The sequence below is a fragment of the Juglans microcarpa x Juglans regia genome, chromosome 3D (assembly GCF_004785595.1).
Source record: "Juglans microcarpa x Juglans regia isolate MS1-56 chromosome 3D, Jm3101_v1.0, whole genome shotgun sequence".
Lineage (NCBI taxonomy): Eukaryota > Viridiplantae > Streptophyta > Magnoliopsida > Fagales > Juglandaceae > Juglans > Juglans microcarpa x Juglans regia.
In genome coordinates, this window is record NC_054598.1 from 29,236,745 (window position 1) to 29,380,923 (window position 144,179).

Sequence of the window (144,179 nt, forward strand, 5' to 3'; positions counted from 1 at the left end):
TCAGAAGCCTCTTAACAAAATCTTTAGCTTCTGGCGAAACCGCAGGCCAAGGTGAATCATCAAAGTTAGGATCAGCCCTTAGGACAGAACGAAAGATTCCAGATTCAGTTCGTGCCCAGAAAGGTCTGCTTCCACATAACAATATATACGTTATGACGCCAATACTCCATAAATCTGCTTCAACATTGTATGATCTATGAAGCACTTCAGGTGCAACATAGTATGCACTGCCAACAATGTCATTGAGACGTTGATCTGCACATGCACAAGAACTAGATATTCTGTGAAAACAATGTGAGCATGATACAAGGCAAACAATTATCAAATGACAGTAGAGAGAAAAGGGAAAATTTGCAAAAAAAGTATTGAAAGCTAAGAGACAACCATAAATATTCTTGACAGAAAAATCTAATGTGTATAAAAATTTATTTAGTTAAATGCAATGAAATAATTGCAAAAATAAGATTATGAGATGAATCCCCACAACATAGGCTCCATTTGAGTGACAAGAAAAGGAACTGTTTGAGAAGGCTTGAACCTCTTATTTAACCAACGAAGAGCAAGTATATAAAATGCAAAGATGTGAAAACAGAATAATTAGGACAACTGGTTTATATTTACATCATAGTAGTTCTTACTATGGTTTTATCCATCAGACCAAAAAATGAAAAATGTAGTATTAAGGATATGCGACTGTTACCTGGCCTAATAAAATCAGATAGACCAAAATCAATAACCTTCATTGGAGAATCCTCATCTCTGGTGACGAAAAGAAAATTCTGCTAGCAGTAAGCACATACAGAGTTATCACTGGAATTTGGAATAATAAATAAAAACACAAAAGGACATGCACATGCAAGGGTACAACCAATACATTTCAATTGAAAGAAAAGCAATGTATTTGTTCTAATTGATTGCCAATACCATACCTCTGGCTTTAGATCACGATGCACAACACCTTGCAGATGACAAAAGGCCATCACATTCAAGATTTGCACGATAATTTTTTTAGCATCTTCCTCCGTGTATCTTCCACCTCTACGTTAAAGAAGGCTTCATGAGGAATACCATAAACAAAAACATAGAAAACTAAAGCAGACGTATTCGCCATGATTAGGACAAACACCTTTTTGAACAAAAGAAAATGAAGTTGTCCATTTTTACCTTGACAGAATTCTGTCCAGTAGTTCTCCACCCTGGCACAATCTGGCAGGGAAAAGAAAATCTAAATGCTTAGAACAAACTTCTAAGATCGACAATACAAATAATATGCCTAGACTAAACCATCTAGATATTCTTCAAATCGACCAGAAAGCGAATTGTTGTCTCCAAGAAATAAGTCTTCTTATTTTAAGAACTTCAATGAGGGTATACATACTCCATAACCACGTAGACGTTGTTTGTGTCCTCGAAGGCATCATGAAATTTGACCAGATTGTTATGCCCAGATAATGCTTTTAAAATTTTCACCTCCCTGCGAACATCTTCAATTGCTATTGCCGTCGTCATCTGGCCCATAACAGTCTGTTAGTTACCAAAGCCCAGCGAAACCTGGAGGCTTATAAATCAATTAATTTTCATGATGCAGTAAATTGTGATACGATTTTGTCTCAACTACAAAAGCACAATTTTTTTTTTTTTTTTTTGACAAGTAACTACAAAAGCACAATTATAAGAATAACCAGAAAGTTAAAGAGAAAAGGCAAATTGTGAGTTGATTTTACACTTGACTCAAAAGTAAGAAAAAGCATCCACGACCACCCCCAGGCCCCAGCACATGAAGTTGATATCAATAAGTTCCTTCTAGCTAAAAATATTTATTTTGAGCACTGCCCCGTTACAATTAAGAACCTAGAGTCTTAACTAAACTCTACTGAAAAGTGAGTCAATGAAGCAACTCAAATCAGTCTCTTTTCCACCAAATCTTCCACAAAAGATCCAGAGACTAAATGCTATGGAATTCTATATAATTTTCATCCCACAGTCATTGCAGAGGGTATATAGTTACTGACACTAAGATCAGCACCCTTAATTTAAACTGAGCTCTTAAAATTCCCTGCTTCCAAGACTAAAAACGTCCAACTTGAGTTATACTGGTCTTGCCATCGGTCTAAAGGAGTCATGATTATCTTCCAAGTTTGTTGAGGATGCGCCTTTAGGAAGTGCAACCATGTGTGCACCGCTTTCTTATTTTGAGCCAGTCAAATGTCTGATTTGTTTTGTCACTGACCATAAAGAAGGAAATGAAGCTTCGGTCAATCAACTCATTCGTAAAATACTTGTTCAAAGGTAGAGCATTTCTGACGGTTCAATCATTCTCAGCTCATCCCCTCCACTACCTAAAATCAACTTCCTTCGCTTATCTTAGCATTTTTTACTTTACCCAATCCGGTACAAAGACCAAATCATTTAAAAAGATCTCTACACCACAAACGGCAACTTCGATCCAAAAACCGAACCATATTTATTTTTCACCCTGTGAAAGTTAACCAAAAAGTGTAACTTGTTGCCCAGATAGTTCATGTTTCCTCTCACCGAATCCACTTCCCTCTGCAATGATTCATAAGAAGGGATGGGTAAACGACGTTCAGAGCACCCAAATCTTTTCGAGATATACGATTACGAACTAGAGGCGCTTAATTAATTAACTGAATACCACCTCAACCTTCATTTCTTCTGTCTTGTCTTCAAATCTCAAATCCAGTCTCAACACAACTTTTACTGTTGTCGCTAAACCTTTACATCCCGACTTCACACTAAACTCAAAGAAATTTAATAAAAACTAACTTATATTACTAATTTACTAAAAACTGACTTCAACCAAGTTAAAAAGTCAATACGGATGGCAAAAAACACAACATATATACATACACAACAAACCAACACACACCTTAGCTTTAGATACGATTTTCACAGCAACAGCCTGTCCTTTAAGCTCTCCTTTCTTTCCTTTTGCCCAACAAGTATGTCCAAAATGCCCTCGCCCCACCTCCTTACCCAGTTCGTACTTCGCCCCAAAGTTCTTCGCGTACCCGAAGCTCTTATCGAGCCTTCTCTCTCTTTCCCCATCTCCCCCTTCCTCCGGTATTGGCGTGGGACCGTCCACAGGCTTCGACGGGCCTCGCCGCCTCAGAATCGCCGCCATGATCGGCTTAGCCGGCGAAGGAGGGGGGAGAGGCCATCTGAACTTTCTTCCCGGCGTTCTCGCAGGGGATGGGGCCACTCCCGCTGGGAGAGGACTCTGGAAGGGACTGGCAGAGAAGGAGTGCGCCGGCGTCGGCTTCCCGGAGCGAGCATCCCCGGATTCGGAGTTTCCGGATGGTGATGGCAAGCTCTCTCGAGTCCCGGCAGAACGATCGCGGGCGCTGGTGGTAACGTCGGTGTTGACGACGGAGACATTCTTGCTACAGCAATGGCCCATCGTTGATCTCAGGGTTTTAGAGTTTTTACGAGAAGTCAAAGATCCTGACGGTGAACAGAGGTAGCCGGAGTATTCAGAAGTCTTCACAGGCGAGCGAGAGAGAGAGAGAGCGAGCGAGCGAAAGGGAGGAGAAACGGTGTTGAAAAGTCGAAAATGGAGCTATAAAATTTATAAAGCATTATTTGAAAGTTGGAGAGTGAAGTTAATTCGACCGGTAGCTCTCGGCATTTATGAGTGAAAGCCATTTCAATTTGTGGTTCTTTCTTAGGTTGGTAATATAATATTAATAACAACAATAATAAGACATAGTTAATTATATTTATAAATAAATATATAGAGACACACTTCTTAATTTTTATAGTATTATTATCGTAATACTTAATTCAATTTTAAATATATATTTTTTAAATATATATTAATGTTGCTCAATAAAAAAAATTATAATTGTTATCTTGGTAATTTAATTCAAATCAATCCTAATTATGGTTTTTTTTTATATATATTTATAGCCAGGGTGGGTAACCCCGTTTGGATAGTGAGATGAAATGAGATGGTTTTAAATGAAAGTTGAAAGTTGAATAAAATATTATTCGAATATTATTTTTTAATATTATTATTATTTTAAGATTTGAAAAAGTTAAATTATTTATTATATTTTATATAAAACTTTGAAAAAATTATAATGATGAGATAAGATAAGATGAGATCATTTTTATATCCGAACGGAGCCTTTTATAACAATTTAAGGCTCATTTAGGTCTTTTATGTCAACAAACTTTTAGGTGAGTTACTAAATGCACAAAATTAAAAGTAGGCTTGACAATACAATGACAATGTGAACAGGGGCAGTACTCTTGGGGTTTTGTACGGGAAAAGAAATAAGAGAAGTATTAACTATTAGGTCTCTACATAAATTTATAAAGAAAATTTACGGGTTGATATACCTCAATGTAGTATGTTAAAGTTATTTTATAATAAAATAAGTTTCATAATCTAATTGATCACATTAAACTACGTCATTATATAAACTTATTTGTGTAAAGTTTATGTATAAACCAATGATTTCTTAAAAAAACAAACACATGAATTTCTAATGATTTCAATTAAAAATAACATTTTCTAAACATAAAACTATTACAACTCGTAATTACATTTGTTAAATAAAAAAAATTATTCTCAAGTCGATGTGTAGAATACATTAAATGGCATAATTTGTTTTGGAATATAGATTTTAAATTTTAATCTTACAAATAAAATATTTCCATTCAAGTGATGTAGATGGCGTACTCTACACACCACCTTGAAAATAAATTAACTCTAAAAATTTTTTGGTTTGGTTAACTTTCAATATAAACATATTTTAGCCCTAAAATACAATTCATCTCTTGAAAAAAAAAAAAAAAAAAAAAAAAAAAAAAAAAAAAAAAAGGCAATCTAATCATTAATGGATCGTACCAATTTCTATAAAAATAAAAATAAAAATAAAATACTCTTTTTTTTTTCTTTTTTTACAAAAATCCAGGAAACATAAATCACACCTAAAATTATTTTCTTTCAAAACTATCCAGATTTTAATAATGCAAACTGCATGATCCATGTCATTCTTGTCTATTTGTTATTATTTGACCCAATAAGTTGAAGTACATTTCCTCTAATATGTATGTGGCACGTAATCTAATATATATCAAATAATGACAATCGATTTTGTGAAAGCTGGGTCAAGATTTTATAGACGAGTAATATCTAAGATATTTTCAAAATATTTTATTATTATTATTTATTATTATTCAATATTTTATATTAACTTTTTCATTATTATTCATAGAATATCTAAAAATACCTCACTATCTAAACACAACCTAAATATAAATATAGTCGTGCAAGTCTCACAAATTTTATTTTTAAAAAAATAAATTCACCATGAAAAAAATGCTTTTTTACAGGATTTCCAAGTTTTTCCTATATTTTTCAAATAGGGATGCATAAATTTTATGATCAATACATAACAATCAAAACTCAGAAAATAATATCAAACAAATTTTCTGACAAAAAAGTGTTTAACAAGTCCACATGGCATATTAATTTAATATCGAACAGGTCATGATATCAAATAATATAATTAACTTGGTATTATTTAGCACTCAACTGAGACTTTACCAAATTAATATATATGTATGTATAGGTGTATATATATTCTTTGAATCTCCATCTATGAAAATTTCCATGGCCTTGCTGGTCAAAATCTGTTGGCCATGTTCAATATATCAACTGTTCTGTCGTCTTAATTTTAAATAAGCATTTGCTTGTCCATGTTCTGCACAGCTCTTTTGAAAACAAAAAAAAAAAAAAAAAAAAAATTAGATCCAAAAATTAAATTTTTATATAAATTTTAAGTGTATCTTAATTTGTTTTAACAGACTACACAAGATTTGTACACTTTCAAAACTAGATAAATCATTTACATCCATATATTCTTTAATTTCTTATTTGAATGATGCTAGGTTGCCGCCGAGCAATGACCGCTGGGCTGCCACTTATGCAAAATTTATCTTTTTTTATTTTTTTATTTTTTATTTTTATATTTTTTTAACATCTTCAAACATTTTAAAAAAATAAAAAATATATATCAATATATTAATATTCACTTCTTTAATCAATAAGTAAATAAATAAATAAATATATGAGCGGTCAAAATAAAAGAATATACAAGCATTATTCTTTTATTTTTACCATTATTTGTTATCTCATATATTATACAATATTATATTAGGGCTGTGATGATTAATGGTGACAGGCTGTTTAGTGTGAGGATATGACATAATTGTACCGATTGCCTGGTCAATTTGTATTGAGTAAGAAACGCGTTTTCTTTCTTTCTTGTTCATGTTGTTTTGCAGACTTGTGGGAAGTTTCATGCAGAAACCAATTCGTACTATCTCATCCTGTTTTTAGTGTAGTAGTCTCTCAAGATGGGGACAGGTTTGCCGTTGAACTTTATAAAGACTCACCTTGTAAACCTCTCCTTGAGTCCATCGCTTCTACTTTTTGTTTACATTGTTGGAACTGAGGCATGTTTAGTTTAGATCTGAATAAGTTGGAATGTTGTTAGAAGCGGCGCCCATGTTGATTTAGGCCTAGTTTCGATACTCAGGTCTTTTAAGGTGAAAAGTAATAATAAAATAATAAATAATAGTGAAGTATTGAAAACCTGATAATACTATTTAATATTATATCATTATTTTTTTATTATTATTCACATAATACCTCATTACCCAAACGAATTGTTAGAGCATTATCATAAATTTTGTCATTTTCAATGGCATGCTGATGCAAGTCATTTTAAACTATTTTATATATCAATCACTTAAAATGTGTTATATAATGATTTTAAATTACTTTAATTGTAACAATGATTAATCCTTTTAGAATATGGGACATAATTAGGGATTTTTTTAATTATTATAGTAAGTATAATTAAAGACTATAAAGTTTACGATGAAAAATAATAAATCTTCTGCAATTGACCGTCCAAGAGTTTGAGCTTTAGGGTGCGTTTAAATGTTGAAGTGAGTTGAGTTGAGTTCATAAAATATTATTAGAATATTATTATTTATTATTATTATTATTGTTTTAGGATTTGAAAAAGTTGAATTATTTATTATATTTTATATTGAAATTTGAAAAAGTTGTAATAATGAATTAAGATGAATTGTGTTTCTAAACAAAGCATTAATCTTAAGGGTAGGTAACCAACTCAATGTCCAAGTGAAAAGGAAAGGAGAAGGAAGAAAAACGAAACGAGAATAAAGGCACGCTTGGGAAGTTGTTTTGGGTTTCTTTAGTTCATTGACTGCATTATCTTAGGTCAAAAGGATGACCATTTGACTTTCAAAAAGTTTCATTGTGTTTTTTTTTTTTTGTTTTTTTTATTTTTTATAGCAAACTTAAATTTTATTAAAAAAAACAACCTTACAAATGACTATCAATGCAAAGGACCTCAGCAATGACATCAGGGAAAGATCCCCACCAAATATTAGTATCAGTTACATTCCAAGCAAATTTTGCAAACCTATGAGCAACTTCATTTGCTATTCTTCCAACATACTAAATTTTATTAGCTTCTAAATCTCTCCATCGACTCTCGAATAGTAAGGACATTGAATCTGCTGTGCATTGAAGCTCTTGCACCAATGTCAGGAATCGCTCTCTAATATGATATCCTTTATTCCCAAATAAACACTTAGTTGTAGGCCTTTGAGTATTGACAATGGTTCAATTTTGATTGGATCATTAACCTCATGTTCGTGTTAAGCAATACAACTCAGTCTATTGCTCAATCAGTGGAGCAATCACTGGAGCCATCATCGGGCAAGTCAACATGGGATGATTTTGTTAATTCCTCTCCAGATACGTAGTTCTTTCCTTTCATGAATTTTGTCCTACTGTATCACCTTATTTAGGACACATCTATACTTAGCATACTGTCAAAGCTTTCATTGTATATAAAACTTCCTTGTAAATATATTTCTATCAATGGAACATGTAGAGAAGGGTGTACGTATTGATTGTGACACTCTGTTTTTGCTTAATCTTTCATGGTATCTAGCTATAGGCTAGCGCCATTTCCTGCATACCTATATACTTTTGCAAAATGTCTTCCTCGTCCATCACTTTCAATCCTTCGAACATCGCACAATTGATTTCGGTACGTATGGATAGAATGAATTATCTCAATTGGGTTTCTCAATTACTTTCGATTTTACAGAGTAATGACTTGCTGGGTTTTGTGGATGGTATGGAGCCGTGCCCAGAAAAATTTCTTCTAGCCAACTCTAATGATAACGCTGGCGTTCAAGAAGTTAATCCGGCATTTCTTCTCTGGACAAAGAAGGACCAATTCGTCCTCAGCTGGTTGAATGCAACTCTGGCTGGGAAGGTTCTGTCAACAACCTTTGGCCTTGATACCTCTCAAACGGTCTAGCTTGCATTCGCCAGCAGGTATGCCTCCCAGTCCCACTCTCGCATCAATTACCTGAAGCGGTAATTGCAGTCTCTATCTCAATGAGGAAAAAGATGTGGAGAATACCTTCAGAATGCAAAGTTGTGGGCAGATCAACTTGCTGCAGCAGGACAGCCCATAGAGGAGGACGATTTAATACATCATGTCCTCATTGGTTTGAATTCCTCTTTTTCATCCTTTTCAATTTCTATGGGTATTATTTTACGCGATAAATCAATGAGTTTTGAATATTTTCATCTGAGCCCTTGTCGTGTGAAATTCAAATTACAAGACAGCAGCATGTGCACGTCCCACAGCTACACGATGAGGGCACCTTTGCTATGATGGCTCGTAGACTTGGTGGCCGGAAGAAGTAGAACAAACCCTTTTCACCCAAGGTCTCAAATCCTCCTGGACAAAATCAAAACCAAGGCCCTCCTCTGTTTCAAGGCAATTTTAATCATCAAAAGTACAATCAAATCCAAGGGAATTTTCAGGCATTCAGAAATAATCAACCTCCAAACGATGATACTCTTAATCTCTATGCTTGTCAAATCTGCCAGAAGGAAAACCACACTGCCTTGGATTGCTTTCACAGGTTTGATTATAAGTACCAAGGTCGTCATCCACCCACTCAACTCGCTGCCATGGTAGCTCACTCAAACTCTCTCCTAGAGGATAACACTTGGCTGGATGATAGTGGGGCCAACAGACACATCACCAATGATAATGATTATATGGCTTCTTCAAAACCTTATAATGGCTTAGACACTATGGCCATGGGCAATGGCAATGGTCTACAAATTTCAAGCACATGTTCCTTTATCTTAAACACCCCATACTTTAAACTTTCTCTCAATCGTGTCTTACATTGTCCAGATACCCTAACCAAATTATTATCTATCAACTAGTTTTGTGTTGATAATAAATGTTATTTCATCCTAACCAGTTATTTTTATTTTGTTAATGACTGCAAAACGGGACACACACTCCTGGAAGGGCCGAGTGAAGGAGGATTATATCCCATTTGTTTATCTCGTAGTTCCACAAATAAAAGTCGACCTCATGTTGCTCTTGTAGGAATCAAAACTTCCATCAATGTTTGGCATGCATGGCTTGGCCATCCATCCCTACAAGTCACCAAAAGCGTCATCAATTCCTTTAGTCTTCCCATTTCTGGAACAACTCAGTGTGATTTTGTTTATTCATCTTGTAGGCTAGAAAAAAGTACTTAGTTGCCATGTGTTTTCTCAAACAGGGTATCTGAATTTCCTCTTGATCTTGTCCATTCAGATGTGTGTGTGTCACCAATTGTATCTAATGGTGGGAGTCATTATTATGTTTCCTTCATTGACGATCATTCAAGATTCACTTGGTTGTACCCCATTGCTAATAAATTTGAAGTTTTTTCTTGTTTTGTTCGTTTTAAACTGCTTGTTAAAAACTTACTTTCTTGCAAAATCAAGCAAATCCAAACTGATAATGAAGGAGAGTACATGTCGGGGCAGTTCAAGAATTTCTTGACTTCAAATGGAATTCATCATCGACTCACATGTACTCATACATCCCAAGAGAACGGCATTGTAGAAAAAAAACATAGGCACATAATGGATATGGGACTATCTATGCTAGCTTATTGTAATCTTCCTAAAACTTTTTGGGTGGATGCCTTTTCTACGGCAGTTTTTCTTATAAATCGTCTCCCCATTGTTGTGTGCAAAATAAATCTCTCTACCATGTTCTATTTGAAAAGACACCCGATTACACTAAAATTCGTGTGTTTGGTTGCGCTTGATATCCCTTACTTCGTTCCTATGCTCAAGATAAATTAGCCTATAGAAGTAAAGTCTGCATTTTTCTAGGTTATTCATCTCAGCATAATAGGTACAAATGTTATGATCCTATATCAAAGAAAACTTACCTTTCTGGGCATGTTGTAGTTGACGAACAAGTCTATCCTGCCCGTGAGTCCTCTGTCACTCGATCTTACAGTAGAGCTACAACTGAACAAAGTCCCTTACTCATCCTACCCCAATCTGAACCAACACAACTTACCACATCATCCATCCCAACCACCACGACATCTGAACCTTCGGCCATAGAACCAGCTGAACCATCTAATGACCTGCCTCTAAAAAATGCCTCTCAGTCTCTTCCTAACCCAACAACTACACAACAGACCATACCTATTGAATCTCGCATAGTCACAAGATCCCAAACAGGTTCCTCACACCCCAAGTAATACATTGAATATCATTTCTTCTATTCCTCTAAACATCCCATAAAGTTCTTACACACTGTGCTTGAAATTTCTGAACCATCATGCAACTCACATGATGTTGTTTCTAGTGATTGGCACAGGGCAATGCAAGAGGAATATCAGGCCTTAATGGACAATGAAACCTGGGAGTTGGTTCCATGACCTCTGAATCAAAAGGCCATTCCAGTGCACTGGGTGTACAAGGTTAAACAAACTTCATTTTGGGCCATTGAACGATTAAGGTGAGGCTAGTTGCGAAGGGGTTTCACCAGGTTTCTGGGATGGATTTTTTCGAGACATTTAGGCTCGTTATAAAGCCAGCTACAGTCTGGATTGTGTTGGCACTTGCAATACACTTTGGGTGGAAAATAAGCAATTAGATGTTTTTAATACTTTTCTTAATGGAACTTTATAGGAGGAAGTTTATGTTGAACAACCATAGGGTTTTGCAAAGCTTGGATTTTCCAAACCACGTTTGTTATCTTCGGAAGGCGCTTTATGACCTTAAACAGGCTCCTATAGCATGGTACATGCGATTATCACAGAGCTTACTAGAATTGGGTTTTGTTGCCTCACAGATGGATACATCTTTACTCACTTATCACAAGCATGGCTTACGCATCTACTTCCTTATCTATGTAGATGATCTGCTAGTTACTGGAAATGATTCAACGTTCAATGAAGCTCTAGTCACCAACATTAAAGCAGAATTCAAAATGAAAGATTTGGGCTCCCTTAGTTATTTATTGGAATAGAGGCGAGTCGTGATAGCACAGGTTTGCATCTACGGCAAACCAAGTATATCTTGGATATTTTGCACAGTAGTAGGATGGTGGGAGCAAAACCTTACAGTGTCCCCTATGTATCTAGTCGCGAGCTATCAGCTCTATCAAGTGATCCTCTTTAAAACATTATTGAGTATCAACAGCTTATAGGTGCACTCCAATATTGCACACTAACCAGGCTGGACATTGCATACACTTTGAACCAATTGTGCCAACACTTTCATGTTCCAACCTCTGCACATTGGAATGTCGCAAAACGAGTCCTTCAGTATCTAAAGGGTACACTTGATCATGGTCTCTATTTTGCTCGAGGTGCACTTGATCTTTGTGCCTTTCATGATGTTGATTGAGCCGATGATCTAAATGATCGAAGATTAACTACAGGGTATGGTGTTTTCCTTGGTCTGTGTTTAATTGCATGGTGTGCTAAAAAACAATCAATGGTTTCCTGATCAAGTATAAAAGTCGAATATTGTGCTCTTGCGATGGTGGTGGCTGAATTATATTGGATTAGAATGATGCTCATCTGCAGATTGTTCTTCCTAGCATCCCTATTGTGTGGTGTGACAATGAAAGTGCACTTGCTCTTGCTCTTGCTACAAATCTGGTATTCCATGCACGTACAAAACACATTGAGGTTGATTATCATTTTATTCGAGAAAAGGTAATTAATCTGAATGTTTTTTTCAATTACACACCATCTGAAGATCAAATAGGCGATATTTTTACAAAGGATCTTCCCTCGAACCGCTTCCAATTTCTCTAGTCCAAGCTCATGGTTCAAGAACCACCTTCACTTGTGTGGGGGGAGGGGGGTGTTAAGCAATACAGCTCAATCTATTGCTCAGTCAATAGAGTAGTCACTGGAGCCATCATTGGGCAAGTTAACATGGGATGATTTTGTTAATTCCTCTCCAAATACTTAGTTCTTTTCTTTCATGAATTTTGTCCTGTTGTATCACCTTATTTAGGACACGTCTATACTTAGCATACTGCCAAAGCTTTCCTTGTATATAAAACTTCCTTGTAAATATATTTCTATAAATGGAACATGTAAAGAAGGGTGTACGTATTGATTACGACTCTATTTTTGCTCAATCTTTCAGTTTGTTCCTGCTTGCTGCCATTGTCATTGCCCCTTGATCATCTTTGAGAATAATCTCAGCAAACATAGCACCATCCACATTTACTTTCATAGTCTCTTAAGGTCGATGCTCCCATCGACAACCGCTCTTGTTCATCTTAAGCGCCCTTCCTTTAAGCTCTATATAGTTCTTCTACACAACAAGGGCATGATCAATTACTTGATCAGGTACCAACATTTTATTCTCATAAACCAACTAATTTCTTTTATTCCAGCAACTCTATGCAATTATAAAGAATAGCTCCACTTCCTTTTTGCTACATCTTTCATTGACCTGTCTAGCAATCTTTGTAAAATCTTGTTGAGAATCAATTAGTTGGAATGTAGGGAAATGTTTTTTCTAGCCGTTTTGCAATGTAAGACAAAACCGAAGGTCATGTGCAATGCCTTCCTTCGCACCTTTACAAAGCTGGCAATTATCATTAGGTAATACCTTCCTCTTCATTAGGTTGTGTTTTGTTGGAAACCTATCTTTATAAGCTATCCAAGCAAATACTTTCACCTTATTTGGGAACTGCATTTTCCAAATCTCTTACTATATGTTTAGCATTTGACCTCTCCCCATTCACCCTACTTGTCTTCTTTTCTTTGAAAATTCTATAGGCACTTCTGACACTAAACATTCTATTGTGTTCTGGTGCCCATATTTGAGTATCTTAAGACTCTCTTGGACTTAGTATAATTTTTAAAACCTCATTTGCTACGGCTGGAGTTAGCAGTAATGTTTTGAATACCGTACTGAAAGCCGTACCGATCAAGGTATTGGAATGAAATATTTCGGTACCGGTATCGTTTCGGGATAGTCGATATCTGAATAATAGTCTATATATGAATAAATTATATATAAATACATATATATAAATTATAAATAGCTTAGTTCGAATTGGGGGTCAAAAAATAAGCTTGTAGTTTGAAAAAATGAAAAAAAAAATGAAGGCTGAAATATCGGCCGGTACCGGCCGAAATATAGACAGGTACAGGTCGAAATTGAGGCCGGTACGACGGGTATTTGGGCCGGTACGAAACGCATGTGGTACCTGTACTGGCCCAGCGGCCGGTACGGTACGAGATCCAAAACAATGTTAGCAGTGTTCTCCCTTTCTCCACATCCCATCATTTAGTATAAGCACCTATAAAGCTATCCACAGTTTCAAGTGATATCCATGGTATCCGCTTCCCTCAAATTATGTTGTAAGTTTCTAATCTTAAGAATCCAGTAATTGGTCCATATTTTGATAGATTGCTCATTTCGCACTCTCCATCCACAACCAAGAGCCGATTTTTTTTTTTTTCACCTCTCAAATACCTCTCCAAATATTGAAAGGATTGTGACCCAATCTTGAGTCTAAGAAACTCTTCATAAAAAGTATTTAGCCTTGAGTTTATTGTGCAGGAGTGTGGACTTTTCTTTCATTATTCTCCATCCCTGTTTACCCAGAAAGACATCATTAAAATTTCTAAGATCTTTGAACCCCATTCCCCTATCATATTTTGGCTCACACATTTTCTTCCAATTGACTTAGTGGATTTTGTATTCCTGTTGTTTCTATCCCCATTAGAATTTAGCCATCATTTGCTCCAGTTCAATTCAAAAAATTCCTAATAACTTAAAACAACTAATAGAATAAGTGGGGGATTGAAAGAGCCATTGACTTGATTAACACCTCTCTTCCTCCTTGGGATAGCAACCTCTCTTTCCAGTTTTGAAGTTTCTGCCACACGTGCTCGATGTTTGAGAGTGCCTTAATTTTTGCTAGACCAACCAATGGGGGTAATCCTAAATACTTATCATATTGTTTGTGCTTGTTTTTAATTAAAGAGTTATAGGCCTTATAGTAAAGTTATTATTAAAATAAAACCACTAATTATTTGCAATTCATGACTTGTAACAGGCACTATTGAAAACATGCAGCAGGCCAAAAGAAAATGAGTATGATATAAGAAATTCAGACAAATTGTGCAGTGGAAATGTGAAAAATAGTGCATATTTTTGTTTCATTTGTATAATCATAAAGTAAAAAGAAATTATTTGTACAAACTATAAATAGACAAATTACGCACAAGTCTTTGTAAAAGAGTAGTTCATCTTAAAAAATTATAAAAAAATTATTCTTTATTTGTGGGATCTACTTTTTTATAAAGGACTTGCACGCAACTTGTTTATTTAATACTTGTACCTAATATTCATCTAAAGTAAATTTTTTAGTAGAAATAACATATCTAGATTTTGAAATGAGTCTTCTAACTCTTCCATCTTTATAAGCCCTCTAACTGAACACGACTTTAACTTGATTTTTGACTTATAGTAGGCTAAGGATTTTCTTGATTTATTCATAGGTGTAATGTTATATACAAGTCTAAGGCATAAAGTCGTACAATTTCTTTAGAAAAAAAGTACACCCCACTTTGAAAAGATTAGGAAAAATCATTTTTTTTTATTTTTTATTATAGAGTTCACTATTTTAAGAAAATACTACTACTTGTATGCCTTAAACCTAAGGTTGGCAATATGTGACACGATCCATTAATTCAACAGGACACGATACGATAAAAGCGGATTAGGGTTTAGTCTTAACGGGTTGGGGTCAAAACGGGTTGACCCATTAAGACACGATTGTTTAACGATTTGATAACGGGTCAACCCGTTATGACCTGTTATGTCCCGTTAAGAAAGTTAAAGTTACAATTATACCCTTGTACCTAAAAATAAAATTGTTGGGATTTTAATTTCGATATTTTTATTGTTTGGATTGTAATTTTAGACTTGCAGTTAGTTTTATATGTTTTTATAGATATTGTAATTTTAATATTCATATAAAATTATGCTAAACTTAACTAGATCAAACAGATTAATTTCGAGTATGTTCAACTCATTTACGTAAATAGTTCAAAATGGATTGACACGACACAATCTGTTATGTTAATAGGTCGTGTTAAAGTTTAAGATTTTAACACAATAAACTTAATGGGCCGGGTTAGGATTGACTCATATGGTATAATATACATGTCTTGACACAACAAAAACACGACTCGTTAATACAATTTGACACCCCTACCTAAACCTACACAATTTTCCATTCATAAAAATTTAACATTTACTGTATCATCAGGAATTACGATCTCTCATGAATATGTATCATCAAGAAATATAATGAAGGGATAAGTCTTACATATGAGGCAATAGTGGGCGTCAACTATTAAATTGGTTATTTTGCAGCATCGAGTTGCCGTTTGGATAATTTGAGATGAAATGAATTGAGATGATAGTTAAAAATTAAATAAAATATTGTTAAAATATTTACTTTTTAATATTATTATTATTTTGAAATTTAAAAGAGTTGAATTGTTTATCTAGGATTAAAAGTTTCCTTTTTCTTTTTATCCTTTTGATTCCCATCATTTCTTTTTTTTTTTCAAATGATAATTTTGAAGCAATTAAAAACACTATACTTCACATGGGTGTGGGAGCTTTTTCCGTTGCACGAGGGATGATAGGTTTTGACTCGATATTCCTTATGGTTTCTGGATTCAATGTTTCAAATCGTTTGGGCGTTGTTTCGACGTTGAAATGAGTTGGAAAATTTGTAATAATAATGGAATAATACGTGAATAGTAATGAAATAACTTAAATCAAAATATCTTGTAGATTTTTAGAAAATGAAAGAGAAAAATATGAATAAAAATTTTAAAAATTAAATATTTTTAAAATATAATTTTTGTTTTAAAATTTGAAAAAAATTTTTTTTTTTTATTTGGAAGTTAAGGAAAGTTATAATAAATAGGTAATGATTAAATAAAAAAACTGAAAATTTATTAATTTGAAATTGAAAAGTCCATGTGTTTGAGTGGTGTTTGTATATTAAGATGAGATGAGATAAAATATCTGTGAATAGTAGCGAAATGATTTGTGAATAGTAGTGAAATAATTTGAGTTAAGATATTTTATTGAATTTTGAGAAATGAGAGATAAAAAGTTGAATAAAAATATTAAGTTAAAATAATGTTAGAATAGAATTTTTATTTTGAGATTTAAAAAAGTTGAATTATTTTTTGTATTTTGTTAAGAAGTTTGGAAAAATTGTAATAATTAGGTAGTGATTAGATGAAAATTTTAAAAATTTAAAATTAAAAAGTATTTGTATTTGAATAATGTTTGGAAAAAAAAATAAAATAAGATGAGATAAGATGAGTTGAAATCACTATTCAAACAAGGCCTTAACATCCCCTTAGACTTTGGACCTTAGTCTGTGTTTGGATGCTTAGATGATCTCAGATTATTTGAGTTGATCTGTGAATAATAATATTTTATGAGTCTTATTAAGATGTATTTAAATATAAATTGGTTACGATATATGTTTAAATATAAAATAAGTTGAGATAAGTTTAATCTTTTTATGATAAGTTATAAAAATAGTTAGTTCTATCAATAAATATATTGAGATTAGACAAGCAAACATAGCCTCAATAGCCTAAATCTAAAAAGACCTTCCAAGACAAGAAAGTAATAAGTTAATTCAAAATAACAAAGAACGAAAATCAGTCAAAATAGTCAATAGTGATTGTAATAATAAGTTAAAAAAAAAATTTTGAATAACTTTATGAGGGGGCGGAAGCAATTACTATTATCAAGAATTATGATTATTATATTCATTTTATATAAATTATTGGGTATTTTAATCATTTAGGTTAAAAAGTGAAATGATTAAAATAATCTATATTCTTGCATTAAATAGGTACTATTCTTTTTTCAGGTGAATGGCAATCGCAACCACCAATAATTACAATTAGAAGTAGTGAGCTATTGACTATAGATGAAAATGGTAAATTGAAAGAATAATTATATTCAAAAGTTTTTACACTATACATTATTTACGTAATATAATTTAATTTAAAAGATAATTTTTTAAATTTAAATCTTATAAATTAGATCATGATATGTGAATAATGTATAGATAGTATATAGATAATAAAAGTCTAGGCCTCGTTTAGATGTTAAGTTGAATTGAGATGAATTGAATTCTTTATGAATAGTACTGAATTGAGATGATAAAGTAGGTTTTGTAAGGCCTATCTAACATGAATTTAGATGTGTTTAGATGTTAAAATGAATTTATATATATTTATAAGAAGTTGAAAAAATTGTAAACTTCACGTGTAAATATGTGTTGAATTAAAAAATATTGTAAGTCGTATAAAGAGATTTTAAATTAAGATGAATTTGATAATTTGATAGTTAGATATTTAAATATTAGATTGAGTTTAAAATTAGATTAAACTGAATTAATCTTAATTGAGTTTATGTTTCAAACGGGGTTAAGAATAAGGGACAAGAGCAGTACTACATCTCTCGAGAGATGTAGTAGTATGAAAGTCCACCGAATAAGTAAAAAGTATTTTTTTTATTTTTTTATTTTTTATTTCTTTTATTTTATGTATTTTTTTAATCATTATAAATATTTATAAAAAAATTTATAATATTATTAAAAAATACTTAAATAAAAAAATAAAAAATAAGATTTCGATTTAGCATTTCTGTAAGGGACAATAATCATTGCATTGATATGATCACCCAAGAAGGACAAATAATGCATGTCATGTCAGTATCTTTTATTATCCCATTTATGAAATTCATCTACACTGACGTCATTGATACAGTTTCTCATGCACCAGGTTTTTTTTATTGGAAGCAAAAGCTTGTCAATCGAGTGTGGGTGGGACGACTTCAATGTTAAAAGGAAAAATGATAGTTGAAGTCGTTACGGTGGATGCATCCTGTAATTATTTTAAATAAATAAATAAATAAATATGAAATTTATATAAAAAAGTTAATTTTTTAATAATAAATTTTACTCTTTTTTAAAATAACTATACAGTATTTACGTATTCTATAACTATATATAGCATTATTCGTGTTAAATTAGGTTAAAGAAAGAGTAAAATTAAGAAGAAGCTTTACCTTATATTTTAGGCTATCTATAGCTAATAATTTCCTTGGTTTTTATGTATTGGGTGTCCTCCAAATGTGTTTACACCTCTACCTCTGTCTGCCGCATTGAATTATTTTCTTCATTATCTTGCCTCTTGGTCCAAACTTTGGCAAAGCAGAGCAGTATTTTAATCTTTTATCTCATTAAATGTTTTGACCCTACGTTATTTTAAATTAAATTCTTCTTTTTTATATAATAAATATGTAGTGTATGAATAATAGGTAAAAGAACTTAATTTTATTTAACACGAGTAAAATAAAATAAATTTATTTTATATAAAATGTATAGTATGAGATGATAAACAACATCTCTCTACTCTCTCACCCCACCACGAGGACATCTTAGAGGCTATATGGTTTATGTCTAGGTCTCGGGCCTCAATGGGCCTTTGAAACCCATTTAGCCCCACAGACATGATAACGTGTGTCATGTTCAAATCCCAATCGAGTCCATGTAGAGACATGAGAAAGATAAAGATATTGGGCCGAAGATTTTAAGTTCTAAGAGCACTCAATAATAAATATATATGAATAATTTTAAATATAATCGTAAAGTATATAAATACTGCATAATTATTTTGAAAAAAAATAAAATTAACTATTAAAAAATTAATGTTTTATGTGAGTTTCATATTTTATTTATTTTTTTCAAAATGATTACGCAACAGTTATACAATTCACAATTATAAATATATTTTCTCATATATATAATATATATATATACAATGTTTTTAACTAAACTTATTTTCACTGATAATCTAAGCAGTCCAAATTGTTGGTCTAAACATATTTTATCCATAAAATATTCATTCTCCATTTATTCATCACGTGCCAATAAACTAGGATCGATTGGTTGTATTTTGTACACTACTCAAATACTTGAGCATGCAAGTTTTGGTACTTGTGATGTTTCCTGGACACTACTCGATCCCTCCATATAAAAGACCGAACAACTTTTATATATATATATATATACGCGCGCGCACTATAAGACTGTTAGAATATTATTGTTGTAAAAAAAAAAGACTGTTAAAAAATTATATATGTTGGAATAATATGATCATTGTAAAATTAATGTATACTTTTTTAATAATGAATAAATATTCTAATTATAATTAGAATTAAAATAAATAAAAATATTAAAATCAATATTTTAATAAAATAGTGATAGATTTTGAGAATTTATTATTTGATATTATTGAAAAGTGATTACCTAAATTTATAAAAGTTAATTTCTTAATCAAAATTTGGCCAAACTTTAACTAGGTCACTACTAATGCTCCAACAGATGGAAGGTAAGTAGTAGTGATTGCTAAACAACACAACAATAAAAGTAGTTCATCCAGTATTTTCTATTATCACTTTTGGATACTTGGATCATAGGATATAATCGTCTCATTTTCTCGAAGTAGATGAAATAATTCTCGAGTTTTATAATTTGTCACAAAGGCAGGTGATGTGTGTCTAAGGGTGTCACCCGCACCTCTCAGGCGAGCAACCCCAGTTCCTTCCCTTTTGGGAGGGTGGCCTCGTCCAGATGCTGATGGGCGAATTGGCCCCCAAGGTTGTTCGCCCAAGGAGAAAGAGAGAGAGAGAGACCTAGGGTTGGGGGTGACAACAAGAGGGAGAGAGAGACTGCGATGGCGACCAGATGAGGTTAGGGCTGATGGCAATCAGACAAGGGTTTAAAACAAAGGGAAGAGAGACTGAGGGAAGAAAAAGTGAGACGCGATGGGGGTGGGTTTTAAAACAAAACAGAACGCCAAAACGACATCGTTTTATTAAAAGAAATTTGTTTTTTAATATATATATTGGGCAGGCAGATGAGTGAAAACCCAGGCGGGCTTAGGCGTAGCTTGGGTGCCGTCCCTTGGTACCCAAATGCGTGCGATCATCCACCCACACGCCTCAAGTAGGGGCCATATGAGTAGGCTTCCCGCCCAGCCCTCGAAATAAAGATAACAAATAAAAAAAAAGACATTGTTTGGGTTGCCCAATCCAAGAACAAGCTGGGTTGCTTTAGGCACTGCTTAGGTCTACAAGCATCTCTACATCATGCAATGTATATATAACGTGTTTATTGGTAATTATCACTTTTATAATTTACACGTCCTCATTTAGAAAAAGCAGGAACATAATAGGATACCTAGAGTTTAAGAGGTAGATGTGCATGCTACTCCTAGGCAGTGCACATGACTGTATTGGCACGTGCAATTGGTGAAGAGATGTCAAAATTTATTTTTAGAAGCTCAAAGGCCAAGGAGTTGAATGGTGCGGCACACGTATAGTTTACACGCACGGATGTGTGGTGGTGCATGAGATCCACACATGGCTTCATTGATATACCATTCAAGTTGGATGTAGATCAACGGCCGATAAACATCCTAGTAGGCATGTGCACAACTTTGGTAACAAGACGATGGCATATCTAACATTTTCAACCTATAAGGAAAAGTAAAAAAAAAAGAAAATAAATGTTGTTAAAATTATATCACAAAGAGGTAAGAAGGGATAGAGGAGAGGAAAGAGCTCCTAGCCAGCCTAGGAAGGATCGGTTTTTAAGTGAGAAGTGAGAGCTTTTGTATTTCAAAGTCAAAAAGAGACTGGTTTTTGAAGTTTTAATTAATGTTATTCTTATATTTTTTAAATATAATCAATATGTTAATTTTTTTTGTAGAGCAAAAAATTAATTTTAGTGATAAAGATGTTTAAATGGAATGTGTGATTTTGATGCGTTGATTTATTTACTTTTTACTTTTTAGGTGCATTTAGATCTTTAGTTTGTTGGAGCACATATTGTGCTTCTACTCTTTATAAAAGATTTTTTAAGAGTATAGGAAAGGGACCTTAGAAGAAATACCAAATTAACCCTATATGCACACGTTAAAAAAAAAGGGCTCAAGTTAGCCTAAGATGTCAAATAAAGCTTTTGAAGTCTCTTGATGCGGCTAGGTTGGTTGATCGGCAAGCATCCATTGTCCAAGTGCACACATGATGAAAGGGGTGACAGAGACGGAGTGGACGTACTCTACTTGTCTCAGAAGCTAGACCAAGAGGAAGAAAAACTTAGTTAGATCACTGGTGAATGTTGTCAACGTGGCGAAGTGCTTCCGTGTATGGTTGGGCATGGGACACGCATAATGGTTGAGTCAGTGACTGCCTTTGACTAGTGCGTGCTTCTTGTAAAATGTCGCCATTTGGTAGAATAAAGGTACTGGACAAACACCTTGAATGCTCCCGAGCACTTGGTCAGATTCCACTAAATCTCTCGAACTTGCTCGCTTTCGCGTATTGCTCACCTTTGGACTTACTTGCTATTGTGCATTGCTTGCCCTTGAACTTGCTCGCTATCGTGCATTGCTCACCCACTATTGTTCACAGACGTTGCTTAAGTCTTTGTTCACCCATGGCTTTGCTTGTCCGATATAACATTCCTTTGCACTTGAGATTATGCTTCTTGTATAGTTAGGTTGCTATTACGTGGGGTGTTCATACCTACATTGCATGCGGATCTCACATGGATATACAAATGAGTGATGGCGGTGATGATGAGTATTGGTGGTTGTGGGTTGGCATCAAGTTGGGTAAGATTTTTTTTTTTATATTTTTGTCTCAAATTTTTTATCATAATTAAGATAGATAAATATGATATATAAATCTTATAGTATTAAATCTTGTCCACTAACCGTGTAGATCTCACCACTAAATATTATGGAGTCTATATGTGCTTATCGCTTTTGATTTGTAAGGTGTTTGAGACAAAATTGTTGAACAATTCTAATCCGATGTCAACATAACATGTATACAAAATGCTCTCATTACTAATTTTGGTGGAAGACTTTATATTTATATACATTTTAAATAAAAGAAACTTTAATACTTTTTGATAAAGTGACAAAATTACATTGTCTAAGTGTATGTTGTATGAAAGGCGTGACAAAGACAAAGTGGACGTGCTCTGCAAGTCTTAGGAAAAGCTTAGTACAGGCGTTGGTGAATGCCACCCGCATGGCGAAGAGCTTCTACACATGGTTAGGCATGGGACATGCATGGTGGTTGAGCTCTTGATTGCCTTTGACTTGCATGTGCTTCTCGTAAAACGTCACCATTTGATTAAATAAGGTGGGGTTTGAATAGTAAAATAAGATAAGATGGTTTTAGATGAAATTTGAAAGTTGAATAAAGTATTGTTAGAATTTTTTTTAATATTATTATTATTTTAAGTTTTGAAAAAGTTGAATTATTTATTATATTTTATGTGAAAATTTGTGAAAATTGTAATTATAAGATGAGATGAGATGTGTTGAGATGGTTTTGGTATCCAAATTAAGCCTAAATCGTTTGGGTAGTGAGAGTACCTTAGGTATTCTATGAATAGTAATGAAAAACTAATGATAGAATATTGAATAGTAGTGAATACTAGTAAAAAGTAAGTAAAAAATAATAATAAAATAATAAATAATAGTGAGATATTCTGAGAGTACTTGAAGTACTTTCAGTACCCAAACCTAGTATCTCGAACTTGCTCGCTATCACACAATGCTCGCCCATGGACTTGTTCGCTATCGTGCATTGCTCATTTTTGGACCTGCTCTTATCGTGTATTGCTTGCTATAATGCATTGCTCGCCCTTCCTAATCCCACCTTTGCCCTTGCTAATCTTGCCCATTATTGCGTTTTTGTTATTGCTTGTTCGGATATCAGAGGAAATAAACGTGTTGAAGAGGAAAGTGGACTTGGGCTTAAGTTTGGTTATGGGTCAGGGCAGTGGGCTCATGAAGTATGGAGAGCCTACGGAGTGTTCTGATAAGGCTGGGCTGGGCTGGAGCAGAAGGGGACCCGTGAAGGTTGGAGAGATGCCAATTAGGCCTGTCTCTGAGTGGCAGGCTAAGGAAGCATCTTGGGCCTGAGTTCCCGTATCGGGCCAGAGAATCTCAATTCCTCTGGCGGTTGCACCGGCCGCCACGTTGATGACACAGAAAGAACCGTCGGTCACCGGCGACCCTACAGGCCCAAGTAGGGTCTAGAATCAGGCCACGACATGGAACAATAGAAGCATGGAGGCGATGACGATTGCCGGTTTAGTTTAGAATGAAGCTGCCGCTTGTTCTCAGGCCACCGGGAGCTCGTCGTCAACATAGATGGAGTTGCTGACCATTGTCATCCCTACAGTACATAACTCGGAACAACTTTCAACCTTGGAGGGTATGGACAACCAAGATGAGGTGGTGGACGCGAATGGGTTGCCTCAATTCAAAGTTTTTGATGGTCCATATCCTCCACAACCTCTGTAGGCTCTTTCCAGGGATTAGTCCACTCTCCCAATAACCCAGGAAGACTATGTTAAAGGGTCAGTTATGGTGGTTGATGTTGAGTCCCCCTCTAGGGCTTTGTGCACATTGGAAGAAGAGGACGAGACTACTCTCGAAGATGAGGCACTCTTCGATGACGGGTCATCGATTGGGTCTGTTTTATAATTAGTTTGCAAGGAGTTCGGAGACATCTCTACCTTTAACGATCTGGGGGATTCGGGGGATGAACCCAATCATATTTGCTCTCTGCCTCTAACGCCTATATGGATTAGCTCACAGTTAGATTGGGTCCTGAAGAAGGTAGATGAAATTCGCCATTGCATAAGGATCTCTAGTGAGGGCTTTGAGGATCAGTTTAAAGCACTCCTTACAACCATCAAAGCAGGACAGCCTCTCATAGACATAACTGCCTTTAAAAAAGAAAGAGAACTCAAGAGGCTTTCTTATTCTATAAATCATGATGCAAGGGAAAGAAGTGCCAGTAAGGCAGGCATAATGACAGAGCAAACCTCGATGTCCCCTGAAGCCCAAAATCCTTTCACAGAATGTCCGAGGACTGAATGACTCGAGCAAACACCTTAGAGTGAAGAACTTAACAAGGGAATGGAAGGCTGATGTTATTTGTTTACAGGAGACTAAATTGAAATTTATTGTTAGAAGCGTAATAAGTAACTTGTGGAATTACTCTTATACGGGTTGGACCAGCCTTGCTTCTAAAGGTGCTTTAGGGGGCATCATAGTGATGTGGGACAAGAGAGTAGTAAATTTGGTGGAGGACAATATCAGAGAATTTTCGGTAGCTTGCTCTTTCATGAATGTGGAAGATGGTTTCGGGTGGGGGTTCGTAGGAGTATACGGGCCCAATAATGACAGCCATAGAAAGTTTCTTTGGGAAAAGATCTCTGGTTTGTGCAGTTGGTGAGATGACCCGTGGTGTATCGGAGGTGATTTCAACATCACTTGGTTTTCAAGTGAATGGTCGGGGGACTCTAGCTCGGATTCAACCATGGCTGACTTCTCAGCTTTAGTTTTCAAGCTGGATGTGGTTGATCTATCTTTAGCAAGGGGAGATTATACCTGGTCTAATGGGAGGGCTTGGTTTAGACTAGATAGATTCATTGTCTCTCCCACTTGAGAGGCCCACTTCCCCAACCTATCTAAAAAACAACTCAGGCTCTGTTCTGATAATTTTCCTCTCTTATTGGATTTTGGGGGTCTTCACGAGGGATGAAGATATTTTAAATTTGAGAACATGTGGCTGAAGGTATATGTGTTTACGGACAAGATTAGAACATGGTGGTCCTCATATCAATTCTCAAGCACTCCCAGTTTTGTTTTAGCAGGGAAAATTAAAGCTTTGAAAAATGATATGAGAAAATGGAACATTGAAGTATTTGGGAACATTAATGACCAGTGGAATAATCTTTTTCGTGAACTACAACGTCTTGGTGAAAAAGAGGTGGATGGGGTTCTCTCAGATGATAACAAGGCAAGAAAAATGGTTGTAGTAACTGAGCTCTAAAAAATAACACTTATGGAGGAGATTTTCTAGAGGCAAAAATCTCAGACCCTTTGGTTGAAGGAAGAGGACAAGAGCACTAAGTTTTTCCATAGAGTAGCTAATTCACATCGAAGAAGCAATGCCATCGAGGTCCTCCATTTGGAAGGGAGGATTCTTTCGGATAGAGTCACTATCAAGGATCACATTATCCACTATTATGATAAGCTTCTGAAGGAGCAGCATCATTGGAGACCCAAGGTAGATGGGTTGGTTTTTTTTTCTATCGATCAATCGAGTGCACATTGGTTCGAGAGACCGTTTGAAGAGGAATAGGTGCTTAGTGTGCTAAAAGGGATGGACAAAGACAAAGCCCTGGGCTCAGATGGTTTCACAATGGCTTTCTTCCAGGGACATCATGATGGTCTTTCTCGAATTTCAATCTTTATGAAATTTGAGAAAAAGCCTTAATGCTACATTTATCGCCCTTATTCCTAAAAGTGCAAGGTCAGTGGAGGTACAAGATTTTTCGTCATATAAGTTTGGTGAGTGGGGTTTACAAGATCATCTCTAAAGTTCTAGCCCAACGATTGAGAGAAGTCATGAGGAAGATCATCTTGAAGTCCCAACACACCTTTGTAAAAGGAAGGCAAATACTAGACTCGGTCCTCATTGCTAATGAATGCTTGGAGAGTAGAATCAAAGCCGACATCCCAGCTATCTTATGTAAATTGGACATGGAGAAAGCCTTTGACCATATAAGTTGGGATTTCTTGGTGCATATACTTGGCAGGTACAAATCTAGGAAAAGATGGTGTCAGTGGATGAAACATTGTATTACAAAAGTTAGATTCTTTATTTTAGTTAACAGCACTTCCGAAGGCTTCTTTAATAGCCTTGGGGCTTTAGACAAGGGGACTCTTTATCCCTTTTTTTTTTTTTTCATTTTAGTAATAGTTGTTTTGAGTAGAATGTTGAAAGGGATGGCGGATAGGGGCTTCATCTTGTGTTTCTCAGTGGGTGGTTCCTCATAGGGTAGTCTATCAATCTCTCACATACGCTGATGACATACTAATTTTCTGTGAGCTGGACCCTAACCAGATTTGTTCTTTGAGAGCTCTCCTACTTTATTTTAAAGGGGCCTCTAATAAATCTAAGGCTATGTGGGATGAGGTTGTTGAGAAGATCGAATGCAAATTGGCGGGTTGGAAGATAATTTACTTATCTAAAGGTGGCAGAATCACATTAATTAAGAGCACATTATCCAATCTTTAAACATACTTTCTAACTTTATTTCCTTTGCCCGCAAGAGTGGTGAATAGATTGGAGAAGATTTTTCTTGATTTCTTGTGGGACGATTTAGAGGACGTGAAAAAATTTCATTTGATTGAGTGGGATAAAGTCTACACACCTTTGTCCTACGGTGGTTTGGGGTTAGAAAATTGAGAACTTTCAATAAGGCCCTTTTAAAAAAATGGATATGGCGATATCATCGGGAATGAGATGCTCTTTAGAGGAACATTATCGATATTAATTATGGAGTATATGGGGAGGTTGGTGCTCTAACGAAGGAAGATGGGCTTATGGTGTGGGTGTTTGAAAATTTATTCATAATGGTTGGGATGGCTTACTTGTTAATTGCAGACTCGGGGTGGGTAAGGGCAATCAAATTAGATTTTGGCACGACACATTTGGTGTGGCTTGTTGCTTTGAAGAACGTTTTCCCCTTTCTTTATAGGATTGCATTAGATAAAGATGCTTTAGTGGATGATAACATGAACACCTCTTCTGATTCCACTCTTTGGTCAGTGAGATTTATTAGAGCTGTACAGGATTGAGAAATGGGAGACATTGCTAACTTTTACAGTGTGTTATATGCGCTGAATTTACCTACAAATGGGGAGGACAAATTGCTTTGGACACCTACGGGGAACAAGAACTTCTCAGTTAGATTCTACTACAAGGTATTGTCGACCCATTCCCTGAATGCCTTTCCTTGGAAGTGCATTTGGAGGAGTAATGCTCCCTTAAAGGCTGCTTTCTATTGTTGGCTGGCATCTCATGAAAAAATACTGACTATCGACAAGCTGAGAAAGCGTGGCCTCTACATAATAGATCAGTGCTTCATGTACAAACATGATAGTGAATCAACAAATCACCTCCTTCTTCATTGTAAAGTAGTCAAGGCTGTATGGGATGAAATATTCACAAGGCTTGGCATTGCATGGGTAATGCCTAGGAGGGTGATAGATTTATTGTCATGTTGAAAAGGCATTCGGGGCAACAAACAGATCGCAGCTATTTGAAAGATGGTGCCTCTATGTGTGGTGCACATGGAATGTGAGGAATGATCATTGTTTTGAGGATAGGGAACTCTCACTAAAGGAGTTTATGGACTTTTTCTTTCATACATTGTTACTTTGGGTATAATCTATTGTATTGAATGGAACAAATTTTAATGACTTTTATGATGCTTTTCGCAACGCTTTACTTGTAACTAGGCTTTTCTTATATCTTCTTGTGTACTTGGATCTCGTCTATTTTCAAAGATTAATAAAATATCTTTCTTACTTAAAAAAAAAAAATTGTGTTTTCTTACTTTTACTTAAGGCCTTGTTTGGATATAGAGATGATTTTATCTCATCCCATCATTACAATTTTCTTAAGTTTTCACATAAAATATAATAAATAATTTAATTTTTTCAAATTCAAATTCAAAAACAAAAATAATATTTTATTTAACTCGTTTAAAATCGTCTTATTTCATCTCACTATTCAAACGAGCCCTGGCACTTCAAACGAGCCCGCCTTTGCTCACCCGAGATTACGAGCTTCTTGTATAGTTATAGTACTGCGGCATGGGGATGTTCCTAGCTACGTTGCACACAGATCTCTCATGGATATGCGAAGGAGCACTGGCGGCGATGACGAGTACTGGTCGTTGCAGGTTGGAACTGGTCAAGATTTTTCATTTTTTGTAATTTTTGTCTCAAATTTTTTATTATAATTAAGAGAGATAAATATGATATGTAAATTTTTTTTTTTTTTTTTATAAGTAAATATGATATGTAAATCTCACATTATTAAATCTTGTCCGTAAACCATGCAGATCACACCACTAACATGTATGCAAAATGCTTATCTCTTTTGATTTTTAAGGTCATGTTTGAGACAAAATTGCTCAAAAATTCTAATCGGACGTCAACCGCAACATCAAACATGTATGCAAAATCCTTGCATTACTAATCTTGGTGCAAGACTTTATATTTATATACATTTTGAATAAAAGAAACTTTAATATATATATATTTTTTTATAAAGCGAGAATATTACATTGACAAATTGTAAAATAAACTGTAATGTTTATATTCACCAATTTAAAAATGATATGATTTTCATGCAACATTGTTTCGCTTTCTTTATGGTACTTTATATAATTATATTTTAAATGAATGATATTTTTATAAAATAATTTAAGAAAATAATATTATTATATAAAATTATTATCATTTTAAAATTTAGTTATATAAAGAATTATTAAAAAAAATTATACGTGTATCATACTCTTTATTAAATTATTAAAATATTGAAATGTATATTATTGCCAACATTCCTTCGCCAAGAGTATATGGTGTTATTTGTTTTTCATTCATCTTAATAAAATAATTGGATCGAAGCTTTATTTTTTAAGTCTAAATAATTAGAAGTTGTAATGGTCCTAGGAAGTGCAAAATATATGTTCTCAATGATTAATTAATAGAGAAAACTAATTGAATAGTTTGGGTTTTGATAAAAGATGGAGTAATTCTATATATAATTGTGAAGTGCGTAAATACTGTGTAATCGTTTTTAAAAAAAAGTAAGGTCTATTATTAATTTTTTTTTTCATATGAGTCTTATATTTTATTCACGTTTTTCAAAGCGATTACGAGGCAATTTCATGATTCACGATTGTAAATATATTTTTTTAAAGATAATGATAGGTTTACTAGTTCTTATCAGTCATTTACTACTCTTTTTGTTTAAGTAAAAATAACTATTAATGAAATTGTATATTTTTTTAATTTTTTTTAATAATTAAGGTTGTTAAAAGAATATTTAAAAGAAAATAATAAAAAAATAAAAATTTTAAATATACTTTAAAATAATAAAATGATAGTAAGACCTCTCATTATTTTTTGATAAATCATGAAGACAAAAGAGTTTGGACTAGAAAGGTAAGATGCACGCGCTACCGAGACGCGTGAGATGTGGCATAGAAGTGATGAAGTTGCCTATAAATGGCGGGACGTTGGTTTGGGTCGAAATCGCTCTCTCTCGTCAAACTCTCCACTAATTACACTACAATAAGTGCAACCCCTCCAAAACCCTCCACTAACAAAACCCTCCCAATCTCCGATACCCCCTAAACTACACCATCCTCCTCCCTTTCGCTTCGATTTCGGCTTCATTCCACTACCGTTCAGGTACCTCCATCGTAAGATTTCTCAAATTCTAGGGTTTCTTATGGTTTCTTTCAAAACCTAGGAATTTCTGTGTTGGCGTGTGAGAGAGAGATAAGAGAGTTGGGGTGGTCTCAGAGCATCTGATTTCAATGGAAGCGTCGGCCGGAGTCGCGGCCTCAGCCGCTACTCGTGGTGGCTCTTTCTCGATGCAGCCACCACCGTCGTCAACGTCTTCATCCCGGAAAGAGTGGCGAGCAGTTTCGGAGCATCGAAAAGCTGGGGACGAGGTACTGGTCTCGTTATAAACTTTTATGGCATTTGGGCTTGTTTGGCTTTCGAGAAAATGTGGGAGAAGAAAACAGAAAGTTAAGTACGAATTTATGGATTAACGGGTTTTTTTTTTCCTGGTGGTTTTCGAAGCCGCCAAACAATGGGTTAAGTTCGATGACAAGTGAGCGTGTGAAAACAAGATGTATCTGGTAAAATATGTCACATCTCTGCCGTAATGGAAAGATTGATTTGGTGGATAAAATCGGAAAAATTAATTATTTAATACGTAGTTGTGAATAAATTGTGATATAGTTGTTGTTATATCATTTTCCATAAACAAAAGGGATGAAGTTTCTGGGTTTCAGCTCGTTGCTTAGTTTTGCCGCTTCACCATGAGCGTCTCAATAATTCTGATTTTAATGATCTTATTATAATGTTTGGTTGAGCGGACTGTTTTTCCTTTTTTGAGTGCCTAAACCTTGAAAGCTTTTGAGAATTTAAAGTTTGATTTCATCTTTTTCTTTTAATAAGTAAGGTTTGATTCATCTTTTTAAAAGACGTGTTGTGTTATCTTCTAACTAACGGAGCATCATTGTTGAGGGAATTAGTTGGAAAATTGCTCATATGGAGTGGATGATTAGAACTGCGGGAAACAAGGGAAAATGATGAGTAGTCTTAGATAGGTCTTGCTGGTGAAGAAAAACTAGAATTTGTTTGCTTTGTGGTTTTGGAAAACGGCTCGCTCACTGAGCTTAAAAGACTATATGGATTTTGATTTAGCTGAATCTTTTATTTTTCATCAGAATTTTTTGGAAAGCAAATGTAGTGTATATATGTCAATATAATCTAATATAGTGGAGGAAAAGATGAAGGAGCTTGGAAGCATACTTTTTTCAGTTTTTCTGGGTCATAAACAATGAATTAGTTTGAGATCTGGAATCTTTCTTGTCCCAATTGAAACACTGTCTGGTTGTCAATTCAAACATAGGGATTGTATCTTGACATCAAGGTCTGAGGTTGGTATTTAAATTTTTGTTCATTAATTGGACATTTTTCTGATGCCTAGGAGCTGGAACAATTGAAGTTAGGGCAAACGGATGAGAGAACTATATATGAGGTTAGGATTCTGATGTGTGGAAATACCTTTACTGCCAAGATATTTTAATATGAAGGTTATTTTGTTACTTAAAATGAAGATGATTTGGTGTTCTATCAAGGTGCAGCAGGGACGAGAGCCACTTGATGTCGACTTTTGTTCAATCACAGTGGACGATAGCTTAGATGATGACCTTTTGCTGCAGAGACTTCATAATGTTGCTAGACAAAGAGAGGAATTGCAACAGACAGAGATTGACTTCAGAGCCCAAATAATTGCAAGATCTGAGATAATGGGAATGCAAAGCAACTTTGATGCACAGATCAAGGAACATGCTAATGCTGCTACAAAGCTTCAGGTTTGAATTTGTGATTCAGTTTATGTTATTATAGGTTTTGAATACAATTGTTTTTAGCGTGCAACTTCAGAAAAGGAATTTTTTTCCTTTTAAGTAGATGTAGAAAACAATGCTAAGCTATTCATGTCATCATTTTAAATGTGATATATGATAAGACTGGCATGACCTGATTTTCATGTGGAGTCATATGGACTGTTTTGAGTCTTAAAGAAATATATTTTATTGAAATTGCATGTGGACTCTGGCTTTGATCTCTAGGAGCAGACTTCTGAATAGGCATCTACTGCCCAATAATTCTCATGGTGTTCTAAGTTTGGGTCTATTTGGGCAGGAGCAATTGCATGAAAGGGAACAGGCCATACATGAGTTGGAAAGGAAGATGGAAGAGAAAGATAGGGAGCTTCATGCAATTAAATTGGACAATGAAGTGGTTTGTTGAGTGCTTGATTGTTTTTAGTATGTTCTTCTTCCTTTAAGTGAGGTGTGAGGTGTTATATAAATTCTTGAATTTCTCTGCTCAAATTGACTGGGCAGGCATGGGCTAAAGAGGATCTCCTCAGAGAAAAAGACAAGGAGCTATCATCCTTAAGGTGTGAGTTTATGTCTAGCACCTATATTTTATGCCCTAGCCCCTTTTCTTGAAGCCTTTAGTCCTTTTCTCTTCAATTATATGTTTTTATTCGAGGTTCTTCAGATTTTAGTATGGTCTAAATGGATGTCTGTATAGAATGCAACTCTTTGCATTTTATTGGAGCTTTTGAAAGTGAGGTCTAAATCTACGAACAAATTATTGTCTTTCTTCCTTTTGCAGAAGAGAGCGTGATCATTCTGAGGCTGAAAGAGCCCAACATATAAAACAGATACATGATCTTCAAGAACATATTCAAGAAAAAGAGAGGCAGCTTATTGAGTTGCAGGACCAGGTTTGTTTATGGTATACTTGAGTTGTCCTATTGAAGTGGTAGTTAAACTTTGAGCTCTCTAATGCATGTCTAATTAGTGCTCGTATGTTGATTAAAGCATTCTTTTCTTCTTTAAATTTCTCAACATATATGATGGTAAATGTTATCTTTCAGCATAGGGCTGCTCAAGAAAATATTATTTATAAAGATGAACAATTGAGGGAAGCCCAAGCGTGGATTGCTCGTGTTCAGGAGATGGATGTCTTGCAATCAACTACGAACCATTCGTTACAAGCTGAATTGCGAGAACGTACTGAACAATACAACCAGCTGTGGCTTGGTTGTCAAAGACAGGTTGGCTTGCTTTGGGATTCTATTTTGCATTTTAGGGCTTGTTAATTTCTTAAGAGTATTTGGAACAATTTAAAGTGCAACGTGCCTTTGGATTGTCCAGGAAACGTTGTCTTGTATGTAAAAATATACTTACATAAATGATCTTTGATTGCCCTTTTGATTTTTCATGACCAGTCTGTACAATTTCCAGCAATATGTATATATATGTCATTTTTCAGTGATATTCAGGTCTGGATGTTCACTAATACATGCTGCCTGCACTATAAGTAAGAAAACATGGGTTTAACTCTGCGAATTTTAATCTGTTCATGTTGATGATTTTGAGTTGGGTTTAGCATAGATGCTATTTGATGTGGGATAGATTGTTGTTTTGTTTATTGCTTTTCCCTTGGGGTTTTGGATGTTAGTTTGCAGAGATGGAAAGACACCATCTGCATACAATGCAACAGCTCCAACTTGAGCTGGCTGATGCACGAGAAAGGAGTGGGACGTACAGTGATGAGCCAGGTTTATCCCAAACAAAGTCAAAGGATGTGTCTCAGTTTGACCAGAGCAATGGAATTCAACTAGATGCAAATGGAGGTGGCACATTGAGTGGAAATTCTGCAGTCCTTCCGAATGGGAATTCAGGCAATGTTTCATCCTTTGCTTCAACTGGCAATTCATCTACTCAGGTAAATTGCATTTCTTGGATTGTCATTGTTGTTAACTTATATAAATAACTGGATAGAGATCCCATAGAATTCCTGATCAAACACTAGTGCCTTGAGTGGAAGAGATATAAACACATGAAGTGGGCCCCACAACATTTATTGAGCATTTAATGCTACCCAAAAAATTTGTTCGGGTAGCTATAAATGATATGGGATTTACTTCATGTGTTTATCTCTTTCTCAATCTAGTTAGGCCCTAGAGTTCGGGCAAGAATTCTAGAAGATGCAAATGCTTTTTCTGATTTATCATTTGTCTGAATATGGACAGCAGGAAGTTCCGAACCAAAAATGTCTGACATGCTGTGTGGATAACCTTGTTTTATGAGTCAGTTTGTTAAAAAACATCAGAATTCAAAATGGTGTAGGCTTGTTACCATACATGTGGTGTAGTCTTTTCCCATAGTGTGGGATGGTACGGAAATAGGAAGCTTCATCAGCCTAACCTTTTGGATCTCTCTAGCGGTTCCCCCTATTGGAATCTCAATTTATATAGAGCTGTCCAAGATTGGGAAATTGTTGCTAATTATACAATATCTAACATATGGTATTCCTCTAGAGCAAAAAAGTGAAAGGAGATGAGACCCTTTGGCGTCTATCAACAAGGAACAAGGCTTTACAATTCGTTTAATTGTTGCTAATTATACAATATCTAACATATGGTATTCTTCTAGAGCAAAAAAGTGAAAGGAGATGAGACCCTTTGGCGTCTATCAACAAGGCTAGTTTACAGTTCGTTCATTTTATTAGGTTCTCACCATACAAGAGAGCAACCTTTTTTCGTAAGAGGAATATTTGGAGGACTATGGCACCCTCTAAAGTAGCATTTTTCGATTCGACTACTCTTTTAGAGAAGATCCATGTCATGGACAACCTAAGAAAATGTCATATCATTGTGGTCGATTGGTGCTGTATGTGTAGAAAGAGTGGAAGATGTGGACCATCTGCAACTTCACGTGTATGTTAGATTTAAGAACCAAAATGTACCACCATCCCATGTGAATATAGCAGTTTAGGGTTGCCAAAATGCCCCTAATAGTTTAACTTAAGGATGATGTTACCCCTGAGTGGGAAGAATTGTTTCCTGAAGTTACCTAGAGGAGATTATCAAGGTTATGTTCAAAACATTTTCCTACTTTATTGGATTGTAGAAGTTTTCATGGTGGGAGAAGATGTTCCAAGTTTGAAACATGTGGCTAATAGCTGAAGGCTTCAGGAATGGGTAAATTTTTGGTGGACCTGTTATATTTTTCAAGGCTCACCATTTTTGTATTGGAATGTGAACTTAAAAGTGTTGGCCAATCTAAAAACTTGGTATGAGGTGTTTGAAAATTTGGAATGTGAACTTATATATATATATATATATATATATATAAAACTAAACTAGCAGGTATGGGCGATGCACAATGACATTAGGGATCTTGATAATTTAGATGGAGGGTGAGATTTATGTGAATAGGAAAAACAAAGAAAGGTTACTGTTATTGATTAGCCTTCTGGTTACACAAACCATCTCATCTCATTTCATCTCATCTAATCATTATAACTTTTTCAAATTCCCACACAAAAGACAATAAACAATTCAATATTTTCAAATCTCAAAACAAAAATAATATTAAAAATTTATATTTTAACAATATTTTATTCAACTTTGAACTTTCATTCCATCTCATCTGTGTAACCAAACGAGGCCTCTTGTTTTGGAGGAGGTGAGTTGGAAACCAAAATCAAGGGTGTTGTGGATGAGTCTCTTTTAATCAACCTCAGATTAGTGCTCACGTTGCTGTTTTATAAGAGTTTGTATTCTGAATAGTACAACTGAAGACATACATTGGATGACCTTTCATTTGATGCGATTGATTCAAATGCAAAGAATTGGTTGGAGAGAGAGATTGAGGAGATAGAGGTTCATGCGGTGTTGAGGTCCTTGAATGGAGATGAATATCTGGGCTTGGATGATTTTCTTTGGCATTTTTCTTAATTTGTTTGGAGGTAGTGAAGGAAGATGTTGTGAAGGTGTTTAGGATTTCCATGCCAAAGAAAGTTTTTAAGAATCATCCTTGCAATCTTTAATGCTCTAATTTCATAGAAAGTAGGGCTGTAATGTGAAGGACTTTTGGCCTAGAAGTCGTCAATGGAGTCCATAAAGTCCTCGATAAAGTTTTGGTAAACGGGTTGAAGATGCTGGGTAAGATTATCTCTAAGGGTCAAGATACTTTCTAGAAGGCAAATATTGGACTCAGTACTCATTTTTAATGAATGCCTTGAATCAAGAATACGATCTAGAAAGCTAAGAGTGTATGTAAGCTGGATATAGAACAAGCATACAATCATGTTGGTTTCGACTTTTTGAGTTACATGATGAGCATATATGGTTTTGGAGTGAGATGGTGTAGGTGGAAAGCTTTTTGCATCTTTGTATTCCTGAATGGCACTCCTGAAGGTTTTTTTAGTATTTTTCTTGGTTTGAGTTGGGGATCATTTCTTGTCACTACCTTTCATCATTGCCGAGGACATTGAGTAAAATGATGTGTTATAGTGCATGGGGGTTGATATCAAGTTTTTTAGTGGGACCGAGGAGTGTTGATGGGCTAATTATTTCACATCTTCTATTTCTAGATGAGACATTATTTTTTGTGAGGCAAATCTTAACCACCTTCGCTCATTCTGGTTTTTGTTTTTTGAAGCAGTGTTAGCTTTGAAGATCAACTTGGCTAAATCCTTGAATTGCTTCCCATTGGTTCCATATGTAATGTTGATTGGTTGATTATTATCCGTGGAAGTAGGTTTTCTTTCTTGCCTATGACATCTCAGGCTTCCTTTGAGAGCCGCTTTTAAGGCAAATGTACTTGAGATGGCATTATTGAGAAGATGGAATGTTGTTTGGCCGGAAGGAAACAAATGTGGGTTGGATGATCACATTGACTTAGAGCACTTTGTTGAATTTATCCACTTATTTCATTTTTTGGCACCGAGTGTTCGGAAGAAAATCCCGACTAATCTTGGGGGTGTACAGGCCCGCGGCAAGGAGTTTTCCGCCATTGCAGCTCGGGTAGTTCAAGTATAAATTTCCCCAATCGGATAGTCCCTAGAAATTGTTTGCACCCAAAGGTTTGAACCTTAGACATAGAGGGAGTATACCACAAAAGATTAAGGCTCTTACCACTTGAGCTAACTCCTAAGGGCTACCCACTTATTTCATGTAACTTCTTATGGAGAAGTTAGAGAAGGGCCTCTTGTTTCTTGTGGGCTGGGAGGTGTGAATTAAGAGTTCAGTTTCCATTTGGCAAGTTGGTCTGTGGTATGTTGTATATTTGAGGATGGTTTGGGTGTTAGAAATCTTGTTTAACTAAGCCTTGTTGGGGAAGTGGTTTTGACAATATGCTTCTAAGAGAGTTTTTGGAGGCTGACAGTGGATGTGAAAGTTGGGTGTGAACGGGGTGGGTGGTGTTCACCTGAAGTTAATAAGATCAGATTCCATGGAGTCAATTGTTGGAAGAATATGCAGAGGGGCTGGAGAGAATTTTCCTGCCTCTACTAGATCTAAGGTTGGAGATGGTTCTAGGTAGGGCTGCAAATGAACCGAGTTGAGCCGAGTTCGAACAAGGGTACTCAAGCTTGATTAGCATGTTTACTTGTTCGAACTCAGCTTGAACTCAAATAAACCTCAAATATTCTTGTTCGGTTCGTTAACCATTAATGTTCGGTTCGAGCGCAACTAAAAATAAACAAACAAGTTGAGCTCAAGTAGCTCAAGCTCGAATTGTTTTTTTTTTTGAAAATTCTGATTTTTATCTTATGATTGATATAAAAAATTTTAAATGTTACAAAGAACTCTTAACTATTTAACTATTCAACCAAATGGTTTTGATTAAAAAATGATTATGATATTACTTTTTATAAAATAAATTAACTTAAAGTTATAAATTAAAAAAATAATACATAAGGTAAATGTAATAAACTAAACCATTTAATATATATGGATAACATAATAAATCAAAAGTTCTAGTTTAATATATTATTATTAAATATAACTAATGAATATATTATAGAATACATTACTAAATATTATATTAATAGAGTATCACAAGCATATGATATAAGTTAGAGTATCCCAAGCATATGATATAAGTGTATGTTACAATATATAAGTTTTTTTATTAGTATTTATAATATATAAGTTGTACATAAATTACGCTATAAAAATATGATAATATGCAATTATAAATAATAAGTAATAGTTAAACTTAAAATATTTGTTATCATTTATCTAGTATAATGAAGACCATATTGTGTATAAGGTTAATGATTCGATTCTTTAACTAAAAAGAAATACCATCAACTTGTGTTATGATGTGCATTATATATGAATTATAGTTAATCAATTAAAGTTAATTTGGTAGTTGTTTCAAGTAAATGTGTATTTACTCATTCATTTATTACCATATCAATAGGCTATAATCCATGTAACAATTAGAAAATTAATATATGACATTAATGTTATATTACATCATACATAATTAACTAAATTTATAAAATAAATTGTATTACAAACATAAAATAGCTTGATATATCATATAACTTGTAATAAAATACAAAACTAAATATTCATAACTAATTACATCAGATATCTTCTATAAAAAGAATCAAATTATACTATACACACTTTGGGAACATAATAAATATATTAAATAAGATAAACTTTAAATAAATTAATAATATATAATTAAGTATATAAAATACAACTAACATGAAATAAATATACCGTATACATATATAACATATTACAAGCTGCAAAATGAGCTTAAACGAGTCAAGTCGAGCTTATACAAGATTTGTTCATGAGCCTAAACAGAGTTGAGTCGAGTTTATACGAGTTTTGCTCGTTTAATATTTGAACCAATGTTTACGAACATCTCATTTATGAAATGAAGTGAGTAGATACGAGCTGAGCTCGACCTTTTCATGAGCTGGTCTATTCATTTGCAGCCCTAGTTCTAGGATGAGGTGTGGTGCGGTGATAAGGCCCTTAAGGTAGTTTATCTGATTTTTTTTGTATTGCTTGTTGTAAGGAAGCTTCAGTGGTGGACCATTTTGAGTTTATTAGAGAGGCACATGATTGGAAGGTGGGGAGTATTCTATGAGTAAAAGGAGCAGATAAACAATTAATCTCCTTGTACTTCACTGTGAGGTCACTAGTGCCTTATGGAATGGAAATTTATGGAACTAAATAATTGTGGCTATGGTGGCAGAGAGGCAATATATCTAGTAGTTGAACAATCCTTCATTCATTGAGAAAACAAATTCTAAATGAATGACTATTTATAGGAAGTTAATCCTTTAGGTTGAGCTTATATGGAAATTATAGGGAGTAGGAGATAGGGGACAATTGGGATAAAGAGTGGACTTTAGGTTGATTTACTTTGATTAAAGGGAGATGGGCCAGGCATGACAATGTTGATGTTTATTGATAAAAGATACTCAATTTTACTTATTAAAAAAAAAAGATACTCAATTTTAGCAAGAAGGGGAAAAAATAAAAATTTTGAAGTCATATGGGTGTGGTATATGATATCTTTTGATGGATAATAAATATCTTATGTTATTTAGACAGAAGCAGGTCGATAGAGACTCCATTTAAATTAAGTTGATCTAATTCAAAAGCAGGCCTATATTAGGATTATACTTCTTTGAAACACTTTGGTAGTGCTACTTTATGTTTATTTGAACCCAATAGTGAATCAGAGCACACAGAGCCATCTACTTATTTTCATTTTTTTTATTGGCACCGGGTGTCCAAGAACAAAGTTTCAACTAATCCTGGAGGTCCATAGACTCTTGTTAAGGAGTTTTCCGCAATTGCACCTCGGGTAATTCAAGGCGAAGTTCTCTCATTCTGATAGCCCTTAGAAATTGTTTGGATTCGAACCTTAGACATGGAGGGAGCATACCCACTAAGACCAAGGCCTTTACCACTTGAGCCAACCCCTAAGGGTTGTCTCCTTATCTTCATTTCAAGAAAAACATATGGTTGACTAGCTGATTTTTATATCAGTTAATGAAAGAGCCCGATGCAAAAAAATTCATGTTGGGTCTTTGAAATAGTTCAAATCATTTTGATATTAAACAATTTGATCTGCTTTACCGAGAAGGTCTAAAGTTTAATTCTGTATTGCCCTATATAATATTAATATAACTAGAATATTAATATACTGTAACTGTAATAAAAATAAAAATTGAAGAAAGAAGAAAATGTTCTTAGCATTTTTCATACAAGCGAAGGGGAAGAAAAAAAAGCAATTATAAAGAACGATGATCTTGCATGATTGACAGTATTAAATATATATGAGAGATGCAGTCAATGCAACAACAGTCCATAATAAAATAACATGCCAGCTTTGATACTGTGTGTGCGCTTGAGAGATTTCTATTGGTTTTTCTAATATAATCAGGTAATCGATGCCCGGGAGTTTCCATTAGAAGCACCTCATGGCCTGTATACATCCACTTGTTCCATCATTCAACTCGATATCAATACCAGGAATCCTATCCCTGTCTATTAGCTTAGGATTGAATGATGAAATTTCTAGTATCAGTTTAGAAGATTTCTTAAAAACTTCAAAGAAGTCATCTTGCCTTGTTCTTGAACTTGTTTGATTTTTATGTTGCCCACAATGTTCATAAAGTTTTCTGCATACCCTTTGTTACTTGTTGGTGAAAATGTATACTGATAGTTTATGAATGATTAGCATATACGGGTGTGTGTGCATTTATTTATATATATATATATATATATTTATTTGTTCATTCTGTTTTGATGGCTGGGAAAATGTTGTGGGCCCACCATTTTCAGAATGAGATTTTGTTGTTTATAGATAAGAAGTGAATAAATCATTTCAAAATGTGTACATGGTGTTTGATATTCTTTTATGTTCATTTTTAGACCGACCATATTCCTAGTGTTCCACTAGCTCCATCTTCTCTGCTTGGAATGCCTACCTATCTTCCACCTGGACAAGTGGCTGCATTACATCCATATGCCATGCATCAACATGGGCCTCCTCAGTCTTTGACTTCACATGTTCCTCCATCTCATATTGGACACTTCCACTCAATACCAGCAATGGGTTCCCTTCAACAATGGCAGAACCCACAGGTCCTGACAAATCAAAATATCTTTTCCATCATTGTTATGTTTTGGTATTATTCCTGGTTATGTGAGCTTTGTTCATTATTTTTTTTAGGCTGTATCGGAGGGTTCACAGATATCTACACATAGCGAACTTCCACCATCCCAAACTGATCAAAATCTAATAAGGTCAGATGCGAACTACAACTATGAAATGTCTGTTAATGGACAACCTCTTCATCAAGACTATCTGGATGTTCACATCAGCCAAGTGGCACGACCTGATTCTGGAATCTCGTCGTCTTCTGGGGAAGCAAAGGTGTTATAAATGAAGTTGCTATTCTGATAATTAGGCCTCGTTTGTTTTGCAAATGAGATGAGATGAGTTGAAATAAAAGTTGAAAGTTGAATAAGTTAGAATATATGTTTTTAATATTACTTTTGTTTTAGAATTTGAAAAAGTTGAATTGTTTATTTTATTTTGTGTGGGAATTTGGGAAAGTTGTAATGATTAGATGAGATGAGATAAGAATGATTGTAAAAACCAAATGGGGCCTTAATATGCTATCGTTTGGTTTTGTATGGATATTCACTGGATCTGCCAAATTCTGTTCAGGCTCTTGAATCAATTGACGGAGGATTCCTCATTGCCACCCAACCTGAGCAGAGCCTGCAACAAATTTCTTCCCAATTCCATGATGCCTTAAAATTGGATAATTTAGACCGAAACAGTGAAAACAAGGTCCATCTTTAATTGTTCCCTTTATGTCTGTTACTATGGGGTCAGCCTGGTTGCTCTTTAGCATCAGGTAAGTAGGGCAGTGATTAAGCTTCTCTTGCACTTGAACTGCACAGGAGCGGAATGCCACGAGTTTGACTACTCATGGGCTGGAGGGCCAACTTTCAACAGCTGAAGAACCAAGTTCTGTTGCCAACCCATTGGCATCTGATGCTTCAATCCATTCTGTTAATCTCAGTGAAACTACAGTCAACAATGCTGCCAGTGCAGCTTTGCCTGAATCAATTGTCTCAATTGATCAGGCAAATACACCTACAGGGGGAAAGGCTTCAGAGCCAACTCTTCTTGATGAAAGATCACTGTTGGCTTGCGTAGTTCGCACAATTCCTGCTGGTGGTCGAATTCGGATCAGTTCAACGGTTGGTGCCTTTACGTATAAAGTCTTTGGCCATTGTTAGCGAGTGTGCTGTTTTTCTTTATTAAAATCGGTTGAGTTGAAATTTTTTGTTCATCTTGAATACAGCTACCAAATAGGCTGGGCAAGATGCTTGCACCTTTACACTGGCATGATTACAAGAAAAAATATGGAAAGCTTGATGACTTTGTGGTCAGTCACCCCGAGGTAAGTTTATTGGAATTTCTGTGCTCACACATACATATATATGTTTTCTGTTTGTTGATACAGGTTTCTAATGCAATGTGAGAACCTTAAAATGCCATATCAGCTGTTTGTGATTGAAGGCGACTACATTCAGCTTCGAGAAGGAGCACAAGGAATGATAGCAGCTGAAGCAGCTGAAGCAGCTGTTGCCAAAGTTGCTGCGGCAGCTGCAGAATCATCTCCTTACTCCTCATTTTTGCCTTCAATGGCTGTCACTCCAGTGGCACAATCTCATCGACTGAGAAAGGTTCCATCCATTGAGTCCAAAAATTTAAGAACTGACAGGACAGCTTTCAAGGACTATGCGATTGTCTCTTCAAATTCAAGTGATGAGCCATCACAGAGAGCTGTGATGCAGAATCAACAATCGAACGGTGTTGGTTTTGGTCTTTCTAGAGTTCCCTCAAATATAAAAATTTTGAGCAAACCTAAAGATCCTCAGGAAATGAATGGCCCTGAGAATAAGGCTGTGCAGTCTCCATTTGTGACGGTTGGGAATGGATCAAATCTTAATAGAACAAGTTTGAACGGTACCCAAAGCACAGGTCCAGCTAATGGGAGAGCTAACGTGAATTTTGTTGGAAAACAGCAGGGAAGGTATGGCTAAAAGTCTCTCTTTTAGCAGGCTGCAGCTTCTTTCATTTAAGGTCTTGGTTTACAGTCGTTAAGCTTATCAAGTAAATTCTGTCTTTCACAGAATGACTGGTGCTGTATTTTCATCCAGAAGATAGTACGGACACATTGTATTTTTGGTAAGTAATTTCAAATGTAATTTGCAGTATATTTCCCTTGCGTATTCATTTTTAACTTATGTTTGCTCAAGTAATTATTGTACTGTTGAAATAACCAGATCAAAGTACACGTAATTGAAAACTGCACTTCTTGAGTCATCAATGATATTGTCAGATGTCTTATTATTTTACTACCTGTACGTGTTGCGTGTAAAGGTAAAAAATCAAGTTGAATAATGAATAGTTATGGGATGAGCATCTTTGAGGTTCATGTGCCTTGTCGCTGGTATCTGAAGATATTTTCTTCTGTCAATACCTTCAATTATATGGATTCCATCAAATATTGTTTCGATAACTGGCACCTTCGGGAGTCGTGTATGCAAAAATTGGCTGGCTCATTAAGAGACCTAGAAGTGATTCAATCAGCTTAATGAATTTACTATTTTGTGGAAGGTGGATTTCTGCCTCGGTTTGTTATATAATTCCTTATAAATTGGTCATGCTGTTGTCATTTATAAAGTCTCTTTTGTTGGTGTCAGGAGACATGGGATCAAGTGTATAATCTCATGACCAGGAATATGCACAGCACTGCATTGCAGATAGGGGATGTTTGAGGATGCTTACAGGATTTGCACAAGAATGTATTTTCGCTGATTGAATTGTCAGCGTTCATTTCTTATAGAGGCTCTGATTGGAATTATTATCGTTTCTTTGGTTGGGCTTTGATTTAATTTTTTCTTTTCTTTGTTGGAATTACAATATACTTTTGAGGGTTCTTTCTCCCGCAAAATTCAACTCTGCCCTTGGCAATGATATTCATGCATGCCATTGCATCTCTTAATCTGATAGCTTGTGCTATTGTCTCAGCTTTCCTTGCGCAAAAATGCAGTTGCTGCCTGGGACTTCCATGTTCCTGAAATAAACTATGCCTTAGCTCATGATAGGCCAGACGCTTGAAAAGACACGTTAGTAGTGGGTGGATAAGGCGAATTTCAGGCTTAAAAATAAATAACGACCTTCAAGCCGAATTTTGGAAATATTGTGCATCTCTTCATCTAAATATGTAGCTTCATGAAGTGTTATTTATTTTTGCTTCTACAGATGAGTTGAGATTGAAAGTTGCATAAAATACTATTGGAATATATCTTTTTTAGAGAAATTTTATTTGCAATTTCAAGCGGGGACTGCATGGGCATCTCTTTTACTAAATAAGAAAAAGTATCATTTTAGGAATGATATTTTTGTAATTTAAAAATAAAATTCCCTAGATTTGCATTGTAATCTCCAAAATGAGATTGTCCGTAACATTATTTTTTTTTAATATTATTTTTGTATTGAGATTTGAAAATATTAAATTGTTTATTTTATATTGTGGAAAATTTTGAAAAAAATGTAATGATTAGATGAGATGAATTGAGAAGAATTGTGAAAACAAACGAGGTTTTGGACTCTTGAATCTTGACAGGTTGAGCTCTTTCATAAGATACAGTTCTTGTATTGGGTTGCCTACGCTTGTGTTACTGACCAAATTTTAACTGCCTAAGCCTCTGTCCATGGAGGTGTTTGGGTATGAGCCATTTTTTTAAGGTGGCCACCAAAAATCCTGAGTTCACTTCCAAAGCATAATCCAACCAAATGACTGTTGTATGAAAGAGAACGCTTTCCCCAATTTTTGAGACTGATTTAGAAAAAAAGAAAAAGAAAAAGAAAATACCTGCATCAGCGGTTTGCCTCTGTTGTGCAAATTAAAATACATGGAAGCAATAACTTAGGTTGTTGTCATTAATAAAAGAAAATGCTTTGCCCCAATTTCGACTTTCTCAAAAGCAATGTTTAGCACCATTCTACATCAACTTACGGTTTCAGGGAAAAAGAGACTACTTCAGAAGTCCTAAGATGACTATTGTAGAGCCCAGAAGAGGGAAATTGTGGGAGAAAGTAGAAGTGTAGGAAAACAGGAAAATTATAAATGACTTGGTGTATCTTGCTTACTACTCTGTACTTCCATTCGGTTTGGAAGCTAACCTTCCAAGAAAATCTCCAGCACTGGCCTCTGAGCTATCTTGCTTGCTTCCCTGCATACCAAACAAATTATTTCCAAAGCGACTCTGCATGGCCTGATACATGGAACTTGTTCCTCCTGGTCTCACGCCCATCTGCCCTTGGATGAGTTGCTGTTGCTGGAGGTAGTGTGCTTGTTGTTGGTGCTGATGTTGAGCCTGATCATCCAATTGAAAAGGCAACTTTGGGGCAAAAGGACCTTCTTGTTGCTGAGACATCGTTGCCTGGGGATGCTGCATGGCATGCCCTTGTTGCACTGCAGAATGAGAGGGCGTCTGCAAATATTTCAAGGAGATAAGCACAAGTTCTTATTCACTGGCAGGTTTTCTAAAGGGATTTATGAGCTAATTCACCTGAGAAGGTGTCGTTTGTACTTGTGGTTGGGCGTCAGCAATTTTAGCTAGATACGTTAAGTTCTGCTGAAGTTGGGCATGATACCTAATTCATTTAAAACATCTTATGGTCGTCAAGCATGTTCATGATGCAAAGCAATGATGATCCCAGAAAGATAAGCCAGATATGAGCATCAGTAAGGCAACATAAGCCATGTTTCTTTGTTTTTGTCTTTAGCCAACCAACCAAGCAAAAGGCTTGATCCTAAAAGAATTATAATGTCTGAAATATTACAGGTTTGACTTGAGATTTGGACAAAAGAAACAAATCATTCACCTCTAAACACAATTCCAATCCTAATAAGAATGCATATGGCTTTAAACGAGATAATACTTAAAAGTGCCATATATATATATTTTAAGTTAAAGTGCCATATAATTGCTAGATGCACATGGATACGAATGCTAAAATAATCTGTGGAGGACCTTAAGCCATCAAATCTTCTAGCTCTCTGTTCAGATGCTGAAGCACGGGCGAGAAGAGTACACAAAAGATAGTAAACTCCAGGACCTACAATACAGATATATGAACTACAACATGCAAATGCCAAAACTAGAGAGATTTGTTGTTGATAGACACAACCGTAGACAAAAATAGGTGTACAACACAACAAAACCTTATCCCATTTCTTTTTTATCAAGTTGATAACCTGTAAAAGACATGTTGCATAATTGCATTTGCATGATCTCCAGGAATCCTTGTCTTAAAAAAAATGTCAAGTCTTCTCTTGATCTCCTGCCTTTGTTTTGTGTGTGTGTGTATTTGATAAGTCTTGCCTCTGTTAAACACGACCAAACATCTCATCCAACTTTCATACCTAGAGTTCAGTTAGTGCTACATCTAAGAAACGCATTCAATCCCAGTTTCACCCTTTCTTGTCCAACCAATTATCCACTCAAGAATCAAGTTCAACATCCTTTATGGGCATGCATGATTGTAAAACAATATAAATCGTCATTGCAATATTTTTTTTCCTTTGTATATCAGCTATACAAGTATAAGAGTTAACCTTCGTGTCTTTACTCCTAGAATATTCATCACTCGCTTTGTTAAACCCAGCTTTCCTAAATTGCACACCATACTGTTGCTTATACTAAAACATTTCATTGTAGAACCTCCCGTTCTAGAACCTACAATGGGAGAAGCTCTCATTGCCCTACTCACAGCCACTAAAGCCCAAAAAATATAACCTAAGAAGGCCATTTTAAAAGGCGACTCGAAAACCATCCACCATGCCAACACATCAATTAGTTGCGACCAGAGAATATCTCGTATTATCCACAACATTTGATCAATTTAGCGGCAAACTCAAGATTGGAGCTCTTCTAGGGTTCCACTGAGTGTGCTTGACCTAGCACCAATGGCCACATCCTCTCCTCGGACAGGAACCATTCCCATTTCCTCCCCTGTACTCATTAACCCTGGCCAAAGAGAGAAAGACCCCCCATATTCCCTTGTTTGTTTTCCACAACTTTCATGTTCTTTACCTTCCTATTTTACTACCAAAAAGGAAATGTTTAAAGTTCTAAATGAGCATTTGTAAGCTGAGACAATGTCATTAATGTATCAAAGTGGACCATAAACTCTCCAACCTTCTCACCCATAAGGGCCATAAGCAACGGGGAAAGAGAAGAATCTTTTTTTTTGGAGGGTTGGCGGAAACAAGCCAACCCCTATACAAGAATAATTCTTCTTGTTTATTTTTCAGTAGTTCAAACATATATCAGTCTACTTCTGGTCTAAAACGTCTACATGATTTGGAGTCTGTTCTGATTAAGAGAGTTTATTCCTAGGTTAAATTTTCACACTCTGCAAACTGATTCTCTATGATTGTTCTCAAACATTTGGTCTTTTCTCAAATAATTTCACCCTTCATTGTGTGGTAAGACTCACATGTTAGCTACTACGATAAATGGAGCAACTTTACATATTTAATGTGTGACATTGGTATACAATTAAAAAACATATGAAGACTTTCTGACTAGAAGAGTGCCTTTTACTTCAAGGAATTCAAATTTAACTAGAAACAATCAGGCGTTTCTCCCTACACAATTTTGAAACGAATGTAAAAGGTCAAATAAGCAAAATGCTAAACAAACAACACTACTTGATTAACCACTTACGGGGCACACTCGGAAAATTTTCCCTGGTTTTGATTTTCTATTATCGCCAGAATCAATTCTTTATTCTCGTCCAGGTACTGTACCAAGCATAAGACATTAACATTGATAAATTAGTAAGTAAAAGGGGGTAATTTTTCCTGTTTAGCTTCAAGCAAATTGAAACTATCTATCAAGAGATCAGGCCATCAAATCAACATTTACAAATTGAACTTGCAACCAACATGTATAAAAGTGAACAATAGTACAAGCCAGTAAAATTCAAAACCATTCATGATACTGATGATAAGGGAAGAAACAACACCTTCCACAATATGCTAATGTAAAAAAAAAAAAAAAAAAAAAAAAAAAAAAAAAAAGATATTACACACGCCGCTGAAATAGCACATATAAATGTTTTATATGAGCCCACTTTAAAAAGAAAGAAAGAAACAAATAAATAAATCAGACATCAACACTAAGTTGAATACCAAGACACCTGCATCCTTGGTAAAAATACTGTTTATTGTATTTGTTTTATCGGTAAATAAGATTCTATTGATAGTAAGAATAGGCAAGCACTGTTTATTGTAATTAATAAGTATCGTGTTTTGTTTTTCAATGACATGAAACCTCTCCAAAGTGAGCCGTTTGGAACTACTTCTGAAAAGTAAATCCTGGATACACAATCCCACCCATCAGAACCGTGAATGGGACAATGCAGAGGAACTCCTAGTGTTGAGACAAACCAAGGATGTCTAGGCCTCGTTTGGATAGCAAAAGTATTTCATCTCATCATTACAACTTTTTCAAATTCCCACACAAAATATAATAAACAACTCAATTTTTTCAATTCTCAAAACAATAATAACATTAAAAAAAATATTCTAATAATATTTTATTCAATTTTCAACTTTTATCTCAACTCAACTCCTTTCATCTCAACTCACTATCCAAACGGCAAAGTCTATAATTCATCCCAAACCCGCCCTTTAACCACTAAGCTGCACCCTGATGGGTAATTAAGAAGCAGCATACATTGGGATAACTGTGTTTATCAATACACAAAGAACTTTTACCTATGCGGAGAAACTTGACGAAGTTTGATTGTTGTGAAAATGCATCAACTTTTGGTGCTATTGTCTATGCATCAATTTGTTTTTATAGGTATTGCTTATGCATCAACTATATAACTATAAAATCAAAACCATATGGGCTAGTTTTTTTTTTTTTTTTTTCACTACCGTTTGAGCTACATCCCCCATATGGGGCTAGTTTAATCACCACAATGTACCCTGCTTGTCATCTAACAATTCATTGAAAGCACATGGCCCAAGTTGCTGCATGTGAAACAGGGTCCAGCCCTCAAAATGGTAGATTTTACTTATACAATCAATGCATCAAACACTTCAGGATCAACTTCCTGTCACCTTTAAACCAAATAAACAAGTAGCCAATCAGTTTTCAATACAAAAAGCTAATTGGATTCTGAGTTTTCCGACGCAACTTCCATCATATTGCATGCCTTACCTAAGACCCATGTTCTAAAAGCATGCACACATCCGTACACAAACATATAGAGAGACATCACCAGTTCACAACACACGCTTCAACACATACAATAAATACATACATAGAAACAAAGAAACCAAAAATGGGTACCTTCTGAATTTGTTCAGTTGTGATATTTGTAGTGGGAAGCATTGAAGGAGCACCACTCAACATTTGTGGTGACTGCTGCATTTCTCCGTTCTCTCCGTACACTGATATAAATGAACCCTTTGCCCTAGTTTTCCTCCTAATAAACCTTCAATGGGACCCCCAGAAGGTGACACCGTATATGTATATACTATACAGTATATACGTTCTCGGTACGGTGCTGTATTGACCACTAGATAAACGATTTCTACTAATCTAAAAAAGACAAGCATCGCACAAGTTTTTATGAAAAGTGGACTTTAACTTAAAAAAAATTATAAAAAAAAAATATTTTTTATTAATGAGATCGATTTTTTTTTTACAAATAATTTATTCAAAATTTATCTATTTAAAATTTATACGTAATATTACACTAAACACTATTGCCAATGCAACACTTGCAACGTCCAAGACAATTCCTTTTATAATTTTACTTTTCACATAAAATTACCCCATATTTTTAATTGGATAACGTTAAATACAGTTATAAAATATACAAACGTCATATTCATTTTAAAAAAAAATAAAGTCTACTATTAAAAAATTAATTTTTTTCATATAAGTCTTGTATTTACTTATTTTTTTAAATAGATTGCGCGACACATACGTATTTTTCTATTGTAAATATCATTTTTCTTTTTAATTTTCATCCTAAACTACAAATAAATATTAATTTACACTTTAAACTAACTATAATTTTAAATTATATTCTTGATTAAAATACGATGGTTAATATAAACAAGAAACTAATTATGTGAAATCTGTTGATAATTTAGAAAGTGAATTGAAACATATTATAATTTTTATAGGTCGAAGAATTTTGTTAATGTGATTGAGAAATAGGCGTAGCTGAACTTAAAACATTTGATGATTAAGTTCTCGGTTACTTTCACAAAGCTTTTCAACTCATCTCATCTCATCTTATTTAATCATTACAAATTTTTCAAATTTTTACATAAAATAAAATAAATAATTCAACTTTTTTAAATTTTAAAATAAAAATAATATTAAAAAATATATTCTAACAATATTTTTTTAACTTTTAACTTTTATCCTAACTCATCTCATCTCATCTATAAAAACAAACTAATCCTAAACATATAAAATAAGTTTTTGTAATAATTTATGGGCAAAAAGCATTATGAAATGATTTCTGAAGAATCTTCTTTGCGCTCTATAACTTCTATTGAGTCACATCATCATTTCATTTTACTTTAATAACATATCACAACCCTTCATAGGCTAAAAAGGCTTTCCATTGTATTGTTTTTTGTTATCATTTATTTAATAAAGACGAAGAAAAAGACCTTGCATCTTCTAGTTTTGACTTACCATTGCTTGCCTTTTTGGTTTTGCCACCACTTAACACATTTATCATTGTACTATGAGTCGGTCTACTCTAAAAAAAATAGTCCGTTTAAGTTGATCGCTTTTCACTTTTGATTTTTTTTTTATTTTTTTAATATATATCATTTTTTAATCATTAAATAAAAAAAATTATCAAGCAATCAACTTGAGCGGTCATGAAAAGTAAAGTAGTTTTTTCCATGTATTATTATTTTTTTTAATAAAAAAGTCTGTTCATCTTATTGTAATTATTGACTGTTCATTGTCTACCCTTTTAAATTTCCTACCTATTAACCATTCTACTTTGAATTCTTTATATTTTCACCAGTTAATTTTGATATTCGTTAACCTATAAGAATTGCCCTTCCTCCATATTATAAGAATATTTTTGTATCTTATACTCATCGTGACATAAACTTTAAACAAGTAGGCCTGATTTAGATAGAAAGATGCTTCCATCTCATTCCATATCATCTCAATATCTAAACATCATAAATACAAATATTTTTTAATTTCAATCTTTAACTTTTTCATCTAACCATTATCTGATTATTATAGCTTTTTAAAATTTTAAAACAAAACACAAAAAATAATTCAATATTTTCAAATTTCAAAACAAAAGTTATATTAAAAAAAATCATATTCTGACAATATTTTAATTTTATAATATTTTTATTCAATTTTTTCTCTCTACTTTTCCAAAACTTCATAAAACATTTTAATTCAAACTATTTCTAACTCTTCTCATCTCAACTCAAATATCTTACTACTATTCACAAACCATCTCAATTAATCTCGTCTCAATTCACTATCTAAATCAGGCTGATGCATGATAATTAGATAATTATTTCGTGCATTGCATGATAGTCATATTCTTTCTTAACGTTTTGTTTTCATTCCTGAGCCTCAATATTTAAATTATGAAAGAATGCCTAAAATCATGTTATAAAGAGCAGTGATATTTATAATTTGTTTAGTACATGACTAATTATTATTTGAGTTTGTGAAATACAATGTCGTCAAAGGGTCTAAGATTCTTGTGGTGTTATTTTGGTGACAAATAGACTTATGGTAGGTTTGGAGTATGGGATGAGACTTATGCCGTCTCTCGGTATGATTTTAAATTTTAATTTTTTTAGGTCCCAATTTGTTAACTTTGCTTCCATATCTATTTTATTATGAAATTTAGTGACATGAATGTATAGTATATTTGAAGTTGTGATATGATGCTTCCCTATTTATTAACTTTACTGATCATGTCTAAGAGGAGTACTGTTTCGTTTTTCTAATGATTTTTTCGGTATTTAGGATTCGAGAAAGTAAAAATCTTGCTTACGTGACTTTGGAAGGAAAATCAACGAGGAGACCACCAAACTGACTTGAACTAGTTTGGTTGGTTTTATCTCCCTCAGTCGATCGGTTCTGCTGGTTTTATACAAATAAAAAATGGGTCGGTTCAATTTTTATTTTTGGCCAAAATCAAATCGACCGGTTCAATTTTTAGCCCTGGACTTAAGGGATGGTTGGATATAGAAAAGATATATTAATTTATCAAAATTTTTTATAATTTCATTTTCAAATATTATTTAAATATAAAATACTTTTCAATTTTAAATATTTAACTTTCTCATTTAATCATTATCTAAATATAAAAATCAATACAACTTTTACAAATTTTAAAATAAAAGAAAAAAATCAATACAACTTTTTTAAACTTCAAAAAATTATATTCAAAAATTTTTCTTAATTTTATAATATTTTTATTTAATTTTTCCTCTATTATTTTTCGAAACTTAATACAACGTCTTCACTTAAATAATGACGGGCATATAATCTTCCAAGTTTCCACTAGCAACGCTTTGCACCCCACCATATTCCCAAGTTGCCAATATACAAATCCCAAAAATTTATGTCTTAATCTAATGGACACGTGTAGCTCATGTATTGCCCCATCTCTAGTGTTATTTTTGCCACACATGCCATGCTAGCAAATTCCTTGGCCTTAGTTAACAAAAAGATAATGCAATATAAGTACGGAAGTGCTAACCAACCAAGCTGGTGATGGACTTGGGTAGAATACTCGCCTATCACCCACTTGCATATGTGCTTTTTAAGTCTTGATCTGCCCATCTAGTAATATCGAGCAGTTGTATCGGGTGAGCTTGTAGAATTTTATAGAACGAATATGAACAAAAACTGGGCATAGTTTTAGCAATATGATGACACTCCCTTAAAAGTATTTGTGACATAAGTTGGTGATAGACAAAAGAGAATTAAGTGTGTTCATTATGCACAAATGGTCTCTATTTATAAACCATGAGGCACTAGTTAACAAGGGGCACAACTATTGGTAAGTGACATAACTTTTTGACTAAATCAAATAGTTGTATCGCTTGACACTTCCTCAACCATCACTCTTACTGGAACCATCACCATGAAGAGGGTGTCATTGCAAGGGGTATAGTGTTTGGTGATCACACCTCTTAGAATTATATCTCCCACTTGATCACACAAAACGGTGATTTGAGTATTTTACCTTGGAACTAATATAAGGTTTCCACTACTCAACTCTCATCTGTAGACTCCTGTAGATCAGTGTCAGAGCATAACAAGTCTCTACGTGTGCACGCTTTTATCATTATCTTATCTGACTACACCCTTCATCATATGTGCTCCCACTGACCACGTATAAAGGGATAGTTTATTTCAATAAAATAAATTTGATGAACTATATCAATTATCCGTGATTGGATTAATAATCAATATCCCTATTACAATTGACAACTTCAGCGAAATACATAACACATGTATCGACCTGCACTGAATTTTTGTTAAGTACTCTCTCTAGATGTTATTCTTGAGGCTTTCCCTAATCACCTTATCAATGACTTTACAAATAATAAACCAATTATTTGGTTAATCAACCTACATTGAAGTTTTATCAAGTACTCACCCTAATGCTATTTTTAAAGTTTTCCTTAATTACCTTATCAACGACTTTATAAATAACCAAAATTTTTATTTGAGTATCACCATAACTCCATTTTTCTAGCCATCCCATAATTTTCTATGTTATGCGTGTCGACCATGAGGTTGCTTCACCTAGGAATCTCTTAACCCCATTCTAGTCACATGTTTTTTGAATTTCTTAGGAGACAATCCCTTGGTCATCGGATCTGCTGCCATCTCGTTCAAGAAAATAAAATTAACATTAATCTCATCTCTTTCAATTATATCTAAAATATAGTGATAATACACATCAAAGTATTTTCCTTTGGAACTCTGTATTCCATTTTTTATCAATAAGATAACAGACTGATTATGAAAAACAAATTGATTAGTTTTATGGATGTACCAAAATTTAAACTTTCAATACATCGTTTCATCCATACCTTATTACTCATTGCAGTATTATGAGCAATATATTCTACTTCTATAGTAAACTTAGCAATACAAGCTTGTTTCATACTTAACCAAGAAACTGTTGTTCCACCAAAATAGAAATATATATCTACTTATAGATTTTCTATCATCTACACCACTTCCAAAAATCAGCATCACTATAGCCAAATAATTCTAGACCATTGATCCCAAAGCACACTTTCATATTTTTGGTAGCTTATACCTTAATATATGCTTCACTGCTTGCCAATGTCCCTTACCTGAATCGGATTGATATCCGCTTACCAATCCTATTGCATGACAAATGCTTGGTCTCTTACTTGTCATTGTATACGTGATGCTTCCCACAACTTGAATATAAGGAACTTTAAGTATTTCGCTTATTTCCTCCTGAAAATTGATTTGTATCTGACTTTTTTTTTTTATTTCCAGTACTCTGTGTCTGAGTAATGTTAGGACTTTCATTGTCAGATTCTAAAGAGATTTGTTGATTTTCAAGATCATTTAATAAATCTATTTGATCAACTGGAGTAACAAGGTAAGTATTTTCTAAAAAAAACAACATCTCTACTTTCTATCAATTCTCTATCAGAATGATAAAATTTGTAGCCATTTATGTTTTCTAGAAACCAAATAAACCTGCATTTTCAGGTTTTACTTTTCAATTTGCCCCTTAGTGGCCTTGGGATTAGGAGTGTAACCGGTTCGGTCCGGTCTAGTTTTGGACAAAATCTAGAACCGAACCGGTATGTACTGGTTTTGTATTTTTTAAAACCGATTACACACCGGTTACCCTCCTAAACCGGTACTTCCGGTTTTACCGATTTTCGGTCCAGTTTTTCAGTTTTTTTAAAATGTAAGTTTCACAATTTGTCATTAAAAATTTTTTTATAAAAAAAAATGATTTAAAAAAATATGTTTTATACTTTTATTAATTTATTAGACTATATAATAGTATTAATATTAGACTATTGGTATAGTAATAAATTATATATTAGTATTAGTTATAAACTATATATTTAATATTAGTATTAGTTATAAACTTTTAGTAAAAACTTGTAGTATTAATTATAAGTATAACTATAGTCATTAGTCTATATTAGACTATTAGTATTAGTTATAAATTTTTAATGATTTATTATTAACATTTTATGTAATAATTTATAAATTATTATAAGAAATTATTTCATATATGGATATATATAATTATATATATTATATATAAAAGTTTCACATAAAAATTTATAATTATACATAATATATAAAACTTATATATATTAATATATATATATAATATTTTGTATAAAACTTATATATACAATAATACAAATATTATTTTTTATATATATTTTTTTATCAACCGGTCCGGTCCGAAAAATCCTAAAACTGGAACCGGACAGGAACCGGCCAGTTTTCACATTCTAAGAACCGGTTCCGGACTGGACCGGTTCAAAACCGGTAAAACCAGTTCGGACCCGTTTTCCGGTTTGAATTTACACCCCTACTTAGAATAAGTACTTGTGCCTTACAATCCCACATTTTGAGTTTACTTAAGTTTGATTTATGTCCGGTCCATATTTTATAAGATGTTAGATGTTTCAATATGATTTTAACTCTATTTAATATATATGCCGCAGTCGATAATGTTTCTCCCAAAAAATGCGTTGGTAAATCAACATATGTCATCATCAATCTCATCATTTCCAATATAGTTCTATTTCTTCTTTATGCAATGTCATTTTGTTGAGGTTTATATGTCATAGTATAAATATATCTTATACCATTCAATTTGCATAAATTATTCAAAACTTTAAATTCACCTCATTTATCACTATTCAAACCTTTAATGGGCCTACTCAACTGGGTTTCTACTTCTGTTTTATATTTTTAAAATTTTTCAATTGTCTTAGATTTATGTCTGAGTAAATAGATATGTCCTTATCTTGAATAGTCATCAATGAAAGTAATAAAAGTAAGAAAATACTCAATTCCTCTATAGGTTTTTGTTTTAAAAGGTCCACAAACATCAGAATGTATAACTTCAAGTAAATTTTTGGATTTTCAACTTTTGGAAAAAGATTTACTATTTATTTTTCTTTTGATACATGATTCACATATATCAAGATTATCTAAATTTATTTGTGATATTAATCCAATTTTATACATTCTGATTATCTTATTTTTATTTATATGGCCTAATCTTAAATGTCATAATTATGCACAATCAGTAGATACATTTAAATAATCAGAAATAGATACTTTATTAATATCAACATTTAGTACATACATATTTTGATTTCTCACGTCTTTCATTGACATATTACCCTTACTTATAACAACAATTCCAGACTTAAACTCAAATATGTATGTAGCTTTTATGATCTAGTATAGGCATTGATACTAAATTCCTAGGAATACTAGTGCATATAATATATCACTAAGTAAAATAATGGAACCATTAACTTTAAATATACATGTACATTGTCCCAAGATATTGTAGTATGTGTTGTTATCTATATAAACTCTATGCTCACCTGTTTGCTTCTCTTCGAGTTTGAAAAACAGGTCTTTGTTCTTGCAATATGTCTTGTTGCTGCAGACTCAACCTACTATGAATCTGACGTTGGTTCCATAAGTATTAATTTTGAAACTGTCATCACAATTTCCTTGCTTTCTTGTAATTTTTTCTTACTAGGGTATTGTGATTTATAATGCTAATTATTCCCACATTTAAAACATTTTCCAGTAAACGGTTTACTTTACCTCTTTTTCAACTATTTCTTTTTCTTAAACTATTTTAACTTCATTTTGTTTTGCATAGAACGTTTGTCCTGAGCCATCAACAAATTAGATGATTCACTATCTCTGTTCCTCCTTTTCATCATTTCTCATTTGAAGTATTAAAAATTTAAAAGTACTAGAAGCGATGCCATTGTTATTTTGATTTTTACTATGTGTTAAAGAAGTAACAATATAATTCCAAGATGAAGGAATACTATTCAATATGGTTGTAACTTGCATTTTATCAGTGGGAGGATGACTAGCATCGTATAATTTTGTTGCAATCCATTCCATTTAAAGCACATGATCACCTATGTTATCATTCTCTTTCATGCAAGCCCGCTTATACTTATCCAATAATAATTGTTTATAAGTATCCGACCTTAAACCATATTTTGCCTCAATTGCATCCATAACTTATTTGGCAATTTCATAGTCTTCAAAGAGGGGAATGATATGATCATTCATACAATATAAAATTAAAGTTTTTGCCCATACATTATGTTCTTCCCATTTATCTCTAGTTCGTACGTTGCTTCTATTTCCATTGGGCCCATTTTTGACATTTTCTAATGGCTTTGGTGTTGTTAATGTGTATAAGGCCTTTTCATGGGTTAAAAGAAAAGTTATATACCTTTTCCTGACCCGAAAATATTTTCCATTCAAATTTTCAATCCCCGAGTGATCAATACTTTTTTTTGGTGCTATAAATAATAAACCTTACAAATTAATTGTGAGAAAATAAAATTATTACAAACTTAATAATAATAATAATAATCTTTGGATTTAATCCAATGTTGCAGTCTAAAAATACTCCTATTATATTTTAAATAAGGAGAGTAATAGAAGTGACGTCCCAATTGTATATTTTCACGAACTTTCCTTGATGTTTCTCCCATTTCAAGAAATTTCTAGCAATAATTTTGACCAACATGTGCCCTATAATGATTTGGCACAAAATTTGGAGCAGAAAAGCTTTTCAATAGACCAAATCAGGCCTGAAATGATCTAGAACGACCAAAAATACCAAAATTGGCCTTAACTAGTTTAGAAAACCGAGCCAGTTGATTCAAGTCGGGTTCAGTCACAATATACTAACGGTCAACGACGCGATCAATGGCTTGGTGCACAACTCTGTCTTCGGCTCGACGCGTGACCTTGTCTTGTGGGTCGGCTTGTGAGCTGGTGACTTGGGCTTGGGCTCGAGCCTAGTTTTTTATGAGCCTAAGTAGGCAGGCATTAAGGCCTATATGCATGCTGTTTGGTGGAAGCCCTTTCCAAATGAAATTGTGTCATTCTGTTTGGCTGAAACGACGTCGCGTTTTTTTTTTTTTTTTTTTTTTTTTATGAGTAGCTTCCAGCGTTCTTGGAACGACATCGTTTAGGCCCTTGCTCGAAACAACGTCATCTGATGCACCGTTTGGTTCCCCAGATACGACCAAATAGACAATGTCGTTTTGGTCAATTTCCTTCTTACTTGAGTGAACGACACTGTCATTTAGCATAAGATTATTTGAATCCTTGTGACCATTTATCGAAAAAGTACCGTTTCGACTAAAGGTTTCATCTTCTTCCTTGCGCCTAGTACTTCTTGTTTCTGTAAAATTCTAAGTAGTGTCTTCTTCTGGCGTACTAGACGATAGTGACCTAATATTTGACGTGTTCCTAACACTCTCAAGCCCAGATAACAGTGAGCAACTTCGGTGATTGGCCGAAACAATTTTTGAAAAAATTTTATTTTTCTTTATTTCGGGCAGCACTGTTTTTCCTCTTTGAGTGAAAATATTCCAATGGTTTTCTTCAAAATAATAACTAGTAACCAAATTCTGCAAATTACAGTATATTCAAGACCCCTGACCGTAATTTGAAAAAGCTTTTGCCTTGGATCCAATAGCCTCCTCAAATGATTGTAATATGCAAGTATGGTTGCCAAATCAAACATTTATCTATTAATGGTCTTCGTGATGCTCGAAATTAACCCTTTTTTCATGACCAGACTCTTAATATCATTGTAGAATTTGAACGAATATGTACGAAAATTAGACAGAGTTTTGGCAATATGGTGACACTCCCATGAGAGTATTTATCTCATAAGTTGGTGATGGACAAATTGGAATCAAGTGTGTTCATTGTGCATAAATGGTCCTTGTGACACCCCTAAATTCCACTTGGGATTTGACGGAATTTGAAGTGTTGGGATATGCAACACAAGATTGCATGCTCCTATTCATGACTAGGGTTATAAATCCAAACCGGAAAACCGGTCCGAACCGGATTAGTTTTTAGAATGTGAAAATCGCCCGGTTCCGGTTTTAGAATTTTTCAAACCGGACCGGACCGTACCGGACCGGTTAATAAAAAAAAAATATAAAAAATAATATTTGTATTATTGTATATATAAGTTTTATACAAAATATTATATATATTAATATATATATAAGTTTTATATATTATGTATAATTATAAATTTTTATGTGAAATTTTTATATATAATATATATAATTATATATATTCATATATGAAATAATGTCTTATTATAATTTATAAATTATTACATAAAATTTTAATATTAAATCTCTAAAAGTTTATAACTAATACCAATAGTCTAATATTGACTAATGACTATAGTTATACTTATAATTAATACTACAAGTTTTTACTAAAAGTTTATAACTAATACTAATATTAAATATATAGTTTATAACTAATACTAATATATAAATTATTTATACCAATAGTCTAATATTAACACTACTATATAGTCTAATATGTTAATAAAAGTATAAAACATATTTTTTTAAATTAGTTTTTTTTAAACAAATTTTTAATGAAAAATTGTGAAACTTACATTTAAAAAAAATCGAAAAAACCGGACCGGACCAGAAACCGGAAGTACCGGTTTAGGAGGGTAACCAATGCGTAATCAGTTTTGGAAAATACAAAACTGGTATATACCGGTTCGATCCTAGATTTTGTCCAAAACCGGACCGGTTACACCCCTATTCATGACAGATAAAGATGCAATGCATTTAATATGCAACTAATAATATGCAATATTTGCAGTGGATAATTTTTTTCATTGAGCAATACTATGTACCATAAGTAATATATCCCAAAACATAAACATGTTTCATAAAAGTTACGTGATAACTAGTATTCAAAAGGTTACAGTACTTGCACAACAGGTCTGTAATGTAAAGAGTATTGGAGACGGCAGTCCATAACTACAGTTTGGAAATAAAAGCTATTGTACTAATTTGCTTAGCCATTCACGCAGCTCAACTATGATATCCAAACTGACGTCCTGAAAAATGGGGGATAGTGTTAGGGACCACAGTCTTGTCCGTAACACTAAGGTCCACGAGCTTGCTTTGGTGAAGATGACGACCGAGTGATCTTGCCAACTTGCTTGGCCTTCCACAAAATGATGGTGTTTAAGTGATGGAATGATGATGCACTTGGGTAGGCTAAGTGTTTAGGCTAAGGCAAATCAATGTGGGTGGCTAGACTTATTCTTGAGTGAAGTGCCAAGATGATGGAGGCTAGGGTTAAATGATGATATGAGGTTAGGGTTCAGGTTGGAGGCAACTAGGGTTGCCGTGGGCTATGGTGGGATTAGGGTAGGCGTGATCTTGGAAAAATGGCTTAGGATTATGGGTGTTTGATGCAATGGGAATGGCTTAAGGGTTGCCCTTGATGTTTGGGCCACTTGGATGCTGATTAGGGTAGGTATGGTGTAGTGTAGCTAGGGTTTTATGGGGTAACTAGGGTGAATTTCGAGATTTGCAAGAGTTGGCTTAGGGTTGGAGTTTAGGATGATGCTAGGGTTTGAGAATGAGATGGAAGAGTGAGGCTAAGGTGGGCGGATTGTGATTGACTTGGTCTTAGGAAGATTGGCTAGTTGGTTTAGAAGTAGATATGAGAAGTTTGTAAGATGGAAGGAATATTTGAGCGAAGAGGGAAATTTGAATTTGAATTAAGATGACAAGTCAATAGTTGACTTAGAGAGATTGTATGAAGAGTGATTTAAGGAATTGAAGAGGATTTGCAATTCTTTAAATTAAGGGATTTGAATTTGAATTTGAATATGGTAAGAGGATGGAGAGATTTTAGGGATGTGATTGGAATAAATCAACTTTCCTAAAAGTAAGGAAGTTGACTCAAGAGGGACTCTTGATGGATGGCTAGGTCAATGGATGATGGAGGTAAGACTTCTAAAAGGAATGAATCACCTTATGGAATCTTGAGGTGGATAGCTAGAGCTTATATGGATGAAGGGCTAATTATGGTAATGTGAACTATTATGGAAAGTAGGGCAACACTAGGGTTGGTCGAGTATGGTAAGTGGGGAATATGACTAGGGTTTGATGGAGATAGTGGCTAGGTATTTCGGCTAGGGCAAGTTGGACGGTGGGAAGGCTTTATGTAAAGTGTGTCAATGTATGGAAATGATGACAAACAAGATGGTAGTCGAGTATGTGATATGGAATGAATCAAATGAGCAATGGAATGAATGAACACCAAGAACAAATGAAGAACACGATGAACAAATGATAAATAATCAAGAACAAAGTGAAAAATAGATAGCCAATTCAACTATGATTCACGTATTGCACATAGATAAAATAAATCTCTTTATTGATGAACTTGAAAATAACAAAGAGAACAACAACTTGGATTCACGAATTGCACCAAATTGCAAGAACAAGATAGATTGAACCACACCTATTCACGAATTGCAAGGTATGATCCTCTCTTAAGGGATTCACGTATTGCACCCCAAAGAGCCCAAGTGCCTTAGCACCGAATGGTGATCTCAAGAACAAAATAGTCTACCTACTAGGGAATTTGCCAAAAGATGTCAATGCAAAGACTAAGGGTCCTATTTATAAGGATTACAACTTGGAAACCCTCAATACGTCCATTGAAAAATAAATAATTAAATAAAAATAAATAATAAAAAATAACATAGTTGGCATGGGTCAAGTTGACCCATGACATGCATGAGCCCATGAGTGGGCTAGGCTAGCCCATGGCATGGGCCATGGGCATGGCTAGCATGGCTGTTGGCATGTGGCTGACATGGCTAGTGGCTTGGCCATGAGCCACAACACATAGGTTCCTATCAGATAGGCTCTAGGCCATGCCATGGGCATGGCTAGCATGGCTGTTGGCATGTGGCTGTTGGCATGTGGCTGACATGGCTAGTGGCTTGGCCATGAGCCACAACACATAGGTTCCTATCAGATAGGCTCTAGGCGCCATCGACTTTATTTGTACTCCACATTCTATTCAATCTTCTCCAATCTTTCATGGGTGGGTTCTTTAGATCCCGACACATCGTCTATCATTCTTCTGAATTGACATAAAATGAAGTCAATTGATGTGATTACAAGTGAGATTTGTAATCATTTGAGACTATTAAATGAGATTTGATTGTAAATCTCAACAAGTTAACAGATAACTTAAACTGACAGTTTAAAGATGCATGCATAACAATAATTGCATGAATGCAAAATGTGAGTATGAGTAAGCTTGACATGACATGACAAACAACATGACATGTGCTAACATGACTTGAACTTACATGAAATGAAGTGAACTGATGTGAAACAAACATGGCATAAATTAAACTTGAACTGAACATGAATTGAACTGAGATTGAATATGAACTGAACTGAACTAAACGTTAAAATAACATGAACATGAACGTGAAACATATGAACTGGAAATGCTATCTCCTGTAATTGAAATTATGCATTCTGATTAAGAAAATGAGAGTGCTTAGGTAGCTCCTACAACTTCATCATGAGTATCCTTTTTGTATTAAGACAAATTATATTCCTTTACCGTAGTACTAGGAAGTATATATGCCTTGACCACAGTACCAGACATATCATATACTCCTTGATTGTGGTTTAAATTAACAGATAACAAGAACTTGATTTGAACATGAATTAATAAGGCACGAAATTGAACATGAAACTGAAACTTGAAATTGACTTGATTGACGTGAAAATATTGTTTTCGAGACACACTCTGTACTTGAGACATGACATGATATGAAGTAAAATGACAGATAACCTGACGTAACATGATATGTACGTGATATGTATGACATGACACAATATAAGAAAGACAAACATTTAGTGCCATGACATAACATATAACAGATAGACGTTTTGTGACATGGCATAATATGAAACAGACAAACATTTTGTGACATGATAGAACATATAACAGACAAACATTTCGTGACATGTCATAACATATAACAGACAAACATTTTGTGATTGACAGAACATATAACAGACAAACATTTCGTGACATGTCATAACATATAACAGACAAACATTTCGTGACGTGATATAACATGTAACAAACAAACATTTCGTGATATGACATAACATGAAATATATAAATATTACGTGGCATGGCATAACGTGTAACAGTTAAAAATTACATGACAAAATATATTGTGTAACAGATAAATATTGTATGATAGAATATATTGTGCGACAGATAATTATTTTGTGATAGAATATAATATGTAACAGATATACATGCAGTGACATGGCATATATATAACATAAGTACATAACCACTAGTTCTCTTATCAACATACATACACAATAATCTGATAATAAGTTGGAAGCTAGCTTATAGTGATCGTCGCATTACGGAGAAAAAGATGCAAAACATGAGAAACTGCAAGTGGAGATTTCTGAGTGTTAGAAAATTCATTAGTAATAATGACTTTTTTAGAGAAAAATTATCATTTTACCCCTATATGTGGGAAAATGACAATTTCATCCCTAACTTAATGATTTTACATCCTAACTTCAAAACTCATTAAAATTTACATTCATCATGTAAATTTTGAACTAAATTCAAATATATAATTAGAAAAATTTAAAACATATTACAAACATACTAAGGGTGAAACCTCCAAAGGCAAAAACTCTTGACATTTGTTGCAATTCTATCAACCTCATTTCTCATGCTTAAAACCAAAATATTGAAATATGGATGATCGCATCCTATGTTTAAAAAATCAAACAAGATCAACTAACAAAATCTAAATTTACAAAAATCACAAAAATCTTTTTGTGATTCTCAATGTTGTCTCTTTTTAAAATATCTCCAAGAACTCCAAAAGTTTAAAAACTTTCTTCTAATATGTTCATAACACACTCCTAAGAACTAAGATACTTTGAATCATCAAGTAAAAATTACAAAAGTTACAAAAATCCATCGCCCAACTTTTGGTTTCAAAACCCATACCAACAACCGATTGCCTTAAGGTTTGGTTTTGATCAAATCCTTTGTTCCGAAACATACCATGAAACTAATCACAAACCAATAACATCATATGGTTTAAAATCATGTCCTAGAGTATATCCAAGCATTAAACTTAAGATCACATGACCAAAATTAAACTAAAACATAGGTCTATCCAAAAACCTCAGATCTGTGACCTAACCAAACCTTTCCATGCATAAAAAATTATATCTTCAAAACCAACATGAAATATCCCTAAACTAACATTCTAACATGTAGTTCAAAGTCTTACGATCATTGTATAAAAATATCAAAGTCATTGGAGCATGATTTTACCACAAAAGATCTAAACTTTCACAAAATAAAAACTGTTTTACTCCTTCCAATTTCCAACTTTTTAGATCTAATAAAACTTTCATCAAAAGCATATAACATGCAAAGACTCCTCATAAAACTTTCATATAAACATATTAACTATACTCTATAAAAAATTCAGACCAAGAACTTTCTAATAGCTTGGTAAAAAAATCAAAATATCAAGAACTGTTAGTAGACAGCCACTTATGGCCATGTTCTAGCCAATACTAGGGTAGTTAGAACTGACTAATCTTAGCCATCAAGTGGTGGCCAAATATTGAGGTGCCGCCCCGACTTGTGAAGTGGTTTGGGCCGGCATCCGCCTGCCTCCAAAGGCTGGGGTGCCACCCCGGTAACCACTCTTTTGTTGAGATATGGCCACTAATTGGTGGTTAGAACTCGGCCATGATGAAAGTCAGCTAGTTTTGGCCACCCTGATGGTGGCTAGAACATGGCCACCATTGGTAGTTGCAATGGCAGCCACAATTGGTGGTTGTCCTTTCTTTCTTTCTGATTTTTTGAAATTTTTAAAATTTTTAATAATAAATTTTTTTTAATTATTGAAATTAGATTTAGTTTAAAACATTTGATTTAACTTTTTAAAAGATTATATATCATGCATGACATTTTATAATTGGGTCACGTACTTTCCGTTAATGTTGATGGGCATAAAAACTTAAGAAGGAAAGTTATGTAAAATGTGTTGTGAAATGTATTGTATATATTATTATTCTTTTAAAATAACTGTAATCATAAGATGTTAGTTCTTTTTTTTTTTTTTTTTTTACATAAAATGTTAGTTTTGAACAATAAGAGTTTTGCTACTCATCATCTCATACATCACACACCATACTTTTTTTTTAAAATAATTTTGGTTGTATTTATCTTAAACTAATTGAATTATTCTACTCATCATCTATATATTATAGATTTGGTAAGAGAAAAAAAAAATAAAAAAAATTGTGATATGTGGGATGATGAATAGAATTTTCAAAAGAAAAAGAAAAAAAAAATGCTATGTCCAAATTTCCCTAAAATAAGCATCAGAAGAATTATTCTTTAAAAAATAGACTTGCGCGACGCTTCTAATAAGGGAGATCAGACAGCGGAGGAGAGGAGAGGAGAGGAAAATGGGTTACGTACTGAGAGTGAGATTGGCCTCGTTCTTCACGGGGGCTGCAGCGTCGTCGTTTCTGGGGCTCTACATTCTTCACAGAGATTACAAGGTTGCCCAGGAGGCCATTTCCGAACAGGTACCTTACCACCACAGAATCAACATCATTTTAGATCTTTGAGCTTTTTAACTATATGAAGAATTATTCGATTCCTAGTTTGATTTTGAATGTGTTTTTCGAAAAATTTATGCTTATTTGGCAGTTTTCGTAAAGCCCATATCGTCGAGATGGAATTTGAAAAATACGATAGACTAGAAAGTAATTTATTTGATTTTTAATGAATTGGTTAGATAATTAACTAGTGTGTCGATTCATGGTATTTTTATTTATTTATTTATATCTTTAATCAAGCTAGATGGGCTAGATCGGTGGGGTCGTGGAGGAGAATGATTGTTGAGATTTTGAAATAAACATCATGAATTACTTGAAGACAGGCTTTTCTAGTTTATGCTAATTTTCCATGAAAATTGAATCATATGGGAGAAGTGTGTATGCCTCATTCGTTTAATTTGGTTGGAGTCATGACTTGGTAAATGTTTGCTTGCCCTTGTTCAAACAAAGGCCATAGTGTGGAGTCCGATGGCGTGTTAATGTTTTTCCTTTTTTAATTTGAACCTCATATTTGTGAGAAATGAACCATGTCGTGAGTTGGTTTTGTTTAGGGGAGTTGGGGTTTAAATTAATTGGCTGAAGGCATTGGGTTTTGGACACTGGTTATGTTGGGGATGTGTTGTTATCTGTCGAATGGAAGACAAACACCATAGAAGGATTTGGAGTTTTGAACAGGCTGGGTATTAGGGAAATTAAAATGAAGACATGTTAATAATGACCCAAACCACATATGATAAACTGCCTTAAGGGTCTGAACTCTGTACTACACATCATACCAGAATCATCTTTGCACCATTGCCCTCCTTGAATCTAATAAAATGGGAACTCCTCCAAACCTGTCCTAATATTTTTTTAAAGGTCCACCCCATATGTTCTGTTAACTACTTAGCACCATATTTCACATCCACCATTGACCTTCAAAAACTCTCTCTGAAGCAAGTTGTCACAATCACTAGCCCAAAAGGGCTCAATCGAACAGTATTTGGTTTCAAACCTTGAACCCACCCTCAAGAATTGCAAAACTGGTGAACATGACTCAGAACATTTTACTAGGACTGGTTGAATCGTCTCTAAGTGATTAGAAAATAGGAAGAGGAAAAAGACAAGATATATAGGCAAGTTCAACATTGTACTCTTCAATCAAGGTAATCGTTTCTCCATCAGACAAATACAATCGCTTCCATACAGGGTTCCATGTCCTTTCCTTAGTGAATTATCTTAAAAAATCTTGTTCAATCTGTTTTTGTTTGGTTTTAGTTCAGATCTGATTTCTCATAAGACTTGTTTAGGACTGCATCATCTAATAGTTGCAAGCTTCAAGTTCTTTCTTCTGTTGTCCAGCAATGTTTTCAGTTTTTGCCTTCCCATCTTTGAACATTCCTCACACACACAATGTTGCTTGTTAATGTTTTACAAAATGCGAAAGTAAATAAAATAAGTACTTTTGTTTACCTTTGGAGGTTCAACTGCTTAGTATTTATCTCATGGGTTTGTTTCTACTCTTAGATTGTGCTCCTATCTTATTCATAGGATGTTACAAATGCTCAAAGCTACTAATGGTAGATGAGTCAGTCTCGTTTGTTTTCAGAAATGAGATGAGATGAGTTGAGATTAAAACTAAAATGTTAAATAAAATATTGTTAGAATATATTTGTTAATATTATTTTTATTTTGGGATTTGAAAAAGTTGAATTGTTTATTTTATTTTGTGTGGGAATTTGGGAAAGTTGTAATAATGAGATGAGAGGTTTTTCAAGTTTTCAAAATTTTGGGTTTTAGTCTTGAAAGCAAACGAGGCATATTGCCCCTTAGTGGCTGATGGATTAGTCAGATTTTGATCTCAATTTAAACGGCATTCTTTAGGTGATGGCCTTGATCATTTCATTTTGACTAGTATGAATTGGGCTCCTGTCAAACTGGCTCGGACCTGATTAGCTGGACTCTAACTTTTTTATTTCATGTCATGTTCAAGTCATGTTAAAGATTGCCAACCCTACTTCTGAAAACACAAAATGAGAGTTTGTTTATGAAGCAGCACTTCAATATCTTAACTTGCAAAATTATGTCAGTCTTTTGGAGGATATTTTAATGGAACCTTTTTTCCCAAGTACAAAGCACATGACAATCGATGAGGCATTTTGACGATTGGCCTACATATGAAATGCCTCTTGTGTTTTGCCTCTGGAAAACATGGATATGATTTCTAATTATGACTCTCTCTCTCTCTCCAGGTTAAAGGCATTACCGAGTCACTGGACAGACGAATTTCAGCTTTGGAAAAGTTGAAAGAAAATGAAACCCCCGAACATGTGGGGCCAACAGAATAGCTGCCTTAAGACGCACTATGGCAATTTGTTGTTGTGGCTCCAAGCATGAAATTTCTTACTGCACCCTTTTTGTTTGAGGAATAATTACTACTTGCCCTTGTAGCATTACTCAATCTGTTGATGAAAATAGTCCTCTGAATTTCACTGTTCAGAGCTTTTTAATAGTGTTTGTTGAAACTTCTATAATCCGTAGGTAATCTGCACAAAGTGATGGTCTTTGTGAGTTGCTTTGTTTTGGTTGAGAAGTTTAATGATAACGAAATTGCACGAAGCAATGGTATTTGTGCTACCGTGTTACTTGTTTCTGCTTCCAAATGGTGGATCATATAAACGAATCAATTCCTCTTTGGTCCGGATTGTCAAATGGGATGGAAGGCTGACTACACATGGATGTTTGCGGAGGGAGATGAGATAAGAATGTTGTGAAGAGTAGTAAGATAGTTTGTAAATAATAGTGAGATAATTTGAGTTAATGTTTTACGGGATTTTGAGAAAGGAGAGAGAAAAAGTTGAATAAAAAATATTATAAAATTAAAATATTATTAGAATATAACATTTTTAACATTATTTTTATTTTGAAATTTGAAAAGATTGAATTGTTTTTTGTTTGAAATTTTGAGAAAGTTGGAATGATTAGTTTGAAAAAGTTGTAATAATTAGTTTAAAAGTGTTTGCATTTGAATGATGTTTAGAAATGAGATGAAAACTACTTTCAAATATCCTCTTCTTCTTATTTGGGTCATATAGGAGACGAACTTAGATTTTTTCTAGACTATATTAAAATGTCTCGATAAAATGAGCTTGGCATTAGGTCATTGAATACAATGTATGAGCTTGGCCTATAGATAATGAATTTCGCAATTTTTTTATTTTTAATTTTTTTTTATCAAGTTTTAAGATTTTCCTTTTAAATGTCGCAAGTGACTAATGCCTCATTTGTTTTTACAAATGAGATAAGATGATGAGATAAAAGTAAAAAATTGAATAAAATATTACTAGAATATATATTTTTTAATATTATTATTGTTTTAGAATTTGAAAAAGTTAAATTTTTTATTTTATTTTGTGTGGAAATTTGAAAATGATATGAGATGAGATGAGTTGAGATAAAAGTTGAAAATTAAATAAAATATTATCAGCATATATTTTTTTAATATTATTATTATTTTGGAATTAAAAAAAGTTGAAATTTTTATATTATTTTGTATGAAAATTTAAAAAAATTATAATGATTAGATGAAATAAAATGATATAAGATGTGTTGTAAAAACAAGCGAGGCTAATTGTTACATGGAACAAACAATATAAATATATTTAAGATTTTAAATATTGGGTCAGTTTCTCCTAAAAGCAAACTGGCGGACCTAATCAGTAATAAGAAATGTATGGTTTAAAAAAAAAAACTTTGCAAAACATTACTTTATATGACTTGATATGATACACCAAATAGTAAATCTATTTATATTGTAAAATAGATCTCATGACTATATCAAACAACATTAGTTTGTAAGTTTTACTTTAAAATTCTTTGTATTCTTTAATAATTTTTCCTAAAAACAATATGGGAAATGGATCGGGGCTTTGAATTGCATATACCAGGATGGTTTTAGGTAATAACCATTGGATACATACTACTACAGATTCTACAAGTAATAGATGGAACCTAAACTTTCCCTTCTTCTTCTTCTTCTTCTTCTATTTTTTTTTTTTTTCCTGTACAAATTCATTGGTTGAACGAGATATGGTTTCAGCTGTTTTAAACCAATGCACAGTTTGTTGGTTACTTTTCTTTTGTCTTTTTCATTTTTTTTTTTTTAATTTTAAAAGTAGAAGGAAAATCTGCATGAAAACAGATAAACGATTTTGTATTGAATTCTATAACCTTGAACTCCGTCTATTACTTAAACTGGTTGCATGCTTATCGTTCAACTTGATAAGGAATGCTACTACATCTCTCATGGAGGGTCTTGCATCCGCCACTTGTTCAGTGCATTCAAGCGCCAAGTCCAACAACTTCAATGCCTTTTGTTGTTCATCTCTATCCCAGTAACATATTTCCTCATCAAAGAAGCCAATGAACTCATCATTTTCCTGCAGCTTCTTCTTTGACCAGGAGACAATATCCAAGCCTTCTTCAAAGCAGGGGTCAACTGGCAATCTTCTGCAAAGGAGCTCCAGCAGAATGACTCCGTAACTATACACATCACATTTCTCTGTCAACCGGGTTGAATACGCATTCTCTGAAATGCAAATGAAAAGCACAGAATCAGAGAAGACAGCATGTATGCTTGTTATATAAATCTTTCAATGTCAGCTTCAAATATCAATGTTTCAATATCGACAAGAAAAACAAAGTAAAGTACTTATATCCGCCAATCATTTGATGCCATAATAGGAAATGATGAAAAGATGATGAATAGTTCTTATCTTATATTTGCGACTAACCTGGTGCGATGTAGCCTAATGTTCCTACAATGGCAGACCTTGTGGAGCTTGAATCAGAATCATTAACCAATTTCGCTATCCCGAAATCTCCTATCTTTGGTTCCAGTTGAGAGTCCAGTAGAATGTTGTCAGATTTGATATCTCGATGGATAACTTGCGGCACACAGTCATGGTGAAGGTAAGAAAGGCCTTGTGCAATGCCGAAAGCAATACGATATCTGGTGTCCCAGCCTAAAACCAACTGTGGTTCACTTCTATGCAGTGCATCAAAAAGGGTCCCTCCTGGCACGTACTCTGTGACAATGTAACCATATCCATCTTTCATGCAATACCCTGCCATCCTCACCACATTCCGATGCCTAATTAAGCTTAAAGTCTTTGTCTCAATTACAAAACTTGTCTTGGACAAGTCCACCTTCTTGACTGCCCAATGCTTTCTGGAGTTTGCAGATTCTGTGCGGTAGACTGTCCCATCTTTGCCTCTCCCGATCACATACTTGTCATTTGGGTCTTCTGTGGCACGCATAATATCTTCAAATTGTAAGTCCTGAGGTAAATCTTCAGTTACTGAAGGACAATCATGAAGGAGAGACTGATCAGGAGTTGATTTCTTCCCAAAGCCTCTAGCGATTAGTATGTAAATTAGAGCACAGAGTATTGACACTGAGATTACTACACCTACAATCACTCCAGACAGCACTTGGCCTCTCTTACCTACATTTCTAGTTTTTTTCACAGTACTTTTCTTCATTACCAAGCAAGCAAAGTCCTGGGTTTCCAAGGAAAGATCCTGGATATGAAGCCACCAACTTCAACCAAGCAGAAGGGAGTTTTCCAGAGAGGGTATTGAACGATATGTTCACAAAGGTAAGGGAGATCATACTGTTTAGTGCAGTTGGTATTTCACCAGAGAAACCATTACTTGATAGGTCAAGAATTTGCAACTTGTCTAGATTGCCGAGGCATTGTGGGATATTACCGGAGAGCCTATTATTGCTCAAATTGAGAATTGAACTAAAATGATGAAGTTTACCCAAACTGCAAGGAATGGGGCCTTCTAATATGTTGCTTCCAAGCTGCAGCTCAAACAGACTATGAGGGGAAGAGAAAGTGTCAGGAATAATTCCACTGAGTTTGTTCTCTTCAAGGTGAAGACTTTGCATTTTTGCAACTGAGATGATCTTTAAAGGAATGCTTCCTGAAAGATCGTTCTTGCTGAGGTCCAGTTCAATCAATTCCGTGCAATGTCCCAGCTCAGAAGGGATCATTCCAGCCAACCTATTTGAAGAAAGTCTCAAAACTTGTAGAGCCTCTAGTTTACCAAGCTCCAGAGGTATAGTTCCAGAAAATCTATTATCTGAAAAATCAAGCATGGATAAATTGCTCCAATGTCCCAACATTGGAGGTATTGTTCCTTGAAGCAAGTTGCCTCGAACTTCTAAGAAAGAAATTCCAGAGTTATTACCCAAATCAGCCGGTATAGTCCCTTGCAAGAGATTGTTACTAATGATCACCCTTCTAAGAGGAGCATTTTTCAATGCCAACTGGAAAACTTCCATTAAAATGGTTGTTCCCTAGTGCCAAAACTGAAAGATTATTGCCTGTACATATACTAGAAGAGATTGGTCCATATAGCTTATTCCCAGTTAAATCCAATTTAAGTAGACCAGGAGAATTGTCCTTGCCAAGCTCCGATGGCAACTCTCCAGAGAGATTATTATGAGCGAAGGACAGGAATGTGAGCTTTTTCAAATGGGTAATTCCTAGTGGGATTCTACCAGTCAAGTTATTGTTATACAGAGCCAACTCCATAAGACTACTCATTCTACCAATCTGTAGAGGAATATGGCCTCTGATATGATTATTGAACAGAAAAAGGACCTCAAGATTTTCTAGATTGCAAATTTCTGGAGGAATTGTCCCTCCGATGAAGTTATTCTGAAGCTTAAGTTCAACAAGTGAAGTACAGTTTCCAAGCTGAGGAGGTAGTGAGCCATCAAGCATGTTATCAAAGAGGAACAAATTTTTCAAATATTTTAAATCTCCAATTGAATGAGGAATCTGACCCACCAGCTTATTACTTGAGAGGGCAATAACCACTAGCAAACGGCATTGAGTAATTCTTTCAGGTATACTTCCATTCAGCTTGTTCCCGGAAAGAACAAGCTCTTGCAATCTTTCAAGGCCCCACAAAGTCTCTGGTATTTCCCCTTCAAGTTTGTTTTCATCAAGATAGAGAACCTCAAGTTGCAAAAGACCCTTGAAGATCTCTAATGAAATAACCCCTCCAAAGTTGTTAAAAGATGCAATAAGCGTAGTAAGGTTGTGGCAATTGCTCAAAGTATAAGGCAAAGATCCAGAAAAGGCATTTTGATGAATCCAAAGATCAGATATTGCACAGGAAGGGGAAAAATCTGGTAAAGAACCCGTGAAGTTGTTTGTGTGCAAATAAAGATACTTCAAAGCTGGTAGAGAGAATATCTCACTTGGAATCTCTCCTCTCAGATAATTATTGTACAATCCCAAGTATTCGAGATTGATGCAGAAGCTTACCTCAGGAGGAATACTGCCAGAGAGAGAATTATATCCCAAATCAAGCCGTGAAAGCCGCTTTGATCCGAAAAGCTCAGGTGGGATTGGCCCTCGGAAGTCATTGTCGTTGAGAAGAATGGTATTTAGTTGGGCACAGTTTCCAAGCAGCAGGGGGATTTCACCACTAAAACTGTTGCCACTGAGGTCAAGAGAGAGCAAACGTTTATGGTGGCAGAGATGGGAAATCGAGTTGTTCAAGACACCAGAGAGTCCAAAGCCTGAGAGGTTTAAGGTCTTGACTTGAAAGCTGTTCTTGGGATAGCAATGAACTCCTGGCCATTGGCAAGGTGAAGAAGGTGAATTGGACTCGTTCCATAGCAGGAGATGCTGAGAATGTTTGGGGAGGCTATGGCGGAATTCAATAAGGTATATGGCTGATGGGGGCAATGAAACTGAGTAAACCAACAGAAACCCAATAAAGGAAAGAACATAGTATGAAAACAGCAAGAACATGGTAATGAACTAAGGACAACTTTTCATGCATGAGTTTTGATGATACTCCTTGTAGTTGCTATTGCTGAGGATGGTGTTATCTTTTCATTCCTTTTGGGATGAATGTTTGATTATTTTTCAATGCTTTTGAGAATGTATGGAGATGCTTTATGTAAGCGGTGGGGGTGGGAAATGCCAACAGATGTTAAAGAAACAGTCTCCAACATCCTAGTTTTGGTCGTATGCAGTGGCATTGGAATAAGAATATTGATTGTGTGCAGACACTTGCATTGAAAGAAAAGCTTCAATAATGGGCCGGGTTGGTGAGGAACAAAGACTATGATGAAAAGAAGCCGATTATATTTTCCATCTTACAAAGCCAACCAGGCCCCTCTCCCTCTCTTTCTCTCAAGCACGCAAGCCCACTACATATTTATGATACAAGCATTCTGTCGCTATAAAAGATTATATAAAAGTAATCTCATAAATTGACATAATTTTATATGATATGTCAGATCTACTTTATAATAAAAGTAACTTTACAATCTGACAAATCACAACAAATCACATCAATTTGTAAAATTATTTTTATATAATCACTTTGTGACTAGAGTATTTCTCCTCTGTCAATTGGACTTATTTCAAATATTTCAAGAGTATCGGAACTTTCTTCTTTTTATAGGTATTTCAGCCCATGTTATTAGAGAAAACATAACCAAGGTATAAATCATGTTACACGTCTCTTATTGACGCAGGTTACACTGCCATTAAATATATAAAAAAGGAAGTTTAGGGTCATTTTAAATAGATTAGGCTTTAAATAGTTTGATTAGGATTAATTGTAGAGTTATCTTTTCTTTTGGGGAAAAGCTTCTTTGCCACCAGTATTGACCGCCGGTCAATTTTTTTTTATTTAGTAATTAAGAAAGTGATTTTAAGTGTATTAGTATATATTTTTTTTATTTTTTAAAAATATTTAAAAATATTAATAAAATGTAAAACCAAAAAAACAAAAAAAGCCTGGGCCGCATAGTAGCCTTGCCCTTTTTTTTGAAGTCTTCCACCGTAAGCCTATAAAAAGGCAAGTCTAGAATCATTTGAAGTAGTTGCTAATTATTGTTGTTGTTGTTGTTGTTATTGTTAGTTAAATTGTCAAATCTTTTGAGAGAATTCTTCTCTATTGATTCTACATTTCAGTCCTTTATCCCTTACTCCTTCCATTGGTTCAACTTATTGGATCGTGAGATGATATGAAATAATTTTAAATAAAAATTAAATTAAATATTATTATTATTTTAAAATTTGAAAAAGTTAAATTATTTATTATATTTTATATAGAAATTTAAAAAAATTATAATAATGAGATGAAATGAACCGTTTCTTTCTCCAAACGGACTCAATTCTTCATATTACTTTTCTCATTTTAAGACCTTTCTTCTTAATCGGGACAAAAGTTTGGAGATGCTCATACATTTGAAGCTAAAAACGCCCACGTTATTAGCCATTAGGCTACAGACATTGGCTGGTAAGACTCAAGACTCAGGATCCTGTTTTTTTCTTTTATTATTATTATTATTATTTTAGACAAGCAGTATTTATATAATTAGATGAACCAAACTACAGAGTCGTAAGAGTACCTGTGATATATTACAAAATTAACAAGGGGTCTTTACCACTATGGAAACTTAGTAAGCAGGGAGGAATAGAAATAACAATGGAATGCCTGCATTGATTATGATTTCGTTGTATCTTCCTTATGTTCTGGCTTTCAAAGGACTGCAATAAGGTTCTGATATCTTTGGCTATTGGTTCAATAGTCGAATTTGAAGTCTTTTTTTGGGTCCTCAGCTGCTTGTATAGCCATTAGTGAATCTCCTGCAACTGTAAGATTCTTGATTTGTTGCTCTTTTGCTTAAGTGATTCCTATAAACATAGCTTGTGGCTTCTCCTTGATTGAGAGTTTTGCTTTTTATGAAACTAGTTTTGACAAATATCGGAGAACCATCACATGATCTGCAAATTGTCGTTGTTGTTGTGCTGCATGTGTTTCTGACAACCACATCAAAGGTTAATATGAAATGGTCTTTTGTTGGTATTCTCCAATTCTGAGAATCATTCAATTGTTTATTACCCAAGACATAACAATGTTCTTTGTAGATTTTTAGAGTCCCAGACACAGTTTTCTATGCATTGAAAGACTCAGGATCATGTTAAATTGAAACCAATGATCTTTGTTTTTTTTTTAATGGTTTTTTGGTCATATTTCTGATTAGAGTTCTTATGTGAGGGGGTTACATACTAATTAGGTGGAGGGTCGAACATTTGTGAACTTTCTCAAGCTTCCACTTTCCTTCTATCCTCGAATTTGTCGAGGAATCTCTTTGGTTGTCTCTTCCCCTTGTAATATGGGATATGGAGAATATCTTGATCCTGTCAAATACATGCTTGGTTCTCACTTTTTGTTGAATAAAGTTGGACACAATTCCTTGGGATGAATCTCTGCGAAACATTGTTAGAAAGATACCCTATATAGAACATGGACGTATCTGCTCTTTGGAATGAAAAATTATATATACCATACTATCATTTTATTTTTATTTTACTATGTAAAATGCTACACATTTATCATTATTAAATGATATTTTATTGGATGATTTATCATTCAATAATGATAAATGTGCTAAATTTTATATAGTGATATGAAAATAAAATAAGAATGTGGTGTATAACATTACTTATTTAAGTTAGTTAGATGGTGTGATGCACATTGGATCTGATTACTTTCGAGGCTTGAGTTGTAAGGAAAATGATTTTGTTTTTAATGAACTGAATAATAAAAAAGAATTTTTAAAAAAAAAAATTATTTATCATCATCTTATTATCTCATAATATAATATTAAATGATAGATTTATAAATAAAATATAATAAATAGTTGACAATTATATAATATTATACCATGAAATAACGAGAAGACGACGATAAAAGAATGAGAGCAGCATTAATATTTTTTCAATCATTTTAATGAAGAAGAATGGTGACGGAAACTGACAGTGATAAGTTAATTTTCCTTTCAAGGTCTTATTCTGGGATCCGCTGATCATGATGTGCGTCCAATCATACATTCCCATTCATCATACTCACTCTCTCTCTCTCTCTCTCTCTTTCATGCTAATCTGACGGCTAGAGATCATTAGCATTGTAACCAGAATTGCCATCATAGCCATCCGGTCATTTTTTACAGGCTTTTCTTACATCAAGAACCTCCCAAGATAATTCCTTGAAGGGGGAGATCTTTGATCACCAAGGCTGTCTCTGCAACAAAATGACATGTTAGAGCTCCGTTCCATTCCAAGATCATGGCCGCCATCGCCAGGACCTTCACAAGGGTCGTCAGGAACTGGGAACGAAAGGCGTTTCCTCGCTGACCCCGCCTTCTCTCTTTCTGGGGTTGAGGGCCTCTGTCTTGGAGCACTTTGTGACCGAAACCGAGCCTTGGCAGATGCAGTGGCAGCCATGTAGTTTGGCATTGGTGCAGCGGCCCCATCACCGCCACTGCTCACTCCTCCCAATATTCCATGGCTGCAAGTGGAGCCTATTCCAGGCAGCTGAGACATTTGTTGATTCCTTCTCTCTCTCGAGCATCGAGGGCTAGCCGAATGCACTTGGAGATGCCTTGTTTTGTATGGAGATTGTGTGATTGATGAGTGGACGGTGATATTTTTATGGGCTCTATGGAGGGGAGAGGGCACAGAAAATGAACTGGGTCTCTGCAATTGGTAGCTTTGATGCTGGTAATTTTGTGATCTCTGTGAATTGGGTGTTGAGTAGGAGTAAGGCCAAGAGGTGTCAATCTCAACTGTTTTTATGGGGTCTCTTTGATCAAATGAGACCCTGCCTCTGCTGCTCTCCCATTGCTTCGTTGTTGTCCACTGATCAGGCCATTTAGGCATCTCTTCAAACTCTTCTTCGCTTGCATTTGGGTCCGTACCAGATCTCCACATCTTTGATGAAATCATACACAAAGGTTATAACAATGAGCTAACTAGATCAGCAACAAGATTGGAGAACAGATTCCAGTAGTCGCAGGAAAAAAAGGGCAAATTTTACCTGGTTAGAGAAGGCTTGACTCAGGGCCATCTCCCTTTTCTTGGCAGCTTCCTTTGCTTTCTGCAGCATGGCTTGAATGTCCTTCTCCATTGTTTGTGGGTGGTGGCCGTGATCCCAACATATCCAATCATCGGCAGTGAAACTTTCTTCTCGAGACTGCATAGAAAACTAAAAAAAACCAAATTAATTGGCACCCAAAGCTGTGTGTAACAAATGTTTTATACTAATTCTTAGTACCATGGATTTCATTTCAGTAAATTGCGAGCCCCATGAGCTATTATTCGGTTCAGTAATGGCGGAGCCTATGCTCCCTTCGTTTGAAAGCCTCTTTTTGCGTTGGTCACATACCCGAGCCTGGACTCGAACCAGAGCCTGCATGCATCTAAGAGTTATGTTTGCTCGCTTTCGAACATTGTGGCCTCTTACCAAGGCCTGCAGCTTTACCAGACCCTTGAGTGCCCGAAGAGCTCTCCTTGCCTTCATAACAACCACAATCTTTATTTTTTAATCAAACTGATTTTGCTAAATTATAACATGAGTTTTCATGATGAAAATAAGAAACCGAATTGCTCTCTTACTCACCAAATATCCTCTGAATGCAGTCTGAATGACAATGGCAGCATAGTGTTCTCGACCAAAAATGGAAGGCCGGGTGAGCCGAACAACCTCTACAGCTATTTGGGTCGTTGCTACAGCCGCCTGAGCAGCAGCTATGGTTGCCATGGCTACAGCAATGGCATGTCTTTGCTCAGCATCTGCAGCCTCGGAAACATGATTCGGCGGCGCCACAGTCACTGCACTAGTAGTGGTTGCTGCCATATTAGCTTTGGTGGTTATGGTCCTTGTCTCGCAGTCATGTTGCATATTCATTTCCTGATTCAAAGGCTTCGGGAAAATCCATCTTCGCTTTCCTCTCTTCTGCAAATAAACAAAAAAACCCATTTTCACTGTCGTCAAGTGACATATTTCACCATTGCGTAATTACAAGAAGTTGAAACAGTTTCTTGGTTTTTGCGGGGGTAATGATCAAAGCTTCGAAGGAAAACAAAACTCTTACCCTTTCTTCTTCCTCCTGTTCATTTTCTTCTCTCCTTCTGCTGCTTCTCTTCTCATTGTCCTTAGTAGGAGATCTGAAAGCCCTTTTAACAGCAGTCAACCACGAGCTTCCCCCAATCTTCTTCCCCATGAAAAGATATTCACGAAGCAATTTCCAGCAGCAACATCTAAGGCGCCAGAACAGCTTGTAACAGAACTGTGGTGATTTTCGCTGCTTTATTTGGCAAGCGAGAGGATGTCAAGTACTCACACCATTATTTTTTATTTCAATATTATTTTTTATCTTATTTTTTACTATTTATTATTTTTTTCTTATATTTTATTATTATTCTTTTTATTATTATTCACAAATATTTTTTATACTTTTTAAATATTCTCACCATTCAAACCAATATGAGTGGTTGGTATCTTTATTAAATGCGAATGGCAGAGAGATATGAATGAGGGGAAAAGAACAAATTACGTGGTCTTCGAGTTGGTATTGGCAGTCCATGCATGGTGGAACAAACCCTGCATTATATAAAATCTAACGACAATTTTTGCAGTATATAGTGATAAAAGAAATGTGTTCTTTTTCTTTTCTTGTTTTCTAATGTTTCAGTGGCATATATATGGTACGCTTTCTGGAGTTTTATGTCAGAGAGCTGTAGACAACATGAAAGAGTGAGTTCTCTCGAGACTGATGAAAGCTGGAGCAGAAGAGCTGGGCAGGTATGTGGAGGGTTCGGAAGCTTTTGCTTTTCATGTTTCTGTAAAAACCATTATGGAATTCTCGTGGTTCTACCAGCAGTTTTTATTTTTTTTTAAAAAAAAAAAAACTAGTTTCATTAATAAATCGAAATTATAAATATGACTTACATATGAAAAAATCAGATTATAAATTAAATTACACATCAATTTTAGAACTTTCTCACATACAAATTTTTTTATAGTAGACATTATCTTAACTTCTAAAAACTCTCTCATAATAAAGAAAGCGTTCTATAAAAACAGAACTTTACGACCCTCTCTGTCCTCTCAGGGAGGAAGAGTACGTGATACTGTTATGAACATTAAATCTAATAGCCTATTTCTAATTATATTACTAACTAAAATAACAAAAAAACTACAGATAAAAACACATAACCAACTACAAAGCCACAAGCACTGGCGTGAACTCGGACGTCACGCCTACCGCAAGCATCGGCAAATCGAGCCCCGACGACACGAGCACCTAGCTCACGCACAGACACACAACCTCCACTGCACAGACAGCACCTACGCACAAGCACTGGTCGTACGACCACCGGCCATAACTTCTTCCGCCTCTCTCGAACAGCTCTTGCCTCAGATTGCGTCCGATCCAAACGCTCAACACCCCACTCGGGTCAAAATGAACAAACTAAACAACAAAACAAAAAACAAAAACTGAACAACAAAACGAATGAACAATGCACATAGATTCGGCAGTGGCGCGTGCAGTTCACTGGTCACTGTGGAAGGAAAATTGACAGTCAATCTTGGAAGTCTCAGAGTCGAGGAATCCGGAGAAGCCGAGCGTGGCGTCGGCAGAAGGCTCCTCGGTGGCGCGTGATGGACACGCACAGACGAGATCCGAAAACTTCCTCCCGCACGTGTGGACTACGCTCCACTCCGATGGACGTCAGATTCGGTGGTCTTGAAGATCGGCGGCGGGACATCGTCTCTGTGGGGCGCGTATTGAAAAGCGACGATCGGAGAGACCCGAACGACAATCCTCCCTTTATTAGGCCTGAAAAATACAAAAATTAAACTAAAAAAACTACACAAACAATAAGAGAATGGAGCAGAAGGAAAATAGATGAGGGGGGAGGAGTCGAAACTCCCACCCCTTTTCACTAACTCTGAGTTTGGGAGGGTTTTGAGAGAAGGATTTTGAGAGTTTGAGAGAAGGATTTTCCCCGGACTAGATCTCTACACGCAGTGTTAACAGTACACAATGGTGTTCTATTGGGATATGAATTTGAGAGATGAATTCACAGTTTAGGTTTAGGTCGTGCAAGCGGTTAAAACAAAGACTACTACTATCTCGACAAAAGTAGTACACAAGAACAATTTTACAAATTGATGTAAATTATTTTATAATAAAAGTAACTTTATAATATGACGAATCATATTAAAATATGTCAGTTTGTAAGATTATTTTTGTATAATTCTTTTATCGCTAGAGTATTTTCCTTAAAAAAACAATATGATTTACTTAAAAAAATTATTTTTTATGGTGGATTTTTAATGAAAAATGGTACACAAAAATGTAAAATATTTTTTTAAAAAAAAAATAAATTTATCAAATAACATGACTTGATGTATAATATTAAATTATAAAGTAAATATAAAATATTAAATAAAATCATGTTAATTTGCGAATTCGTCACTTTTCAAAATTACATGCATGCACACTCTAAGTATGATGTATGTAGCGTTAAAATGTTGGTATTTGAAGATTCTCCTGCAATTGGAATGGAACATGTAAAGTGGGAGGTGCCAAGGTCGGGGATAGGACTGTTAAAAAGGAATCTGAGCTTGAAGAGAAAGATTTGCATCAACTTAGCATTCCTTTGGAAAAGAAAGAAAGGGTTGTCCACATGGAAACCAGTCAAAGCAGCATCATTGCATTGGATTCTCTTGCTTTTCTTAATTTACTGTTTTTCTCCTTTATTAGGGCTACAAAATAGGGTTACTTCTTGGCTATTTTTGAGAAGTTTAAGAGAAATCAATGAGTTGCTTAAAATTCCTCTGCATTTTGCATTTAATGGCAGTGGGAACTATAAAGGGATGGTGTCTAGACAGTAGACGGCTCTTGCTAACTGTTAGCTATAACTCATTATTCATACCTACTCTACAAAGGTATCTAATTGAGTAAACTATATATATATATATATATATAAAATATTAGTACGACTTCTCAATGTATCTATTTATATTTTTTTTTAATAATTAAGAAAGTGATTATTAATAAATTTATATTTTTTTATTTTTTTAATGATTAAAATTATTTAAAAAATACTTAAAAAAATTAAAATTAAAATTATTAACACTATTATACATATTTAAGCTGTACATACCCTAACATTCTCATACATTTAAAAAAAAAATGTGTCATGATTATAAATATTACGTAATCTTTAAAAAAAAAAAGTTATTATTGCAAAAAATAATTTTTTATTTTTATTTTTTTTAATAAAAATGTAAAGTTTGAAACTTACATACGTCATGCGTAATGATGACAATTGATACCGACCCACTGGATCAGAGGTGTTGAATCTTGGTGAAGTCGTGTTTTTCAATCGAGTCATGAATAGATTATATGGTTTAAATCAAATTCGATTAGGTAAATTAAATATGTTAAATTTTTAAATCTTAATCTAATTTATTTAGATAATAGATTGTGTTATTTTTTTTTATTTTGATCTGTTTAATAATTAATTAAAAATATATTAACATGATACCATTTATTTAAATCTATTTATTTTATGTAAATAGATAGAATTAAAATGCATAACTTATTTGACCTGATTAACATAATTTTATATAAAAGTTAAAATTTATATTTAATAATAACCACAATATATTAAAAATTATATATCAATATTTTTCAAATTTTAACATATAATAAAATCAATATTACAAACTATATAATAACAAATATAAGCATAGGTCTAAAATTAAAATTTAAACAATAAAAATATAAGTATACTGAGAAATATCAATATTACAACTTGACAATGATAAAATTTTAATTTTAAAATAAATTCTAAATAGATCAAAATAAGTTGATTTCATATTAAGCAGATTAACCTATTATTAATCTGTTTATAAATTGTGTGTTAATAAGTAAATCTATTTTGATCCGAATTTGTTGACATCAAATTTAAATCTATTAATTTTATATTATTTTCACGTTAAATTTACAAATCGCATAACATATTGATTCCATTTTAAGGTTTCTTTTTTGAAAAAAACTTCTGAAACATTTAATAAAGCATTTAATGCTCCAACCTTGGGTTCTCTTTCACTCACTGCACGAGTAGCTACAGCTACCAGTGAGAATTGCTTGAAAGATTCCCCAAGTACTTTTGAGCTCGGAGGATGAACATTTTAGATGGAAAAAATTATGGGAAATCCAGATCGCGTAATTTATTTATGTATTAATCACTATAAAAAAAAAATTGTTTATTTTTTATTAAAACAATCTATTATCGTCATAAATAATTATTTTTATTACAAATAACTCATCACAAATATTTTTTTTTTAATTAATATTGACACATTTTAAAACAAAGATTACGGAGGTATTAACTCGATTAATGCTCGGTGTTTTGCCGGAGTAACTCCGGAATAACTTCCGGAAAAATGTGGACATTTATAAGTAACATGTTTGCCAAAACAAAAATGTACATCAAGCCACCCATATGGTTAATTTGAGGAGAACTTTAATCCATGGCAGCAAATATTGAAATATTGATGAATGAGCATGCATGAATTAAGATTGTCTCCAAATGATTTGTGCAAAGTAGCATTAAAGAAATAGCATTGATGAATTGAGTCACATAAGAGCAATGGGCTTGGGACTCTTTTAACTCCATAGTGATGAATTTAGCTAGCAAAACATGAGTTTGAAACACCTTGTATAAACTTGTACAAATCCTCTTTTAATTATCATTAAATTTGTAACCACCTCCTAAGTTATTAATTTCAGCAATCATCCTCTAAATTATCACTAGGTTGCAGTGTACATCATTTTTTCTTTAAAAAGCTAAAATTATCTTAAAATCCTAAAAAATACGAATTATCATATTAGTTTCTATTTATCAAGGATATCTCTGTTAAAGTTTTGATAGAGCGGGTAGATTAAGATTGCGTTTAGATGTTAAATTGAGTTAAGCTGAGTTGAATTTTTTATAAATAGTAGTAAGTTGAGATGGTAGAGTGGGTTTTGTGAAGCTCACCTAAGATGACTTTAAATATATTTGAATGTTAAAATAAGTTTTAAACTTTAGATGTATTTATAGAAAGTTGAAAATATTATGTATTCCACATGTAAAGAGTTGTTAAGTTGAAAAAGATTATAAATCTCATATATAAAAATATTTTGAGTTAAGATAAGTTTAATAATTTAAGAATTAAATGTTTAGATATAAAAAAAATTTAAATATAAATTGAACTTAGTTGAATTAAGTACAGTTAAAAAATCAAACGAAGCCTAAAATATGTGATAACTTAAAAGAAGATGATTGCAAGTTTGATAATAATACGAAGGAGGATTTTTGTTTTTCCCCCTAACCTTTTCTTGTTGTCCTTTCATATAATTAAGGTCTAGTCTCTAGATTGTGCCACGTATGTAATCACACTTGCGTGTACTCTGCTCCATTGCGTCTCGCGTGACTTTCTTTTATTGAATTGCTTAATTCAGAAACAGATGGTATAAAAATAAATTTATAAATAATACATCAAATAATTTTTTTATTATTATAAAATAGATCTACCTATCACATCATTTTAGTCAAATTACGAGTTTACTTTTATAAAATATTTGTATGAATACAACTCTTATTTTCTATTTAACCTAATAATATTTTTATAATTTCTAACTATTATTATACTCTCTAGTGGACAAGGACAATAAGAACAAAATTTAATAATAGGCAAAAAGCCAGGCGTTTTCCGAAGATAAAAGAAAACACAAGGGTCAAATTGCAAACTTTTTTTTTTTTTTAAATGGGCCCCCTTGGGGACTAAAGCCTAAACGCACTTTCCAGTTTCTTCACGGATAAGATTCATGCATTCATAGATTTTTAGATCTTTCTCAAAGGAACGAGAGAGCTACATATAAATAGGAAAACGTCATGTCTGTATTTTGGGTCCAGAACTTTCACACACACTCTCAAACTTTCAAGACCCTTCTCCAGAATTCCCTTAATTATATATGTTTGCCTATATATTCAGCCATCATCTTCTCTGTCTCAAACCATCCAATTCGAGTCGCAGCAAAAACAACTTCACTGATCTTACCGATCCATCCCGGCCACTTCATCGATCTCTCTCTCTCTCTCTCGCTCTTGTTTTTTGGGTTTCTTTCCATTCGTGCATTGCTATAATATACAAATCAATCAGTACCATGGCTGCAACATTATCTTGGTCGTCTTCACCTTTGCTGTCATCCCAGAACGCCAAGAGTTCAAACAAAGCCGCAGGCCGTACCAATTATATTGTGCCATGCGCTGCTGCCGTCCCATGTTCAATGAAAAGTGGCAGCAGGAGACCGTTTAGGTTGTCGTACTCTGCAGTGAAAGCTGAGGCTGGCGGCGGCGATAACAAGGACGCGTCTGTGGATGTGCAGCATGTGAATCAGGGCAACCAAGCTGGGACCTCGGTGGAGAAGATCAGGCCTAGACGCTTGGCTTTTGATGTCTTACGGCCTTTTGGTAAGTCTCATGTATATAATAATGGGCTATCTTGTAAAAGAGAACGTTACCATTAGAAAGATATTTTACAAAACTAAATTTCTAAATTGACATAATAAAATAAAAACTGTTATAATCTGATGTATTATTAATCGTGAATTTATTTTGATGAAATTATTTTAGAGTGTCAATTATGTGACACGATCTGTAAATTTAATACGAATATGATATTAGAGTATTTGGATTTAAAATTAACGAATTTAGGTGATTGATTGGTTAAAATATGATTTATTAACATGTTAATAACAGATGAATCTACTTGATACAAAACTAATTCGTTTTGACATATTTAGATTTTATTTTAAAACTAAAATTTTATTATTAAAATTAAATTGTAATATTGATATTTTTTAATATGTTTATGTTTTTATTGTTAAGATTGGAATTTTAGATTTATATTATTTTTGTTATTGTATGATTTGTAATATTTAATTTTATTATATTTTAAAATTTAAAAAATATTGATATATATCTTTTGAGATATTGTGGTTATTAATAAATATAGATTTTAATTTTTATATAAAATTATGTTAAATAGGTTAAATGAGTTATCAATGTTAGTTTATAAATTTATTTAGATGAAATGGATTTAAATGTATCGTATTGTGTTTATTTATTTATAATTAATTATTAAACGAATCAAAACGGTGATCGTTATCTAAGGTTTCGTTTGAAACTTAAAATTATCTCAACTTATCTTAATTTATTATTATAATTTTTTTAAATTTTAATATAAAATATAATAAATAATTTAATTTTTTTAAATTTTAAAATAATAATAATATTTTAATAATATTTTATCATTTCAATTTAATTCAATTTAATTTAATATCTAAATGTAACTTAAATGGGTTTGATTAGAATTTAAAATTTTGATATGTTTAACCGAATTGATTTATATAATCAAATGTTTATGATTAACATAACACAAAAACGATTTGCGACTCCTAGATATTGACATGTTATTATGCACAGGTCTATTGGACCCATTGAGCCCAATGAGGACCATGCAGCAAATGCTAGACACAATGGACCGTGTGTTCGAGGATGCGATGACATTCCCCGGCAGGAATCGAACAGCAGCAGAAGTGCGAGCGCCATGGGACATCCAAGACGATGAACACGAGATCAAGATGCGGTTCGACATGCCTGGGCTTGCCAAGGAGGATGTCAAGGTGTCGGTTGAGGACGATGTTCTTGTTATCAAAGGAGAGCGCAAGCAGGAGGATGGTAGTACGGGAGATCATGACGACTCTTGGTCTCGTCGGAGTTTCAGCTCCTACGAGACACGTCTCCAGCTTCCTGATAATTGCGAGAAGGATAAGATCAAGGCAGAACTCAAGAATGGTGTTCTTTATATTGCCATTCCCAAGACCAAAGTGGAACGCAAGGTCGTTGACGTGGAAATTCAGTGAAACCCATGCATGGGTGTCATGTGTCTCTGAGTTTGTTATGACATTAGCTTGTACTTGGGTTTTCATGAGTTTTGTGCTTCCGTTCGAAATTTTGCCTTTTTTTTTTTTTTTTTTTTTTTTTTTTTTTTTTTTTTTTTTGTTTTTTTCTCCGCCTTTGATCTTTGCTAAGGTGTGATGGTCATACTCTTGTATCTGTACATGAATAACTATCGTATATAATATATTTCTCTTCAAATTAATTGGTATTAATGTTTTAAAATATGTTCAGTTAAAATCACTGAAATTCTTCAATAAGGATCAAGATTCTTTTAAATAATTATATTTTTATTTTTTCATTTTAAGTTTGAAATAATTAATGATTTTACATCGTATAGAGGTTATGAATTCGAATTGATCTCATTGTACACTCCATTTTAATTAAAATATCTCATGTATTAATTGGATTTATTTATTAAGGTGAAATTGGTTTACACGTGACATAATAATTTAATACTTATTTTCATAAGTTTAGCTTTTGGAATCGATGATTTTTTATAACAGGTAGTGAATATATAATATAATAAATTAAAGTAAGTAGTTTCTATAGTATTTAGATACTCATTTTTATATGTTCATTTAAAATTCGAACTGACTTAAAAAGGTTATATTCTTTCATGACTTTACCCTACTCATGACTACAAGAGGATGACATTTTTTGGGTTGAAAATTTCGGTCTCAAAAATTTTTCATAGATGAAAATCTTTTGTAATTATTTCTCAAAATGACCGTCTTAAAAAACTGTGTTTAGAGAGAATTTTTTTTTTTTTTATCCCTAAAAACTACTTTTAGGGCCGAAGTATGATTGACCCGTCCGAATGATTTTTTTTTGGAGACAAAATAATGTAATTTTTTAACTCAATAAATTAGGGGTGCTAACCGCCCTGCACCATGAGGGGGAGGGTTTTCAACCCCGTCCCCAACCCCGATAGTGGGGGGTGGGATTAAAATCGCATCCCACCCCGCCTTCCGTTCAATCTAGTGATTCACTAGGTTTATAATTTTTTTTGGATCTAATTTTTTTTAACCAAAATTATAATATAATATAATTATAAATTTTATTCAAAAAAATATAAACTCATTAGAATTGTATTTTGGATTGTCTTCACCTCCTAAACTAACCTTTATATAGGAGGCTAAGACAATCAATTAATTTGAATTCAAGTTTTTAACAAATTGTATATATTTATATACAATATATATTTATATAAATATAAAAAATAATATTTTTTATTATAAATTTGAAAGGGTGGGGAGAGAGGTGCAGGGCAGGGCTCGCTGGGGTTAGCCCACCCCCCCACCCCCCACCCCCCGTCCTCGCTAGTGGTCCTTCATGTGGGGCGGGAGCCCCCGTATGTGCGATGCGGGATAGCCAGCCTGCCTATGGGGGGCGGGGTAGACGGGGGCAGGGTAGGGTGGGGCGTGCCCCCGCTGCCCACCTCTACAATAAATTAGGTTCAAACTAACGGAGAACTATTGTTCGAACGGATTGGTAATTTGGTAATTTAATTCGAACGAAACAAATTTGTTTGCTCCTACCCGAATAAATAAAGTGTTTGAACGCTATCTTAGCATTTGAACACATTGGTTTGCGTTTGAACACATTGGTTTGCGTTTGAATGTCCCTGAAAAATGTTCGAATGAAAATTTGTGTTTGAACGTTTAGTTCGACGAAGTTTGTTCGAATAGTTTATTGTCCATTCGAATGATGATGGATTTGTTCGAACATAATGGTATGCGTTCGAATGATCACACATGTAGAGTGTTCAAAGTTATTAGTAATACATTCGAACTCGAGTGACGATTTCATTTTCATTTGAATGGTTTTGGATTGCTCGTTCGAATGATGGCGAACAATGTGTTCGAATGGTAATAATTAATGATTACCATTTGAATTGAAGATTTTCTGTTCGAACCGTAATCAATGATACAGTAAATGAGAAATTCAAAACAAGAAAATTACATTTAAAAAATTATAATTAAGACATCACCATTGTTCAAATGTTGCAATAAGTCAAAAGACATAGAAGATAAGTTCTAAGTTGGTGGTGGCATAAAGTTTTGGAATATCATTAACTACATCTGTTTGAATATTTTTTGGGATTGAACTTCCATCTCCCTTTGCAAGTCTTGTTGTTGTTCTCTTAATCGCACCTCTATATCCTCTATTTGATGCAATTGATCCACCAACTCTCGTTGCTTGGACTTCAACTGTTCGATCTCGAGTTTTGATTTCTTTAAGTCCCGAGAGTTTTTATTTGATTTGCTTTGAGAAGAGAATGAGGTTGAGAAGGAAGGTTTCATGCAACATCCTAAACCCCTCAAATATCCAGAAGGGGGTCCAAGAAGCTGAGAAACAATCTCAATATCGTTAATAGAGGATTCATCAGAAGCAACATTTTGCCGAAGTGAAACCATCTTCTTTTACAAAAAAAAAAAAAATCATTAGAGATATTATAAATAACATATATATTATTAGGCAATACAAATAAAATAAAATAAAACTTACATATTTAAAATGCTTATGCTTTGGGGCTGGTCCAAACACTATCGTGATTTTTATGCGATTTAGCATACAATTGGGTCAGATTATAGTCAATAGGACTATCTTGTTCCTACAAAGAAAAATATATGTTACAACTTCAATTTGAAATGTTGATATATTAATATTTAATGTGGACTAATATAACCTTACCAATTTCTTTGATAGTCAATGAAAAGATATAAAATCTGCATTATGGTATATCTTTAAATTTGCTTTGTTGAAAATACTCTGATCAAGAAAAGAACTAACATTAGGGAAATGCTAGGGAGCCCGTTTTGGACTCCCGGTTAATTTTCTTGATTGCTTTTTTTTTTTTTTTTTTAGTTTTTTTTACTTACTATTTTTTTTACATCATTTTTTTAAACTTTTAAATATTTTTTTAAAAAAAATGACAATATTATTAAATAATATTTTCTTAATCACTAAGTCAATGGAAATTAAAAAAAGGCAATCGGGCAAATAAACGGGAGCCCAAAACGGGCTCCGAAGAATTTTTCTTAACATTATTACTATATTTGTTTCATGCATACAAATTATGATAGTGTTTGATTTATGCGATTAATAGTGATTTATGCGATTATTATTTTTTTTTTGGGTTTAGAAGTAATTTTTTTTAATTTTTTAATAAATTATTAATTTAATAACTCCTTTACATTTGATATTCAGGGAGTCAATATTACTATTTTAGTAGACAGTATCACTAAGTTTCTTAGCATCCCAAGTGAGTAGTGCATACCATGCATTGCCATTGACTGCAGGGACAGACAGTAGCGATGATATCAAGGATGAGGCTCCAACAAACAATGAGGTTTGTCGGTTAATGATAGATGATTCGACTTTTTCATATGATTCGAGCCTTTTTTCGAATGCTAAATTTGATTGTCTCACGTAATATCGATCCATGAAAGCACAACACATATTTCGACATCGAACGAGCATGACTAATGTAACATCCCGTATTTTAGTGTATTTTCACTGAAGGATTATTTTTATTAATTCAAAAATTTATTCTCTTGTTTTAAATATATTTGTTATTTTTAGATGTTTTATTTTATGATCTTTAAATTGTGAAAAAATTAATTTGTGATGTTTCCTTAATATTCATTATTGTTATGCATTTAAATTGTTTTTCTTTTAAATTAGTTTAGTATTGGATTTAATTATTTTATTTGTATTATATCATTACGTTTAAATTATTTTAATTGACTTGCGGTTTTAAAATCTTTTCCGTTAGATCATTTTTGTGACCCAAGATGTGGGGATTGGACCTCATTTCTTTCCCTTCATTTTTTTTCCCTTTTTCTTCTCTTTCCTTTCTTTTTTCTTTTTTCTTTTCCTTCCCCCAGCTTTCCCCCCCCCCCCCCCCCCCCCCCCCCCGCGACACCTTCTCCCCTCCTCTCCCGTGCGCTTCTCTCTTTCCACCCAACCCATCGCCGTCGCGCCGCCGTGCGCGACACCTTCTCCTCTGCCGTTCGCTTCCCCTCCGGCCGGCGACCACCTCCCTCCATTCTCAGCTCCTATCGCGCCGCCGTTTGCCCCATGAGCCCCTCCAAGCAGCGGCGCATCTTGAGCTCCAGCGCCGCCGTCGCGCCACCACCGGCCACCATCTCTTCACCACTTCATCCTCGACCTCCTAGCAACCCAATGGACCCAACCCCAGCTCTGATCCGTCACCGGTGAAGCACATCCAACCTCATTTTCGATTTTGATATTTTTGGCCTAAAACCACCCTTTGCGCCGCCACCCACGGCAAACCACCACCACCATTGGCTTCACCGACCTCTCTAGGCCTACCCTATCAATTTTGGGTCTTGGTTTGTTTCCGTTGAAAAGTAAATTTTTGAGACCCACGGCCACAGTGTATTTTACACTGTTACGTTGCTGAGCCGCCACTTCTTGCAGTTTCGTGATCCTTCAGAAATTATAATATAGCGCTGTAAGTATTTTTCCAAAGAACTTTCGTGATTTAAATGTATTTTTGCACTAACACATATTATTGTGATTTGGTTGGATATGCCGGACTGAGTCCGAGGAGTTCGGGGGTCGGATGGATTATGGACGGAGTTGTGTGTTTGGTTGGTATTGTGAATTGTTAGTTGTGGTGTTGTTTCATGTATATGACATATTCGCACGCATGTTCATGTTTGAAAATGAAAACTGGGTTTTCACATGATTGCATACATGTTCATGTGTTTATCTAAAAATTGAATGTTCATGTGAAATGATTTGAGTGTGTTTGAAACGAGTAGATTGACTGGTTTGAGAAAAAGAAAGAGACTGTGGGGATGGTGGTAAGCAGGGACGGTGGTAGAGTCCCACCTGTGATTCCCGCCTACGGCGCACGCGATAGGGATGGTGGTAAGCAGGGATGGTGGTTGTGTCCCGCCTGTGATTCCCGCCTATGGTGCACGTGGTAGAGATGGTGGTAAGCAGGGATGGTGGTATAGTCCAGCCTGTGATTCCCGCCTACAGTGCTCTGATAAGTATTCCTTGTGTGTGATAAGTATTCATTGTGTGGAAAGGAACTGTAGGGATGGAGGTAAGCAGGGATGGTGGTAGAGTCTCGCCTGTGATTCCCGCCTACGGTGCACGCGATAGGGATGGTGGTAAGCAGGGATGGTGGTTGTGTCCCGCCTACGGTGCACGTTGTAGGGATGGTGGTAAGCAGGGACGGTGGTAGAGTCCCGCCTGCGATTCCCGCCTACAGTGTCCGATAATTGGTTTGTTTTGTGTGAATCATTTTCTGGGAAAATGACAGACTATGTTTTTGGGCCAAAATGAGATTTTTGGCGTGTGTTGGAAATAATCATTTTTCTGGGAAAAATGGTATTTTATGGCTAAGTGTATTTTGTCATATGAATTCGTGTTGGTTGCATTAATATGTTTTTATCCCGAGAGTTGTTTGGTTTATACTTACCTGCGGTACCATTTTTTTGGTAACGCAGATTTCGATGCAGATGAGGCTGAGGGTGAGCATGTGGATTTGGCTCCGCCCGAGGAGTGATCTGGGATCACTCGTCTTGGTTTGAGATTTGTAAAATATTTATTTTTGGATGACTGTATAATTTTTAAACATTTTTACTGATTCTTTAAATTGTATTAACAATTCTGGTACTTAGTTGTATTAATTATCCGCTGCGTTCTTTTTGTACACTGTTGCATGTACACACACTTGGCACTATCGTTGGGATGTGTGACCCTGTTGTCATCATCCCGGCGTCTCGATTCCCGTGTCTCCTTACATGGGGGTTGTGGGCGCCACAGGTGGTATTAGAGCAGTTCGGCTCTGGGTAAAACCACATGTCTCATTGGTGGAGTACCATAAAGTTTTAAAGTTGTGACTTGAAACTATTTGGTTTGAAGTATGTTATTTTAATGGTTTTAATTTATTTATGTTTTTATATTTTGTTGGTTTTATTTATTTTATCGTATACTACTTGTATGTTATTTTATTTTATTTGTTTTATTTTATGGTAAGTTATTTTATTTATTTATTTTTTAATTATTTTATTGTGCACTACTTTATTTGTTTTATTCATTTTGTCTTATTATATTTTATTGTTGGTTTTATTTATTTTGTCGTATATTATTTATTTATGAAATTTTATTTATTTTGTTTTATTCGGAGTTGAAAAACGGGTGAAGAGTTGTGCTATGGCAGGAAGATGGTACGACTGTGATTGCTATTGTTAGGCTTGAATATTTAGTGTAGTCAGCTTGAACTTTTATAGGCTTGGGTTGTTTTTATTATATCGAGGCTTGAAGGGAACGGCATGGTCTGGGTGATCTCTGGAGAATAAGATAATTGAGGTTTTAGATTTTGTGGAGTTATGATAGGGGGTTTTAGAATAGAAGGTTGTAAGTTCAACAAGCTTCAAGGTTATATTTATGAGAAGTTTATCTAAAGTTTGTGGCTCTATAGTTTTTAGAAAATAAGTTTATTGTATTTAAAGTGGTAGGTTCAACAAGCAATTAAGGGATTACTTAGATTAGAAGTTTTTGATCTTGCCGACCTTGATAAGCAGCTTGTTAACATTTGAGACTTTAGAATTTACAAGCTTTATATGGTGAATGTTTTAGATTTAAGATCGTCAATCTTGAGGATTTCGGAGAATGATTCTTATCTGGATTAAGGTTTTAGACTTGCAAAGTTGAAGGGTTGAATTATAATAGGATTTGAGTTCTTAGTTTTGTAGACTTGGTACGCTAGCTTGGTCTATTCTATCAATTGATTAGTTGGTAATCATTAAATTGGGATTGATCAGAGTTGAGTTACTGATATAAGAATTTTTAGGAGAGAACTTCTTTGGAGATGGAAGGTAATGATCTAGTTTGTGTATTTTTCGAGGATTGAAGATGTTGATCTAGTTCATAAAATGATTGTTTTTAACTCGAGGTTAGTGACAGGTTGAGGATTTAATCCATATCAATTTTAAGGATAATAGATGGTGCGGATGTAGGAAATTATACTTGTTGATTTCAAGGATATAGGCTCAGATGATGGAAATGGTAGTGTCTGATCACTTGCACGTTTGGAGGATTATTGGTTCTGGCTAAGTGTGCATGAGATCGATGCGTAATAGTGGTGAGTGTGTATGCATTTCGGAGAGTACAGGGGTTCTTGTCTCTTTTTGGCTTGGAAGAAGTATCTTGGGTAGGTGTTGAAAATGAATAAATACAATAATATTAAATTCAAGAGATTTTGGTTTGGAGTTTTTGGTGAGTCAATCGGAGTGTGTAGCCGAAGCGGATTACTCAATGGAATGAAGGTTGACAATAATTATTGTGATTATCTTCATGAATTAATTGTGACTTGAGGTTACCTAGGAATTTAAATTTCGAGGTTATACTTTCTTTGAAGATCGAGCAGCCAGTTGGTTAGATTAAGGATATTGCTATTAACTTGAAGAGAGATTGATGGGTCGTCATGTTTGGTGTAAGATAAGATCTTGGAAGTTGAAGCTTAGGCATTAGCGATGAATAATATGATCAAGTATGTGAGTTAATCAAGCATTAGGATCCTTGGGTGATTTGCATTTGGCTTTTGGTGGATTGATGATTTGAGTAAAATGGCTTGCCTTGAGGTTTAATAGTGATGTGCTATTGAGGAATTTGAGTTAACTCGTGGTTTTGGGAAAGAGAGCATTTTTCTACTAAATTGTGATAAGAGTTTTTGGTTAGTAGGTATGGAACCACCTTGTACCCGATGGTGCTAGTTTTTATGAGGACATAAATTTTATGCTTGTGGTGAATATCAGAGTGCGCAGCAGAAGTGTGATATTTTTGTTGTAGTTAGGAGTTCGGATGTTGTGCTGATCTTGAGGAATTAGTGGTAATTTGAATTTTTGAGACGATACTTGTAGTTGAAGATTAATCATTTGGTTGTGCCAATTATGTTATGGATGGTTAACTTTGGATGTGGCCATTAGGTTACCAAAGATAGAATTTAATGTAGGTTTATAAGTTGTAGCATAGGAATTGATTGAGGTTAGCATGGATTATTGTATGAAGCTATTAATCATTGGAATTTATTGGATATTGTATTAAGGTTCTTGGGGAAATGAGATTTTGGATAACATAGCCACTATAGGAATATTAGGCGTGCTGTGCCACTGGGGGACTAATGCGAGTATGATGGATTTGCCTATGGGAGTAGACTTGAGAGAGCATTACTTACGCTTTTGGGCGTTGGTGATGGTATGTTATCTCAAGCGTGTTCTGGTTGTATCATGTATCCTGTTTTAGCATAATGTATGGCCTTACAAATTTCGAGGACGAAATTTTTTTTAAGGGGAGAGAATGTAACACCTCGTATTTTAGTGTATTTTCACTGAAGGATTATTTTTATTAATTCAAAAATTTATTCTCTTGTTTTAAATATATCGGTTATTTTTAGATGTTTTATTTTATGATCTTTAAATTGTGAAAAAATTAATTTGCGATGTTTCCTTAATATTCATTATTGTTATGCATTTAAATTGTTCTTCTTTTAAATTAATTTAGTGTTGGATTTAATTATTTTATTTGCATTGTATCATTATGTTTAAATTATTTTAATTGACTTGCGGTTTTAAAATCTTTTCCGTTGGATCATTTTTGTGATCCCAGATGTGGGGATTGGACCTCATTTCTTTCCCTTCATTTTTTTTTTCTTTTCCTTCCCCCAGCTTCTCCCCCCCGCGCGACACCTTCTCCCCTCCTCTCCCGTGCGCTTCTCTCTTTCCACCCAACCCACCGCCGTCGCGCCGCCGTGCGCGACACCGCCCTTGCCGTTCGCTTCCCCTCTGGCCGGCGACTACCTCCCTCCATTCTCAGCTCCTATCGCGCCGCCGTTTGCCCCCATGAGCCCCTCCAAGCCGAGGCGCATCTTGAGCTCCAGCGCCGCCGTCGCGCCACCACCGGCCACCATCTCTTCACCACTCCATCCTCGACCTCCTAGCAACCTAATGGAACCAACTCTAACTCCGATCCGTCACCGGTTAAGCACATCCAACCTCATTTCCAATTTGGGTATTTTTGGCCTAAAACCACCGTTTGCGCCGCCACCCACGGCAAACCACCACCACCATTGGCTTCACCGACCTCTCTAGGCCCTACCCTATCAATTTTGGGTCTTGGTTTGTCTCCGTTGAAAAGTGGGTTTTTGAGACCCACGGCCACAGTGTATTTTACACTGTTACGTTGCTGAGCTGCCACTTCTTGCAGCTTCGTGATCCTTCGAAATTATAATATAGCGCTGTAAGTATTTTTCTAAAGAACTTTCGTGATTTAAATGTATTTTTGCACTAACACATATTATTGTGATCTGGTTGGACATGCCGGACTGAGTCCGAGGAGTTCGGGGGTCGGATGGATTATGGACGGAGTTGTGTGTTTGGTTGGTATTGTGAATTGTTGGTTGTGGTGTTGTTTCATGTATATGACATATTCGCACGCATGTTCATGTTTGAAAATGAAAACTGAGTTTTCACATGATTGCATACATGTTCATGTGTTTATCTGAAAATTGAATTTTCATGTGAAATGATTTGAGTATGTTTGAAACGAGTAGATTGACTGGTTTGAGAAAAAGAAAGAGACTGTGGGGATGGTGGTAAGCAAGGACGGTGGTAGAGTCCCGCCTGTGATTCCCGCCTACGGTGCACGCGATAGGGATGGTGGTAAGCAGGGATGGTGGTTGTGTCCCGCCTGTAATTCCCGCCTATGGTGCACACGGTAGAGATGGTGGTAAGCAGGGATGGTGGTATAATCCCGCCTGTGATTCCCGCCTACAGTGCTCTGATAAGTATTCCTTGTGTGTGATAAGTATTCATTGTGTGGAAAGGAACTGTAGGGATGGTGTGGTAGAGTCCCGCCTGTGATTCCCACCTACGGTGCATGCGATAGGGATGGTGGTAAGCAGGGATGGTGGTTGTGTCCCGCCTGTGATTCCCGCCTACAGTGCACGCGGTAGGGATGGTGGTAAGCAGGGACGGTGGTAGAGTCCCATCTGCGATTCCCGCCTACAGTGTCCGATAATTGGTTTGTTTTGTGTGAATCATTTTCTAGGAAAATGACAGACTATGTTTTTGGGCCAAAATGAGATTTTTGGCGTGTGTTGGAAATAATCATTTTTCTGGGAAAATGGTATTTTATGGCTAAGTGTATTTTGTCATATGAATGCATGTTGGTTGCATTAATATGTTTTTATCCCGAGAGTTGTTTGGTTTATACTTACTTGCGGTACAATTTTTTTGGTAACGCAGATTTTGATGCAGATGAGGCTGAGGGTGAGCCTGTGGATTTGGCTCCGCCCGAGGAGTGATCTGGGATCACTCGTCTTGGTTTGAGACTTGTAAGATATTTATGGATAGCACGAGGAGAGTCAATTGATCTACCTCTATACTTTCTCATCCACATCCGATCTAAGTCATAGTATTTGATTGAAAGTAGTTTACTGTATGCATTGATGATTTCCAACCTTCTAGTTAAATTGGCGGTGAATGTGTTTTTGACAGACCGGAGGCAACCTCAAATTGGGTCCCTTAACAAGATCACTTTCAGCAAGAGCTAGAGCTCCTACGGATGTCGATGCTGCTACAGAGATTGCAGGGACTACTACTAGGGAGATGTGACCCCTATTCGAGGAGCATCGTGTACTTTAATTTTGATAGTTTTTATTTTTTATATATAGCTAGCTTATTTGTTAACAAAAAAAGGAGATTTGTCTTTTAATTTTCTTACCATATGGAGATATAAAAAATGAGTTTCTCTGGAATGGAAAACTTTTTTTATTTGAAAATTTTTATTTACCATAAAAAAAATATTAACTAATTTTTCAATTAATTATATTAATTTCTTAGAACGATATATATGATATATTTTAATTTACTATAAATAATAAATCCGTATAGGTAGTGTTTTCATCTTTTAAAATTGAAAACTAATAGACTCAAATAATGATTATTATTAAAATATTTGAATGCTTTCAATAAATTTCTATAAATAAAATTATTTCAATTTTGTACGTCATTGTTTTAATCAATCTTTGAACTTTTGAACTGTTTTATAAATCCATTCAAACGTAAAATTACTATTCGAACAAGATATCAAACGCCCCCACCAGATTTATATATACCTCCTGCCAAAAAAATCGTTCAAATACTTACCTCAACATTCGAATAGAAAATGCTATACCTTTGAACGGTCTCAAAAGTAGTTTGAAGATGTCTAACCCTTCCCCTCCACAATTGTATAAAATTTCCTGCCAAAAAGATTGTTTGAGCATTTATGTCAACATTCAAATGTAAAATACTATACCGTTCAAACATATTACATTACGCTCGAATAGTTTTCTCCTTTGAGACACTGTATTTTGTCTCAAAAATTCTAGTTCGAACATATATTTATTTTTTTAAATGCGTAAAAAATTACTTTCATATTTTGAGACAAAATTTGAATTTTGTCTCAAATAACTACTTTCAGTGATAAAATTTAATTCGTCTCTAAAAGTTTTCATCCCTAAAATTTAAATTTCTTATAGTGAGTCTATGCATGACTTAGGCTTAAAAGTTAAAGCAAAACTTAATTTTACCCTCACCATTTGGGGAGCAGGTTTAGAGTATATATATTAGGCGCCATACGATGTGTAACAATAATTAATTTTATTATTGAGAAATATTTTATAAAACTAAATTTTAAAAAAATAGAATAAAACTTTTGCACAAAGTAATCATAATCATCCAAAATTATAGTGGATATATCTCTTTGACTCTTTTTTTTTTTTTTTTTTTTTAATTGCCAAGTGCTCTCCTGCTGAGCACTAAACATGAATCAAATTACCTAATTCCAAGATCAAAACAAAAGCACTCCCTATTTCCTGTACAAGATTGCGCGCACCTTCTTAGAAAATTATTTTTTATTGGGTAGTCATGGCATCTCTCAACCCTAAAAGCTAGTTCAAGTGGTGAGACTTTTCCTCTAATTTATAAACTGACCACCAATCATTTCCACAACCGATATGAGACAATTTTCACAATCTCCCCCTCAAAAATTGGGCTTTGGGTTAGAGCAGTGACAATCCGTTTTCCCGCAGGCTATTAGTCCAAAACTGTTGGTAAACTTGAATTTTAATATCAGTGTTAGGTGATCACGAGCCTCTCTCAACCCCCAAAACTAGCTAAAAAAATGAGACTTTTCCTCTCACTTACAAATTAACCACAAACCCCTTCCACAACTTATGTGGTACAACCCCAACACTTCCTACACTTATATCAATAACTCTTGCAGCTGTTGCTGAATAATTTGTTACAACAATCCTAATTCTCATTGCACCATTGGTCTTGTCCTTTGTCAGCTATGGAGGACTAATAAATATCTGCAACACTACTGGCTTTAGCAACACAAGTAAGTACTCAAGGAAGGCAGCAAGTAGTAAATTTTGCATGCCCATATTCAAATCATAATTTGGTGGGAGATGCTCTGATATAGCTTCCTTGGATAACCAATAACAAGATATCCCTGACAAGGATTGGGGTGTTGAACTCCAAAATCTTTCCATGCATCCATTATCCCTTCTTGCAAAACCTTCCCATGCTTTGCTGCATTAACTCACATGTTTGACACAAAATCCTATACTGGGTTTACAAAGAGCAGATTAAGCAGTTTCCCATTTTGCTCCAGAGAGAATAAAAGAATGAGCAATAGAATTGCAAGAGTTTAGGAGGTGTTAAACCGTTAAAGAGAGACTCGAATGAAGTGTTATATAAAACCACGTACAGCTAGGCATTGTATATGAGGGAGATGCAGAGATTTGTAGTTGAACCTTACGACGGAATTTCGGTAAATTTTGTAAAGGAAAGAACAAAAAATTAAAAAGAAGAAGAGAGGTAATCGTCAGCAGGCCTGCAACAGATCAGGTCATGAGATGGTATGGAAAGTGCTCGCCCATCTACATTTGCTTTCAGCTCTATTTATGCTAACTGGAAGCATATATATATATATATGTATGTATTATGTTGTCAGTGTCCACTTGCATAGACCCCATTAGCGATACGTACACATAAGAAGTTTGTGGCCGTACAAGTGGCATATAGCTTTACAGGTTAGGCACTTGTTTAGACTCAACTTTATGGGGACAATTTAATATATAATATCTGCGGCAGCAGATTTAAAGGGTAAAGTGAGGGGACCGGGAAGTAGGCTTGTTTGAGGAATGCTCTCAGTTTTCATGGCTACTTTCTATATATGTTGTTGGTAGAGAAGAATAAGATGATATATCCTTTATAATATTGTTGGCCGAGGTTCGAATCTCGACTCATGAATTATTAATGTTGGGTGAGGGATAAGTCAAGTACTGTCTATAATTTAAATAGATCTTGGGCTGTGTCCCTTAGGAGCATATGATATTGATTCTCATTTTTCTCTAGGAAGGATTCCTGTTCTCTTCCAAAAAAAAAACTATTTACAACCTCGCTTACTAACACACTGAATAGCTAGACTAACTTGGGAGGGATCGATGGCTCCCATTCATGATGCCACATATATGATAAATAGAAGTGTAACCAAAGACCAATTGTATTTCTTAATAAAAAAGAAAGATAATGTTACTAATAAATCCAATTAGAGAATGTTTCATCAACAAAATAATCTCACGAGCATATATGGTTTGATATGGTATGTAAAATTGCTAAAAACTGTAAACTGAAAAATAGAGGACTTGAATGTAAAAGAGATCTAAACTTCTTCTCATTAATAACGTGAATGTAAAGGCTATACAATGGTTATATTTATTCACTTGAGATTCACTAATGTGATTGTAAAATGCTTGATCTGGCCAACTAATTTATCTACATGTAACTAACTTAACTGTCAACTAACACTCGATGAAACCTTCTGTTTGGCTTCTTGGGATTTTAATTCCAATTCCTTTATATGATTTTGTATATTCCAACCCCCCCTGCCCCCCCAAAGATGAGAATGGATATTAATCATTCCCATCTTGCAAATAAGATGATGAAAATTAAGTGATCCAAGAGGCTTAGTTAATATATCTACTAGTTGATATTTGGAAGGAATGTGAATGATTTTGATGAGTCATTCTTGCAATTTCTCCTAACAAGATGGCAATCTAGTTGGATGTATTTTGTCCTTTCATGATGAACATGGTTTGAGGCAATGTCAGATGCAAGCTTGCTATTCGTATAAAGCAATGTAGCTTGAGAGTGAGTAATGTTTAAGTCAGCCAGAAGATAAACTAGCCATTGAAGTTCACAAGTTGTAGAGGCTAGTGCTCTATATTCAGATTCTGCAGATGATCTACTAATAGTAAGTTACTTATTTGATTTCTAGGAGATGAGAGAATCTCCTATAAAAACTGTGAAGCCAGTAACACTTCTTCTAGTATCAAGACAACCCCCCTCCAAATCACTATCTAAGTAGGCTTTTAGATGTAAGGGTAATGATGCAACTAGAAATATTCCTTGACCTGGTGTAGCCTTTATGTATCGAAGGACTCTTTCAGTAGCTTGGAGATGTAATGTGCTAGGACTAGCCATGAATTGAATCAGTGCTATGTAATCGACCAACCAGTCTTATGTAAGAGGTAGGATCAGATAAAGGAGGGGAGTAATCATGTGCACTGAGCTTTATAGTTGATTCCATAAGAAAAGCTACTGGTTTGCATCCAAAAAAGCCATTAACTTTCTTTGACATAAAGTAATACCCTTGGTTGATCTAGCAAATTCAATGCCTAAAAAATATTTCAATTCACCCAAGTCTTTTATTGTAAAAGAATCATGCAAAAACTTCTTTACATCGGCAATATGCTCAATGCTATCAGAAGCAATAATAACATCATCAACATATATCAATAGAGCCATAAAATTGCTGGAAGTTTGTTTGATGAAAAGTGATGAATCTAACTTGCCTTGAGTAAATCCAAACTGAAGTAAAGAAGAAGACAGTTTTGAAAACCACTGTCTTGAAGCCTGTTTCAGGCCATATAAACTCTTTTTGAGTTTGCATACTCGAGGATCATTAGGAGAGAAAAATCCTTGTGGCAATTATATATACACTTCTTCATTTAAATCTCCATGCAAGAAAGCATTGTTTACATCAAGTTGATGTAAATGCCAATGCTTTATTGCAGCCACAGTAAGCAAGACCTGCACAGTTGTCATTTTTGCAACAGGAGAGTAGGTGTCAAAGAAATCAAGGCCTTCTTGTTGGGTATAACTCTTTGCTACTAATCTAGCTTTATATCTCTCAACTGTACCATCAGCTTTGAATTTTACACGATAAACTCATTTGCAACCTATTGCAATTTTATTTGGAGGCAAAATAGCAAGATCCCAAGTTTTATTAAGCCCAAGAGCTTTTATTTAATCTATCATAGCCTTTTGCCATTGAGGGTGTGAAAGGACGATGTTACATTCACCGCTCCCAGCTCCTAGCTCCCGCTGGGAGCTACCTTTAGGTATAATTGATTTTTTTTGTTTTGTTTTTTTTTTTTTTTACATGTATTTTTTAACATTTTAAATATCTTCTAAAAAAATAAAAAAAATACAATATTATGAAAAAAAATACTTCCTTAATCACTAAGTAAAAAAGAAAAAGAAAAAAATTTCAACGATAACACCGAGCGGTAAAAACCAGTGGTGAGAGTATCATTTTCCTTAAAAGATTATAGAAAAACAAGTCACTACAGCCACTGCTGGGAGCTACCACTAATTGTTTTTATATGTGTTTTTTTAATACTTTTTAATATTTCTTTTTTAAAAAAATTCACAATATTATTAAAAAAAAATTCTTAATCACAAAGTAAAAAAATAAAAACAACAAAAAAAGAAAAAAAGAAAAGGGAGTTGTGGGAGTATCATTATTTGGGTGTGAAATGACTTGTTTGAAAGTTTTAAGTTCAGAAATAGAGGAAATAGCAGAAACAAAAGTTTTATGTTTAGGATACAATTTGGAATTAGAAAGAAAAGGAAGGATAGAATAAGGCTTACCAGAAGAAGGACATCTAGGAGATGCTTGAGATGCGGAAGCTATATTAGTCATATTACCACAATAATAGTTCTACAAATATGTAGGAGAATGCCTAATTCTTTCAGATCTTCTAAGATTTGTAATATCATGATTTGAAGAAATGGAATTTGTAGGAGATAATGAAGAAGAATTTGAAGGATTTGGGACTGCTGAGTCATAGACTTGAGGAAAATTGGGAAAAACAAAGGGTATATGATCAGTATTAGGTATGGATGGGAAAATTGATTCATGAAAGACCATATTTTTGGATACAAAAGTTTTGGGAGTGAGTAGATCAAGGACTTTGTATCCTTTTATATTGGGTGGATAACCAAGGAATAGACATTTTGAAGCTCTTGGGTGGAATTTGCCTCGATTACTTGTAATGGTACTTGCAAAACACAAGTAGCCAAATACTTTTAAATAGTTATAAGCTGGTGGTTTTTGAAATAGAAGACAATATGGTGTTTGATTATTGAGAATGGATGAAGGGGTATGATTAATGATATGTGTAGCAGTTAATACACAATCAGTCCAATAAGATAGGGGTAATTTTGACTGAAACAGAAGAGCTCTAGTTACATTCAATAGGTGTTTATGTTTTCTTTCAACCTTACCATTTTGCTGAGGGGTTTCAACACATGATAGTTGATAGATTATGCTAGGGGTGGGCAGCGGGGGCGGGCTCCGTTAGGCGGGGTGGATCACCCCGCCCGTCAGATGCGGGCGGCGGGGCCACCCGCTCGCATCTGGGGCAACATCCGGGGGTGGGGGCGGGCTGGGGTGACCCCGCCCTGTATATACCCCGCCCCGCCCGCCCCGGATATATATATATAATTATAATTATATATAATTATATTATATACGTTATTTACATATATATTAAAAAAAAAAAAAACCCAGGCATGAAACGACGTCGTTTCATGCCTGGGTTTAAAATTCCCAGACTTAAAACTGAAACCCAGCCCCCCCTTTCTCGGCTCTGCCCCCGATTTCTTCTTCTCACTCTCAGTCGCTCTCGCCTCTCTCTCTCTCTGAGTTACTTCTCGCAGCCGTGAGCCGCAGCCCGGTCCGTCTATCTGCATCGCCATCCCCGTCGCACGACTCAGACTCGCACCCGGTTCCTCTCTCTTCATCTCCAAAGGTAAGAAACCCAAATTCGACACTTTAATTTTTTTGTGATTTACATATTTAATGGAGATTGGAGGAAGGATCGGTTTATCGGAGATGGAGGATGAGATTTTGTGAATTGTGTGCTGTGGAGTTTAGATTGTGCATGTGGTTTGAACTTTGAAATTTTGAATGACTCCCGTGACCCGTGAATTGTGTGCTGTGAATTGTTTTTTTTTTTTTTGTTTGCATTATATAATGTGTGTAAATCACTGAATTTCAATATTATTGTGTCTAATTAATTCGGATTGGAGCCCTAAATTAATTTAGGGCTCCAATCCGAAATCCTAAATTAATTTAGGGGTTTTAATCTTTGAAACCCCTAAATTAATTTAGGGTATTGAAAACCCTAAATTAATTTAGGGGTTTAATCTTTAAAATTGCTATGCACTAGGGGTTTAAAAAATTAATTTAGGGGTTTAAAAACAGAATTTCATGTTCCCTACCAAATTGAACAAAAAAAAAAAAAAGAATGCACTAGGGTATTTCGAAATTCAATATAATGAATTAAGATGAAATATATATATTTATATATATATATATATGAAATTATGAATGTCAAGTGGTACTTTTTTTTTTTTTTTTTTTTTTTTTATGTTCATTATAATTTATATAGTTGCTATGCTTATGCCTTATAGTCTTTCAAGTTATAAATATATATATATATATATATATATATATATATTGTGAATGTCAAATTCATTTGAACACAAAAGAGAATTTGCATAAACATGTCGTTTTAGTAAAAAGAAAGCATTTAGGGTGACAAGACAAAGCCCTCAACAAATTTGGAACATTCATACTAACACAATAATTATGGTGCATGCCCATTATCGATATGGACATCCATCCTTTTATAAAGCGACCATAATCATTATTATCCATTCATATCAACATCTCATCCCTTGTTTTGAGTTGATTTCTAGACGTTTCATTTTTATTGTATTGTATTTAATTTCTTTATTTAATTTAATATGCTCGGATGTGATCATTTTTCTTAATATGTAGGTTCAAATTTGTCTGTTTTGAGTTCGGGGAAATAATTAAAATAGTACAATAAAAAATAACTAAAACCACTACAAGTCTTTTTATAACTTGAATAATTAATGTGTCTTTTTAATGCCTAAAATTTATGACTTTAAATTTTTTACAATTGTTTGATGAATTATATGGTCTAATTTTTTATTCTACTTTTTTTTTTTTTTATGTTCATTATATATTTGCTATGTTTTCTATAATTTCAGATTTGTTGTTTGCTTGAGTTTATGGATATGCCAGCAGATTCTAGTGCGAGCTCTCCTTTCCAGGCCGAGGGCACCCCTACCCCTACCCCTACACCTACACTTACACCTACCCCTCCTACTCAAACCCCTACCCCTAGCCCTACGGCACCTTGCCCCGCCCCCAAGCCCAGCAAGAAACCTGCTTCAATAGTTTGGAGTCATTTCACCAAACTAGAGGGTGGTGACTCAAGTAACCCCCAAGCCAAGTGTAACTATTGTGGGAAAATTTATGGATGTCACTATAGGAAATATGGCACCTCACAATTAAAGGTGCACTTAGAAGAACAATGCAAAAAAAGTCCAATATTAAGATCATTACAAGACAAAAGCCAATCTAGGCTAGAAATTGGACTTAAAAAAATGGCGGATGGGACTAGTGGGGGTGCAACTTTGAGGAGGTATACTAAGTATGATCCCGATGAGTGTAGAAGACACCTAGCTCGTATGGTCATAATGGACGAGCTACCTTTTCAAATTGTTGATGGGAAAGGGTTCCAAGCGTATTCTCGCTACTTGGAACCAAGGTTTAATATTCCTTCTCGCCACACGGTGGCAAAGAATGTAAAAAAACATTATCACATTGAAAATGAGAAGTTGAAGGGTCAATTGGCGGATCAATTTGTCTGTCTCACCACTGACACTTGGACATCGATCCAAAATTTTAATTATATGTCTTTGACTGTGCATTTTATTGATTGTCATTGGACATTGCAAAAGAAAATTATAAAATTTTGTAAAATCACCGATCATAAGGGTGAGACAATTGGAAAGGCCTTGGAGGCCGCAATAAAGGAGTGGGGGTTGACCCGAGTGGTTACAGTCACAATCGATAATGTCTCGTCTAACGATGTTGCATTGGGACATCTAAAGACCTATTTTAGAGAAGCAAATAAGACACTCATGGGTGGTGAGTGTCTGCATGTAAGATGTGCGGCACATATTCTGAATCTGATTGTCACTGATGGTTTGAGAGATCTTCATGACTCAATTGCTCGGGTTAGGACTGCTGTGAGATGGGTGAGATCTTCTCCTTCGAGGTTGGACAAATTCAAGGTTGTTGCGAGATCTGCGGGCCTAACATCTAAGAGGGGCCTTTGTACTGATATGCCTACACGATGGAACTCAACATTTCTGATGTTGGAGGCGGCCCAAGAATATAAGCTGGCATTTACATTATTGGGTGACGAAGACATCCAATATGTTAAATATTTTGATGATCACGGGGGATTGGGGAAACCCGTAGAGGATGATTGGGAAATTGTAACTAATTTTGTAGAGTTTTTGAGACTTTTTTACGATGTCACCATGAGGCTATCTGGAATTTTGTACCCTACATCCAATGTTGTATGTCAGCAAATATGTAAGGTAAAAGAAGAATTAGATGACATGGTCGCGGGTGGTCACATTAGGATGCGGGAGATGTCATTGATTATGAGGACAAAGTACGACAAGTATTGGAGAGATTTAACGAAGGCTAATATTTTGTTATATGTAGCTGTCGTCTTTGACCCGAGGTATAAGTTGGATGGCATGATACTTGGATTGGGCCTTGCGTACGGGCAAGTATGGGCAGAGCTTATTGCAGCAAGGGTTCGGGAAACCCTTACTAGATTATTTGATGAGTTTTCCACCCTGCGGGGTGGTAATATTGCGGCACCTACACCTACCCGCTCAGCCTCAGGCTCACAGTTTCCTGAAGTCGAGGTTGGGAAAAGACGTAGATTGGAGTGGGGTGAGAGGTATGAGCAGACCCCCTTCCTTCGGAGTTCTGTAGAGGCTCAGCTAGAGATAGACAGATACTTAGCAGCAGAGATTCTACCATTTTCACGAGATTTCGATATATTAAGTTGGTGGAAGGTGAATGCCGTGAAGTATCCCATCCTTGGAGAGATAGCCCGCACACTTTTGGCCATCTCTGTTAGCACAGTAGCCTCAGAGTTGGCCTTTAGCACGGGAGGACGTGTATTAGATTCATTTCGGAGTTCATTAGCTCCTGCCACTGTAGAGGCTTTGATTTGCACGCAGAATTGGATCAAGGGAACTCCAATTCATGTTCCGGATGTTCTTGAGTATGAGAAGGCCGACGTCGAGGAGGATAGTGATGATCAGTCTGGATCTGGTATTTATTTTAATTTCATTTTCTAATTTCTTATTTTAATTTATTTATTTTCATTTAATTGGTATTCATTAATTTGATTTCAAATTTAATACTTATAGTGATACATGAGACGACGTCTACGGCTACCTCCGATGCAGTATGACTTTGTATTGGACCCACCATTGTCATGGTTTGCACAATTTCTTCCATAATTGTTTTTTGCATTTAAAATTTTGTTTCATCTTTATAACTTTTTAATTCTAATTTGTTTTATTTTTAACTTATTAATATTTCAAGTTTTATAACTTATTGACTTTTATGATCTTGATTTTCAGTCTCATAGCAATCGACATAATTCACCACTCAGTGAACTCACCGCTACGGCTCCACCCCAAAATCAAATTGATCAAATTGAAAAATTATGATTTTGTTAATTTATAATTAATTGTAATGTTGCTACAATAGTTAATTGTACAATTTGTAATATTTATTTCTTTTAGAGGAGTTTGTAATAGTGTAATAGTTTATTAGTTCTCTTAATTTGTATAATTGTAAACAAAATATTTTAGCATAGTGCCTTACTGCCTTAGTGATGATTACTACTTAATTAGTTAATAACGTAATAGTTCAATCTATGATTCTATATATATATATATATATATATATATTTTTTTTTTCCTGTTTTTAAATCTATATACTTTTTAGTCTAAATAATGGCTCAAATGGCCCAAAAACGAATTCTGGGCCCAAAGTGGCCCAAAAATCGATTCTGGGCCATTTAGGGCCCAGAAAAATGTACTTGGCCAAAGGCCCAGTATGGGGTGCAGGGGGTGCGGACGGGTGGGGGTCCACCCCCGCACCCCGGCCCAACGGACGGGGGACCCCGCCCCCGCCATGCGGGGGCGGGGTCCGGGGAGAAATTCCCCTCCCCCGCATATGCGGGGGCGGGGGGCGGGGGAGGGGTGGCCCCGCCCCGTAGGGGGCGGGTATCACCCCTAGATTATGCCATACTCTTGATAAAAAAAAAAAAGGCATATTAAACTCTTGACCATTATCTGTTCGAAGTGTTCGAATATTTGTGTTGAATTGAGTATGAACATAGGTAATGAAACTAGTAAGTAGAAATCGAGTGTCTGTTTTTGTTTTCAGGAGATAAAGCCAAGTAAAACATGTATAATCATTTACAATTGTGAGAAAGTATGTATAACTAGAATAAGAAATTGTAGAAAAGGGCCCCCAAATGTCACAATGTACTAACTGAAAGGCTTTATTTGAGGGACTAGTTGATACATAAAAGGGTAGCTTCTTTTGTCTAGCTAGAGGACAAATTTCACATACATGATTGTGAGAAGCTTTTATAGAAGAATCTAAAGCACTAATGATTTGTATTCTTGCAGTGGAAGGTGTCCTAATCTAAGATGCCATATATCATAATTGATATTACAAGTTTGAGCTAAAGAAGTAGAAGATTAGTCAAGCATTTCGGTTTTGTTATAGCAAAAAAGTTTTGTAAGTGGTATAAACCAAATTTCACTTCAGCAAGCCCAATTATCTTTCATTTGTTGAGGTCCTGCAAAATACATTTGGATTAGAAGAAGAACAATCCAATTGAATTATCTTTAGTCAATCTTGAAGCAGAAATAAGATTGATATTAAAAGCAGGAATATAAAAAGCATTATGTAAGATTATGTCAGGTGAAATAATAACATGTCCAGTAAAGATAACAAGAAAAAATTGGCTATTTGGTAGATAAACTTTAGAGGGTTTACTGGGTACATTTATGGAGGTGAAGAGATGAGGAGAACAGGTCATATGATCTGTTGCTCTAGTCAAGTATCCAAGTAGAAGAATTCTTTGAGGATGAAACAATGTTGCAAGAAGAAAAGGTACCTAAAGTAGAAGCAACATTAGATATTGAATTATAATTAAGGTTTGAACTCGATAGACTATTGGCAAGTGTGAGCAGATTTTGAAGTTGCTCTTGAGAGAAAATCATATTTGGAATGCTTGAATTCTACTCCAAAGAAGAAACATTATAGGCAATCTTGGAGTAGTTGCACCTCCAGATTATGTAGGTAAAGATCTTTTGCCTCGTGGCCCTTTCCATCCAGGTGGATAGCCAATAAGTTGAAAACACTTGTCCGCAAGATGACCAGAATAACCATAGTGAAATCATATCACATCTGTTTTGGCTTTTAGTTTTGGAAATCGAACACCATTTGTCTGTCTCATTGGTTGTGCAGCAGCTATATCATGTGAATCAAGAGAAATACCAACAATATTGGTTAAGGATCTTTGACTTTCTTCTTGCAGCAGCAAAGAAAAAACCTTGCTCATTGAGGGTAATGGAGATTGAAGCAACAACTGACTTCGCATGACTGAGTAAGAATAATGCAAGCCAATCAAGAATTTCATGACATAGTCAGATTGTTGACGCTCAGTGAGATTCTTTAAGATATCACATGAACATATATCAAGATTTCCACATCGATAGTTTGGAATTGGGCGATAACTGATGTACTCATCCCAAAGAGTTTTGAATTCATTGAAATATTCAGTGACAGATTTTGATCCTTGAGAAATAGAGCTAAGGGATTTCTTTAACGTGAAAACTCGTGGACCATCACTTTGAAGATATTGAGTTTTAAGCTCCTCCCATATATCAAAAGCACTTGTGAAATAGAGAAGACTGCCACTAATTTATTTGGTAATAGAATTCATCAACCAACAACACCAGATTATTGGCTCTTAGCCAAGCAACTCGAAACCTAGGATCATCAAGACTAGGTTGAGTTAAACTTCCATCAATAAAGGCAGTCTTGTTCTTCAAAGTGAGGGCAATGGAAAAAGATCGACTCCATGCAACATAATTCTCGCCAGTGAAAATTTCAGAAACTAGAAGAGCTCCAGGATTATTAGATGGATGCAGATAGTAGTGACTCGAGGAATCATCAAAAGGATTCACCATAGAATCAAAAGAATTGGCCATAGAAGCAAGAAAGAAATCAAGAAAACAGCGAAAAAATCTTTATACACGATGATACCATGTAAAATTGCTAAAAACTGTAAATTGAAAAACAGAGGACTTGAATGTAAAAGAGATCTGAACTTCTTCTCATTAACAACACGAATGTAAAGGCTATACAATGGTTCTATTTATACACTTGAGATTCACTAATGTGATTGTACAAAGCTTGATATCTGGCCAACTAATTTATCTGCATGTAACTAACTTAACTGTCAACTAACAGTAGATGAAGCCCTTTGTTTGGCTTCTCGGGATTTTAATTCCAATTCCTTTATATGATTTTGTATATTCCAACATGGTACGTCACATTGTAAAACTTCTTTTATTTTATACATTTGCCATATCATATCAAGTAACGTCAGTTTATAAAATTTTATTTTTGTTATTATTTAAAAAAAAAAAAAAAAACTGGTTTGTATATCTTGCACTTCTCAACCAACTATAAGTGAAACTTTTGAGTTCTTAATTTTTAAGGAAGATAGGCTTGTCTCTAAAAGCACAACCACATGATCTAACACATTCCTAGTATATGCAGATGTTCAAAACCCATAAAACATCAACCCCAAAATAAACATATACTCATGCGCATAATACTATATATAATATATATAGGTGCCAATAATTAAGGTGCTGCTGTGCTATGGGAAACAGTTTTATAATATGGAAAGGAATATATGAATAAATAAACTTGCTAGTGGAACAGATGAAGGGAGAAGGGCATAGAGAAAGTTGGGTACAGCGAGGCATGTACGTATCTTTGGATCCATTAAAAAGATTGGCAAGCAATGATACGGCAGAAGATAATTATGGGAACCTTAGAAATTCTATTGGAAATTTCTTGAACAGTTGAACCTTCTGTCCTTTACCCACTTTCCACCTTTCTAGTTGTTGTTGTTTTCGAATTTCCTTTTGTTTTTTTTTTTTTTTTTAATCTTCTTATTTGATATTGCAGTCACTTCACACAAGTTCTTTCTTTACAAGTAAGCTTTTCATGTATTTATTTTCCTTCTCTCTTATGGTTTGATCTTCTTCTCTCCTGTGTTTTTTAGTGTTCTAAATTGTATTGATTAGTGTTTACCGTTAACATATCTTTCTTGCGGGATTAGAGGGGACGTGACTGCAAATCTAGTAAGTTTTTATCAAGAAAGAGAAGAAGAAGCACCAGAAGAGTACTTATTTTTGGTGGGAAAATCTCTCTTGGGTTTGATCTGATTGATTGGATAGTCATATTTTTAGATTCTGGTTCTGAATTTGGCTTCTGGGGTTTGGTTTCAATCCAAATTCTTGATTGTTTAGTGCAAAAGAGATACTTTTCCGGGATATTCATTCATGTCTCAACAAAGGCAAAATAAGATGGTGGTTACAAACAATGGCGACACCACCTATACCAAGATCTTTGTTGGAGGGTTGGCTTGGGAGACTCAAAGGGATACTCTGAAACGTCATTTTGAGCAGTTTGGAGAGATTCTAGAGGCTGTTGTGATCATTGAAAAAAATACAGGAAGATCAAGAGGCTATGGCTTTGTAAGCCACCCTACCTTTTAATTGAATATCCTTCATATATATATATATATATATATATATATATATATAATGATTTTACAAGTATTTCATGTTTTCTTTTTTTTTTTTTGTCCTTCTGATTTCTGATTTCATTATGTTTGTAATTAGGTAACGTTTAAGGATCCCGATTCAGCCAAGAGAGCTTGTCAAAACCACTATCCTGTGATTGATGGAAGAAGAGCCAATTGTAACCTTGCAGCCTTTGGCGCACGAAACAATTATCCAAGCACTCCTCAACGAGGTTGGAAAATTTTCTGGTTTTTTGCAGACAATTTGTTATAGCTTCTGATGTTGGACTCAGACTAAATATTATGTTTGGTAATGTTAGCACGAGGCAGGGAGATTTTTATGTGTACTCTAAAAAGTTTTACCTTTTTCATTAATATTATGTTATGTTATGTACAGATATATATATTTAAGAGTATTGATTATTTCCCACAAAAAAGTTGCAGGAATGGAGAAATCCGGATCATCTTTTAGAACTGTGGCACCAGTTCCTTTTCATGGCACCTCTACATATTTCCATCACCACATTCCCCAGTATGCGTTTCCATATTCAACATATGGGTAAACAAAGATTCAAGAGAAAAATTTCTCATTTTGTTTTTCACTATTAACTGTTTATATACACGTTTTAGCCATTCATTGTCTTCTAAATGTTTCCCCTTCAACATTCAGGTGCCCTGATTATCCACAAGATATGTTTACAATGGTCAGTTTTGTTTTTTCCTGAAACCTTTGATGATTTTGAAAATACATAGTCGTCGGATTCAAAAAGGATAATCGATGTAAATCATGATTAGGATGTTTATAGCATGGACCCAGTTTGCATTTCAATTCTAACACAAACAAAGACTTAAAACCATGCAACTTTTGACTTATAATCATTAGTGCAGAAACATAATCATTTTAGTGTGTGGTAACAGCTTCTAATTTGAATTTGCTGGTGTTAATTAATGGCAGAACTATTACAATGTCTATGGTGGCCAACATTTACCATCTTCTTATTGCTTTATGCCAACCGGACCTCCTGAAGTCTATGATTACTCCAGAATTACACAACCACCTTATTTTTTGTCTCAGCAATACCGTGCACTTGGGGGCCTTCAAGTTCCCACTTCAGATTCTGCAACAAACAGTACTGCCACTGGTTGAGTCTCATATGCAAAAATGCTTTTATTGTATGATTTGAATCTCTTTTTTCTTGGAAATACCACATCTTAAGTAACCACTACTCTTTATGTTTATGAATGCAGCAAAACCAGCCACAGGCTCAATTGCTGCAGCAGTAGTGCCAGGAACAGCCTCTGATCAACAGAATTCATCAGCATAATTTTCATGTCAGATAGCCTATATTTTTACAACAGTAGAAGGGTCAACAGATACAGCAAAAAAGATCATATATAGAGTTGCAGATACCACATATATAAAAGAAAGTAACAGGTTTTCATTTTTCGTTGCCAACATGCCTGATTAGTTGTAGGAGACAGTACTAGGTAGTTCATTCAGGGGACAAGTGATTTGGATTTAGAATCAGTTTCACTTATCATATACTAGGCATCCAATTCATTATCCTCTCATTTCTCAGATTCCCATTCCACAGACATTTTGCAAACAGAAGAAGTTTTAATTAGCTCTTTTTCCCTTTTTTACTTGCAAGGGATTACTCTATTTCTCTATGAATTATCTTGATAGAAACTTGTAGATCCATTTTATACTGTTTCAGTATGCTTCTGGACCACATTACCAACATTAATTTGTTGTTATTTAATAGTTCTACATAGTTGGACATTAACCCCGGTTTGGATTGAAAACTCACCTCATCTCATCATTACAACTTTTCTAAATTTCTACACAAAATATAATAAACAATTCAACTTTTTCAAATTCCAAAACAATAATAATATTAAAAAATAATATTCTAACAATATTTTATTATATTATTCACAAACCATCTCAACTCATCTCTAAATCCAAACGGTTCAGAAATGAGTTGAGATAAGTGTCTATGTCCCTTTGTTCAATAGAATTCTCCATACGTAAAAGATTCTTTCTCACTTTCCTCTGATCCCTATTCTTCATAATCCATCCAACTTTTCGAAATTTCCTTTTGGGATGCGTACGTTTGTCTCAATCCAACGGGTTCCATATATGGTCAGGATCGTGGCTGTGTAGCCTTCTGTGATCAAACGCGTGAATACATGTTTGAATGACAACATGCTGATAATCTTTGGCGTATATGGACAGTTAATTCCCAGCTACTCCAGAAGATTCACTCTCTTTCAAAAACAGAACCCAAACTTACTGAGTAACTTGTAGCCAATGATGTCACAAAAAGAAAGCTCTTTTTAAAACTCCAATTTTCTATGGCTTTGAAAATCCTGATTAGCCTGTTTAGGACAAATATTTTCTGTAGACATTGTTCACATTGAACTATTTTGTGGTTAAATATAATGTTCAAGAGAAAATCTAAAATTCTAAAATTGTCAAAAGCATGTGGCCTGATTGACATAAACCATCAGTCTTCAAAATTTTATCTTTGAGTGTGGGGAGTTTCAAACCCAAGACTTCCATTTTAGAGGCTGGAAATTTATACCAATCAGGCTACATACCTTTAACAATTTTAGATTTTTAGATTTTTTCTTATGCATTATATTTAACCACAAAATAGTTCAATATGAATGTGAACAACGTCTACAGAAAAAAGAGTTCAAGGGTCTTGGGTTCGAAAACCTCCCTCCCTATATGTATATAAAAAAAAGAGAATCTAAAATTAGATCCTTGTTTAAACTAGGTCCTTTACACCTTCCAATGGGGAGCTGATGTGTATACTCTCAATTGGAGCTTTCAATAAGCCCACTTACATGGGATTAAGTTTTTTTTTTTTTTTTTTTTTTTTCTTTTTTTGTTGGTGATTATCCCGACTGTTTCTCGGGGTGCTGTCACCACAAGTGACAATGGGATGGCGTTCAATGACTGTTTTAAAACTAATTAGCATTAGGGTTTTTGAAAGTTTAATGCTTATATTTTAGGTTTTTAGATTTTCTCTAAAAAAAACCCAGTGTAGTTTAGCTTATAATTGCAAGATTTGTAAGCTTTGAGGTGGCGCGTTAGGATTGTTCGAAATGAAACAAAAAACAAGTAGTGATTTTACATGGCATCACATACTTAGAATTTTAATTCAAATATATGTTTGTGTTGGAACATATGCCAAGTTCGTATGTTGGAAGTAGCAGTTTCTGGTCGTTGCAGCCAATAATATTCAAGAATCAAAAGGGTATCATGAACAGATTGACCTCAACTTGCCAACTTGTTTGGGAAAATTAATAAAAGCATACTTTTCCTCCTCACCATGTATTCAGTCAGCATAGAAATTATTGCTGATTTGTCAAGGAACTTCTCCAGCTGACTTGTAATGAAAATTTCAAACCTAGCTCCCTCATAACTTTCAAATCATTGTTTCTATCTCTACAAAACTTTTCAAAGTTTGATAGGCTATATTTTAGAAACGTATGTATCTCCATGTTGTTTCATAGGGTTGCTACCCGCGCTATATGGTCAAACCGCAGCCCTTTTCGCAGTCGGATTGCTGCACTTAAGGGAGAAAGGGCTTAGGTGAGACTAGGAATTGACCTCATTCCAACATGGCATTTTTCTCACCATGTCAAACCAAAGGGCAAAATTTGACTTCACCAAGATCATTCCTGTTCCAAATTTAATTCTTTGAATTGGAAGGAAATGTCAAACATGTCCCACTTCAATCTGAAGGGCCACCCAATCAACTCCAAGATCCATCGCTCATGGGTTCAACACCTCTTTGAATTGAGATGCATATTTAATGTAAGGAAAGATAAAGTGGTGGTGGTAGCGGGTGGCGGTGGAACGGAGGATAGATGTTGAAAGTGTCGAAGTTGGAAGCAGCACTGGTAGTGATAGTGGTTGAGGCAGTAGTGATTGTTATGCTTGTTGAAAGGCCTATATTCACTGATCTTTCTACTGGCAAAATATCTGTTTATAGCACAGTGTTTATTACTGTTCATGTGAGGGTCTGCATGCAGCAAGCATTTTTGTACTCTTTCTATATGGGTGCCGCTAGGGCGGTCATTATTTTTCAGGCTAACCATGTTGGCCACAGTCTTAGCCTCCATTGCTCAAGCTCCATCCTCCGCACCTGTGCCCTCCACCAACCATTCTCCATTGATGCCTGATGGTGGTGAGAGTATAAACTTGGGAGGAGAGACTGCTAGTATCTAAACAGTACAAAGTGGAGATTTTCAACCACTATAAACCCAACAGAGTTGAACATCTTGCTGCCCTGATCATCTCACTCTTTTTCTCTTGTTTGGTTACACATCATTTCATCTTATCTCATCTCATCTAATCATTACAATTTTCTCAAACTCTTATACAAAATACAATAAACAATTCAACTTCTTCAAATTCTAAAATAAAAATAATATTCTAACAATATTTTATTCAATTTTTATCTCATCATATATGTGTAACCAAGCGAGGTAATGTTTCCAGTTGAGCTAGTTTTCTAAACTTTCTTTGAATCCATAAATTGGATTAGATATCTCACCGTTTCCTACTCCTATCATCTCCCCGTACTACTAAGAAAAAATTGCACGTACACCTGTTGTTGAAGACACGCTCTCCAAATTAAGTTATGAGAATCAAAGAACGTGCATCCACGTATTTAGAGGTGTACGATTCGGTCAGGCTTTTGACATTTTGAAACCAAACTGATCTAATTCAGTATTGGAATTTTAAGAATCAATACAAACCGATTATCCAAAAACCGTAACTTATGTTTTTTCAATTCGGTTTACAGGTGTAATTCGTTTTTTATTTTTTATTTTTGTTGAGCTAGTTAGTTTTTCTAACCCAAATGAATTTTTTTTTTCACCCCAAATATGATAAACACCAAGCATATAACTAACTAACCAAATAAACTAAATCTAAAAAAAAAAAAAAAAAAAACACAAACAATTGTAGATGCAACCACCAAAGTATATAATAAAAGTTACAGAATAACTAATTACCAAATATTTAGCTTATAAAAAATTACAATTACATATTATATACATACATATATATATATATAATGTAGTTTTATACTAGCTAGAGGTGAGTTGATTTTAATCCAGGATTTCTTTTCCTCTCCTGTTTTCCATGTAGGACTCTCCATTTCAAAGACGACCATTCACACATGCATTGCATATACCTATTATTATCCAACCTAAAAACATTTTCCAACATACAAGCCAACATTTTAAATACCATTGGCAATGGCACTTCAGTCATCCGTACAGTAAATGAAGGTGTCGTTTATACTGAGAAACATTCTCAACTCATCTCATCTCATCATTACAACTTTTCCAAAATCTCACACAAAATATAAGAAAACAATTCAACTTTTTCAAATCCCAATACAATAATAATATTAAAAAAATAATATTTTAACAATACTTTATTCAACTCATCTAAAATCATCTCATCTCATCTCATCTCACTATCCAAACAACTCCAAATTGTTCGTGGCGTAATTACACTTCAACATCTCTGAACTACAACTATTGGAAGAAAAGCTGTTATTGCTCCCCTCTTGTTATTCATCTAAAATTATGGTGCTTATAAGCACCATCCTCGGTGCCCCTCACTCAACCACCACCTCTCCACAGCTGTGGTTGAGGTCATTCCTTTGGAAAGAAAGACCGAATCTAACAGTCTTTAAAATTACTAATACAACACTATAATTACAGGAAACATTTGCCCCTATAAACTAAAACAAAATAAAATACAGAAAAACATTCCTTTCTACACAGGTGATGCAGAAAGTAGAAAGTCTGGCTGTAGTCTCTGTAGCAGAATCCCACAAAAGGGACACAAAGGTTTTGAAGGTACTTCTACAACAGATGACTTGGTAGAAGATTTAAAATCAACATGGTTTCCAGGCATCGAAAAAAGAGTCTCAGGTGCCAGTCTGAAAGCCCGTCTATTACAACATATGCAAAACCATAAGGGAGTAGTAGGACAAATCTGCATAGAAACTGCACACCTTGGTAGTGTGTGGCTCTGACCAATACCACTTTCACCCTCTAGACCTCGGCAAAAGCCAACTTCTGGTGAATCAAATGGAACTAGCGCTGAACAATAGCTACATTGCTCCACTGCTGCACATTCACTGCATTGAAGTCCATTTTTTGAGGAAAGGCAACCGATAAGATGACCAACATAATTCATTAGTATGACTCACACAGCATTTAAATGTCTTTCGTATATCAGATAAACTGAACTAGCAAAAATAACCGAATATATTAAAATTGCATGAAGAAGTTCACACACTGTATAGAACAGAAGAAAGGCGTACCTCGTCTCATGCCTTCCAACTTCTGATGCAAGGGCTTTCAGTTGATCCCTTACATGTTCATGATTAAGTGCAACCCACCGCTCCATTTGTGCTAATCCAATAGGATACCAATACCCAGGTCGAGAAGCAGTGGTGGCTCTACGGGACATACGGCTTATAGAAGCAGAAAAGCTAAAACCCAAAAGCCTCTCGCGGAGTTCTCTTTCACTGCTGAAAAGTAACTCCATCCACATGGTCAGTTGCCTCCCTTCAGCACTACTTAATCCTCTCAAGTTCTCCAATTTTCTGTTTATTTGATCGGCCTTCAGCTCTGATAGCATGACACGTCTACAGATTATATTTAGAAGGTGCAGCTGACGAGAATTAATCTTTGACAAACTTGCAGAGATGCATGGCAAAAGCTTTTTAGCTGGAAGGCCAACCTCAGACCCCGTAGATGAAAATGAGAGCCATTTAAGCAGTATATGTTCTACAAACTTCGAAGCTGTCTGCTTGAAAGCTAATAATGATGCTATGATATCCCAAACAACCAGAGGCTCATCCAAATGTTCATATTTTTTCAATGACCAAAGAATATTGGACTCCCAACATGCCAATTCCTTCTCTGGAAAACAAGGGAATCCCTTCGGTGCCTTCATATCAAGTGGATCAGTGTTTGACAAATGATCCAGTTGTTGCCCTCCAATCCAGTAAAACTCAACCACTGCCTTTTGAGCCCTGAAAGTGTTTGTAGCACATCAATTTCCTACGGCATAAATTTGGCTTTTCATTTTTTGAAGAAACTTCAGTGACTTCTTTCTTGTCACTATATCACTTCTTCAAACTGAAAAAAAGGCTTAATTATGTTGAGTTGAGCTCCATTCTATGCTGCTTTTCCGTTATGTTTTGTTCTCATTTCTAAATCTTTCATAACCGTATTTTGAAAATTTAACCAATCCCATATCTAAATACAGACACATGCATTCATATGAACGCATCCACGAACACTAAAAAAAAGTTGTAGCAGAGACACAGCATTTAACATGAGAAGTATTACCTTGCTTGGTACATTGGATCCAACAGTTCAAGATCCAAATTGCGTGCCTGAAAACATTAATCACAAATCATTGCTCTTTCAGATGTAGTATACAGAAATATAAGTTTGTCTCATAATATCTTCACCCTGCCTTTCCTCATCCTCCCATGCTCACAATGGTATAATAAAGATAGTTAATGTCAGCTCTCTAAACCCATGCAACTGATTCAGTTAATAAATAGATCCCTCCTAGAAAAGTAAATTACAAGGAGCCCCACCAATATGATCTTGTAATAGCAGGACCTTTATGCCTTCACATAAGCTTGGATAGGTCAATAGAATGTCAATGCAACATAACGATTATGAGAAAAAGGGGCATTGAGAATATGCATTCAAGAATACAATGGCTAGGAAACCTGACAGGCTGCAGTTTATACCATAACAATCCAACTGCACTGGCATAACTTAAACCATTTTTCCTTTCAACTTGTCATGATTATAATAGTCTGAGGAGATACCCATAAACAAGAGAAGGAATTTTTTTTTTTAATAGGTAAGAAGAGATGGAAAAATTTTGACAAACAAGATCACCAACTTTTATCAAGATTCCTTTCTTAATGGTAATTCAGAAGTTTGTTGTCTCTCTTCATGATAAGGAAATATTATGTTTGTAAGATTCATAGTTGATCTAAATCAAGGTTAAAACTTGTAATGGTGTAGTTTGAAGTTACCATGCAAACTTACTGGTTCAAATGCTAACCGCATGTCAAGGACAACGTGTTAGTCATAAATTTAAAAATTATAGAAATAATTAAAATTGTAGACAACAACTAGGTTCAGCCTCTAATTGGCTGTTGGAACTTATCAGGAAAAGCATGGTGGTTGAAACTTTTTTCCTATAAGTATGCTGTCGAAACTTGAAAGATTAAAATAAAACAAAGGGAAGAAAAGAGCCAAAAATGAACAATAAGGCGACAGAGGATATACAGAGCTTGGAAACTAGTCACATAAAAAGCAAATAATGAGAGACAGTATGGGGGTGGGGGGACATCATACCATTGCAACCACAAGATTTCCAGGGGACATCGCCACACCAATGCATGATATAAATACATCTGCAAGCTGTAAAGAGTTCCACATTTTGTAAGAACTGAGAAAAAAATTAGAGAGAGTGTGTGTCCAAAAAGCATAACATACATCAGCTGAGCTCCTAAGATGGGGTGTATTCGAAGGAATGGGTACTTCACAGAGAGAACTCCCACGTACAATCCAGCTGCGCACAAAATTATCCTGCCATTATTCAAGAAAATCGTCATCATATTATTGAGACTATGAACCATCTGTGGCAGTAAAAAGTGCATTTAAATGAAAACGGAAAGAAATAATAGCAACACACTGTTACTCATGGTCCATACGTACTTCGAAATTATATCAAGCTTACATATCAATAAAGGTACTTTCATATTTATTTATTTATTTATTTTTTGCCAATGCTAAAGATCACTGCCTGAACATCCAGAGGATGATATGAGGTATTTAGAATCAGCTCAAGCAGCAAAGAGCAAGAAATCCTCCTCATTCACCAGTTTACAAGAACTCTTTCTTTTAAGCTTATTAGAAAATATTTCTTCTAATGAGAACTATATTTTGGCATTTTAATAGGATTTAATTGATTATACCCTGTGGGAAAATTAGAAGACAATCAAGTAAACAACTTTTCAGTTCTACAGGGTGCCAGTATCAAATTACTGGTACTTAATCTGATTTTCCATACACTTGTTGCATAACATAACAATCCGCTACAGGTATATTAATTAGGTTACCAATCTACATAGATAGGGCACAACATAAGAAGTAATCACATTAGGCAGACGCTTACAGATAAAAATTACGAGTAGAATGTGATAATAACTTCCATTAAAAACTGATTCAGTGCTACAAAATTAGAGAAATTTCACACAAATGGAATATCAAATAAAATCGTTAGTTCACTAATTAAAATACAATAATACACAACTGTGCTTTATGTATTGAAATACCTGGCTGCAGCTGTACAAGCAAGATCCATCAAACGCCCAAGCTAAGCCTGTAACCTGAGGGATTTCATTATTCAATAAATTAACAATGGAAGGTACATAAAGTTTAACCAGGAAGAAGAGACCTACAACATTGTCATGAGCATCATATGAGCCAAATTTCTCAAAATTGTTGCTATATATATCACAATTCCAAACTTCAAAAGATCCAGATCCTTTGCCAACTGCTAAGAGCATTTTATGCGTGGACTTAGCAGGCATAATAAGTGAAAGCACCGAAACTGGGGCAGCATCAGCAATTATAACCTATATAGAAGTTCAAAATCAGGATAGATTTAATACACTAGTTATAAAAAAAATATGCAGAAAGAGGTATCTAAAAGTAAGAGCTACCTTCTTCAATAGGAAAAGGGGAGTGGAATTGACTTCTGATGAGTTCAGCAATTCTTTATCATTCCCTAGCCAGATCCTCACACTAGAAGTGCAGAGAAGGAGAAAGGAGCAACAGTATAAAAGGAACAGAAAAATTATAACCCATTTCCATTTATTTAATATCTAGGAAAAGTTTAAAGTAGTTGCATATTTAAAAAGCTGAAATACTGCCTAGACAGGCACAAACTAATACAAACTATTGAAATTGAAAATAACAATGCATCTTTCAATATCCAGAAATCAGGTCACAGCTGAACATTGATGACTTGAGTTTTCAAATTTTAATTTGAACAGAACCTTTTTTGTATGTCATCAGCGGGGGAAAGCTTTCAAGTGGTAAATAATTGGGACATTCCTGCTTGGTCTGGATTGGATTGCTTTCTAATCTCCTGTGAGTGGGAAGTATACTTTTCTAGCACATCTCAGAAGAGGCCAGTTAGACTTTGCTCCTATCATATTCCTATTCTTCTGGATTGTGGGGATATAAGGGGGTACAAGACAATCCAGGTTTGAAAAATATAGCTGAAATAATCGGGCTTTGTGGAAAAAGTCAAGCTTTGGTGGAAATCTAACCAGTTTCAAGGATCTTCAAGTATTTTTTTTTTTTGGCACAAAAATTTACAGCATAGAAGGTGATTTACAAGTGTGGAATGAAGAGGTGTTTGGGGATGTTGAGCAAAAAGAAGAAACTTGTTTCTGAAGAGTTACAAGGCCTTGAGTGATGGAGGAAGATAGATCATTGCAGGAGGAAAAAGGTTTAAGGAAGACAGTGCTCATCAGTATCCAGAAAATGATAACTCTTATGAAGGTGTGGGAGACAAGGTGTATACATAAGAGAAGTAAGCAGCTATAACTAATATTTATTTTATGATTAACAAAAAAAAAATTGATTGACATGAGAAGAAGTTCAAGTACACAATAAATTCAAGTACACAAGGTGTATACAAAAGAATCCTCAAAAACTCCAGTATGAGACTCAAGTTGTGAAAAAAACTAACATAAGGAACAAAAACCCCTCCAATGCTGCAGATAATTCAAGCAAAGAAACATATTTAAGTTCAATGAAAATTTTCAATGCCCTCAAAAGAACGACTTCTATTTTCTCTTCCAATTGTCCGAAGAGGGGAAAGCAGCCTTATGATAATTAAATAGCCATTGCCAGCAAAAGCTCACATCTATCACCTTCTTTGTTACCCATTGAACTCCAAAAGCAATAAAAACAAAATACCATAAGTATCTTTCTCATGAGCAATGAAGCAACAAGTAATCCACAGATTCGCCACAACTGTTACACATACAACACTAATTGCACCAAGACAAAATTGTAGATAATCATTTAAAGTAACCAGACAATTGGAGAGAACTTTTGTCTCACAAGTCTGTGGAATTTATATCAAGCAGATGATACCATCAAGCAAAAAGGATCAGATTGAAGTCATTGTAAGGGGTGGGTAAAGAAGCATCCTTGTCTATCATTGACAAAAAATTAATTGCTAACTAGTGAAGACATCCATATCACAAGGGAACTACCGATACAAATAACAATATACTCTCATACATAACTCACCTCCCATCAGAACTCCCAGTAGCCAATAAAATCTGAGGATTTGAAGAATCAGAAGCAAGTAGTGCCCAACTGATTGATGTTATCCACGAAAGGTGTGCCTGAAGGAGCCCAACAAGGGTTACAGTAGTCGGTCCCCTACTGCACTCAACAGAGTAGCATTCTGGTATGTAAACTCTCCATATAGAAATGTTACCAGACTTGCAACCAAGTGCAAGTAGAGAAACAGATGAACCAGTCTGAGGAACTGGACAAAGTTCACATGATAACGGCAGCAATGGAGACCAGGCAACAGTGAGTGATGACAGCATTGCACTGCGAGAAGCATATTGACTTGCAGTAATCTGTGGGAGCGTGCACTTTTCTGGTATCTGCTCGAGTGATTTTGCTTTAGAATTAGACATGGGAACAATTTGAAGTGAATTTTCATCTCCCAGTTGGCCACAACTTATCTCAGGCACCTAGATATCAAGTGTTAGTAAAAAAAGATATTGCTTCAATATAACTCAATACTTGTGAAAATTAGGAGACATCAGTGTTCCAAGCACGAAAATTGCTAAATTGAAAAGTTCAAGTGAGGATTTTCATTTTTGGTTTTTTTTTTTGGGGGGGTGGGGGGAAGGGGAGGGAGGTATAAGAAAAGCCTTACTGTTTCCATCTCAGTATGCGGGTCAGAGCTGACATTGGAATCCTTATTTTTCCGACGACATGGTTCCCAAATAGTTCCAGAGCCCTTATTGGTGCTGCATGTTCACCACAATAAAGATAAATTTACTTAAAAAGGATTACAAGGACATGAAGAACAAACACATAAAAATGTAGGCTTTGACTATTATGGAACACATAAATGTGGTTATGCCACCTACCTGAAGAGACCATGCAAAGAAAACAAAAGTTCTGCCTAATACCAAATTGACTATTTAAGTAAAAGTAATACATAAAAATAATGAGAATGGCCTACTTAAATCGTACTGAATACATACGTTTTTCTTCTCTTATACACTTTTTTGGAAATAAAGTTTGATGAATCTTCTGCACATCTATGTCCTGTTGCCTGCTTTTAGTCAAAGATAACACAAATAATCAATCAGAAGGCAGATTGAGCTATAATCATCCCTAGGGAAACACAACAGCTAACATCATGCTGCATGAGTTAGCAAGAAAATGCCATCCACATAAATCAAGACACAAAAGTGCTTACATCAGAATTTTCTGTACAAGAAACATCAAACTTCCCAAAGTTGATCCTTGCAAGATAATCGTAAAGCCTCTCTGATATATCCATCACCTGAAGGTTAGGAGAGACCAAACAAAAACATTGTGAAACCAAATTGTTTCTCTTTAAGTTTTATGATTTTGTTTCCTCAATGCATCATGTAAATAGGGAGAATTTACCTAGAATCTTTTTAAAAGTATAAATTTATTGTATTCAGGGGTTTAGGCCAATGCACTGTGTATATTTCGTAGAGAATAATTTTTATATCTGAAAACGAATTATTTTGATTCACTACAGCTCCAGAGACAAATATTTTTTAGTCCCAGGTAATAACAACATTTATCTTCCAATATGATCAAGGAGAGTAAAGCACACCTCTATCCATTCAGCACCAAAATCGCAAAAAGGTGGACGATAAAGTTTCACACATCCTTCTGTGGTGCAAACAGCCAGCAAGGATCTGTACCAAGTTAACTAGCAAATGCAATTAAGTTTCATAAGATGTTGAATAATAAGTTAGCAGCATACGAGACGAGTGAACGCAACGGTAATGTCATCATACATTTAGTAGAAACTGACATTCCATACCCTGAGTTAGCAGCCATTCCAAGTGGGGACCATGCTATCGATCGAACACAAGGTCGACGATCCCGGGATAAACAGGTGGGTAACAAGCAGCCAGAGAGTAATTCTGCATATATAAATGAAATCTTACAATGAAATTGGTGAAGGATGCAATAAAACAGTGCACATTGGGAAATACCCCGATCTCCCTTTGGGGGCCACTTATAAGTCGAAGGTGATTTGGGATGGTATCATAGAAAAGATAGAAAGGAGGTTGGCAGGCTAAAACAGGATTTGGGGGAAGAATCACCTAAATCAAGAGCGCTCTTTCCAACCATCCTATGTATTTTCTATCATTATTTCCCTTGCCTGCAGGTGTGGCTAATCAAATTGAGAAGATCTTTCGTTCATTTTTGTGGGAGCTTTTTTTTTTCTTTTTCTTTTTTTGGGGTGGGGTGGGGCGGGGCGGGGGAACAAGTTCCACCAGGATAATTGAGAAAATGTTTGCACCCCGAATTTCATGCGGATGGTCAATGGTGAACCCCTAGGGTTAGGCTCAAGTGGTAAGAAGAGCCTTGATGTTGATGGTATGTTGGGTGCAAACAATTTCTAAGAGCCATCGGATTGGGGCAATTTTTCCTAGAATTACATGAGGTGCACTTGGAGGAAACTCCTTGCCGAGGGCTTGTGCACCCCTAGGATTAGTTGGGACTTTGACTCCGAACATCCAGTGCCAATAGAAAAATAAGACCCTTGTCTGGAAATGGTAATGGAGGTATCATCAGGAAGGGGAATCATTATGGAGGATCATCATCAATGCCAAATAAAGTGATTGGGGGGGGGGGGGGGGGGGGGGGGGGGTGTTGGCGCTCAAATTTATCGAGAGCTACGCATGGTGTGGGGTTGTGGAAATATATTCAAAATGGATTTGTGGTTGGCGAGGGATTTCGGGTCAGATTTTGGCATGGCATTTGGTGAGGTGATACGGCCCTCAAGAGAGAATTTCCTACCCTCTTCAGGATTGCTTATGATCAGGATGCTTCTGTGGCAGATTATTTAGACAGCTCTAGTGGATCTTTAAAGTGGAATGTGCGTTTTCAGTTTGTTGTATGCTTCAAACATTGGTAGTGGTGAGATGGATAGGTTGCTTTGGATTAACCCTGGGAACAAGAAATTCAAGGTCCAATCCTTGTACATGATCATGCCAAGTCAATCCCATAACTCTTTTCCTTGGAAGTGCATTTGGAGGAGTAAGGTGCCTCTCAAGGTTGCATTCTTTGGTTGGATGGCATCCCATGCGAAAATTCTAACTATGGACAATCTGGGAAAGTATAGACTTGTTGTTTTGAATTGGCGCTCTATGTATAAAAAGTATGGTGAATCCATGAATCATTTATTACTTCACTATTAGGTGGCAAGGGTTTTATGAGATAGATTTTTAATAGGATTGGTATTGCATTGGTGAGGCCTTGGAGGGTGGCGGATCTCTTGGCTTGTAGTTTTATTCATAAAAGTAGGCAGAGCCCAAGTACATAGGGAGGATACATGAGAAGTACCTAACAAGGGTTTACAACCGAAAGTAGAAAATCTTTTGGCTTGTTGAAGAGGTTTCCAGGGTACCCCCGGATTGTGACCATATGGAAAATGATTCTTCTATGTCTCATATGTTGAATTTGGTTTGAAAGGAAGGGCTGAAGTTTTGAAGATAGTAATGCTCATTGGAAGAGCATAAATGTTCTTAATTGGGCTAGTTTTCATGATTTTCTTGTTTCCTTTTCTAGTTCCTAACTTTTCATTAGGTGCTCCCTCTTCTATACTCCTTGTGTACTAGGGCTATGACTTATTACTTGTTTTAATAAAAATTTATTTTACTTCTCAACAAAGAAGTTTTGCTATTTAAACTTGAGCAACAAATACATACCTTTCCTATCCACGACACCAAGTGGAAAAGGTTCGCCAACAGGGACTGTGATAAGGCCACGAGGTCCAGAAGGCAATGCCGGATTCTGAGAATGAACAAACATTGCTCATCAAATAGAGTGAAGACTGTGTTTACTTTCAAATCAAAGTAGTTCCTCAAACAAGTCTCCAGGGATATTTTGGTTTTTTGACAGACCCCTCGACATCAAACCTATACTGCTGTGAGTTTTGAGGAAAATTCACCCTTCTATCTGGAATTTATGCCCAATGTGATTATATATATCTCCAAGAAGGAGACATTTTTCAGAAAGCACATCACTGTAAATTCTATGATTCTACAAGTAAGCCTTGCTCTTTCTTATCAACAATAAATAACAAGTGAAAAAAAAAACGTCACTTTTCAAATTTATGAAGCAAAAACAGCAGAAGATGTAGGCAACACTTACTTACTTGTAGAAGTAATTCTTTACCTTGAAGAAAAAGATTTTGCAACTGTTTGTGTAAAAACTTACCATAAACAATCCAACATAACGATAGAGATAAATTAAATTTAGTCTCGAAAACTTTTGGAACCTTTTGGACACAACGAGAACCAAGTTACGAATGCGGTTGGTTGAATTACCAGTATAGTGACAAGGTGCCCTGAAGCGACAGCGATTAAATTCTCGTCGGACCAGGCAATGGCATTCGGGTATGAAGGCGGGGCCACCAGCGGCACGGCCTGGAAGCACAACGCCATTGCAAAGCCCAAGCCCACCTTACACCAGAGAGGCTGTAAATACAATCACCACCTCCCTCCCTCTCTCTCTGTCACAGAAACTATTTCTGTATGTGAACCGGTTTTACCGGCGGACAGTTCCGAAGAGAGTATCTTCAACGCGATTTTTCCCGGCGTCAGCCTTCAGTCAAATCTGACTGAGAAAAAGTTAATGCCTTTTATAATTCGGAGATTCTCCTCTAAATGAAAACTTGGCCGCCGACGAGAGCCACTGACTCGGACCACCTCTCAACTTCAAGGACCACTCGGAGAACAACAGACTCAGAGCTCCAAAAAAGCTAAACGCACACGATGTGTCCTCTCCAAACAGGAATTCAATGTTTTGCTATCGTACAATTCTTAAGCGATGGGGTCATGGGAGTTTTATGGCGACGACAACCGGGGTTAACCGGTCGACCGGTTTTGTATTTTTTTTTTTTTTAAGAATCGAACTATGTATAGGCCGGTTTTAAAATTTTAAAAATTAATATCGAATCAATTTATTATTAAAATTGAAACTTTCATGCTTCATTTACTTCCTAAACTCCTCTTAATTTATCTCAATTCATCATTACAATTTTTTTAAATTTTAATACAAAATATAATAAACAATTCAACTTTTTCAAATCTCAAAATAATAATAATATTAAAAAATAATATTCTAACAATATTTTATCATTTAAACTCAACTCAACTCAATTCAGTTCAACATCCAAAGGCAGCCTCAGTTTATCTAGTTTCGAACCGGTTCAATCCAGATTTTTTAATTTTATGAATTATTTATGTCAATAATAATATAATATTTATATATATTAAATTAATAGTCTATTTATATTATAGTATAAGTACATTATTTTAAAATAATTAACACATACTAGACTAATAATAAATTTAACTATATTCTATATAAATTCTAGACTTTTTATATGAGTATTTATGATCAAATATGTAAAAATATATTTATTCTTAATATATATCAAAAGTAAGTTTATATTAATAACTTACTATTAATATTTATATTTAAAATTAAAATTTATATGTTATAGAAAAAAAATATAAGATTAATTTTATATTATATCACATGTTATATTAATTAGTAATTTAGTATATAATATATACAATATAATATAAAAAATTATAAACATATATCGATCCGAATCAGTTTAAATCGATTTTTAACATATACAAAAATCGGATTGTACCAATTTAGGACCGATTTTGGTTCTTTAATAACCGGTGCCATACCTCTTACAAATTGGACCAAACCTATCAATTCGGTCCGATTTAACCGATTTTTTTACTTTTTTTACATCCCTAGCGACAACTCACATAAAATGTTTTGTTGCAATAGATTACTTTCATTACACTAATTATTTCTTTTTAGTCTATTGTATATTCGTCTATTGACCCGCCAACTACCTATTTATTAATTCATAACAATTATATTTCACACCCCACAACAAAAACCCCTTAAAATACATATTCACAGTAGGAAGCATTTGAAAAATAATATTTATAATCATAAAATGCATAAATATCGTATACTTTTTTAAAAAAAATAATTAAATATGATACTTGTAAGAAAAAATTATTTTTGTAATAATGGACTCATTTGTTTTATAAGAAGTACACGTAACGATTGCACACTTCATAACTATAACTAGCATTATTTTACATATATATATAAATATTATATATATATATATATATATATATATATACTAATAGCATACGTGTGCAACGCCTGAAAAATTGTTTAAACTTTTAATTTTATTATATTTTTAATTAATCTAGAACTTAATTTTACGAAGTTATTTTAACATAATCTTCTTCGGTTAATTATTTTAATGAAATAAAAATCAATGGACGAGGATAAAAAAGTTTTTAACAGATAAAAGAAGTATTTTTTACCTTTAAGATTTTATGTTCTTTCAAAGTTAGTACATATATAATCAATTAATATGTAAATGGATTGTGTGATTCAACCGAAATAAAAACAATGTTATGAATAAAGAAAATGGGTATTGTTTTTCAATTTTAAAATCCAATAACCTTTATTATTTAAATGTTATGGTTAATTGTAATGACAAATAGAAATTGAAAAATCTTTTCGGAATAGAAACCAAATGATTTTTAGTGTTTTGAAGGATCATTAAAATAAAAATTAAATGAGAAAAAAATGTAAGGAATAATAATTGTTTGTGTTAATGTCTAAATTCGCACAACAGGTCAAGATGAAAGAAAGAATTATCTCCGGCCCACGATGATAATTCGGGCGTTGATACAGTACTCTTCGCGTTCATCCAAAAATAAATAATAAATAAGCCAATAAAAAAGAGAGACTGAAATTTATGTGGTTTGTCATAATGTCTACATCCACGGATTGTTTAGAGGTAAAATCTACTATAATAGATAATTTTATAATCTCTTATATCCTCACATATCTTATAATACAATAGAAGAATTTAAAATTTTGAGAGGTTGTAGATGATGCCTCCTTTGAGGAAGATCCTTTGGAGTTATTGTGAGTAAAATCTAGGTGTATAAAAGTCATAGAGAAGCTGTTAGATTTGTGGAGATTTCTTCTTTATATAGAGATATATTATTTTGGAGTCACTTGCCTTGTAAACTCGTTTCCTTTTAAAAGTTTAAGTCTCTTTCTTTTTAGAAATATAAGTCTCTTTTTAACCTTATCTCTTGGTTTGATTTTCGGCTTAAAATAAATTAACAACATCCAGCTCTGAAATATTCACGAGAAGCTATAAATTAGCAACATATACTCTCGGCTACGCCTGTCAACATCCAAAAACATAAACTAAAGATTATTACGAAGAAATTGTATCAAAATCAACAAAAAAGAGTCTAAAATCCAAGAGCCAAACTCTCAACTACGGCCAACAATCAAGAACACAAGGAAATATTCAACAAGTACTAGAAGCAAAACAAAATAAAGTGTAAAAACAATCTCAAAACCTTCGGCACAATAGAGACTTGCTTAGGGCTCAGGCGGAAGGGGACTATCGCACGAAAGGGATGAAGTTAGGGCTCAGAAGGAAGGGCACAGACGAACCCGGGAGGAAGGAGTTTCCTGATTTGGGAGATCTTGAAATGGGTGTCTCAGGCCCTCGCAAGAAGGGCTCGGGAGGAAGGGACAGACGGAGCTCAGTAACAAGCATCGACTGCAAGCTTGAAGATTAACTGGACTATGATGACCGAAGCTCAATCGGTAGGGAGGGGGAAGGGGTTTCAGCAAAGGAGTTTCAAAGGGGTTCGGATTTTGGTTAATAAGGGAGGAGGGGAATGGGTTTCAGAAGTCCGGCTCTCTTCCCTTTGAGCAGTGAAATGAATCACTTCATTTAAGATGAAAGATTCGTTTTTGGACGTGCGCATGTAGTCCCCGAATTGGGACTGCATACATAATTTTTCTTTTAGAAAAACAAGGGAATATTGAAACAGAGGTTCAAGCTTTACACTAAGGGCACTAACCTAAATTTAACACAAGGATGCTAATATATTTTAACACAAAAGAAATCTATGTACTCGGTTTCACACACAAACAGAGTATTTTGATTGAGTAACAACAGACCGAGAAAGAGAGGCTTGAAAGCTCACTATGCGACTGACTCATTGAGAAGCAAGGAGCCGTGCAACGGGGTTGGCTGGGTCAATGACGGCACAAACTCCTGGGGTGACAGAGCAACCAGAGTTAGGCCAAAAAGATGGTGGTGTTTCACCACAAAATCGACGAGAAAAAAATATATAGATCTTGGTTGTGCTTACCAAGAAGAAAGGGACATCGTGTGTGGTGGATCTGAGTGGCTGAGCTGCTATGGGATCTCTTTTGTGGCATAGTGGAGAAGAATTGAGATGAAGATAAGGTTCAGTGGCGACAAACCAAAAAGAAAGAGAGTAGAGGGAGAAAATGAGTGACCGACGGTCGTGGCTCACCGGAATAGCATGAGATTACTGGAGATGACCGGTCGGTAGTTTCTAAGTCACCGAATGATATTCTGATTTTCCTGTGTGTGGCGGTGAAATTCTGAGAATGGGAAACATTTGTTTGGTGCTATTAAACTGATAACAGAGACGCAAAGAGAGAGATGGAGATTTGTGGCTCTGGTTGAAGGTTATCGATGGAATAATGTGTAAAACTCACGGAGAAGAGAGGAGATGGAAATTGAGGGAAAATTTTATCCGCTGTATTATTATTTTACTTTTATTCTAATTAATATAATGTGATATATTTATTATTATTAAATAATTATAATTATTTAATAATAATAAATATATTATCTATTACATATTATCTAATATGATTAAAATAAAATTAAAATGTGGTATATATCATTACTAAACGTTACGGCTCTGCACTTCGTTGACATTGTAACGTCAAGCAATGGATAAATGTCCAAGAGGGAATGAAAGCGTAAGGAGCGGCGGAAAGTCTCAAGATTTTAAGGCATATATTAGGAAATAAAAATATGCAATAATGATGATATTAAGATTTATAAAAAATAATAATAATAAAAATAATTCAAAAACCTTAATTAAATTCACAGCTTTTACAAATCTTCCTCCCTAAAGACATCTCGTCATTGAGATGGAACATACCTTAATTAAAACAGGTAGGGATAAAGTCAAAATAATACTCAGCGGCTCCCCTTATGATCATGGGATGTGGAGTTGGTGTATAACCTTATATACAAGGTTAAGTATATTGGCCAATCAAATCAATCAATTAATTCAGATAAATCAAAACAAGTCATACATAGAATGAACATCAGTATAAAATGTCATGAATTTTATTCTCTCAGCATGAAAATTTTATGTAAAACTTTTACGTTTATCATGTTTACATTGTGATGAGTCTCTTACTGAATCTTCAACTCATTTTAATTTTATTTCATGTTTTAACCACCTAGGTGAGAAGACTGAGGATTACAAGCAGGCGGGCCAAACTTAGGAGCAGACCGATGAACCTTTGATTTTTATTTATGATTATCTTTTCCATTTAGTTCGTTTGGGAATTTTGACATAATTATGTTTTAGACATGGTTTATTTTTAAAATCTCTTTTATGGGATAAATATTATTTTATTTAATTATGCAAGTTTCTTGCTTGGCTTTATTTACGAATATATGGGACATTCCTAACCTAAAGGAAGGGGTGATACGTAATTTTCTTTTTGCGCAAAATACAATACAATTCTCTCAATTTCTCTCTATATTCTTCTGGAGGTTACTCACCCTCGAAGTGAGCTTAGCAATTGCTTCATTAGATCCAACGTGTAACAAGTTGGAACCAGAGCTGGTCATCCTTGGCAAATGCTTCTCATCACCATGGCGGAAGGCACACACATGCATCAATCAACTACAAGATGGGCTGAATGTGTTTAAGAAGGTGAATCGCAGTTAAAAATACTGGAAACTGAGGTGCTAGCACTCAAAAGCCAATCAGACTCGGTAGTTCAGCAACTGGCAGCCTTGACGTTGGAATTGCAGAAGAAAAATTAGGGGCACCAGCATGGAGAGTCTTCATATGGGATTCAACATTGAGTAGAAGGGTATGGTGAGGTCAATTGAGACATTGTCTTCAGGTCAGTGAGGATTGGCTTCCCTTCCTTTCAATGTGACCCTTTGGGCTGGCTTTACAAGGCTAACCACTTTTTTTTTTAGTCGGGCTACTTTGCCACCTAGAGTAGACCTGGTAGGAACCCATGTGTTATAGTCTATGGCCAAGCCAATAGCCATGTCGAGACAAGGTTGGACAGCCCCAAAACAGCCCCACGGGCAAGACGTGCGTCCTGCCTTGACATGCCCAGGATGCCAATGGAGGCTGGTGACCAAGCTAGCCCGTTCAGCATGGCCAGCACGCGCAGCCCAGTGTGCATAGCGAGCCCAGCACGCATGCCCCGCGCACACGCAGCGCGCGCACGCCTCGACCGCGCCCCGCGCGCGCAGCAGTCCCCCGCGCACACCCAACGAGCGCAGCACCCAAGCTTCGCGCGCATGCCCATCGCCCATTCCGTAGCACCCAAGCGCCCTGCCCAGTGCCCAGACCAGCCCAGGGCCATGTCAGCCACATGCCAACAGTCATGCTAGTCATGCCAGCCATGCCCACGGCCCATGCCATGGGCCAGCCTAGCCCACCCATGGGCTCATGAATGCCATGGGTCAACTTGGCCCATGCCAACTATGTTATTTTTTATTATTTATTTTTATGTAATTATTTATTTTTCAATGGACCTATTGGGTGTTTTCAAGTTGTAATCCTTATAAATAGGACCCTTAGGCTTTGCATTCACATCTTTTGACAAATTTCCTAGTGGGTAGACTATTTTATTCTTGAGATCACCATTTGGTGCTAAGGCACTTGGGCTCTTTGGGGTGCAATACGTGAATCCCCTAAGAGAGGATCATACCTTGCAATTCGTGAATATGTGTGGTTCAATCTATCGATCTTGTTTTTTTTATCTTTAGGGTGCAATTCGTGAATCCCTAAGAATCCATTAATCTTATGAGTATTTTCCATTCCATCTCATCTTCCATTTTCTATCCTTTGATCTTAATATTTTATGTGCATTGTTCTTGAGTTGTTCTTGAGTATTTATCACTTGTTCATCGTGTTCTTCATTTGTTCTTGGTGTTCATCCATTTCATTGCTCATTTGATCCATTTCATACCACATACTCGACCACCAACTTGTTTGTCATCCTTTCCATAAATTGACACACTTCACATTAAGCCTTCCCACCATCCAGCTTGCCCTAGCCGAAATACATAGCCACCATCTTCCATCAAACCCTAGCCATATTCCCCACTTACTATACTCGACCACCCTAGTGTTGCCCTACTTTCCATAATAGTTCACATTCTCATAATTGCCCTTCATCCCTCATATCCATTGACCTAGCCAATCCCATATTTCCAACCAACTTTCATAATGCCCACTTACCATATTCAACCATACCAAAGTCGCCCATCATAAGACCCTAGCTTTACCATCCTAAAATCTCTCCATCCTCTTACCATATTCAAATTCAAATTCAAATTCAAATTCAAATCCCTTAATTTAAGGAATTGCAAATCTTCTTTAATTCCTTAAATCACTCTTCCTACAATCTCTCTAAATCAACTATTGACTTGTCATCTTAATTCAAATTCAAATTTTCCTCTTCACTCAAAGATTCCTTCCATCTTACAAATTCCCATATCCATTCCTAAACCAACCAAATCTAGCCAATCTTTCTAAGACCAAGTCAATCCCAAATCCGTCCACCTTAGCCTCCAAACCCTAGCCTCACTCTTCCATCTCATTCCCAAACCCTAGCATCATCCTAAACTCCAACCCTAAACCAACTCTTCCAAATCTCGAAATTCACCCTAGCCACCTCACAAAACCCTAGCTACACTTGACCTTACCAACCCTAATCACCCTCCAAGTGGCCCAAACATCAAGGGCAACCCCCCAAGCCATCCCCATTGCATCAAACAACTCCTAATTAACTTTTAGAACACTCCCACTCCATCAACATGGCGCCACTCTCCAAGAACAAACCCTAACCTCATCTCTTCCATTCAACCCTAGCCTCCATCATCTTGGCACCTCACTTAAGAACAAGTCTAGCCACCCACATTGATATGCATTAGCCTAAACACTTAGCCTACCCAAGTGCATCATCTTCATCATTCCATTATTCAAACACCATTCCTTTGGTGAAAGCCAAGCAAGATAGCAAGATCACTCGATCATCATCTTCACTAAGGCAAGCTAGTGAACCTTAGTGTTAGGGACAAGACCGAGGTCCCCAACATTAATTGGTGCTTTCATTGAGAGGGCTACCTTGCTTGGATTTTTTTTTTTGAGAAGTTCTCACTTCTCTAAAGAGGTAAACGATGCGTTAACCCAAACTTTGTGATTTGGTTGGGGGGACCCTCGTTGGATCCCATTTTTTTTTTGTTGATTGTGAAATTGAAGTTTGGGGGTTAAGGAGGAGAAAGGAGTAGTTTGCTTGTAGGGGTCGACCACACAAGTTGGTGGAGGACCCAAGGTTGGACTTGTGAACCGAGTGCAAGCCCACCCACCAAATTGCTAGCCATGAGTCGTGTGGTTCAAGAGGAGGAACAAGGTGGTTCCAATCTAGAACGCATAGAGGCCATAGAAAGGCAAGGCTTAAGGCTTGACCACCTCATCAATAAGATCAAGACTACCTTGGCCGAATTTACCATGACCTTGAATGCTACCAACCGTGAGGTTGAGGAGAATAGAAGGGACATTGAGACCGTTAAGAGGGAAACCAATGCAAGCCTTGAGAGGCTTGAGAGGAGAATGGTGGAAACTAATGGTCAAAGGCCCCCACATAGTCTGGATAGGCAAGGGCATGAGGCCTTTGTGGATGGGGCCGAGACAAGTGTCACGGGATCCATACGTGAGCTACCACAACATGAGTTGAGACGGGGTGGTAGAGTTGAAAACAATAGAGTGGTTGATGAGAGGTGGATCCCAAATATTGATCATCCCACTAGAACCCCTAGTGTGAGAGAAGAGTATCAAGATGTAAGGCTTGAGAGACCACAAAGAGAGGAAGCCTATGAGGGTGAGTTTGAGCATGAGCATGAGTATGAGAGGCCTTATGGCCATGGAGGCCAATATGAGAGAATGAGAGACCATCATGAGAGAGGGTATGATATTGACCACCATGAAAATAGAAGGGAAAACCGGGCTTATGACCGGGGACCTAAGAGGCCAAAGGTGGACTTTCCCAAGTTTAATAGGGGAGATCCATATGAATGGCTTGATAAGATGGACCACTACTTCCATGCGTATGAGGTGTCTAGACATGAGAGGGTGTTGACGGCGTGTTTTTATTTGGAGGGAAAGCAAGTAAGTGGTGGATGTGGATCCGGGACCAATATGAGAAGGATGAGAGAAGATTGGGTTGGACGGCCTTTGAAAAAGAGTTTCTAATGAAATTTGGGCCATCCCCAACCATTAACCACCATGGCCAACTTGCCAAGTTGAGGCAAGAAGGCAAGGTGCATGCTTACATCGAGGAGTTTAGGCAACTCCAAACTCTTGTGAGAGGTTGGTCTGAGGAGGCCCTTGTGGGCACATTTGTGGATGGGTTGAAGCCTTTGATAGCCAAGGAAATTAAGTTGAAGCAACCCACTAAGATTCAAGAAGCTATGAGGATGGCGGAAATCCTAGAAGAGAGCACTAATATGGAGAAACGTCAATCTAAGGAAATGAGGAGTAAGGTTACTACACCTTTGTAAACCAATGTTCCTTAGAAAGACAATGAGGAAAGGGGGAGTGCTCCTAAATCTAAGCAAATTGAAGTAAATAAGCTTTCAAGGGAAGAAGTACAAGAGAGAATAAAAAAAGGCCTTTGTTTTAAGTGTGGAGACAAATGGGGCATAGGGCACAAATGTAGATTGGGACAAGTATACATGTTGGTTGATGAGAGAAGTGTGGAAGAGGAGGATGAATACCTTGTGGAAACATGTAGTGAAGAGTCCGATCAAGAAGGGGCCAAAGTGAAAAAAAATAATGGGGAGGCCGAGTTGTCCCCTAATACTATGATTGGGACCCGAAAGAATACCTCCATGAAAGTAATGGCATGGATAGGAACAACTTAAGTCCCTTTGTTGGTAGATAGTGGCTCCATACACAACTTTATCAACTCCAACATTGTTGCTAAGGTTGGGTTGAAAAGAATTGCTATAGAGCCATTTGATGTGAAGATGGCAAGTGGGGATAAAATAAAATGTGAAGGGCTAGTGAAGGAAGTAAAAATGAATGTGCAAGGAGTTAGAGTAGTGGCAGACCTACATGTACTTCCTTTGGTAGGTCTTGATGTTGTATTGGGCAATCCATGTCTCAAGGGCCTTAGAAGGGTAGTGCTTGACTACAACAAAAGGACCATGGAATTTAAGCAGGGGTCCAAGAAAAATATATGGGCAACTTTATCTTCCAAGGAGGCCAAGTCGGGTGAGGTCTCAATGTTAAAAAAATTGGACAAAAGAGGGGCACATTGTTTTGCCATGGAGATGGCTAAGGAAGAGAAGGAGGAGAAGACATGGGCATTTTCAAATTTAATCCTTGAGGGCAAGGATGTTCTTGAAGAGAGGGGAAATGGTAGGAACCCATGTGTTGTGGCCCATGGCCAAACCAATAGCCATGTTGAGACAAGGCTGGACAGCCCCACGAGCATGTCATGGGCCCTGCCTTGACATGCCCAGGATGCCCATGGAGGCTGGTGACCAAGCCAGCCCGTTCAACATGGCCAACGCGCGCACAGCGTGCATCAGTCCCGCGCACACGCCCAGTGCCCCAACGCCCTGCCTGGGCCATGCCAGGACCCAGACTAGCCCAGGGCCATGTCACCCACATGCCAACAACCATGCGAGCCATGCCATGGGCCAGCCTAGCCCACCCATTGGCTCATGCATGCCATGGGTCAACTTGGCCCATGCCAACTATGTTATTTTTTATTATTTATTTTTATGTAATTATTTATTTTCCAATGGACCTATTGGGGGTTTCCAAGTTGTAATCCTTATAAATAGGACCCTTAGGCTTTGCATTCACATCTTTTGGCAAATTTCCTAGTGGGTGGACTATTTTGTTCTTGAGACCACCATTCAGTGCTAAGGCACTTGGGCTCTTTGGGGTGCAATACGTGAATCCCTTAAGAGAGGATCACACATTGCAATTCGTGAATAGGTGTGGTTCAATCTATCGATCTTGTTCTTTTTATCTTTAGGGTGCAATTCTTGAATCCCTAATGATCCATTAATCTTATGAGTATTTTCCATTCCATCTCGTCTTCCATTTTCTATCATTTGATCTTAATATTTTATGTGCATTACTCTTGAGTATTTATCACTTGTTCATCATGTTCTTCATTTGTTCTTGGTGTTTATCCATTCCATTGCTCATTTGATCATTCCATACCACATACTCAACCACCACATTGTTTGTCATTCTTTCCATAAATTGACACACTTTACATAAAGCCTTCCCACCATCCAGCTTGCCCTAGGCGAAATACATAGCCACCATCTTCCATCAAACCCTAGCCATATTCCCCACTTACCATACTCGACCACCCTAGTGTTGCCCTACTTTCCATAATAGTTCACATTCCCATAATTGCCCTCCATCCCTCATATTCATTGACCTAGCCAATCTCATATTTCCTATCAACTTCCGTAATGCCCACTTACCATATTCAACCATACCAAAGTCGCCCATCATAAGACCCTAGCTCTACCATCCTAAAATATCTCCATCCTCTTACCATATTCAAATTCAAATTCAAATTCAAATTCAAATATCTTAATTTAAGGAATTGCAAATCTTCTTCAATTCCTTAAATCACTCTTCCTATAATCTCTCTAAGTCAACTATTGACTTGTCATCTTAATTCAAATTCAAATTCAAATTACCCTCTTCACTCAAAGATTCATTCCATCTTACAAACTTCCCATATCCATTCCTAAACCAACCAAATCTAGCCAATCTTCCTAAGACCAAGTCAATCCCAAATCCGTCCACCTTAGCCTCCAAACCCTAGTCTCACTCTTCCATCTCATTCCCAAACCCTAGCATCATCCTAAACTCCAACCCTAAGCCAACTATTCCAAATCTCGAAATCCACCCTAGCCACCTCACAAAACCCTAGCTACACTTGACCTTACCAACTCTAATCACCCTCCAAGTGGTCTAAACATCAAGGGCAACCCCCAAGCCATCCCCATTGCATCAAACAACCCTAATCAACTCTTATAACACTCACACTCCATCAACTTGGCGCCACTCTCCAAGAACAAACCCTAACCTCATCTCTTCCATTCGACCCTAGCCTCCATCATCTTGGCACCTCACTCAAGAACAAGTCTAGCCACCCACATTAATTTGCCTTAGCCTAAACACTTAGCCTACCCAAGTGCATCATCTTCATCATTCCATTACTCAAACACCATTCATTTGGTGAAAGCCAAGCAAGATAGCAAGATCACTCGGTCATCATCTTCACCAAGGCAAGCTAGTGGACCTTAGTGTTAGGGACAAGATCGGGGTCCCTAACAAGACCGCTCGGTTTGACCACACAGCACATTTTAAGTTTTTATTTTTTCTTCATTTTTCTTTTCACATTTTTTTATATATACTTAAATATTTTTAAAAAATAAAAAAAAAATAATACACTTAAAATCACTTCCTTAATCACTAAGTAAAAAAAAAATTAAAAAAAAATTTCGAGCAGTACACTTGAGCGGTAATATGGAGGCAGCAAAGTAGGCTTTTTCTTTTATTTTATTTTACTATTCCACAACACAATGTTTTACCACAAGGTGAGATTATCTTCCTTCCACATGGAAGGAAAGACAATGGTGTTGTTTCAAGACCTAGAAGAGTTAGGATCCATTACAGACAGGGGCGAAACTACTAAGAGGCTAAAATTTTCAAAATTTGATGAAAATTAAGTTTTTAAATGTGTTTTTATAAATTAGACTATATAAAAATTAGTATTTGTCTCCCCAAAATTATTTTTTTTAACTTGCCCCCCCAAACCAGATTTCCTGGTTCCGCCCCTGATTACAGACTGAGATTTCTTTGTTAAGGCCTACCTAATCAGGTTTAGCCCTAGTTCATACAATGATCCCATAGAGGCCCTTACAAGGATGAGCCAAATAAGTGCTCTGTTGAAGAGTATAAGGTGGAATTTGAGGCCTTATCGAATAGATAACATAGGTTGTCTATCCCATATAAGCTGAGTTGCTTTTTAAGTGGTCTAAAGAATGAATTAGGCTACCAATCTGAATGTTCAACCCTCCAAACCCCTTAACAGCTTTTAGTTTAACTAAGATACAAAAGGAGCATATTAAAATTAGTGCCACCCCTAATTACCTTGATGCAGGTATTCTAAAAGAGATTAATTCACAAGCACTTGACTTTAATAAGGCAGACAGTAAGGCCGTAGTGCTAGTCGAGAAAATAAATCTCAACCAAATAAAGAAAAGCAGAGAAAATGGGTTATGCTAATATTGTGATTCCAAATGGAACCTAAGTCACAAGTGCAAGAATCCAAGACTGTTTTTTTATAAAGGAGGTGGATGATGATGGGGGTTAATGAGGCAGAGATATCCACTCAATTTTCACAAGCTAATTCAAGTAAGGAATTGTGGAATTCTCGGAGGTGACCACTAAACTTGAGATTTCCCTCCATAATCTAATCAATTCATCCAACCCTAGGACCATAAGGGTTAAAAGGAAGATTGCAACGCTGTGGATTGTGATATTGATAGACTCAAGCAGCACTCACAATTTTCTAGACCTTACTATGGCAAAAAAGTCTAGGTTTCATATTTGCTTGGAAGAAAAAGTTTAAGTAAGGGTGGCAAATGGTGACCAACTGCTTAGTGAAGGAAAATGAATGGGAATTAAGGTGGACATCTAGGGATTCTCTTTCACCTTCGATTTGCTTATGTTGGAATTGGCTAGTTGTGATATGGTTTTAGGAGTACAAAGGCTAAAATCTTGGGCACCTTCTGATAGAATTTTAAACAACTTGCCATGCAGTCTTCCTTGGAAGGTTAGAACATCATCCTGCAAGGAATGATATCAACCTAATTGCTAGAAAAAAGTCCATGCAACAAACTCAACAAGTTAGAAAGGAATGAAGTGATATAATAATTGATAAATGAAGGGAACTTACCCTTGAGCAGAATCATTTTGAGCCTCTAAAAGGGGTGTTGAGATAGTATGCTAATGTGCTCAATGAACCAAAGAGTCTTCCTCCCAATAGGACATATGATCACTCCATTAATTTGCTGTCAGGGGCCAAACTATTGTCTGTAAGGACCTATTGGTACCATTTTTTCAGAATGACTATATTGAAAGGATTGTCAAGGAGCTCATGAACTCAGGGGTAACTCAGCTCAACCAATGCCTCTATTCCTTTCCAGTGTTATTGGTTAAAAAGGTAGATGGAATATGGAGGATGTGTGTGGATTATAGAGCTCTCAACCAGGTCACTATATAGGATAGATTTTCCATACTAGTAGTGGAATAACTACTGGATGAGTTGAGTGGATCATAGTTATTTTCTAAGTTGGACCTCAGGTTTGGTTACCACTAGATCAAGGTTAGGCGTGATGATGTGCACAACATGGCCTTTCATACCCATAAAGGCCATTATGAAGTTTTAGTCATGCCCTTTAGGTTGACTAATGCTCTCATCTACCTTTCAGAGTTTGATGAATGAAGTTTTCAAGCCTTATTTGAGGAGTTTTTTTTTTTCCTTTTTTTTTTTAATGATATACTAGTGTACAGTAATAGTGAGGAAGAGCACCTAGAACTCACTCTAAGCCTCTTGAGGAAGCATCAATTATTTGCTAAATGGTCCAAATCTCGACTTGGGTGTTTGGAAATTGGTTATTTAGGCTAGTTGATTTTTGGTCTGGAGGTTCGTGCTAATCCAGAAAAAGCTATGATAGATTGGCCTCAACCTAGGACCCTAAAAGCCCTAAGGGGATTCCTAGGTCTCACTGGTTACTATAGAAGATTTATCAGAAACTATAGATATATGGCTACTAACCTCACTGCTCTATTAAGAAAGAATAGTTTCTAGTGGAATGATCAATGAAGCAGCGAGACAACCGTTCTAAAATTGAAGGAAACACTCACCAATCCACCAGTTTGACCCTCCCTGATTTTTCTAAACTATTTATTATTGAATGTGATGCATCAGGAAAGGGGATTGGAGTTGTCTTAATGCGGCAAGGCAGACCAATTTCCTTCGTCAGTCAGGCACTTAAAGGCAGGGCTATTTTGTTATGAACTTATGAAAAAGAATTGCATGTATTGGTGATTGCAATTCATAAATGGAGAGCTTACTTTTTGGGTCAATCATTTGTGGTTAAGACTAACCACCATAGCTTAAAGTATCTCATCGACTAGAAAATTGGGATTCCTATGCAGTAGAAGTGGTTTAGCAAGTTGTTAGGCTATGATTTTATTGTTGAGTATAGAAAGGGGCAAGAAAATAGTGGCAGATGCTTTATCATGTAAGGAAGAAGAAGTTTCTTTGGCTTTAATATTAGTGCCTTCTATAGAATTGTTAGAAAAAATCAAGCAAGGGTATGTCAAGGACCCAAGGTTGCAAGGCTTAATGTCTAAATGCCTTCAGGGTCACTTACCACCATTTCTTGTGAGAGGGATTACTGTTTTACAAGGGGAGGATGTACATTGCAAGTTGTCCAGAATTCAAGGCTAAGCTCTTACAGTTTTTACGTGGAAGCTCATGGGCGGTCATTCTGGATTTGATAAGACCATCCATAGAGTGAGAAATAATTTTTTTTGGCTTGGAATTAAATTAGATGTTAAGGCCTTTATTAGAAATTGTGAGGTGTGCCAACTTCAAAAAACATATCACTCCTTTCCAAGTGGACTGTTACAGCCTCTCCAAATCCCCTCTCAACCATGGACCCACATTATCATGGATTTTATAGAGGGGTTGCTTAACTCTAATGGATTTAGTACATTGTGGTTAGTGGTGGATTGCTTAACAAAGTACAATCATTTCATCCCACTGGGCTACTCCCACTCAGCTAAGTTAGTGGCTCAATTATTCCTAAAATATGTATTTAAGCTACATGGATTACCACAACCCATAGTATCGGATATGGATAGCACTTTCACTAGTCTATTCTAAAAGGAATTGTTTAAAGGTCAAGGGGTTAAGCTAGCCTCCAGTACCGTGTAACACCCCCCCCCCCAAACTAATGGGCAGTCAGAGGTAGTGAACAAGTGTCTGGAGACTTATATAAGGTGCTTTGTGGGGGATAGGCCTAAGGACTGAGTTAATTGGGTGTCCCTTGCGGAGTGATGGTACAACACCACTCAACATGCTTCGACAAAGCTTACTTCTTTTAAGGCCTTATATGGGCACTCCCCACCTAAGCTACTTTCCTACATACCGGGCACTACCAATGTAGAGGAAGTTGAGACAACACAACAGTCCAGGGACCTCATGCTCCAACTCCTCAGCCATAATTTGCATAGAGCTCAAGAGATGATGACTAAATATGCTAATTTGAGAAGGGGGGAAGAGGGGGAAAAGAACAAGAATTTCCACTGAGTGACTAGGTATACCTCCGACTCCAACCATATCACCAAAACCTATATAGCACAGTGCCAGAATCAGAAACTGGCATCATAGTTCTATGGTCCCTTCGAGATAGATAACCGAGTTGGAGAAGTGGCGTACAAGCTGAGGCTGCTGACCAAAGCTCAAATCCATCCCACTTCCACATCTCCCAACTTAAGAAACGTTTAGGAGAACACATCACGGCCGCAATGGTGCTGCCTTCGGTTAAGCCCCAAGGAGTTCTACAACCATAACCAAAGGAGATTCTAGACCGGTGAGTCCGTCCCCTCCACAATTACCTGGTTGGCAAGCTGTTGGTTAGCTGCCAGGGACAAGACAAAGAGGATGACATTTGGGAAAACTATTACAGGCTGAAGGCTTCCTTCCCACACCTTGTGGACAAAGTGTTTTAAAAGAGGGGGCATTATTATACACCAGAGCCACTTGTCCGTGGAGGCAACCAGGGTACTGACAGCGAAGAGAGTTTAAGGGGTCTGACAAAAAAGAAGAGAATGGTTAATCGTGGGTTAGCTAAAGGGGTTTTTGAGATTTGCTTT

General features: G+C 35.3%; 8 protein-coding genes and 2 long non-coding RNA genes across 27 annotated transcripts in view; 4 read left to right on the forward strand and 6 right to left on the reverse strand.

Moving 5' to 3' along the window:
• Positions 1 to 3,584, reverse strand: part of LOC121255622 (CDPK-related kinase 3-like) — a 5,684-nt gene extending 2,100 nt beyond the window's left edge. The window contains exons 1-6 of one of the 2 annotated variants that reach the window (XM_041156026.1): positions 2,891 to 3,584; positions 1,379 to 1,509; positions 1,165 to 1,206; positions 930 to 1,038; positions 701 to 779; positions 1 to 255 (exon numbers count right to left, since the gene is read on the reverse strand). The exon at positions 1 to 255 is cut by the window's left edge and continues 42 nt beyond it. In XM_041156026.1, coding sequence (XP_041011960.1) covers positions 1 to 255; positions 701 to 779; positions 930 to 1,038; positions 1,165 to 1,206; positions 1,379 to 1,509; positions 2,891 to 3,421 — 1,147 coding nt within the window. In that variant the 5' untranslated portion in view covers positions 3,422 to 3,584. Of the gene's footprint in view, positions 256 to 700; positions 780 to 929; positions 1,039 to 1,164; positions 1,207 to 1,378; positions 1,552 to 2,890 lie in introns of both variants that reach the window. The other variant, XM_041156027.1, reaches the window with a different exon arrangement.
• A 26,120-nt stretch (positions 3,585 to 29,704) lies between these two features.
• LOC121253842 lies at positions 29,705 to 43,641 on the forward strand. Of its 3 annotated transcripts, none has more exons than XM_041153763.1 (16): positions 29,705 to 30,137; positions 31,187 to 31,237; positions 31,338 to 31,574; positions 31,906 to 32,004; positions 32,109 to 32,164; positions 32,386 to 32,497; positions 32,651 to 32,830; positions 33,238 to 33,504; positions 40,484 to 40,696; positions 40,785 to 40,988; positions 41,286 to 41,411; positions 41,525 to 41,827; positions 41,932 to 42,030; positions 42,134 to 42,666; positions 42,767 to 42,821; positions 43,340 to 43,641. In XM_041153763.1, the coding sequence occupies exons 1-15, from the start codon at positions 30,000 to 30,002 to the stop codon at positions 42,798 to 42,800; spliced, it is 2,652 nt and encodes an 883-aa protein (XP_041009697.1). In that variant the 5' UTR covers positions 29,705 to 29,999; the 3' UTR covers positions 42,801 to 42,821; positions 43,340 to 43,641. The 3 variants fall into 3 exon arrangements, with proteins under 3 accessions (XP_041009697.1, XP_041009701.1, XP_041009698.1); XM_041153764.1 differs by having other exon boundaries at positions 29,706 to 30,137; positions 31,344 to 31,574; XM_041153767.1 differs by lacking the exon at positions 31,187 to 31,237 and having other exon boundaries at positions 31,344 to 31,574.
• LOC121253844 lies at positions 37,199 to 61,376 on the reverse strand. Its single transcript, XR_005938509.1, has 3 exons — positions 61,249 to 61,376; positions 57,670 to 57,675; positions 37,199 to 37,216 (listed from the first exon to the last, which is right to left on the reverse strand). It is a non-coding gene; the product is annotated as an uncharacterized LOC121253844 (long non-coding RNA).
• Positions 44,587 to 49,183, reverse strand: LOC121253843 (GRF1-interacting factor 2-like). 3 transcript variants are annotated; one of them, XM_041153768.1, is made up of 4 exons: positions 49,016 to 49,183; positions 47,378 to 47,454; positions 45,215 to 45,299; positions 44,587 to 45,136 (listed from the first exon to the last, which is right to left on the reverse strand). In XM_041153768.1, the coding sequence occupies exons 1-4, from the start codon at positions 49,094 to 49,096 to the stop codon at positions 44,792 to 44,794; spliced, it is 588 nt and encodes a 195-aa protein (XP_041009702.1). In that variant the 5' UTR covers positions 49,097 to 49,183; the 3' UTR covers positions 44,587 to 44,791. The 3 variants fall into 3 exon arrangements, with proteins under 3 accessions (XP_041009702.1, XP_041009704.1, XP_041009703.1); XM_041153770.1 differs by lacking the exons at positions 47,378 to 47,454; positions 49,016 to 49,183 and adding exons at positions 45,654 to 45,764; positions 48,884 to 48,975 and having other exon boundaries at positions 45,215 to 45,261; XM_041153769.1 differs by lacking the exons at positions 47,378 to 47,454; positions 49,016 to 49,183 and adding exons at positions 45,680 to 45,764; positions 48,884 to 48,969.
• A 3,842-nt stretch (positions 61,377 to 65,218) lies between the features above and the next one.
• Positions 65,219 to 67,983, forward strand: LOC121256629. Its single transcript, XR_005939037.1, has 2 exons — positions 65,219 to 65,472; positions 67,737 to 67,983. It is a non-coding gene; the product is annotated as an uncharacterized LOC121256629 (long non-coding RNA).
• Positions 67,984 to 69,675: 1,692 nt separating this feature from the next.
• On the reverse strand, positions 69,676 to 73,553 carry LOC121256543 (leucine-rich repeat receptor-like protein kinase PEPR2). Of its 2 annotated transcripts, none has more exons than XR_005939020.1 (2): positions 70,278 to 73,553; positions 69,676 to 70,072 (listed from the first exon to the last, which is right to left on the reverse strand). XR_005939020.1 is itself a non-coding variant. In XM_041157382.1 (2 exons), exons 1-2 carry the CDS (start codon positions 71,026 to 71,028, stop codon positions 69,708 to 69,710), a joined length of 1,116 nt encoding a protein of 371 aa, XP_041013316.1. In that variant the 5' UTR covers positions 71,029 to 73,529; the 3' UTR covers positions 69,676 to 69,707. The 2 variants fall into 2 exon arrangements, 1 of the variants encoding a protein (XP_041013316.1); XM_041157382.1 differs by having other exon boundaries at positions 70,278 to 73,529.
• A 2,784-nt stretch (positions 73,554 to 76,337) lies between these two features.
• On the reverse strand, positions 76,338 to 79,186 carry LOC121253885 (protein IQ-DOMAIN 14-like). 3 transcript variants are annotated; one of them, XM_041153810.1, is made up of 6 exons: positions 78,829 to 79,186; positions 78,467 to 78,676; positions 77,992 to 78,327; positions 77,647 to 77,886; positions 77,410 to 77,577; positions 76,338 to 77,303 (listed from the first exon to the last, which is right to left on the reverse strand). In XM_041153810.1, the coding sequence occupies exons 2-6, from the start codon at positions 78,593 to 78,595 to the stop codon at positions 76,551 to 76,553; spliced, it is 1,626 nt and encodes a 541-aa protein (XP_041009744.1). In that variant the 5' UTR covers positions 78,596 to 78,676; positions 78,829 to 79,186; the 3' UTR covers positions 76,338 to 76,550. The 3 variants fall into 3 exon arrangements, with proteins under 3 accessions (XP_041009744.1, XP_041009747.1, XP_041009745.1); XM_041153813.1 differs by having other exon boundaries at positions 77,410 to 77,565; positions 77,758 to 77,886; positions 78,829 to 79,185; XM_041153811.1 differs by having other exon boundaries at positions 77,410 to 77,565; positions 78,829 to 79,183.
• Positions 79,187 to 84,384: 5,198 nt separating this feature from the next.
• On the forward strand, positions 84,385 to 86,601 carry LOC121256150 (small heat shock protein, chloroplastic). Of its 2 annotated transcripts, none has more exons than XM_041156814.1 (3): positions 84,385 to 84,908; positions 85,923 to 86,478; positions 86,512 to 86,601. In XM_041156814.1, exons 1-2 carry the CDS (start codon positions 84,410 to 84,412, stop codon positions 86,360 to 86,362), a joined length of 939 nt encoding a protein of 312 aa, XP_041012748.1. In that variant the 5' UTR covers positions 84,385 to 84,409; the 3' UTR covers positions 86,363 to 86,478; positions 86,512 to 86,601. The 2 variants fall into 2 exon arrangements, with proteins under 2 accessions (XP_041012748.1, XP_041012749.1); XM_041156815.1 differs by having other exon boundaries at positions 85,923 to 86,468; positions 86,502 to 86,601.
• Positions 86,602 to 110,787: 24,186 nt separating this feature from the next.
• Positions 110,788 to 113,317, forward strand: LOC121256390 (RNA-binding protein 38-like). Of its 5 annotated transcripts, none has more exons than XM_041157175.1 (6): positions 110,788 to 111,553; positions 111,701 to 111,833; positions 112,039 to 112,159; positions 112,271 to 112,304; positions 112,556 to 112,730; positions 112,849 to 113,317. In XM_041157175.1, exons 1-6 carry the CDS (start codon positions 111,359 to 111,361, stop codon positions 112,923 to 112,925), a joined length of 735 nt encoding a protein of 244 aa, XP_041013109.1. In that variant the 5' UTR covers positions 110,788 to 111,358; the 3' UTR covers positions 112,926 to 113,317. The 5 variants fall into 5 exon arrangements, with proteins under 5 accessions (XP_041013109.1, XP_041013110.1, XP_041013107.1 ...); XM_041157176.1 differs by having other exon boundaries at positions 110,804 to 111,553; positions 112,039 to 112,132; positions 112,556 to 112,742; XM_041157173.1 differs by having other exon boundaries at positions 110,808 to 111,553; positions 112,556 to 112,742; positions 112,849 to 113,263.
• Positions 113,318 to 117,074: 3,757 nt separating this feature from the next.
• Positions 117,075 to 127,837, reverse strand: LOC121255820. Of its 5 annotated transcripts, none has more exons than XM_041156353.1 (16): positions 127,335 to 127,837; positions 126,714 to 126,798; positions 124,817 to 124,919; positions 124,604 to 124,688; positions 124,214 to 124,300; positions 123,996 to 124,066; positions 123,662 to 123,755; positions 123,016 to 123,473; positions 121,410 to 121,491; positions 121,142 to 121,322; positions 121,020 to 121,066; positions 120,178 to 120,270; positions 120,037 to 120,102; positions 119,002 to 119,048; positions 117,966 to 118,682; positions 117,075 to 117,779 (listed from the first exon to the last, which is right to left on the reverse strand). In XM_041156353.1, the coding sequence occupies exons 1-16, from the start codon at positions 127,449 to 127,451 to the stop codon at positions 117,413 to 117,415; spliced, it is 2,700 nt and encodes an 899-aa protein (XP_041012287.1). In that variant the 5' UTR covers positions 127,452 to 127,837; the 3' UTR covers positions 117,075 to 117,412. The 5 variants fall into 5 exon arrangements, with proteins under 5 accessions (XP_041012287.1, XP_041012286.1, XP_041012289.1 ...); XM_041156352.1 differs by having other exon boundaries at positions 121,020 to 121,073; positions 121,146 to 121,322; positions 127,335 to 127,836; XM_041156355.1 differs by lacking the exon at positions 127,335 to 127,837 and having other exon boundaries at positions 121,020 to 121,073; positions 121,146 to 121,322; positions 124,214 to 124,284; positions 124,604 to 124,702; positions 126,714 to 126,752.
• Positions 127,838 to 144,179: the final 16,342 nt, after the last annotated feature.

What these genes read in the sequence shown, in the direction of transcription:
- LOC121253842 (XM_041153763.1), top strand. Translation starts at nt 30,000, where the DNA reads ATGGAAGCGTCGGCCGGAGTCGCGGCCTCAGCCGCTACTCGTGGTGGC. An exon ending in ATCGAAAAGCTGGGGACGAG is followed by an intron (nt 30,138 to 31,186) that starts GTACTGGTCTCG and finishes TCTGATGCCTAG; the next exon opens with GAGCTGGAACAATTGAAGTT. An exon ending in ATGCTGCTACAAAGCTTCAG is followed by an intron (nt 31,575 to 31,905) that starts GTTTGAATTTGT and finishes CTATTTGGGCAG; the next exon opens with GAGCAATTGCATGAAAGGGA.
- LOC121253843 (XM_041153768.1), bottom strand. Translation starts at nt 49,096, where the DNA reads ATGCAGCAGTCACCACAAATGTTGAGTGGTGCTCCTTCAATGCTTCCC. An exon ending in CAACTGAACAAATTCAGAAG is followed by an intron (nt 47,455 to 49,015) that starts GTACCCATTTTT and finishes TGCTTGGTACAG; the next exon opens with TACCTGGACGAGAATAAAGA. An exon ending in TACAAACGACACCTTCTCAG is followed by an intron (nt 45,137 to 45,214) that starts GTGAATTAGCTC and finishes AAATATTTGCAG; the next exon opens with ACGCCCTCTCATTCTGCAGT.
- LOC121256543 (XM_041157382.1), bottom strand. Translation starts at nt 71,028, where the DNA reads ATGAAGAAAAGTACTGTGAAAAAAACTAGAAATGTAGGTAAGAGAGGC. An exon ending in ATTAGGCTACATCGCACCAG is followed by an intron (nt 70,073 to 70,277) that starts GTTAGTCGCAAA and finishes TTTGCATTTCAG; the next exon opens with AGAATGCGTATTCAACCCGG.
- LOC121253885 (XM_041153810.1), bottom strand. Translation starts at nt 78,595, where the DNA reads ATGGGGAAGAAGATTGGGGGAAGCTCGTGGTTGACTGCTGTTAAAAGG. An exon ending in AACAGGAGGAAGAAGAAAGG is followed by an intron (nt 78,328 to 78,466) that starts GTAAGAGTTTTG and finishes GTTTATTTGCAG; the next exon opens with AAGAGAGGAAAGCGAAGATG. An exon ending in GTCAAGCCTTCTCTAACCAG is followed by an intron (nt 77,304 to 77,409) that starts GTAAAATTTGCC and finishes ATTTCATCAAAG; the next exon opens with ATGTGGAGATCTGGTACGGA.
- LOC121256150 (XM_041156814.1), top strand. Translation starts at nt 84,410, where the DNA reads ATGTTTGCCTATATATTCAGCCATCATCTTCTCTGTCTCAAACCATCC. An exon ending in TGATGTCTTACGGCCTTTTG is followed by an intron (nt 84,909 to 85,922) that starts GTAAGTCTCATG and finishes TATTATGCACAG; the next exon opens with GTCTATTGGACCCATTGAGC.
- LOC121256390 (XM_041157173.1), top strand. Translation starts at nt 111,359, where the DNA reads ATGTCTCAACAAAGGCAAAATAAGATGGTGGTTACAAACAATGGCGAC. An exon ending in TTTCCATATTCAACATATGG is followed by an intron (nt 112,160 to 112,270) that starts GTAAACAAAGAT and finishes TTCAACATTCAG; the next exon opens with GTGCCCTGATTATCCACAAG. An exon ending in AACAAACAGTACTGCCACTG is followed by an intron (nt 112,743 to 112,848) that starts GTTGAGTCTCAT and finishes TTATGAATGCAG; the next exon opens with CAAAACCAGCCACAGGCTCA.
- LOC121255820 (XM_041156352.1), bottom strand. Translation starts at nt 127,451, where the DNA reads ATGGCGTTGTGCTTCCAGGCCGTGCCGCTGGTGGCCCCGCCTTCATAC. An exon ending in CTTGTACAGAAAATTCTGAT is followed by an intron (nt 124,067 to 124,213) that starts GTAAGCACTTTT and finishes GACTAAAAGCAG; the next exon opens with GCAACAGGACATAGATGTGC. An exon ending in GAAATCTTGTGGTTGCAATG is followed by an intron (nt 119,049 to 120,036) that starts GTATGATGTCCC and finishes TAATGTTTTCAG; the next exon opens with GCACGCAATTTGGATCTTGA.